Genomic DNA, 121,896 nt, shown 5'->3' on the forward strand with positions numbered 1-121,896 from the left:
TATAATCTATTTAACACTCATAAAGATAGTGAAAATGTACACACGGGACCCTATAACTTGTTTTGAACACACTGTAACTTGTGTAAAAATTATTGACAACTCAGACACAGAGAACCTTGAATGCGTCATTCTAACTGGTAAAACCCAAGAAAGGGACATTGCTGGGGCTCAATAAAAAGACCACCAAACAAACCAGAAAGTTAGTTTTAATTTCTTCATGGAAACTTGTCTGTATTCTGCCCATATGGTTGAAGAGAAGGAGAGGAAACAGCATGATAGTTCATTTAGAAAGTCTGTATTGGAGGACCTGGAGGCCATCTGTGAACTATCATCAGGAACGCCTCGTCTTTCATTTCTTAAACAGTGCAGCAGACAGCACGAGGTAACCCTGTTTTGGACTTCATGCTTAAAAAGAATCACGGCATTGGAGATGGTTTTGTAGTCATCAGGGACATAAATATGGGCAGAAAAAGAATACTACCGGTTAGTAGAATCACAGAGTCATAGAATAGTTTGGGTTGGAAAGGACCTTTAAAGGTCATCTAGTCCAAGCCACCTGCAGCGAGCAGGGACAGCTTTAGCAGGATCAGAGTGAAATGTGTGTATTTGTGCTTCTAACATGACTGATACAAACGTCCAGTCTAGACGGAGAGACAGAGCCCCATCCAGCCTGACCTTGAACACTTCCAGGGATAGGGCATCTACCACCTCTCTGGGCAGCCTGTTGCAGGTTTCACCACCCTAATCATAAAAAAAAAAAAGTGTATTCCTTATGAATCTACCCTCTTTCGTTTAAAACTATTACCCCTTTTATTATTGCTTCAGGCCCTGCTAAAAAGTCTGTCCCCATCTTTCTTAAAAGCCCTCTTCAGGTACTGGAAGGCCACTATAAGGTCTCTCCGGAGCCTTCTCTTCTCCAGGCTGAACAACCCCAACTCTCTCAGTGCTCATAGGAAAGGTGCTCCAGCCCCCTGATCATGGTACGAGCTAATGAGCTGATTTCACAAAGGAAGAAAACTTTTTGCCTACAAGGCAAAATTGGAAATCATAATTGGGACTCCTCTAAGAAGAGCTTGTAAGGCTAGAAAAAATCACAATTCCATAATTTCAAAAAGAAAGATAAAGAGGTAACTTTTGGTAAATGCACTATCTGGATGAGTAGGAGCAGAAATTAAGTTTAAAAAAAGAGAGGGAAGACAGGGGAGGTAGAAAGCTGTTAGTAATCATTTAAAATAATGACAGGCAGAATATGAGCAGGGCAGCCAAACAGAAGAGGGTAAACCCACTGCTTGTAGAGTTAATAGGTTTTAAAATGTCAGTTACAAAAGCCTGTAACTCCCTCCCCCAAAAGTCTGCTTACTAGAGATATGCTACAACGGCGTTAAGAATGAAAACATACAAAAAGCAGAAGTGCTTATTTTAAACACAAGCTGTCAGACCAGGGAAATTCCAGAGGAAAGAAGAACTAGTAAGATTATGCCAAAATTTAAAAAGTGAAAATGGGACCCGTCATAAACTACCTAGACTAATATCAGTCCTTGGCAAACCTTGTTTGAACAATCATGCCCGTGTTTTCAAATACAGAAGCAGGCAGGTTCATGTACAGACCCAGCAGGTCTGTATTTACTTCCTGGGGCGTATAAGGGATGAAACTTCCCTCCAGAGTGACTTGCTGCTGTGTGGTGCAGTAGAAGATGGGGAAGTCAGTGGCACCATAGGTTCCCTCAGAGTCCGCTCTGAGTGAAAGTGATGTGCAAGCTGATCCCAGGTGAGATCTTGCAGTGTGCTGGCTGCGGGTGAGTCACAGCAGTAATAATAAAAGCAAGGGTTTGGACTTACTGGCTGATCAGCCAATACATTTTCCAAGAAGTCCTGTAGTGGGAACGAGAACATGGAAAGGAGGCGTGGGTGCTAACACTTCTTCAGGGACACCCTAAAGCTGACACATTTCAGTGCTACTGAGCTGCAGTTAAGCAGTGATAATTGCATGGGTAAGGAAAGGAATGAGCTTCTCTGAGCATAACCAGCCTGCTTTGGGTCACGGAAAGCTTACTTCATCAGATATGTATCTTCATCGAAATCGTCATCCGTGTAACAGCAACCAGCCTGTTCACAGACCGACTCTTTGGCAATGATAATTGTCTGTTGCGCGTAGGCTCATACGGCCTTGCGTACATGCACAAGCCTTGATACACCCGTCTTCACCGTGGCATTCATGCCTTCAGCTGTGGGGAGGAGCAGATGATGGCACAAAGAAAAGTAATGATGCAAGAGAAAGCTAACTATTAAATGAAGCATTTGAATATTATGTGCGCCAGTCCACAAAGTCTAATGGAAAAACAGGTCTCATCAGAGAAACCTGAGATAAGATTACAGGCTTGGCTGTTAGAAGGTCATGTCATAGATGTACTAATTTTTTAAGGTGCTTGACTTAGCACTGCATGTTAATGGTCAGAAAAAAATTATAATACAATAAAGCCCAGATTCATCAAGAACCGGATGAGCAGTTCAAAGTAGCTGTCAGCGAGATGATCGTCTTTGAAAACTGATGTTTCCTTTGGGGCTTCTTGGTTTTCTAAATGGCAAATATAAAATCAGTGCTAATGAAACTTCAAGAGGCACTGTCAGTGTGATAAACACTGATAAGAATAAGGCAGCCAGCAAGAACTGTGTGAAAAAGCTATCTCCTGAAAAGTGGGAACATTGTAAAGGATATAAAGGTGGTAACTCTTAGGCGACATAAAGAATATGAGAGTCAGTAACTAGCAAGTATCTCAGTATACGACTGCAGCAAAAGGGCTGGGGTAATTCCTGGATATGAAATAAGGAAGTAATGAAGAGATGATTTTATCTCAGTGTTTAGCATTGATAAAACTGTTATCAGAATTTGGAATGCAGTTTAAAAATAGGGCAGAGAGCAGGAAGGGGCTCACTTGTTAGCTCATCAACGCTGTAGCAGGGATAGGCACAAGGAAAGAACTAATAGCAGGAATCCAAAGCTAGATGCATTTAGATTCAAAAGGAGACACAAGTTTCAAAAACAGGACAAACTACCAAGTGAAGCAAATGATTCCTCATCTTCTGGCAGCTTTGCGCGAGGGTTGATGGGCAGCCTGATGGCGTGCCTTTGGCCAGATACAGATTGTATTTCAGGCTATCACCAGGCCCAGTTCACAGGAGATTGACCATCTCTGCCAGCTTTGAAACTTAACAATAAATTTGAAATAATGTAATTTATATTTTCAATATTGTATTTATCATATTTACTGCTGAAAAAAAGCCAGTCAGAATTATTAATGGCCCAAATGAGAATCATGTCTCACTAAAGTGTAGTACATTCATCTAAGAGTTCTAAAATGTGGAGTAAAACTTGCATTCTAAACATAGACTTCATGGGAATGAGTGGGGCAATCTTAGGACTACGTTGTATGTATTGAAGCAGTTTGTCCTAAAGCAGCCTTCGAAACAAGGAAAAAAACCCAATAAGCCATTTTTAATAATACCATTAAATTCCTATCATTGATATAAAACTTATTGCTGCATTCTTAAAATACATTAATTTTATAGATTTTTTTTCCTTTGCGAAGTGCTTTGCAGTAGAGATACTGGCAAGGAGCAAGTAAAAAAATAAGCCACAACAATTATGTGCTCCATTATCACTCCTGTGCAGTCCTGCATTTTAAAATATTGTTTAAAGGGCAAGTGACTGGACACCAGGATTATCACGTGCTTTCATTCCTACTGGCTGAACAAATAAAACAGAACCAGCCAACTTATTCCTTCCCCTCATCATTTCTTCCCTTAGAAATTTCTAATTTAAAGCCAGTTCTTCTTTTAATTACACTGAGTAGCCCAGTTACAAGAGTCACAAAAACACAATGGGAAAAAGAGTATAGTTTACCAAGGGCAATTGCATATTGCTGCCGGAAGAACACATCCCACAAAAACAATCATCATCTTGCTGCTTTGACCAGTGAAGTATTTTCTTTTAAAATGCAAATCCTCTTGTTAGAAGTGGAGAGCTGTAGTGATAGAAATACTGGTCTCATTTTCTGTCTAGAAAAATGCTTAAGTACAACTCCTGCCCCTAAGCCTGAAGCAGCTGATGCTCCAGGGCAGTATGAGGGGCTGGGCAGGTTACACCCATCATTTCAGTTCACAAGTGAGGAGATGCTTAACATAGGGAGTCCTGCTCAATTTCAGGTTGCCCAATTAGATTAGGATTATGTTTTTGAGAACTGTGCCGTAACAAGCGACAGCAGTGATGTGTTTCTGGCCAAAATCCTCCACCAGCCCACAAGCGAGAGCACTACACCAAGTCGCTGTTGCATTGTACCCCAGAGGAGGCTGCCTGCTAGTGCTGGGTTAGACAGCCTCTGGAGAGTAAGCACAGTAGTGCGTGTACACTGTGTGCATGTATATATGGAGAGATATATATGTATATGTGATTTTCTATTATATTTATATATGTTGTGTATATAAAAGGTGAGATTAAGGGTAAGATTAAGCTCATTACAGTCATTCAAATAACATATGTCTCTTCAAGTGGGAGCCCCTTTGTAAAGCCATTATTTATATCAAGCAGTTTCTTAGTTAATTGATAAAAAACATCTCCCGTGGCAGGTTTGCACATCCAGCCAGCAGAAACTTTGCCACTGTAAAGCAAGATGTCCTTCAGGGGAGGCTGCTCGGCTGGTTCCTGCACCTTCCCAGCTGCAGCAGCGTGGGGGCTGGTGGCCTCAGCCTGGCAGGCGATGGGGAGAAGACCTTGTCTGGAGCATCCCCACCTGCAGAGATGGGTTTTACAGACTCTCAGGCCTGAAAGTAAAGCCACAGAGAACAGGTCTGGAGCTAAAGATAGCAGTCCTTAGTGCTGGAGGTATAAAACATGTCTTTACCCAGATTGAATATTGTCGCAGATAAAGGGTATGAGACTGTCATGGTTTCCCATACCCATTTCCTCTGTGTTCTGCTTTGGGTTTTATATTTTATTTTAACCATGTAGTAATAGCCCTCATACTGTTACTACAGAACATCTCTCATCCCACTTTGCTTAACGCAGCTTTCTGAGAACAAATCATGCAAATCTTCAGTATTTCCTTTTCTGGTAAGCTGCTCACTTTGAAACTTCTGGAGCGAAACCTTTGAGGCTTTGTAGGCTCATGGGAATTTCACAGGAAAGGGCTGGGGCGATGAACCTCTGAACAGACCCCTTGTCTCTCATTGAATGTACGCATCTGGAAGACTTGTCCTCCCTAGTCTGTAGATAATCCTGATGATATTGTACCGCTGGGACATGTAGTGTGCAGGTGAATTTATACAGTGCCACGGGTTATGGCTGGGCCGGCCACTAACAAAAGACAGATGCTCTCTATTGACCCCTCTCCCTCCCTAGAAGGGAAAGGGAGAGAGAATAAGGGAGTGAGGCTTATGGATTGGAAAAGAAAACTGAAACAGCTTTAGTGAAACAATAACAATAATAAGAAAAGATAAATAATACTAATAAAAACATAATAAAATATACACAAACATGCACAAAACCAATACCAAACCCAACCCCCCTGATGACGATATATCACCACTAATGCTGCACGGCTGGCACTGGGGCAGTCCCAGGCTGGATTCGACAGCAGACAGGATGCAGAAGCTGGATTCAGGAATGCACGGATTGGGATGGCAGACAGAAGAATGGACGCAGTCCTCCTTGGGTGTCGGCCATTGAAGAAGAACTTAACCCTTATGATCCCTCAGCTTTATACTAAATATGACACATATGGGGTGGAATACTTAGTTGGTCAGTTTTGAGTCACCTGTCCAGCTCGCTCCTCCCTGCAGGTGCGACCTTTCACTTTGCTCTGACCCTTTTTCACTTCCATCACCTCAACACGGGATACAGAATTTATCAGTGACCTTGGTCGCTTTAAGAACAAATATAAGCAAGAGCCTTTCTGCGTACTATTCCTCAGTATTAGCTATAAACATCAAGCGTTATCACTGCTAGAAGCAGTCACTGTCTGGAAAAAAATGCTGTTGGTTTCAGAAAGTGCAGTTACTTAGAAGAGATTCAATTGAAAGTAAAATCACTGAACAGAATTACTTCTGGTTTAGCTCAAACCAGGACATACAGAAGCTTAGGATGGCAGCTAGCCATCATTAAACAGTTAATCATTAGCATCATTAAGCAGTGGAAAGCTTCCTTGTTATATTGGTTAATCATGTACTTTTCTTTCCTCACACAAATTATTTTTCTGAACCTTACACTTCTGTGTGAGCATCAATTCTTCAAGTTTGTAATGGACACAGGTTTAAAAAGGCAGACAAAAATCAAATGCACAACAGCGTTTGCCAGACTTAGTGAGGATATATGCAAATATCCCATGAGGAGTCGTGACAATAAAAATCTTGGGTTGAAAAGGGAGGAATCATCTCAACTTGAGGTTATCGGGTGATCCATGAGGTGCCAGGAAACGTACTGACTTAGAGACTGCTGTAGGGCTGTGGACAGGACTGGCACAGAGACAGTGGGCCACAGACAATGCCCTGCACTTAGCAGGGGATTTTTACTCCTAAGTTCTTTCTTTGTAAAGTGAGAATTGGAGACCACTTATAATTGGGTTACTTGGAGTAAATTGTGAAGGAAGAATTATATTCCCTCTAACCTGATGAGTGTTTCACTAAGCCCTGACAATCAGAGAATCATAGAATCATAGAATGGTTTGGGTTGGAAGAGACTTTAAAGACCGTCTAGTTCCAACCCCCCCTGCCATGGGCAGGGACACCTCCCACTAGACCAGGTTGCTCCAAGCCCCATCCAACCTGGCCTTGAACACTGCCAGGGAGGGGGCAGCCACAGCTTCTCTGGGCAACCTGCTCCAGTGTCTCACCAGCCTCACAGGAAAGAAGTTCTTCCTAATATCTAATCTAAATCTCCTCACTTTCAGTTTGAAACCATTACCCCTCATCCTATCACTGCACCCCCTGACAAGGAGTCCCTCCCCACCTTTCCTGCAGGCCCCCTTTAAGTACTGGAAGGCCGCTATAAGGTCTTCCCAGAGCCTTCTCCAGGCTGAACAACCCCAATTCTCAGCCTTCATTCCCAAACCAGCCTTCATAATATTCCCAAAGCTTGCTGGGCCGGGTAGCTTGCACTACTTTTCCAGTAGATGAGGGGAAACAAGAAGCTCACATTTTGTCTGAAAAGTGTGATCCTCTCACTTCATTTATCTGAAGCTCCATCTGAATCTATATGGATGAGTAGAATAGTTTATGTAAGACATTAGTTGTATGTACTGCAGAAAAAGCGACTAGTAAGACCATAAACAGCAGTTCTCCTGTGAACTGAATTTTTTTAAATGAGTGCTTCCATGGTTAGGGATTCTCTGCAGTTTTTTGGTAGTTTTGTTTTTTCCTTGTGGAGACACTGATAGCTACAAGACATATTGCTGTGTTCAGAAAAAAAAAATCACCACAGATCTATTAACAGATTTCTAGCAAACAGTAGGTTTTGCCAACTAGAACAGCCAAGATCCAGAAAAAAAAAAAACAAACCAAACCCAGACAAACCCTCTGGGGGAAATCTGGTTTTCCAAGTCCTCTTTGATTCAAAATACCATTGCATCCTTGTTTAATACATTTTTTCCATGAGTACAGGGGTGGGAGCTTGGTAAGGTTTACTAAACAGGAAAAAGGAAGGGAAGGTCTGTGTGTTTGTAACTCCAGTTATTAGTTGTGAATTGACCAAAAGGGCCTTTTCTTTACTGCCAGTGTGTGTTTCCAGTGATGAAAAAAGACCCTGCTCGGGCAGGAGGAGGCAGGATGAGTGAGCCAGCTTTCCTGCTCTCCAACCCACCATGCTCGCTGGGAGTCCTGTTTGCTCAGTCTTGCACGCAGGGAAGGAGGGTTTGTTTGCTGCAAGCCAGAGGGATGTGGAGCATGTGTTATTCACTTTGAACTATATGCTGCTTCTTCAGAATGAAAGTTCCTGCCAGGCTCGCATTTAAATCCTGAATTTTCTCACAGAGTAGCCTTTGCTGATTGAACAGGACTAGCTGCTTAATAGCTTCACCTGGCAAGGCACAGAAATCATGCCTAGTGTGATTAATACTAATAAAACTTTATTTTATTCTTGATATTTTGTAATCAAGCTGGTTTCAACTTGTTCATTCATTTCAAATATGCATGCCTGTTCAAGCAAAAGCTGAAGAGTGCCTTTCACAATGAATGATACCCGAGCTTGGTTTTGTGTCGGCTCTTCTGCGCCTTCTTGTCTCATGTAACAGCAAAGTTTAGTTTAAACGGTGGCACTTGCTCACCTGCCTTGTCCTTACCACGTGAGGACGACTGCAAGGGGAATGCTGTGCATCTCCGAGGGTGACAGGCATAAGGCTAGGTTCAGTCATCTTTGCCTTTCAGGTGGTGAAAGCATGACAAGAGTTTTAAAACGCTATACAGCAGGCACTTCTGAGCTCCCAGCTCTGTCAAGGCTCACTTCTTGGCTCCTGAGATCCCCAGATGTGCAGCAGGTAACTCTGAAGCTTCAGGAAATTCAGCCTTTAGCTAACATGAGTCAAGAAACAACCACTACATGCAGGTCAGCTCCTAACCGTCCATGCCAATTCTCTTACTTCAGGTTGATTCCTCCTTTGAGGCATCTAGCACTGGCCAGTTTCCAGGAGAGATGGGACTTCTTCCGGTCCATTTTGGTAGCACCTTGCTCCACTTTTGTATGGGACAGCTGTTGCTACTGTTAAAGAAAGAGATGGGAGGAGTTGGAGAATGATCTTCATTCAATGGAAGCATTCTGGAAAAAGGTCTGACGTTATAGATGATGACAAGATTTCCACTTCTCTTTCCATTGATCTGTAATAGTGAATTCTCCAAGGAAATGTGAGCAATTTCTTGGATTCCTGTTTTTCCCAACAATCAGTTAACATCATAAGGGAAGATGTGAAGAAAATCATCTAACAGTATAAACAGCTTGTTTAAAAGGTGAAGGCTGAACTTACCTGTGTGTCTGAATTGGCTCATTCCATGAGGAAACATGAAACAATTGCTTATGTACTTCAACACAGTGACATGGTCTCTCTGATGCTACAAGTATGCTATAATATGACTCACTCTCCACATTTTTCCATGCCTTGATTTGTGCACAACAGTTTTCTCTGACCAAAGTTGGTATAGACCTTCCCATCTTCAAGGCAACAATGTCTGTACCTACAGTGTGAGAGCTTTGGGGAGCAGGACTGCAAGAAGAGGTGCTGCTGGTGGAGGTCATGGGTCTGAGCAGATTGGGAATAAGAGCTATAAAATAGGGTTTGCAAAACTGGAAGGTTTGTGATTTTGGCATAGCAGCACAGAAAAAATAGTTTCATGGAGCTTTTCAGGAGATGGCCTTCATTTTTTAAAAATGAAGTTACCTAGTCGCTAAAGGTTAATGTTGAAAAGAGGTGACTGATCTTTAGGTAATGCATTTCATTAAACACTCCTTGTCTGTCTGTCATCTTGGATCTATGATTCTGTACAAAATACGGGAACTTCCCCAGCAGATAAAACGAGCAGGCATCGCTGAAGCACGGTGAAAGGAAGCTAGACTACAACCTCCAGTGTAGAAAAGTTGAGGAGAAAGAAACAAACAATGCTGTGAACTTCTAACTCACCAGAACACTTATGAATGAGACAGACTGTAGTAACCCAGCATGCAAGTCGTCTAGCAGATAGGGCTAACCTCTGCTTTTTTCAGTAAACTCCACAGGATCTTCCATTGCGACAACCCGTATATGTCATCAGTATCAGATATGACCCTATAAATAGCAGAACCAGATGACTGTGAGATGGGCAGAGCGGGTTCTCCCCGTGGTGCTGCCAGTTCAGCCTGGTAGGAGATGCCAAGCCAGACCTGCCGCCCTAGTCCTACCTTGGGAGTTGCTATAATACATTCAAACAGTCCTCTCAGCAAGCGGAATGAAATGGCAAGTCCCTCAGGATACAGAGCACACAGACCTGTAGCAATAATGGAAATATGGCTTAAATTCTTCCGGTGGTGTTATTGCAACGTTAATACCATAGTAGAGCTCCGCTGAGGCAAACCACTTTGGCAATCCTAAGTGTATCCAGTAATTCCGGGTTTTTATCAGGAAATCACTTCTGCTCACCACCAAAGGCCTGCAAGTTGTTTTGGGTCTGAACACTCTAGGCTGCTTAGGTATTTTTGTGACAAGTTTTAACTGTATTAGGGTTAGCAAATGAAGAAACTATGTGTATCTAATGGCAAAGTCAAGGCAAACAAATGCTTCCTTTGATAGTAAGCTGTGCTTCTGTCAACAAGCACCAGCTGATAACTCTGTTCTTTGTAAAAGAAAAATGTTTTGGTTTTTTTTTCATGCAAAATGGAGGGCAGGATGAGGTAAGGTAGCAGGACAGAATACATTCGCATAGCTGTATGAAAATAGCAAGCTGATCAAAAACCATGTAAAAAATCTACATGAAATGTTAAGGATCAGACCTAAATTGCTGCTTATCATTAAATTTACTTTGCTCTAGCCTGGTGATGCGGTACTACACGGTGAAAGTGGGTGAACATAGCTAAGCCATTCCACAGAGCTCTCCCACCACCAGGCAAATCCCAGTGCTTCAGGAAGCAATACTGTAGACATGACAGTTTTCTTGCTGAAGTAGCATAGCACGAAAGGCACTTTCTGGTGTCTGGGGATGCCAGTGTTTTTAGTGGGATACAAAGCTGAAATATTGATCACCTTCATTGCTTAATTAGTTGATGATACATTTTGTAAGACTGTACAATTGCGTATTCATGTCACTTGTCTACCACATGATTACTGTGGTTAAATGGCTGTTATGCATCGATAACTCACCAATACCAACAAGAATATTGTCACTCACAAATTAGCACACCATTTTGAGAATCACTGCTTGTTCAGATACAGTTCTACGCTCACGTAAGTGGTCAGTTGACAAAGTTCACAGACCATCAGGCCAAAACATATTGTTGCCATTAACTAGCCTCTCCTCCTGTCTAATTTAATTATGACATCTTCCCTGACTAATTCTCATATGAGTTAGAGCTTATGTTTTAGACAAATATCCCATCATGGTTTCAGCTTTCTGTCTGTGTAATTATAGTCACTCTCTAAGTGCCCATTTTACCTGGAGAACTTTCTGTCTGTTTTCAACCTGGATTGCTTTAGTGCTATAGAATTTAAAGGAGTTTTACTACACCCAATTTTAAACAGCCTATCCACACTCATGTCTTTAAAACCTCCTTTGAGGACTACAGAAATGCCTTTTCTGAGCCTGAAAATAAGTGCCAGAGTAGGGAGGATCTGAACTGATGGCAGTAATAACACAATAATTTTAAATTAGTTACTTTGTGTTTGAAGATTAAGCAAGTTCAGCAAAGATAAAACCAATTAATTCAATCCTGCAACTGTGCATACACTTGATGAACTTTACTCACTCGAGCAGGACCCATCTGCTACAGGTGATGCAGAGGAGCATGCTGGCTGCAGTTCAGCAAGGCTGTTCAGAGACTGCCTAACTTTAGACAACACTAGCACACCCCTTGATTACTAACACTGCAGCGGGACTACTCTTGTGTTGAAAATTAACCACGTGCTTGAACATTTTGCTAGCTAGCATCTCGCTGCTCTCCACTTAGCGGGGTCAAACAGCGATGAGGCAGAGCTGTGCTGGAATGCCTGATGCCACTGACCTTGCGAAAACTACAAGAGCGTTATCAGCTGTGCAAAGATTTGTACAAACACTGTGCTGAAAACAAGGTGCAGGAAAATAACCCTGCTGAAAACTTTGATCGACCTGTGGCACTTCAAATTGAGATGCTTTAGCATAGTAAAGATAAAACTCCTGTCATTGTTACAATGAGTCTTTAAAAAAATTACTAACAGTGGGCCATTTCTTACTAAAGACAGAACAACACAAGTGCAGGTGGTTCAGCAAAGCTAATTTACTTCTCTGTTTTTCAGCTGAAAAAAAATGGGAAGCAACCTGTTCTAGCTGCTCTCAGATAGATAAATAAAATAATCCTGGTAGTGGATGTGTCTCTGTTGTGTCCTGATATGGTCTCACACAGGACTGATGCACCAGTTCTGGGGAAGACGCTGAGCTGATTTTCTTAGGATTGCCTTCAAATCTAAAGGTATCTCTTTGCATTAAACTCTGGTACAGACAAGAATAGCTTAGCATTCCTCAGCGTCTTTAATGCAGAAGTGGAGCGCAGCTTTCTGCCACTTTCAGCCCTAGCTCTCAGCTTTTATTGTGTTGCATTTCACTTTTCCCTTTTCCTGGATGGCAAGGGACACATTATAGGCCCCAGAGGACATAAAATAGTATTTTTATATAACTATTCGCACTAGCAAAGAAAAAATAATTGCACAAACCAGACCAGTCCTCTGCCATGCAACTTTGTATCTGCTGCTATGAAAAGAGCCACTGTTCTGTGGTTCCGCTAATTCACATTCATGAGGACCAGAGAGTAGATGCGGACTCCAGCCCAGGAGCTAGGGCAGTAAAACAGAAAGCGATAAGGGAAACTGGAATGCAGAAAACTGGATTCTTCAGATTATGGCAGAAAATAAACAGGAGAAGATATGTAACAATTTTTTAAAAATCCTTTAATGATTACAATTGCAAAGAACTAGGGACAACAACCCCAAAATAGCATACATGCAGGTGTTGGTTTTGGACTTGCAAGTTCCATGAAGACATGAGCATAAACTGATACATACAGGTTACTATCACAACCTTTTTCCTTTTACCTTCTAGCTTAAATACCAAAGTAGAGCTGCTGTATGCAAGTCCATACAGACATCATTTCAGGGAATTTAAGTGGTATCACAGATTGAACAGTAATTTTCAATAACTTGAACTTCATTTAAATTTTTAAAAATTCTTTTGGGCTTGCATTTTTAACGTTTGCTTCTTGGACAAAAAGTATGAGTAACTTTTAAACAAAATGTTATCCTGGTAATGGTGTGAAGAAAATTACTAATTTAAAATGTACCATCCTTTTAATATAAAAAAATTATTTAAAAAAAAGCTTTAAAAAAAGTTGGATTTTAACTTCAGCAAATGGCTACTCCTCAACAAGAACACTCTTCACAGTTTTAATTTTTGAAAATCAGAGGTGTCAAAAAAGCAGTCTTTATAGCAGCGCCTATTAAATCCAATAGGATTTTGCTGGTACACTGTGTACAAATGTCAGCAAGAGTTAATTGTTAACACGTTTAGTTCTTCAGGACAATCCTTAAGTGCTGAATATCAGCATTAACCTGTGCCTGCTGGAATTCAGGCTGCCATTAAACGATATGTTCATTTGCGTTCCTTAATATGAAATAAGCTGTTGCATTAATTCACTTCTTTTCAGTTTGGCCAATTAGAAAATTCTTAAGCACTTGGTTTTCTCCTATGGCAGACAATAGTTTCGTAGCACCAGTAACTTAGTTTTTAGCATAAGTATTAAGTGAGCACCTGGAAAGTTTACTTTTTTCAATAAAAGCAGTACTTTCAAAAATGTCAAGAAACTAGAGGGTAACAACACTGCCCAGTTACAGTGAAAATAACCAAGAATTCGGGGAAAAAAATCCGAGATACATCTCTCTCACTTTAAATGTGTCAAATATCAGGAGTGAAATATAACCTGTTGGCTATGAAAGTACTGGCATTCTCTAAGAAGGAAGAAATTTGTGGCAAAAGTCACTAGACCTAGACAGGGTTGGAGAACATTTTGGGTTGGAGAATATTTAAATTAAGCCATTTTGTTGTGAATTTGGACTTTATTCTCTTTCTAAAATTGCTATTACAAGCTCAATCAAGCTGTGCACCGCACAAGGCTGGCGTTCCTGTGATTGCAGAGAGGGCTGGAGGCAGGAGAGCAGTTTGCCTAAGTGTGATTTAAGAGTACAAGTCAATAAAGTGGAGCACACGGTAAGCAAGGCAGAGCTTGCACTCCAGTGCAAGAACATCTGCAAGGAAGAACTGGGCAAAGCATTTTCAAAACTACACGTGGCTTTATCCTTGCCTCTGTCCTCTTGAGTTTTTTATACCTTAAGAATGAAGAGTTTCTCACATAGAACAGTAAGTGAAGACAGATGACTAGCAGTTTTTGCTTGCAGAAAAAAATGAAAATATATAGTAAAAAAACGGCCTTAATAGAGGTAAGAAAAAGGAAAGGGATCTAAGCTTAACATCTAGATGACATTCTTCATTCAGGTGAGTTCTGAATGCAAGTGAAGTATATATTAATCCACTACAAACCAAACCTATCTGAATCTAAATGGTGTATTACTCGTACATCTATAGGCAACACAGTGTGAGAATATTTTTGTTTGTTTAACTTCAAACTCTAAAGTACAATAAATGAAATTATGTTTCAGTTTTGTCTTGTGATAATGGCTTCAAGCACTTTGTAGGGTTTGGTTGACGGTTGTTTTTTTTTTTTTCCCTTCGGCGTAGCTTTGCACAGGTTAAATCAACTAGTGAGCTCCCGGGCAGACACCACTGAGTGCAATGTCAGGTGCTAACACCCGTTTCTTTGTTTTCTTATGGCACCTACAAAAGACAGCGTTTCCAGAATTCCAGAGGTGAATTACACTCATGCTTCCTATCCCAATGCATCACGAATCAGCTCCTTTCACTTTTTCATTTTAAATTATATTAGGAGGAGGCACTTAATGCAACAAGATGATGCACATGTATCGGGAGCACCATAACCAGAGGCGTTTGGCAGTTTAAGGCAGACTGAAACTACCGTTGCTTCAGGGGAGTGTTTGATTGCAGCAGCTTTCAACAGTGGAATGATTTCAGAACTTAAGAAGTCAACAAATGGAATTATGAAATATCAAGATAACGAGTAGTAGTAACAAAAAAATTGGGATGACAAAAGCTGTTGCTTTTCTAGTACTGAACTCTGCAGAAGTCACTGCAGGAAAAGCCCTTCAGCAAGAAACAACAGAGCGCAGTCACTACTGTTGCCCCCATGATTGATACCAGCCAAGTATTCATAAGAAGCGGTGATCTCGTGTCGGGGATAGCCTGACTGAGGAAGACGAAATTGGCCTCGACAGCATCCCAGTATACCAGTGAGAAGATGAAAGAAGTGGATGAAGAATGTTGTAAACAGGTTTGAGGAGGTGATAAGAGACTGAGCAAGAAGAGACTAAACAAGTGAATACCACAGAGCAGAAATTTGGCAAGAGAACAGTAGGTGAAGTGGGAAATACAGTAGGAGCTCCAGCCAATCAGTGTGTGAATAGAGGTGAATGGACAGAGCTATTGAGCGAATCATTTTAGCTGCCTTAGTGCACGAACTGGTGGACAGATAAGAAAGGTTATAAAAGGGTATGCTTTTTCTGCTGCGCCAGCTCGGCCATCTTGGCTTTTGTAACTTTAATAAAGACCGCCTTCTTACATATATTTTTGTCGTTGTCGGTCCCTACCGCGACAATCTCAGCTGTTTCATGGGGATTTCAACGCTTTTATAAATGTATAGCTGTGCTGGGTTGTAACGCTAGAGGTCGATTGATGCATTTATCCAAACAAACATGTTGGGAACCCAAGAGGTTGTATGAAGCCTGTAACGGGGTTACCCGAAAGAGAGAATTAAAACCAGTATACTCCCCACAGTTGCAGAACCGCAAGGTTGGGGTGCAGAGCTCGGCCTTTGCAACAGGAGGTTTGTGCACAGGTGTTTACTTCTGCATTATGTGTATGTTGTCATTTCCCAGGGCTGACACAATTTTTTACGATGTCCTTCTACCTTCTTAGCTTTGCAGCTAGGGCCGCAGTTGCAAAGTCCTTACAAAACTAGTTACTGAAGTTACTAGAGGATATTAACAAACGAGCACCAGAAGACTTTTCTTACTGCTTTCTACTGACATTTCCTCTAATGGCAGAATGCAGTCCTAGTGATAGGATGAGGTGTAATGGTTTCAAACTGAAGAGGGGAGATTTAGATAAGATAAAAGGAGGAAATTCTTCACTGTGAGGCTGGTGAGACACTGGAGCAGGTTGCCCAGAGAAGCTGCGTCTGCCCCCTCCCTGGCAGTGTTCAAGGCCAGGTTGGACGGGGCTTGGAGCAACCTGGTCTAGTGGAAGGTGTCCCTGCTCATGGCAGGGGGTTCGAACTGGGTGGACTGTAACTGTTCTGTGATTCATATTTTTTTTAAACCACTGCCATCCTTGTTAGTGGTGTGGGGTTTGAACCTCCAAGACAAATTTGGACAGTGAACCCATTATAGCTTTTAATTCCACTTCATGCTTGCTTGAGCAAAGCCGCAAAAAAGCAGCCACCAGACAAGCGAGGTGCAAAGTCAGTCAGGGCTTCACAGGTGGCTCTGCAAGTCCAACCAGGTAGCTCCCCGTATACTGGCAGTTATTTCCATATTGGTGGTGTTCCCCTTTCCAAAACCCCTTCCCTCAACATAGGGCACACTGGTTCTTCAACATTTCAGCTAAACCCAGTCTTTTCTTCTTCAGTCAACCACCCTGATTAGGAACCAGCACTTGCCCTTGCTCTAAGAAAGTCTTTAAATTGAAAGTTATTAACCAGTTATGGCAATAGCCAGAAGCATAGACTGTAATGTACCTACAAAGCTTTAAAGGAACAAACTTTCTGTAAAACAGGTTAACTCCTGCTTGAAGAATGACTCACTGCAATTTAAACTGCTGGATAATGAAATTTTAAGAAAGGCTGATTGGGGACCAAAGCACTGTTGCGGTAAACACAGGGAAAACAAATCCTACTTACAAATCTGAGATGCCCAATCCTAACAGATTTTATTGTGAATATCAATCTATTGCCACATTTATCCACTGCCCAACTCAGGTTCTGTAAAATACCAACAGTATTTAAAGATGTTTCAGCCCTTTATTGCCAGAAGTCGTCAGTCTTCTGAACTTCAGCAAGTCCTTAATACCCAAGAGAGGTGGTATATCCCCCTCACTTTTTATACCACTTTATTTTGTCGTCCCAGGGAACTGTGGCTTACATCTGCAATGATGGACCACTCAACAGCAGCATGCACAGACCCAAGACAATCTATAGCTGTAACAACAAAATAGAAATGCAAAAAATAACTGAATATTAGTGACTATGGTAGCAGTATACTTCAACACTCAGGATCAAGGCATCAAGCCTAAGCGAGACCTGCCTAAAAACTTCTCATATGCAATTATGTCAAAATCATACTTGAACTTCTAAGACATCTAGAAATCAAGCCAAGAACGAGGACCAATGCTTCACAATTGTAACCTCTTCAATTAAAAAAATATTGAGTGTATCTTCTTGGTGCTGCAGAAATACTGCTGCCAATTCAATATGAAAGGAAAAATCAGTGACAGAATCATACATCAAGGATACCGATGGCTCTGAAGCAAAACATTATTCAAGTCTTTAAAGAATGGAACTAAATTTGCTTACTGTAGTCACCCATTTCGCACCTTAAAATCTACTAGTTTCCTTGCTTTTCTCCCAGCAGCTCTTTTATCACTTTCCTTTTTACTTCCTGCATTTTCTGTCTCTCCAAGAAGCACATGCAATGGTATCCCTGGCTGCTCCTTTCTGAGCTCAGAACTGCTCTTAGTGACACACACCAATTTACAGGCAGTTTGTCACATTCTGTAACTTCTTTCCTGTATCCCCTACTCCCCACCCCCCCAAAAAAGCACTGAGTTTTACAGCTGCTAAATAGTTAAATTTAACAGTGTTTGCATAAGATATACTCCACTCAATCTAATATACTCAAGAGTTAACACTGTCTTTTTCATAGTTTAAGAGTGCTCAGATCTCTCTAAATACTGGAGATTATGAGTGGGAATTTCTAAAGCAACTCAGTGTCATGATAAGACATGAGAAATAAGAAATTCTGAATAACGACCTTTCAAGGTCCTACTTGCAGGAGTTCATTCAGATCACGTTCACTCATATGATACTGGATCAAAGCATTTCATGCCACTATGAATTTAAAAATCACAGCTGCCTTCTCACTATGGCAAGCTGTTTTTCACATGAGATCCATATTAAACAGTGAGAAGCTGACCATGTCCACTTCAGTGTTCAAAAGCATACTTTGTTTCAGGAAACAAAAGAACACAAACCCAAGGCATTTAGTTGAAAAAAGAAGTATCTTACAAAAATGGTATCTTAATTCGAGAAATCACAACAGTATTAATAAAATCTTAAAAGACAATTAATACAGTGTTTATTGAGAAGCAGCATAAACCCAAACAATGCATAAAAATCTCAAGTGTTTACTGTTACAGTTTAAGTGCATATATTCCTTTTATTATTTTGTGCCTTTCCACAGGTACAGACATACAGCAGCTACACAACTTCTTTTCAGAAAGCTTTTACTAGTTTGAAATCTCATCTTTATAATTGGGTAACACAGTGAACTAGTTCCAGCAATAAACTCCAGGTTTATATAGACTAGATTTCAAAACAGTAAACTCAACATGGAAGGTGCTAAATTTTTTTAATATTCCCATAAAAGGTGACATAATACACAATTCAAGTGAATTAAGACAGGCGATATACACAAGACATTTGTAAAAGAAATCAGATGTTTAATACAAAATGCTCACCTATCTCTAAAGATAAAAAAGAAAAAGCTTTTTATAAGGTAACAGTATGGGCCCTACTTTCTGCATGTCTAAGCGACAGGTTATTACGGGGATGTCTCTAAAGTTTAAATACAGTCTGTGCCGTCTAAATTACTTCCACTTCTTTTATAAATCAATGATGGAAGATGGAATCACCTAACATAGGAGCCTGAGCACTGAGAGTTAAACTCCCACTTTGAAATGGTTTCTAAGTCAGACTTGCCCCATTCATTACAAAGACAACCTGTGCAGCTCCTTTGGCTGAGGCCATGATCTCTGAATAGCAACCCCAAACAAAACAGGAAACACTTCCACCGCTGAGAAAGAACCAAAGAGTAGAGTTTGGTCAGAATGATAAGCATTAGGGAACAATTCCATGTTTACAGAAAAAATGTTCCATTTCTGAAGAGATGAATGTGAATTCACAACTGTAATCTTTAATTTTAGATAATTTACTAAGTACCACAGTATTGACAATCTTCATAAATACTATTAGTTTGGAAATAAAGATGTCAAAAAAGCACAGACAAATTCATTATTCTTACTGGAAGAACTAGTGAGTTTTTATTTTAAATTTAGCCTTTTGCTTCAAACAGTATGTTGTGGCATCACTTTTACCAACCTTATTCTCAGGGAAGCGGAGATAGTATGAGGATACAGAATAGGCAACAGGGCTTACTTCCATTTTACCACCCCACCCCCAAATTTCCAGAAAACCTTACGTACTGCAGATAGATTACAGGGAATACCAGAATTCACCCATTTCACATGTTACCATCGCCTACATAAAGCTGCTGTGTCTGGCTTGGACAATAGCCACAATGCTCCATCACACTGATTGATGTGGATTAGACTTCTCTATTTCCAGCTTCTTTCCCTCCCAAATGCTGGGGACTGGTGAGGACAGACGCCAACCCTTCAGCTCCATGAGGATAAATGAAGTGCTTCACCTGCCCTGGCAATGATCTACATCCATCTGAAGAGCAGCAAGAGCATATTGACAAAGCCCCTTCCTTGCCCTGAGATATGCCAATACCCCATGAAGCTTACAGCCTTAATAAGTAGAGATGGAAAGTCCTTTGGCTCTCTCAAAGTTTCAGATCCCTCTCTTCAAGAGAGTTTGAAGAGAACTCTTCAGAGTCTTCAAGAAAGACTGAACATAAATGAATCGCATGCAGAAAACCTTAAACCATTTCAACGCCTGGGCCAGAAACACCATGCCATGCCTGGAAGCACCAAAGCAACGACTATAGAAGAAAAAAGATTTACTGCGTTGTTGTCTAATATAGGTTTTCCACATATGTGCTTGGAGTCTTTTGTGTGGTAGTTGACAACCATGCCAATATTCCGGTCAAAACCTGGGAAAAGATAAAAGACGTCATTTTACAAGGCCAACCAAGCTGAAAAGAAACTTAGTAACCAAGTGTATGCAACTTCCTAAATTTAGTTTACCACTATGGTGTTAAACTGCTTAAGAAAAGAGGCCAACAGACTAAACTATATTAGTTGGTTTAATCTGGTAGCTTCAATGAATGGGATATAAATGCAGTTTTTTACATTAGAAGTTACTTCTTTTGAAAAGTTACAGTTTTGTCAGGTCTATTTCTCTCTTTCTTAGTTTCATAGCAATGAAAGGAATGAAGCAAGCTAAATCAGAGGAGAAAAAAGCTGTTCCAAGAGCCATTCTAAGGCAAAGGATGCTGTTTTGAACAGAACAGAAACAACTGATTAGCAACATGCATTTCCTGCCAAGACGTATTTGTTTTCAAAGGACAATTACAGAAATAACATTATTACTTGTCTGACAGAAAACAAGCAGAAAACAAGGTTGAATTTATAATTTCTATTTACACAGCGGTTTTATACTACCAGCAGCTGGACTTTTTTCCTAGTACTTAAGCCATTTCCTGCGCTACTTCTGTACTATCAGTACTCTAGCACTGTGTTTCATTAGCTGTTCCTGTACACACACCATTATCCTATCTTTTGTCCACCTGCTTTATTTCGTATGTGGATAAAGGCATAAAATTCTAGCATGCTGGATTTTAACGCCAACTTACACTTTAGTGAAGTATAACTGGGTACGAACCTATGCACACATTCAGGATTGACATAAAGAAACATTCCAAACCAAATCAGTACATTTTATATTAACATTATTTTTCTCTGTAGATATGAATATCTGCCGATACCCACAACATGGAAATTTCATTTTGAGCTGCTGTTTTATTACAAAGAAATTTTCAACGACTCGGAAAAAACTTAAACCCCGCCTTCCCAACCTGCTTGGCAGGTATATAGCTGGTATTACTGTTACCTTTGAATCATACATTTAAACCTAGCTTCGGGTAATGCAAAAGAGGTACAGAAAAAAATCAAACTGCAAAGCCTGATAGTTTAACTCTCAACACTTGCTATGTTTTAGAAAGTCGCAAGTTTTCTTGAGAGAAAAACTGGGAATAAATGCTCATAAATATATACCTCCAATGCACATAAAGCATAGATTCAGAGCATAAACAAGCAGGAAAGGTGACAGTAAGTCCTTCCATTAGCTTTGTTATTGACTGAATGGGTACAGCTTCAGACCGGTAACACAGGAAAATTTCAATCTAATTCTGCGCAGTTATTCAGACAAACTTGTACTAAATAAATGTGTGGGCAGGGAAGGACTTTCTCTTAGAAACAGGGGGTATCGCAGACTATTACATAAACCAAATCCAGCATGATGTTTTCAAAAAAGAGACACAATTTGTTACTACCACTGCCATATTCATGCTTATTGTTTTTCAAGATGCTGCAGAGAGGTTGGAGTATTTCTTATGAGACCACATTGAACAGGGATTGGAAAAGTGAGTTAAAGCAAGGAGGGACACAAAACCTAACAGTGTGCACCACATGAGCAGCGCTATTTCATCTATACCACAGCATATATATACCACAGCATATATGCATATATGGTACACATACTCCAGCAGTGCTTATGAATTCGTAAAAGAAATCTTGGAACTTGCACACTGTCCCTGCTGCAGCTAGCAAAGTAAGTTGCTGAGCATGGAAAAATATCTGAAGTGAAAAAGAAATAGATCCTGATAAATGCAGACATGCATTAGCTAGGTTTACCACATTCTCTTAACGCATCTGCCTCATTAGCAGCATGAAACATTGTCTGAATGCTGAAGTGTTTCCCCTTTAGTACAGAAATATCTAAAAATTACTCAAAGGGTTAACACTCCATTGTATTTTGGACTTTCCTGGAACTACAAGGAATAGAGCATAAAAACGTCTGGAAAGCCAAATCCACACCATCAACAACAGTTTTCAGTTCTCACTGTGATGGTAGATTTAGAGGGCTTGTATCTCTCAGGCGGTTCATCTGCACATTCAGACCTCAACTGTATACTGACAACGAAATCCAAAACCTTACATTCTCTCTGTAAACCCACCGTTAAACAGAATAGCATCAGATACAGTCTTTAAACAATTTCTAAACACAGGGTAAGTTTACAGGTTAGCCTAAAGGTTGTCTGTAATGTTTATTCTCAGACAATGATCCTTAAGGGCAATGAATAAATAATTACTGAAATCATTTAGAATCATCCAGCTAACAGTTTGTTGGGTTTTTTTTGTTTTTTTTTTTTTTTTTTAAAAAAAAAGGACATGATTTTTGCTTTTAAAGTCACAGCTAGTTTGTGACAGGCTTAACTTATAGGAAACAGTACTCTATTAAGTGTTACCAAAAAAAAAAAAAAAAAAAAAGAGAGAACGTAAAATATTGTGTACATTTTCCTGAAGCTTTTCTTATTTAATTCTTAAAGCTAAGATTACTGCTAAGTCTTCAGAGTTAGAAATGAAGCTTCTGCAGTGACAACTGAATCTGAGTAAACGGATAAGATTAAGCTGACATTTTCTTGTATAAAAAGTCACCATAATTAGCTATATAGAAAAGGAGAGGGCAGTAATTGCTTTTTCCAAGACATTATATTTTTCCAAGGTAACATGTTGGAGATCTCTGGTCTCTTTCAGTCATCAACAAGACAATAACATAAGATAAACAAATCAAAATGTGGAAAATGACCAACTGCCCTTGCTCATTTTCATTAATATGTCAATCACTTTGGCTCCCTTTACCCTATGTGTTGCTAATTCTGTATTTTTTTCCATTTAAAAATCATGTCCTCAGCCCTTCCTGAAATTCAAGTTAGTTTTTAGGTTACATTGGGCGGGGGGCAAAAAAAGGGGAAGAATCTTACCGCTGTATTGCATCGTAGCTCCCAAATATGAATCAACAATTGATCCCAGTAAGCCAGCTGCTGCACCAAACACAATAATGGGCCATTGTGGAGCAGACATTTCCAGATCATTCACGAAAACGAGTTGTGTTATGAAGTAGGCTATACCTACTGTCATGCCCCCAAGCAAACTTGAGAGCAGGCCCACTAAAGTAACAGCTCCATTAGTACCTAAATCAAACAAAACCAAGCTGGTTTACAAACTATTTCTTAAAGACTTATATTTGTTCAAATGTTTTATATGAAATCAAAGTTGTGTTCATGGTGATCTTCCCCCCCTTTTATCCACAGGGCTCGGCTACCATAGCCTTTATTTACAATCCCCATTATGCTGCTGAGAAGCTCAACCTGCACCATTACAGCCTATTACTATTACTTTTCCTGTCTCTAAGGCTAGTGATCTAGAGATTCACTAGCATTAAATTAAAAAAAACCCAAACAGATAGCACACCTCTCAATGTCACCTGGTACTCATCTGCTGTAAGGCATGGGGGGAAGGATAAGAAAAACACTTGCTCTAAAAAATACAGAGCTTGAGATGTGCATGTTATTAAAGCAATGCCTCTTTCAGGAAAAGTATACCAAGACATATTTCACCAACACATTTAAAATAAAGAATAAAACCCATAGAAAGGAAGTTGTTTGACAGTTCATTGAATAAAAAGCTTATAAAGAGAAAAAAATGCCCACGTATTTAAATCCTGTGCCACAAGGTCTAAAACTCAGATCAACATGCCAGCAAGACTCAAAAAAGACACACTGCTTCAAGGTAGCAATGTCATCCGCTGTGTGGACAAGGTTTGACAGACAGGAGGTTGACTTTACCCACCCTCGGTAAGATATTAAAGGAAATGACCGATTTGGTCAAGAAGTGAGGTTTTTTTTGTAGCGTCTGTACTGAATATGTGTATATTCTTCTACTGATTTAAAATCTTAATGTCTGAAAAAAATCAGTTAATAATTTGCATTCTTTCTATTATTGGCAATATAAACATTTTTAATAGTGCCAGAGATGAGAAGTGGCAGCATTCACTAAGAATAATTTTAACTCCCTGGATGCCATCTTGGTGCATATCATCAACGAGACACATTAGAAACACAATTGCGTATATTCCATTTCAGTGAATGCATTCCTGCTAACATTCTGATCATTTGTGTTGTTTGCTCTTCTGGGGCTTTTTTGGAACTTTTCACATTGGATGCATAATTCAAAACCGATTAAGAACACGTAGAACAAATAAAACCTTACCTACTGGAACCTTTTCCCAGGTTGTTATCAACCTCGGCTTGCTTTTACTCACAACACTACCAATCTCTGAAGCCCATGTATCACCAGCAGAGCTTGCCAAAGCTCCCAAAAGGGATAAGCACATCCATGATGCTGTGTATTGCTTTGAAAAGTCGATAGGAATTTCACCCGGTCCATTTTCTATCATATACAAGACAGCCAGCTCAGTAGGAACACCGCCGTTGCAGAGTACTTGCACCCAATTCCTCTGTCCACCTGAAGTGACAAAACCTAAGTTTTAGTATTTTCGGGAAAAATACCTTGACAGGGAACAGCAGGAGACATGACAAAAGCAAAACACATGTCTATAAAGTTAACTTTGAAAAGACACACTCTCAAAACAGAAACTAGATAGCATTCTATTAAATAGAACAGAAGCAAAAGCAAAGTCGCTTACTAATGTTCATAGGGATGGGAATGGAGGGGAGGCACGACAACAGTGATCCCTACCCTGGATATTACACCTCACCTGACCCTTTGAAAGGAAGAGGAACGTGCAGTTTTTATTCTCCACAAGGGATCTGAAAGAATGAAAATGTTACGGCTTACCTTCTTTGTATTCTGAATCTATTTGCTTCTTTATATCTTTTTTCCATTTAGTAAGTTTTGAAGATGTAACAAAAAATACAAACAAAGAAGTGAAGAAACTGTAATTTGCAACTGCAAGGATAAATCCAACCACTAATCCTATAAAAAAAAAAAAAAAAGAGTATATGAAGTTCCTTCATGTAACATTGCCTGCTTTGAAAAGCAATTCAGTATTCTGAAGCTCTTTAGTATGAAGAGTATCCTCAAGATACACCTGAGACAATCATGCAATAGAATTACTGAAGCATCAATATCTATATGAGAATTCCAGAGACACCTTGACTGAAAAATAATCAATCAGTTATCTTTATCATTTTCTCTTAAATTTTACTGCTAAACTGCTGATTTTATCGCTACAGGCTGAAGTGAGTGGTTTTTAAGACATTCTCTTGCCACAAATCAGTAACACCATGCAAAATAAGTCAGAGCAATTAAAAAAGAAGCTAATGGATATATAACTGAAATCTAAGTACTCTACCTGAAGAATATGATTATTTGTATAAGAAGCACATACACAGCTGTGGCTGTGTCTCTACCAGCAAGGTTATCTTCAGTTTGGGAACCAAATCCCTCCCCCAGGGTCTCTACCTGTATAACCCTCCTCCACATCTTAACAGATGCCTCTTCTCCCTTCTGTTCTTTGTTTTCTTCTTCCTATTCCGATTTTTATGCCATCTTTTTCTTTCTGTAATATTCTTAAGTATTTGAGCTCCCAGGTGTGCTGCTTTTTTTATCTCCTCCTTCACAGGGGAGGTCTAATTCTCACTGCCCACCACGAGATTACAATTCTTCACGGCTGAAAGAAAATTGGCTGCACTTAAAGCAAATGCCAATATAGGTTGGCTAGCAGAGCTGTTATGTTAAGAGGTAAAAACACAGCAGAAGAGAAAATACTAAATTTTTTTAATTTAGAAAACACTCCCCTGAACTCAGACAGAACAAGATTTGTAAAACGGGTGACACGGGAAGAAAGGATTTGAGGTCCCGTTTCCTTCCATTGACCATCAATTCAGACAATGTCACAAGGCAAGGGTGAATCACCTCACCCAGAAATCTTGCATCAGATTTCAACAACTGTTGCAGGCTACACTGGCGTCTTTCTCACATGGTCAAGACAAACTTTTTTGAAACCGTCATTTTCTTCTTATTTTTTGGGAGGCCAAAAAATGCCTAGAACTGCTCATACTACAGAAAGGAGAACCACATTACCTTTACTGACTTCCTACAAGGCAAGTAGGCTGCTGACATGGCTCAGTTTTATGGTATTTCTTTATCACTACCTCTGCCATTTGTTTATCTCTATGTGAATCCATCTATATGTTATATCAAAACATGCAATTTACCTGCATACTGTACTGAAGTCTAAAAAAATCTTCTAGGTTTATATAAATGTAATGAAAATATTAATCAAATTAATTACAAACAGCAGCAAAGATTAACTTGACTATTTAAACAGGCATGAGAAAAAAAATCAGTATGAATTCAAGGTATGTATGCTTACATTTATATTTTTATTATAATAGATCTAGGTAGTAAAGTCTTAAAAGAACATTACGTACAATAAAAAGGACCTTAATTTAGTTCACTAAATGTTTAGCTTAACAGTCATCAGGAAAAAACATACCTCCCAATGCACCACTGTGATCAAGACTCTTCTTCTTAAAACCCTGTGTAGCAATGATTAGTGGAACCAAGATTGAAAAAAGCCATCGCCATGGAGAAATGGGTTGTAAAGTACCTGATAAATCAAATAAAAGGGTCACAGATGATCCTTATAAGCCTTTTTTATGCCTTTATAGCTGAAAATTCATCATCTTCTAGTATATATTTAAAAACTGATCTTAATAAAGATTAAAATTTTTTACCCTTCAGAAGAATGGAAGACCAAAATATTTGCAATTATCTACTCATTTTTTCCATCCAGCTTTCACAGAAAAAAGAAAATACATTACATGAACTAAAATTAATTACCAACAAGTAGCAAATGTGACAAGAAATAAACAGGTGGTATTTTCTATTCTAAAAGGGATTTATAAACTCCAAAAATTAACATTCAAAATGTTAAAACTATCTGAAACCTGATTTGGATAGAACAGATAAGTTCAGACTTTAGGAAAAAACCCAAACCAACCATACAGCCACAGTAAGGTGTATAGAATTCAGTTTCAAATATGAATAAAATTCAAACTAAAATTCCAGTTAAGAAAACAGTAGCATTCCTCTCATGTACAGAGACCACAGAGCAACTTTAAGTAAATAAATTAGTGCAAGAGCTTCCCTCACAGATAAAGTTACGACTAATTCTCTGGTAACTATAGGAACAAATCTGAACTTTTATTATTATTATTTCAATGATATTTCAGGAAAGATGGCAGCAATAAAGGCAATGAACAACACTGTCTATGCTCACTAATGGTTTTTAGCATTGTAGTAGAAGGAAAATTAGTACAATATATTCAAAGCTTTAACTTGTTTTTCCAGCCATCCCAAATACCAGTGCTTTTAGGGTAAGCCATCCTTGTTTATCAAAAGCTTTGGCTTGGTAGCCTTTGGCTATGAAATGCAAGCAACTTTTTTCATCCCTTTTTTCATTATCTGTGTATTCTGAATTATTCCTAGGCTATGCCTAATATTGTCACTTCGTTGTCTATGCCTGTCAACTGATATGTCTATCAATTAGAATTTTACACCATGTTAATAGAAGGACTGCTGCTACCTGGCTGAGAGAAGACTTCAGAATTAGTTTCATGTCTATGTGGAGAGAAGCACCTCAGCGTACATAGAAGCTAGCTAACAGCTGCATTTCTATACCCTTAACATTACTACCTTATCCTTTTTATTCTAGTTTGGAAAACTTAAGTATTTTGTAAATATATTAAGTGCTTCATTGAGCTACAGTGATAGTTGGTGTCACCTAATAAAACTAGCAGGAAGTCCTGCAGTTCGTATACGTGTTTATTTTATACGCCGATCCTGTCCTTCCACTCGTCTGTGAACAGACCATCAGTTTAATCACAGCATTACTGATAATTTACACTGATGCAAGGATGGAAGTTTAGATGCTCAGCCTTCTTTTACAGTTTTAAAAAAGAAATATTCCTCTTTTGTTGGTATCCAAAACGTTCTGATTGTTTCTCCACGATACTTGCTTGAAAACACAAGAACTTCCAAACTGGATCAAGCCAAACATCTGGCTGACTCGGAATCCCAACTGGCAGTGGCGAGCCACACATGTTCAAGGGAAGAGTGTAAGGAACGGGTAAAGATTGACCTTCCCTGTTTTACTGGGAACTTCTATGTTACCATTCCTAAAATCCCCCATATATTTGCCCAATTCATTTTTTAAAACAGTTTTAATTTTCATCTCCACAACCACCACCCACAGAACTGAACTCTGGTTTTAGATGCACTGGAAAAGGCCTTATTCTGAAAGCTGAACAGCAAAGATCCTGCTGCCTCAAGTTTCACCAAACATCTGCTAAATTTTATGACCAACTGAATAATGATTTCCTATTCACATTCTTCTGGCCATTTGTGACCTATATAAAGTCCCCTTTCCCTGCTGAAATATCTTTACCTATTTAAGTCCTCTTCAAACGAATGTTGTTACCTGCTCTGACCATCCTTGTTGCCTTCGCTGTTCCTTTATAACTCTGGTACAGGTAATTTGAAGTGGGATGACCACAAGTTCATGCAGTACCCATAGCAGCGACACACCAAGATTTTATGATTTCCAACAACCTATTGTTTTTTTTGGCCAAGTGAAAGGTGTTTCATTTCCAAAAAGGGGTAAGAATACATTAAGTAAGCTGGATGGTGTAATTCCCCTTCCCAATTACCTGCTGGTATTGAACCAGGCTACCGACCTCTTCAGTCATGCAGTATATTAATTACAGACGTATGTATTTGCCCTGCTCTTCTAGTCATCTTTTCTTGCATTACTATCTAATCACCTTTATCCATGGTAATGAAGCTCCTGGGTCCCTCTCTCCACCATACCTCAGGGAGAATTTACATCCCTCAGGACCTGACAACATATCCATTACCTTTACAATGGATGTTCTTACGGACTTTATTAACCCTACATTTTTCACCAAAAGGGCTAGACCTAGAAATTAGGAACGCAAACAATTAAACTTATTCCAGCAAGCCACTGGCTTCCCAAAATCATGATTTTTAATGAAGAACAATATATACTATAAATTTTGCATTTAAGGGAAGGTACACATGTGACATATAGGTCGGGCATTACATAGTCTGGTTTCCACCTGAGTATTTACCCTCAAGCAAGTCTTAAGTTATCTAGTGCCATTCTCCTTATCCTGTCTGTTTCTCTAAGCTACAGAAAATCTGGCTTAGCTGAGAATCACAGATGATTTAGACTTCTCAATTCTTTGCTTTGTTCCCAACCTGGCAGCAGTACAGACAACCGCACACTTCGGTCTGGAGCAATACAGAGACTTGTTGAAAAGCAAACTGCATCCAACAATTGCACGTCTTGTAACATGTATTTACTCTCAGATTTTTTCTTCTCTGAGGATTCTCTAGACTAATCCTTTTCCACTTCTACGTTCCATTGTCCTCCCTGTTATTTTTTCTCAATTTTATCTAGAACAGCACAACTAAATAGACTGAGCGACAAGATAATTTCTTTTCATTTGCATTAGAAATTATTTTCTTTGTGGCATGGTATATTCAGCATAGACTGAAAACAGATACTTAAGCTAGGAGATACCCTTCTTTTTCTATGTGATAACGTGCCCCACATAGTGGGGGGAATCCTTTCCACTGATTTTTGTTCTGACAGCAGCTGCAACAGAATTGCCACATTACTCAAGTCTTGCCTTACGATTTCACATGAGTATGGATTTTAGGTTTACGTGTTTGCTAAGTGAACGGCACACGTGCATGAAGTATTTAACTGGCAATTAGTCAAATCCAAACCTTTTTACAAGACAGGATGTTTTTCATTATATTCTTCGCTGACAATTATTAAATTCAAATTGCCAAGGCAGACCACTTGAACCGCTCACAAAACAAAAATATGCTGGTTGTCGAAACTATAAACGGTTTACTTTTACAAACAAAACTGAATAAAAAAAAACCCCAACAAGCTATTTATATCTTCAGAGCCTTCTAAAAAGCTTTTTCTTGAGTTCCCAGTTTGTTCCCTTTGGTTAGTCATTCAAGTCACCAGGTTCTGAATTTAAACAAGCTTGCAGAACAGGAAAACAATATCCCACTCAGCTGTCATAATTCCACACCATTCCATAAAGCACTAGTGTCCATAGTAACTTATCTTCTAAGAAGGCAATTTATCAATGTCCTAAACATATTTGTTTCCTTCTACAATTCCACAACACTTACTAAAATAAAAGCAGTTAATGTAAGTTAATAAAGGAACTACTGTCCAGTTAAAAGGTGCATTATTTTAATCATAAAACTGTCTCAATAAATATCTGCCTCAGTGGTGAGATTCTTACAACCTTTATATTCTATCACCTCACTTTGAGTTTAAATTGAAAGACACAAATTTCACTGCAAAAGAAGACAAAAGCACATTTTACAGAACACTGAAATTTAAAAGCCTGAAAAGAAATTCTTCTGTAATACTACAGTTTAGAAGTCTTCCATCTTTGCAGTCACGGAGACAAGAAAGCTACTGACTATATCCTGAACTACACTATTTACTCTGACAGAAATTCACTACCAGAAAAAATACAAGAAAGCCAGTCTACCGGGTGAAAGTGGTGTGCCCACTTCCTAAAACATTAGCCCTTTCAATTCTTTTGAACTTGATGTAAGGCTTTCAAAAATACACTTCAAGCTAACGATTATCTCAGCAAAATTTTAAGTAATAATTTTTGTTTAAAAAACCCACAAACGTTTAAAAAGTAAAGCAAATAGCTAATGTAGGTTTTGAGCTAAAAATACAAAATCATGAGAAATTATTTATCATATCTGCTATACAAATACAAGACATCCCAAATCTAGCATTAATTAGGTCTCAGTCTCAGAAGAAAGATTTCACACAGGCACAGCAGCTGGTCTTGCTGGAAAGCTAAACATGATGGTTTTCAACAAGAACTTTTGTGCCAGCAGTACCTAGAGTTTTGCAGATACACAGGCTCCCTCGTGCAAAGTAGGACAAACGTATTTCACAGCAAAACACTTGTCATTGCAAGTGCAATCATTTCACAAGATGAAAACTTCTCCTCCGGGTACTGAAAAGCCCCAAGGCCGTAGGAGGTGTGCAAGGGAGTCTTTGCAGTCAAGAGTTGACTCAAAACCTCAGAAGAAAAGCACCACCAACTGTGTATGAAGAGATCTCCAGTGCTGTAGTCTGGTATGGCTCATTACAAACCAGGGAGGTTTTTGGTGTTAACTTGAGCATGAGCAGCACCAGAACGCAAAGGGGTTATTTTTGGTTGGTTGAGTTAACAAACAGAATTTTCATCTTTTTAAACTGATGGTTTTGTATTTCCTTGAAAAAGAAACAAAACAACAAAACAAAAACCAAATGCATCAGTTCTAAATTACTACTAAAGGTAAGTAGTTAAGACTAAGAACACATTTATTGTTTTATTATGGATCCTTTAACTCTTCCACTTTATCAACATTTTGGTCGCTGCTGGGTGCCTGAGCATTACTGTGAACTATAAACTGTAAATTAATAAATGCATGTTTGTGGTATGTGCATATTTATGGTCAAGGGCTGTGAATTTCATCACTTTTATGGGCTGAACTGATTTAAGTTCTCTCTCACCCTTCATTAAGCTCGCTCCTACTATATGCTTCATTCACCTCCTCAAGCCAAGGTCTTTGCATTGTCTCAGGCAAACGGACCACGCAAGGTGTATGTCCTTCTTCTGTAATCATTCTCTACAAAAAGGAGGATTTGTCTGCAGTCTCCTCCTTTCTATCAGTCCCTATCCTGACTCACCTGTATCAGGCCTCTCTACGCTATCAATTCTCAATCACATTAGATAGCAAGGACTGGGATACCCTAATTAGAGGCAAAACTCAGAGAGCCATATACCTATAGAGGCCACACACTTAAGTTGCGTGTTTATATGCAACTTGGCAAGCTCTAAATAACACAAACAAAACCTGTTTGTGAAGCCTCCTTATGCATACCTTCTGCTTTGGCTTGTGAGATGCCAGACACATAGAAGTGCCCAGAAAACACAGATTTACCCGTACTAACACCCCATCCTAAACCCCAAAGCACTGAAAAACACTGAACAGAGATATCCAACTGCCACTGCAAAATTCAGCTTATACTGGTGGGATATTTATTCTAGCTTCTTATGGATCCAAGGTGACACTAGGCTGTTGAAGGTGTTCATAAAGCATCCCTAGGCACTCAGCAACACTGCAATGACACTGGAGCTCTTCCTGCAGACTGAGGTCTTAAGGACAGGTCTTTACCTGTCCTGGGAAGGCAGTTAAACTCTTCTAGGCTTGAACTGATGCTGAGGGCAGTACTGCTGCTTTTGCACATTGCTGTAAAAACGGTCCTAGAACTGAAATGACAGACCACAGAAAGTACTAGTGTCCCTGCAACTACACACAACTAAGCCACAGCCTGCCTGAGCTGCCTTAACAGAACACAAAGCCGACTGTACGCACTCATGCCAGACACTCCATGCATACATGTACGCACTCATGCCAGACACTCCATGCATACATTTCTCTTGTACAGTTTTCCCCTGCTTCTCTGCTCCTTGACCGAGGAATTCTTCTTGCATGCCCTGCTCAAAGGTTGCATACGCACTCCTAAAACTGCTTTGAAGGCTGGTAAACTCCTCCTGTGCTGTCACTACTTCCCCTGAAAAAGACACCTACTAGCTAGCTCTTTCTTTTCACTTTTTCACTTTTATCTTATTTGTTTTCATTTAGGGAGATAAAAATCACAAAGAATAACATAATTTTAAATCCCACGGGCTCTCTGGGCAGAGCTGCAAAGAAGAGTACAGTTAACACTTTCTAAACCATTATCAGCTACTGTCAGGACTGAGGTTTTCAGCTCTACTGACGACAGCAGAGGCTGTGCACACCCCTCTTCCAATTCCCTATCTCCAGCCTGCAGGGGCTGGAGGAAAGGGTTGGGGAGGGAGAGAGCGGGCGGCTCGGTTCACCCCTCACCAGGCCATGCCGGCCTCTCTCCAGCCCCCCGGCCACTGAACTCACCGTAGTAAGTACTTGCAGTCATGGACACGATCCAGAACACCAGAGAAATACATATGAGCAAGTTGAGGACGACAATATTCACCATCATCTTGAGGTACTCCTTGAAGAAATCCTCCTGGTCACAGGACATAGGAAACCAGAGGGAGAACACCTGGTGGGGAAGCACAAGGCCCAGCGCATCAGAGACACCGCTACTACTACTACTACTACCACCTCCTCCTCTTCTTCTTCCTCTTCCTCCTCCTCCTCCCCCCGCCTGAGCCGTGGCCCGGCCCGTACCGCCCCCACGGCCGCCTCTCGCCCCTGGCACCTCAGGGCTCTGCCAGGAGACACGAAGGCGTTCACGGGGAGGCGGCTGGAGACCCCCGCCCCGTCTCCCCTCCTCGCACCGCCCGGCTCCGCCACCGACCTGCTCCCACGGCCTGTCGCCGCCACCATCCCTGCCCGCCGCCGCTCCGCGCATGCTCCGCTGGCCGCCGCGCCCGCGCCTGCCCCCGCCTGCGCCTCCGTCGGCGGGGACGGAGCGAAGGCGCACCCCGCGCCCCGGCCCGGCCCTCGTCGTGCTGGGGCCGCACCCGGGCTGTGCCCGCCTTCCCTCCCTCCCTCTCCTCCCTAGCGACGCTCCCGCGCCCCGTCCGGCCCGGTGCCCGCGCTGTTTTCCCCTCAGTGCAGGCTCCTCCTCCCGGCAGCGGCCCGCCGCCACAGCATGGGCTGCCCTGCCCCTCCGCAGGGAGAGGCGGCTACTGCGGCAGCGCGGCGGCAGCCGGCCTCCCCAGGGGACAGGGCCGTGCCTTCCGCCGCCCCCCGCGGGGCTCCCCACCCCCTTGCTCGGCCGCTCCCCGCGGGGCGGCCAGGCTGACGCGCGGGCCTGCAAGCTCGTCGCCCCGCCGCAGGCCTCCGTGCGGAGCTGGGGCTACGCTCCCCGTCCCGCAGCCCTGCCCAACCCCGGTGGGCTCCCGGGTAGCGTTCCCCAGCGAGGCCAGGGGCTGTCCTTCGCAAACCCCACGGTGTGAGGGTGCCTCCTCGGTGGCAGGCGACCATCCCTGAGCCGGCCGTTCCTCCCGCTGAGCTTAAGGGCCCATGGCTGGCCTGAACGCCAGAGTGTGTGGTGGACTCAAATAACAACAATTCATGTGCCCGCCAAAGGAAGAAACACTGGTTAAATACGAATAAAATTTGTGAAATAATGTTTGTGAAATACAACTGGGAATGGCAGCACTGTGAAAAGTATGAAATCAGTTGATAATTAGTGATACTAGTGAGTATCTGCATGAGGTCTGAAACTTGTTGGGACGCTGCAAAGCTCATTAACACTAGAAGAAAGAGACTTGAAACATTTCCTGAAATTAACTTGGGATGAAAACAAGCCAGGCCTGCCTAGTAGCTTTTTGGCCATGCCAGAATTACTCTCAAAACACTCCACTGTAAATAAAGAAGCTAACACGAGTTACTAGAAGGACTCTCCACACATCAGAGGCTTTGTCAACAAAGCACAGAAAGATGTGAAGCTCCACAACTTTTCAAAAACCTTCCCTTCATTTTGAAGCAGCTGCCTATGAAATAAACAAGACTTTAGGCATCACAGAAGACAATTTTGAAGTAGCATTTTTGTATTCAAAATTTGTATTTGTTCAGTGGAAGGTAGATCAGAAACCTTCAAGTTTGCAAACACTGGTACAAATGAGTCACCTCATGAACATCAATTATCTCAGGTGCTTGTTTTTATGGACATGAACCAGCAGAATAGCATCTTCAGTTAAGTATTCAATGAGAGGCAGAGTAATAGGAAAAAGTTAATTAAAAGATCTTTTACGTACAACAGGTAGCAGGTTTAGTTATAGGCTCTGGTGATACTTCGAGGAACAGGAGCAGTTTTTAAGCTTGAAAATTCTAGTGAATAATCTCAGTGTTGGTAATTTCTTTAATACTGTTTCTGGCTTGTTTGCACCCATTCATCTTTGAGGCAGGTTCTATTACTTGTCATTCAGCATCTGGAGTAAGTTTCTAACAGGATGTGAACACAGTCCAGGTTGTGGATTGTTTTGCAAGAGAAACTCAGATCTATTTTTGTGTTGTGAAAGAAATGTTCAATTTTCACTCAGGCCGCCTTCTTTGGATGTTGACTGAACTAGGAACCGTATTCTGCAAAGATTTACAGATACTTGGTTTTAGCTGAAGACAGTAGGCCTGTTGCAGAGGTTAAAGTTAACACTTGGGTGTTTACAATGTTTTGGCTCCAGGCAATTAGAGCCAAAATTTGGACTGGTTGCTTTGGACAAGGTTGGACAGGCTTTATCTTGTTTTCTGACGTATTTATTGTTAATAAAGACTGGGAACACACAAATTTTCTCTGAACTAGAGATCCCCAAAACATTAATACTAATGTAGGACTGACTTTGGTATATCTGGTCTTCCTTCTTACCTCCCAAATTTTCATTAAACCTCCACCTGAGATCTGGATTTGAAATCTAAAAATCAGAGGCTCAGTAGCTGGGCTGCTTTGTAAGAACAGGACACCTTTCAAAGGATAACACTGATATGACATTGTTTAGATGCTCCTGCCAAAATCTAAATAACCAATTTTTTTTCAGCCAGAACAGGATAACTCTACTTGGACTGGTGGCTGAACAAGTTTAGGTGTAACTGACTGCCATAAATTTGTTCATTCAAACACACCCTTAAATGCAATAAATTGCTTTATTTAATTTATTGCTTACTTTTTATTTTCCAAACTGTAACAGGCTGATATTGGCATTTCTGGTGGAGAAACAAAGGTTCCTGCAGGAATCATACAGCCCTAGCTGATATCTGTGGGACCATACAACTGTGGGACCATGACCACACAAGCTGATGTGAAGATGGGGCAGGTTTGTTGAGCTCTAAAGGACCCTTCAGCTTCCTTCATAGTTCCAATACCTGTGTTAAGTAGCACTTGTGCTGGTTTAGAAGCACATGCCAGACTATGCACTGGCTTATCCACAGACCTTGCATTTTGGCTTAAAGCCACAGATGCTGCTGCTGCTGGAGTTTACGTGAGCAAGAAAAGCAAAAGAGACTAGTGCTGTCTATGCCTGGCGTGAGAAAGGTGGTTCTAGTTGTGAAATCTGTAACAACCATTGCATGTGTAATGTTGGCTTTGACTCCTCTTTCAGCTCCGAGTCTTTCATGAAATGTGGCTTCATGCATCCCTCTTCCAGTGTTTTTGATTCTATGAAACCAACAAATTTCCCTGCAGCTGCTTGGTGCACATTAAATCTTATGAGTAGATTAGAAAAGTGAAAGGGAAGGAATCTGATGTTAGACTTCTTTCTACGTTTAGAAACTGAAAGAAGTAGCCGCTTTTTTGGAAGCAATGCCTACAGTAGTTACTGTCATTGGCCCAAATATTGTGTTTAAAGTCCTCTTTTCTAGACGTTGCCCTTTGTAGGTCCTGCAATAATAATAAAAAAAAATCACACACACTAAATGGGCAAAAGTTTTTTTAAAAACATTTTAAATGTCCATCTAGATGTTCACAATATTGTGAATTTAGAATTCATGTACTTAAAATGCCATCGTGAATCACTTAGAAGAGTATTACGCATATTTAATACATGCAATACCCACATTTCATAAACAATTTTTACTTACAAAAAGCCACATTCCTCATTCACACCTAATACTGACAAGCTTGATAATTAAAAAATGGCAAGTAACATTTGCTTGAGACAAATAGACCTAAAGCTTTCCCCTACATTTTCCCATACAAATACATACCTGAAAAAGCAAAACCTGAGAAGTTTAAATTAAAAAAAAAAAAGTTAGAATTATAAGCTGCCCAATATTTAGAAGAAGAGTTTCTTCTTACCTTTTACCTAGATGTATGGGATGCAAAGCACGACCAGCACAGAGTCTAGAAGTAAAAATAAATATGATTTAATGGGAGACAGGAATGTGTGATGATTAAAGGCAGCATGACAAACTGAAGATAATAGCATGTTACTGTACACAGCATGCTAATCACTCTTTTACATTCATTCTTTTCCTAGGAATACATTAGAATTTAGTAGATTTGCCATAATACATCATAAAACTTCCAAATGTTCAGGAAGATTTTAGAAGTAGACTTTCTGTTCTGCTTTGCTTTTCTGCTCTTTTTTTAAAAAATCTCTGAGATAGTACTGTCCATTTCTCTTCACTGCTTAAAACATTAATCATGTTTGAGAGCTCTGTTTTTGTTACGCTATTCTTTTTGCTTAGTGGTATAAAATTAATAGAAAATGCTGATCTGACCATGGAATAATCAATTTCACCTCTCTCCATAGTCTTTTTTTACAGGATAAGAAATACTGTTTATAGTAGAGGAAAGAAGAAAGATAAAGGGAGCTGGCCATTGTTTTTTAAAAAACAGATGAAGCTATTAAAACTCTTTCGAGACAAGTATTGTTTGTCTTACAGTTAATACGACAATGAAGGAAAAGAACCCCTTTAATGATCTTGATTTTTACTTTCTTTTACTTGGTTATTACAGGAGAAAACCCCATACTTAGACATGAACTTTTATGCTTTATTTTCTTTGTAACACTCCACAGGAATTTATATCTACACATATATTTACTTAAGGGAATATTTCTGCTTTTTGTCAGTTGCCCTTATAGTTTTTGTGCTTGGTAGAATATGTTATGAATGATATAGCTTGAAACTTAAATACTTATTTAAACATTTTTTATTCTTCGTTGTTGAACTTGTCTTTTAAATAACCAAAAACTGATGGAAGACAAAAATACTGTTAAATACATGAAATTAAAAATCTGTCAATATTGTTAACATTGTATTAAGTATAGCTACTTGCAAGGGCCTTGAATAATATTCACAGTTGTGCGAATAAGACGAAACAGTAAGACTGTAAAATTTTATGCTAATAGCGTCATTAGCTAGTCCACAGAAAACAGAAGGGAAAGCGTAATACTGCAGGTAAATATCCGTCTTAAGTAAAGCACCAAAATTAGTAGTTACCTGTGAAAATACCGACCAAGTTGCAAACAATCATTTTCATACCACAGGAGTTGCTATGCAAATGAATTCATAACATTTTTGAGGCAGTCAACAATGTCAGTGATTTACACTATAGGAAAACCATTCATAGCAGAATTTGGATTGTGGACTATAAAGCAAGAAATGATGAAGAGTAAAGTAAATACCCAACTGCCTCACCAAAAAGAACAGAACAGGGAATGATGCTTTAAATATTAAATATTATTAGGTATGTATGGATAGGCTTTAGCTTTGTGTCGATTTATTTTATCCAAAGAAAATGACACCAATTAAATTTATTCATAATATCCTAAAATGTCTTGACCTTTTCAGAGTATACAAAGTATTACTTTGTCTCTCAAAATTGATTTGGTATTTCACTGGGCATGCAAATTTTTAAAAAGTACATATCAGGTTTATTTGAAGTTAAGCATTTTGTACACTTCGCGTGCTGTACAAAACTGAACTTCTGCCAGATAGAACTATCATCTTCCTTCACCATCTGCAACTTCCGAAGAAGGACTGTGTTTTTCATAAAGCTTGTGAACACATTTGAGTACTGCTGGAAACAACTGTGAGAAGGTATGGAGTAGAGAAATGCTTCATGAATTTATATCAATTTATTATTCCAGTTTAGCAAACTTCTGCAAGCGCCTGACTCTAAACATATCAGTCCTATTGGTTTATGGTAAGATGCTTTGCTGAATCACTTCTATTCCCTATCTTGATCACTGATAGTCTGTGAACCTTAACAAAGCGTTTTCCTGTGCTTCATTTTTGCACACCTGCCTAACGAGTATAATAGATGCTTCCAAACTGACAATGATATTGTGAGGATTTTTTATTGTTTGAAAACTTACACTTGATGACTAGTCATCTATTTATTTCAGTTCCTTTGATTAGATGAAATCAAATTTATACTGTTTTCTCTTTCAGCTTCTGGGATACTTTGAGAGATAGAAGTCCATCCCTTCTCGCCTCCCATTTCCTCAGTCGGACATACTTGATGATGACACTATATACCCAGAGACTGCCTCATATGCCAGGATAGCTTTCTGAAGCAGCAAAACTGTCTTTTTGTAGTGGTGGAAACATTTGTGACACATGACCTATTTTTTTACTGTGGGTTTACTCTCTATTTATCTGCAGTAGCAAGTAATTCAGGAAAGGATTGATGTATTGAAAGTAGCAGGTGTTCAGGCTTCTGGTATCTCTAGTATATTTCATCTGGGGAGTTTATTTTGGATGAGATATAATTTGGACCAGTGTAGCACATTTCTATTACAGTTGTAGTTTGAAATTCTGAAAGGAAGATAGCCTACAAACCTTTCTGTGGCTCCCTCTGGAAACACCAACCTCTCCAGTCATTTAATTCATGCCAATGGCATTAACACACCAGTGCCCATATTATTACCACTAGTATAAAACATGCGTATGAAAGCCTTTTCAATGTCATTATTTGTACCACTTCCAAGTGACGCAATGTCTGATCCAACTCCTCTGTCCAAGTTGGAACAACACACACTGCAAGGAAGACGTGGGGATGAACAGACTTAATCCAGCACCTGCAGCAGCAACGCTAGGAAGACAGCATGAACAAAGTGGCCTCCAGTCCTCTGGACTTTTCACTGAGGAAGAACGTGCTTCTGAAAACCTTGCTGCTCCAGCTGCTTTGCCTATGGTTGACTGGAAGTTCATGAGGCTGGGAGGTGACCTCTGGCTTGTGGAGCTGCATAATCATAGGGGATAATCAACAATGGATGTGAAATTTTCAGATGTCGAGGGGCACCTTTTGAAGGTGTCTCTGAGCTGGCTCCAGTCCTTTACTGTTTTTGCACAATATTTTGGAATCCATACTTGCATTCAAAAGAGTACCCACTGCCTTGTAGAGTCTTGCAACCCCCAACTCCTACTAATCAGTGGCTAACCAGCTTTGCATAAAGAAGTCCACTGTGGGCAAAACAGTGACCAAAGTCTTCAAGGCCATCCAGGAAACACTGTTTGTTTGAATAATGGTTCCAGTGAACTTACTCTGTCCTTTGGTCCTTTTGAATTCCCAAAAGTGAGAGACTGTTGAGGGGATTCACATTACTATCCAGTGCCCATTCCAAGACACACACCCCTGGAGTGTTCAGTGTCTTTGAGAAGACCATCTGCTTTTCTTTACATTTAATAAATTATTGCTCAGTGATCCTCTCCTATTTGGTAGCAGTCTTGAGGTTAGCAACTTCCTGGCACTGCTGCTGAGTTATCCTATTGTTTCTGTGGTACCTTTGTCCCTTTCGGATTAACAAGTAGTGTTGTTAGTGGATTTCTGAGAAGTGGAAGGCATTTTACACAGGAGTAAAGTTACAGAGATTGAACTAGGCTGTAAAAATAAGCTAATAAAAAAATAAAGGGTTCAGCAATGGGGAAGAATAACAGGAAGTAAGGCAGGTAGAGATATGAAAGGACTATGCACAAGGAATGTGGATGATTGAAGAAGGATTAGCAGAGTTTCAAGAGAGCTGAGAGCTGGCAGCTGAGCCAAATTCTCCCATGGCATTTGGCTCTCTAGAGCGTCAGATGGATCCATGGTGTTTGAGAGCTCTGCCCTCCTTGAGAACCTCTTACTGGCATTCGTTAGGTACCTGCTGCAGGACTCTGCGACGGCGTGGTCCACATGGGAGGTCAGGCCCCTCAAGCCTTTGAGTGTGTCTGGAGGGAAACTGGGAGGTTAGGCTCCTCCAGGAGGAATCTCGCTCATGTACACCAAAACTGCTTTGAGAAATGAACACTGACATATGGTGGATGAGAACAACCATGCGACTGGCGTCAAAGCTGCTTCGTTGTTTTGTATCACCGTACTAGGTAGAGCGTAGTGTGTGTTGACAGAATAATAGCTATGCAGGGGAACAGGATTGGCTGGCTTTTAGATTTAGATAACTTTAAAATGATTCAGAATCATTAAGTTTCATACATTTTTAGCCTGTGAAAACACAGGTCCTTCCATGTCTACCTCAACACAAGTGGGTGTAACGTCATATATAATGATTCAAATCAGCAGTTTGACCTGTTTAGGCAGTCTGAGCAGAAGTGGTGGAACTATGCACATATATATTTTTTTCTACATAGATCACAGTACGATTTTAAGATTTTCAGCAAAAGAACTATGTCACATTTACCTTTAGGGTATTTAGCAGAATTGGACAATTCTGGTAAATACTGCTGAAGATTTAAGATTACTTTTTCCTGTGTTTAAAATAATTTGTTAGAGATACTGGGATGCAAGGGGATGAACCAAAGTTAAATCTAGATAGGGAATAAAGTCTTTATAAAAAACCATTGTCCTCCAGGTTTTTCGTGACTAGGCCTGGACTCCTACAGGTTTGCCAAGCTCCCATTGATTTTAGTTGGAAATAGGTGCCCAAATATCTGCGAAGACATAAGCTGTAGTTCTTTAAAAGGAAAATACTTGGAAATGCAGTCCAGAGGAAGGGCAGATGGGAGCTATGAAATTGTTGAGCTGGGCTTCATATAAAAGAAGATTGGTGGCTTCAGATAAAAATAATAAGTCTAGGGCAAAAACGAGAATTGCAAAGAAAAGAATGGCAGGCAGAATGCCTGGGAAACACTGTGGTGTTACCATGCTGGAACATGGGAAGAACCCTCAGGCAGAACAAGAGGTAGAGAAAGCTTTGCTGAATGACAGCAGCAAGAAGAAACACATAGGCAGGAAAGTAGAAGTGGTAACATAATGAGTGGATGCACAAGTGCGAAGTTGATGCTCCAACACACCTCGACACCGATTATCAGACTTAAATGCAAACAGAGGCAATCCCGTTTTTTTGTCTGCTTGTCAGCAAGATCAAATGAGCTGAGCTCGAAAAGAGATTTTTGGCTGCAGACATGACAGTTTTGTAAGAAAAATTAAATTGGGTGCATTCACCATCAAATGATTTAGTGGCTTGTAAATCACTGGGCATGTAAAAGACCAATGTTTCCTGGTCTTTACTTGTCTTCACAGAACTAAGAACAAGTATTGAAATTGGGTTTACTATTTTTAACTGACTACGCCAACCATCAGTTTACTGGCTTTTTGAAGGGATGTCCCTATTACAAGAGTTTTGTCCACATTCTGTCCTGACTTTAAAAATACTTGTTCTTAGTTCTGTGCTGTGTCTATGCGAGTAGCTTTTAACTAAGACTTTTCAAGCAGTTGCTCATCATGTCTTTATCTGCATCTGAAATAAAACAGCACTGAACTGCACAATGGCTGTTTGCAGGGATAACTCTGCCAGCATTACCAATGGGTGGTAGTGTTTAACCTGCCAGCTCTCCAGTCAGGGCATGACTTGGTATCTCCTCCTACTCCCTTTTCCCAACATTTTTACAGTTGCTCTAAGCTATAGTGACTCCAGTTCTCTGCCTTTTCCATCTGAAGGAGGGCAGGATGCTTTTGTAACAAAGCAGATGTACATAAACTCTGGGATGAACCCCGTTGTGGCTGTATGATGCTGCAATGCCATGCAGGTCAGTGAAGACGTGGTGATACAATGTGCAGATCTGACCCAAAAACTCAAGGTAGATGCTATTAACACCATCAAATGGATGTATTTTCTCACTAATTATTATTTCAAAAGCAGACTTACAGTGAGAATTGCTCTTTATTAAAGGGGAGATTGGTTCTCAAACACCACTTAAATGCATTTATTTTCTTGTCTCTACTTTTTTGCTGCTTGTTCCTTATTAGATTTGCACTTGACAATTTTTTTTTTTAATTGCTCCTGAGAAATAAATGTAAGAAGTGGTATTTTTTATTAGCGACAAATGTTTTCAGAGCGGTAAATCACAAAATGCCAGTGGTTTGGGTTACCTCTATGTTGTAGAGATACCTCCTTTAAACCAGCAGAGGAATTATGCTCAGGTACTTACTAGACAGCAAAGCTATGGGCCACAGAGCCAGCCTTTGCTGAGCTGATAAAGAAAGACAGTGAAGAATAGATAATAAAGGCACTGTCCCTACTAGTGTATTTTGCTTTAGTTGCCTAAGCCATTACAGTTTGGATTGGTATTAGACGCATGGATGAAAGTGATAGAATACATATTTTCAGTGATAAGTGTGCATTTCAGTTGAATCATATGATAAATACTGATGTGCTCTGGTAGTTCTGATAGAAGAAATAAAGTAGTCATCACTTCACCCATTATTGAATGTAGTCTTCATTTGTACTTGTTTCAGCTGATTAAGATTAGAGGCACAATAGAGGTTACTGCATATGCACTAAATTCAGGTCTGACTAGGCAAGTATAGAAAAATAGCTTTCACAACTCTTTCCTGCAGTTACATATTCTTAGCTTAAATTTACAATCCATTATATAAAATCTAGTGAAGCATGTAAAATGCCTCTTAAATCAACTTCAAAGCAACTTTATTTCACTTTTTTAGGTTACTAAAAGCATGGGATAGCTGAAAGTTAAGTATGAAAAGCAATGTGAATTTTAAACTGATTGAATTATAGTATGAAGGCGCTGTTAGTGTAACATTATGGCTGGATGTTATATGCAACTGAGAGGCAGGAGCATCAATTACAAAGACACAGCTTAAGTACTGAGGGTATTCTGCCTCTCTGAATTAGTAACACGTACTTTGCATTTCTGCAGCATTCCAATCATAAAAGGTTAAAAAACTTTACAAATATTACATTTTGGTGAAGTTTAAGGAAGGGAAGTAACATTGGTAAATGCCTTGTTCCAGATCACATAGGAAACTTAATCAAGAACTACACAAAACCAGATGATCTGCCAGTTCTTTTTTATACAACAAAACGTTACATTAAACTTTTTATTAAACTTTTGTAAAAGATGTTGTGAGCGCTATGCAGAGTCTCTGGATTCTGTAATAAAATAAATGATAAAATCATCCTTCAATGCTTACCTGTATAACTACTAAAGAAACTGTAAGGAAAGTTCATGAGGGAATTATCCAGCTGAGGGGTGTACCTGAATTCAAATCCACAGCACGATGGGACCTTCCACACATTTCATACGTTGTAGAAGCCTTGTATTGATTTGGTTTCAGGACACAGAAGACCCTACACGTTAGTAGTAGCCTATTAAAAACTACTGCAGACAGCAGTGGTGTCTCCTGTGTTTTTGAAGAGGATTATTTTTCTTACTTACACTGCAGCATTATCATAAAGATATAAAGTTTATAATATAAATTAAACCCCATAAGTCTTAGATTTGCAGTAGATTGTAAATATGTACTTGTGAGATTGTATCTGAAAACCTACATGTTGCATAGTACCTGGACAGATGTTCAGTTTTCTGTTAAACCAGATAAATATTATTTCCTTGGAGACATATATATTAGAGGATAACACACTTGTGAAGTGCAGTACAGATTTAGCTACATTTTGTAGACAGACAAAAGCAGCAAGTTCTCTCTGTCCAACAAACTGGATTTCAGGAGATTTTATTTTTAATTAAGAACAATTTTTGTATCATTAAATATTTTACTCATGGCAAATGCAATACTTTTGATTTTGGCAATACAGAATTCTAGTCTTGGTTCACTCAGGACAAACACTCACATCTAACTTCAAATACTGCCAAGAAGCCGAAGACTTTTTCACTTAGAAACAGGATAATTAAGTACAAAATGTGAAGACATCCTGGAAAACTAAAACTACAGAGTAAGGAAGGAAAGTTTTACCTAAAATAGATGGCTGTAACACTGTGTGCTCAAAAAGTTAAGCAGCAATATCCCTTACCTTTTAAGACTTCTGTTCAGTCCAGATTCAAAAGAACTGGCGCAGAAAAAGTATTTCAACAGCCAGATGAGTTTAAGTCCTGTGACGAAGAATTCCAGATTCCCGTTTTCAGCAACTGAAGTTTCTAATCAGAAAAAATATTTAACTGCCTACTCTGCTGCTTTGCCGTGAAAATATATTCCTATTCTTTCAGGCACAAACTGTAAAGTGATGCCACAGCAAATCATGTGGTCATGAAGCAGATGAAAAATGGAGGAATCAAGACACTAACAAACAGGGTGGAGCCCAATCCACTCTTCTCATGCCAAGATAGTGTCAATTAAAGATTTCCTTTTTTGTTCTCCTGACTTCAGAGATCCACCCAGTGTCATAAATTAGTACTGAAGTTGCAGAGCACCCTATTGCTGTACACAACACTCTAAGGTACCACTGTTTTAATCTCAGAAAATATTGTATTTTTTTACTAGCTGTGGGAAAAAAAAAAAAAAAAAAAGATGTATTCTTACTATGTGAAAAGAATCTGTATTTATTCCCTAGCGTGCTCCTAACAAAAATAAACAGAACTTGGTGCTCTGCCTTTCCACGTAAATCTGAGATACTTCATTTTTTGGAAGTCTACGACATCACTGTAGCAACAGGAGGCTATCTCATGGCTTCCAAGTCTTGCTACATTTGGTATTTTTTCTTGATGACATAGGCATTGGGTAATAGGAATGCAGAAAGGAGAATGACTTGGATTCAAACAAAATCTTCTCAGAAGAAATCTGAAGACATAAATAAAAAGTAAATATTTTTAACATCCATGATTATTTTAGTAGAATGGATCATGATTTTTTAAAATATATTTTGCATTCTTCTGTCTTGAGACTTCACCCAGCCTGCTTTTATGTCAATTCTTTGAGCCTCTCACCTGTAAGTCTGTTCAACTGTCTGGAACTCATATGTTTCATTTCTCTTATGTCAGCCACAGATTTGGTTGTAAGCCTTAGGCATGCTGGAGCTGTACCAGTCTTTGCGAGCAAAGTACTTGCATAAAAAAAACCAACTTCTTTTGCCTAAAGATTCAAACCTAAAAGAACTTTTGTCAAAAGGTTTTAGATTTGTGTCTTGCAAACTGACTCTTCCAGAGTCAGTACTGCACACAGAGAGCTTCTGAATTTATTTTTTTCCTGAAAACTGATCATACAGTTTCACTAGAAAATGCTTACATCCAAAATATAACTAGTAATGAAAAGTTCTGTATACAATAATCAGGCCACTAGTAGCTGCTGCCTGAGGTAAGGTACTGAAACTTTTGCAGAAATGGCTCATAGTATGATGTTCAAGGATTCATTGTCTTAGGACATTCATGTTGTATATATAAAAGTTAAGTTCAGCCTATGGGAGCCACTGTCCTCCTATTAATTAACACAGGGAGATTTCTGCAATGCGTCCCCTCTCTGAAGTCACTTGACATTAGGTGAACTGAAAGAACCAGTGAAGAAATTTTTCTTTCTCCATTAACTAAAAGAGAAGACTTTGATGATAAATTTATACTGCTAAATAAATAAATATCACCTGGGTGCAGCTCAAGCACTGACTTCTCAGTAATTGACACTGCTTAACTGTAAACTTACTCTCCAGCTGTATTTGGACTGCTCCTGTGAGCTGTTTCCAGAAGGCCCCTAGAGAGTGGGCTAGTCCTAAGCACCAGTTGTCCTTGAGGTCAGGGATTGGACCCAAGCCCACTTATTTAGCAGCACAGTCAAAATCAAATATTAGCCTTCTGTGCTTTAAATTTGGGCTTTTGTGAATATCATGCCCTTCTACTTTCCTCAGCTTTCCTGAAGATAGTGTAAAGAAAAGATATTTGGAGCTGGACAAGAGGTTTAATTCTCCAAGAGTGCAGCCCACCAGCTGAGAAGTAACATGCATACTCTTTTTTTTTTTTTAACCTAACTTTCATAATACATTCATTTTTTGAAAGTCTGGCCCCCTTGTTGATATATTCCATAGTATAAATACCCAGGCGACTTGGTGACCCAGGTCCAATGGGTTGTCTTTTTCAGCTTGTATGAAAAGACATTGAATGGAAAAAACAAAACACAAAGAAAAGAAAGCACGGAAAGTCACTGCTGCTGGTTTTTTGATTGAAACACTCCCCGCCCCCCCCCCCCCCCGATACTCTGGTCCTGCATCATCCCCTGACTATTCCTGTTTCCCACCCTGTTACAGCCTTCCTTTTAAAATGGGAAAGCCCAGCGTATTTTCAACTTGCATAAACATACTTTCCAACAGAAACAACTCCTGTCAGAAGCCAACATTTATCTTGCTGTTCTGTCCTCAGCCCTGCAGCATTATGTCCTGCGTCTGACTATGGAGACCCACATGGCCGTCTTTCTGTCACAGAACAACTTCTGACACCCCACCACCACCCCAGAGATGTTCCTCTACAGAAGCGAGATATAATCCTTGGGTCCTGTCCCCATGACTCCACAGGGCATCTAGCTGCAGGGTATGATGTTTATATTTCCACCAAAGGTCTAGATGCTTATTCATTGCCAACTATCTCTTCAGCACAAATTGCAGAACTTGCCGTCCTGACTTGCACCTCTGTACTTGCACAAGGGCAATCAGCCCCCCTGAGCAATCCATGTTTACACTGATTCCTGACAGGACTGTGGGGCTGTGCCCAACTGTAGGCAACTTTGGAAACAACTCAGTGTCTTAACATCATCTGGCACTCCTATTCGAAATGGCTGCTATGCTGAAGCTCTTCTGCAAACATTATTATTACCCTCTCTTTTAGCAATAGTAAAATGCTGAACTCATGTTTTTTCTTATGTCACACGAGAACATGCCTGAGCTAATCAATCAGGAAGGACAGTGGGCCTTTCTGGCCATCATGCTTTTGAACATGCTCTCATCGGCCTTTCCACAGTGCAGTCACTGCCTGCTTCTCTTTCAGAACTCTATTTTACAGGACCCAGTCCTGGGAGACAAAAACTCTGTCTGGCTGTGCCAGGGCTGCCAGTTACGCCTCCATTCCTTGTGGCACTCCCTGGATGGCCACCTTGTTGCACCTCATGTTCTCCTCCCTTACCTTGCTGGTGTGACCCACCTGGCGGCTCATGCTGGCAAGTGTGGGGTGATGGCAGCAGTGCCATAAGATTGGTTTGCTCCAAATTTCTCCGTAAGAGCACACCAATACTGCAGCACTTGTCCTATTTGCTTGGTCTGCAACATCAGATGAAGGGTCAAAACACACCCAAAACCATGGGTTTCCTTTGCAAATTTGCAGGTGGATTTTATACAGATGCCCATACACTGTAACTACAAGTACACTTCTGTAATCATTAACATTTTCTCAGGATGGGTAGAGGCCTGCCTATGTAGAAACAGATGCTACTACTGTCACCAAGAAACTTTTAAGAGAATGCCTCATTTTGGAATACTCCTTGTACTACACAGCGACTGGGGGACCCATTTCATAAGACAAGTTGTCCAGGGGGTCTGTAAAGCCCTAGGAGTCCAACAGCATTTACGCTGTGGAGCTGTTGAAAGGAAGAATTCTGTTTAAGAAATATACTGGCCAAAATTTGTGAAGAAACTGGCCTAAAATGGCCAAATGCTTTATCTTTGGTCCTAATATACATCAAGAGCAGTGTGAATAAAACACACACACTATCCCCATATGAAGTTGTAATGGATAAATCCATAAGGTTACTGCATACCCCACCTAAGCCACCACATAGATCTAAGCTATAGATGACTTGATGTTATGTTGAATTACTGCAAGGCTCTAACAAAATGTGTGAGGACTATTCATGCATAGATAAAAAAAATCCTTCCAAAACCTGCTTCTGGAAGTGCGTCCTAGTTTGGCTGGGACAGAATCACAGCCCAGCCACGCTAGGCAGGCCGTTAGCAGTTTTGAGTCAGCCAGGGCAGCTGACCTGAGTGAGCTACAGGTGTAGCCCACATCATAACGTCATGGCCACTGTAAAGGGGGAAGGTTTGCTGAGGAAGGGGAGCTCCTGTGGGGTTCTGGCTAGTGTCCTGCTGGGGTTCCTCCCACTTCTCTGGCTTTCCCCTGGCTCTCCTGGTGATTGTGACTGTTGCATATTCATTTGGCTGAGTATAACTTTGTATACCTTTGTTGGTATTAGTGCTGTTTCATTAAATCTGTTCTCACTTCAACCCGTGGGTCTCCTCTCCTTTTCCCAATTCCCCTCCCTGGCTGGTGAGGGGTCATTGGGTGATAGAGCAACTGTTACAGTTTAGCCCTGGATATGGGCTAAATGTAGACAACATGCCACTGCTGGGAACCTGTACACTTGGGTCTACACTGAGGTGACACACAGATGACTCAAACAGAATGGAACCCATAAAGACAGTCTGACCTCCAAGAGCTGAAAGTCTTTATGTGCTCATATAAACGATTAAAATACATTTCTTCAGTTGGCCTACCATTGTGCTAAAGACTTAGATGTTTCAACGTGTTGGGTGTGTTCCCATATTGGTTGTCACTCTACTGAAGATGTCACCATTCTTCCCATAGCATACAATTTGTCAGTAAAAAGACCAGTCTGGAATCCCCAGATGGCAGAAATTCCTTGTCCAAGGTCATCCCCACTGACAACAAATAGGAACTGATCCAAGTTGATCCAATACAGATGTGCATGAAGCTCCAGCTCTGTTGTGGTTTAACCCCAGCCATCAACTAAGCACCACGCAGCTGCTTGCTTGCTCACTCCCTCCCCCCATCTCTGGTGGGATGGGGGAGAGGATCAGAAAAAAAAATAAAACTTGTGGGTAAGGTAAGAACAGTTTAATAATTGAAATAAAATATAATAATAATTGTAATGAGAGGGAATATAACAGAGAGAGAAACAAAACCCAAGAAAAGGACAATGAGGCACAATGCAGTTGCTCACCACCTGCTGACCAATGCCCAAGCAGTGATCTGCCCCTCCTGGACAGTTTATATACTGAGCATGACATCCTATGGTATGGAACATCCCTTTGGCCAGTTCGGGTCAGCTGTCCTGGCCATGCTCCTGCCTGGCTTCTTGTGCACCTCCTCACTGGCAGAGCATGGGAAACTGAAAGGTCTTTGACTTAGAATAAGTGCTACTTAGCAACAACTAAAACATCAGTGTGTTATCAACATTATTCTCATACTAAATCCGAAACACAGCTCTGTAGCAGCCACTAGGAAGAAAATTAACTCTATCCCAGCTGAAACCAGGACAAACTCCTACCCACCACATGGGATTAGTTGCTCCTAGGAACACTTGCTACTTGAAAGCAAATGCAACATGCTACATGGGACAGAGTAATTGTACCAAAACTATTAATTGTCAGAATGATACTAAATGTTTATTTGGTAACTCACAAAACTGTAATGCTGACATCATCTTCTATACATACTTCCTTGGAAGCCTATTTAATTCGTGGTACATCAGCATACCTGTGGCTCCGACCAGACTGGTTTGGATCATGTTATATTGGGTATATCACCCCAGCTGTTCAGTACTTGTTGTCTCTCCCCCCTGCCTATTCTCAGAAAAGGCAAGCTATCTCAGAGCCTGAAAAATCTGGGACTATTATGCTTCCCATGTATGAGGTGGCATGTAGTATGTAAAAAAACCCAGTTGATTAGCTATTATTTAAAGCAAATTGGTAACAACACTGCAGAGTCTTCTTACCAGATAACGACTGAAATCACCACTATCTGTACAATCGCCCTTCAAAACAGGTTAACACTTGACTTCATGCTGGCTCGTAAGGGTAAAATATCCACCTTAATTGGAAAATAGTGTTTTATCTCTATCCCAGACAATTCTGAAACTATTCCTGATTTGAGTGAACACATTAAAAAGGAGGCAGCCAAAGCAAAACAACTCAGTAACTGGAACCCTTTCTTACATACGTTATCACAGAGGTGCTACCAACATCACCCAGCTTTGGCCAGTGGCAGGTCCCTCTTGGAGCTGGCTGAAACTGGCTCTGTCTGCCATGGGGACAGCTTCTGGTATCTTCTCCCAGAAGCCACCCCTGCAGCCCCCCTCCCGCTACCAGAACCTTGCCATGTAAACCAAATACAATGCAACACCAGTGAAACTGGTTTAATTGAACAGCATTTTGTCAAAATACACGAGAAGTGGGGTCATAAATTCTGCAGTATTTGCACTTGAGAAATTACTACTTAAGTAATATGTTGAATTCACATAAAGCGAGATGACAAGCCATGTATTTCCTAGCTAACAAAATACAGTCTCAGTCACCCAGAAATACTCACAGTTCTGAAGGGCAGGTGAAGCTGAAGAAAACTTTCTTTCCTGGTCAAAAAGGAGGATTTATTAGTGTTATCCCCTGTGTCTCCAACAGCTCGACTCTGTGACCAGTACAAATAAACAAGCACCCCCTTGTAACCCTTCATTCCCTCCCTCCCAAAAGATGTTTAATAAAGACTCCTTTTATTGTTGCAACAACTAACTTGTGACCTGTGTCCAAGACCAATTCCATTATCCTCTGCTCTGAATATACGCCATAGGAAATACTACTTTAAAAATGTTTATATTGAGGAATTTTAAGCACTGAGAAAAACTGCAGGATATGATAGGATATTGCTTCTCGATGTTTCTAAAGTGTTTTTAACAAAAAAGAAAAGTATTGTACCTTGATATAGATAAAAATGCTATAGTTTCACCCACCTCATCAGAAAAAAAAAAAAGCTCATGAAATTAATGTGAGGTTTATTTTTTCACTTCTTTCTCCTTCCAACGTTCTGTGTGCAACCCAACTCATGGCAGTATTTACCTGCCAAACAGAAAAGGTACAATTGCTTATATTATTTTAAATCATGCTAATTTGAGCCCTTAGTTTCAGATTTTCTATTTTAAGGAATATTTTAAGTATTTTAAAAGCATTTAGGAAAAACATGAAAATATCAAAATAATGGGAAAGTGTTGCACTTAAAAATCATCTATATATGTACTTGCATACCTATCAACGTGTAAAAAATTATCACAGACATTTGATCTGTTAAATATCTAACATAAATTGGCTGTAGCATCCACATACTGTAAATAAAGACAGCCTTTTATCTGAAGAGGACTCAAACTTGAAGATATTTTTGATTAGCAAAAATACATGCATATGGTAGAATCAGAAATGAAAGGAAAACATTACAAGGTCTTTCTAGTTCTTTATTTTGATCAACCATGTACACAATTTGAAGAATTAAGGAAGACCAATCATCCCATCAAAGGGCAAAAAAAGCATTACACTCACCAGAGTCTTTGGGGTTAACCTTGGGCTAAATGTGCAAGTACAATACGAGTACAAGCTTCAAGCACAATACAAACTCAACAGAAAAAGCCTACAGTCTTCTTTGCCTTAAAGAGGGCACGAGGTCTATTGTTCAGTTTCTGACCTTGCTTGCTTACACCTCCCCAACACGCCATTCGTTTCTATGAGTCCTTACAGAGAGGCTTGTGTAGTCTCAAGTACTGACACAGGATCCTCAGTTGTAAATCTCTGGGGAATCAAGGAAAGGGCGCTGAGGTTCCCTAGAGGAACTGCCATGCTTTTTAGCAACATCTAACAGGAGGCAGCTAACTGCTATTTGAGTAAGAGTGTTCCACCTGAAGTTATCTGCAGCAATTATTTTACGTTCCTAAAAATAAAGCCTATTCCAAAAGAAGAAAAGCTTCTTGTATGTAATTTGGAAAAACTGAACTCACAGAACCAGCTCTTACATCAGACACTATTATTACCTGAGGTGAAAACCTAAAATCACATTTTAACACCTTCCAGATTTTAAAGAAGTCTTCATTAGCACTGAACAACTAAACCCTTTTTCTCATCACTGAGTGAATGTTTGAGAGGAGATCAATGTGACTGATTCCTATTTTAGCATTAACTCAGCATATATACCAAAGATTACAGACTACTTCTTGATTTGAAAAGCTTTTATAAATAGCCTTCTGCAAAATATCTCATTTTAGTCTCATATCTCATATAAATATCTCATATTTTTATCTTGTATTTCTCATTCATCCAAGGCAAGACTCCTTAAGGCACTTAATATAATTTGCTTAGATACATCTTCTGGTGAAATATTTGATTTTAAGCTTCTGATGAGGCAAGTATTTTGATCTATCGTTGTGCACCTCTGCCTGCTGTTTGAATGTAATTCTTCATTCTTTTTCTCAATCTTACTCACTCCTCTAATTTTTACTTCTTTTTACTTTCATATGGGTTTTGAAGGCATTAACTGTGTTCAGTAAGAACTTATTTACACTTGATGTTTATTTTCAAGTTGGATGTTCCTTCTTAGATATAAACCTCTTTCTTCTTAGGAAGATTTCACACAGGTTTCTGTTTAAAAAGAAAACAAACAAAACCCCACAACAAAAAAACCCTGGAAAAAAACCAGTAGTAGTGAGTTAGGAAACAGAACAACAAAGTGATGTGAAATTGTGCAACTTGCATGGTGTCAAATTATGTATTAACCGAACATAATTCTCAGAAATTCAAATACAATCTATACAGTGTTCAACTATTTCTGTGGAATGCCTTCATTGTAAACTTTGACCCCTCCGGAACGTATGATGAAGCATTTCACAGTCACATACTTTGTCCTCTCCATTTCCCCAGTTTTTCAACATTTAACTGCTACATGTTTTCTTGATTAGGAAAAAAAAAATCCTCATTATTTAGAGTCCATTGTGTTTAAAATCATAATTGTTTGAATAACGAGAAGAAAACAAACAAACAAAGTCACTGAAGTCTCTTAGTTTCAGAAGGGTTTATTGTAGAACCTTGTAACAGTTACTACAGTTCAGCCTGTCGGAAGTTTGTGTGGGAAAAACCAGGGAGCATGACTAAGCACTGACTAGTAGCACATGTATAGGTCATGCGTCTAGTTTGCGTACCCAGCTGCGCTGGGTTGGCCCTTGCCAGCAGGTAAGCACCCACACTGCCGCTCACTCACTTCCACCCACCAGCGGGACGGGGAGGGGGGGCTAAATAGGAGTAAGAAAAGCAAGAAAACTCATGGATTGAGATAAAAAACAGGTTAATAGGTGAGGTAAAGAGAGAAAAACCAAGCATGGCAAAGGGAATCACTTGCCACCTCCCACAAGCAGGCCGAGGCCCAGCCGGTCTTTGAGCAACGGTCAGCTGAGAAGACAACTCCCCCACCATCCTTCTTCTTCCCCTACTGGTTTTTATCGCTGAGCACGAGGTTACATGGTGTGGAACATCCCTTTGGCTGGTCTGGGTCAGCTGTCCTGGCTGTGTCCCCTCCCCATCTCCTGCCCACCCCAGCCCACTCGTGGGGGCGTGGGCAGAGTGGCGAAAAGAGCGAGCCCTGAGGCTGCGCAGGCAGGGTTCAGCCACAGCCGAAACACTGGTACGTTACCTACGCTGTTCTAGCCCCAGACCCGAAACCCAGCGCCGTATGGGCTGCGATGAAGAAACTCCATCCCAGCCAGACCAAATACACCAATACAAGTTTCAATTTAATGTGAAGTGAATTAAGCTTAAACTTGGCTAGATTAAGTCTTGTGTTGGTATCAGACAATCGTAATTGACAATCACAAAGCAGGAATGGAACACAAGTAATCATGTAATTAGCCTCAACCAAACATGATTAGTACCAAACAGTATCGAACATCTTTTATATTCTGAAATGTGGCCCAGTCAGATTGTGCTTCTGAAAAAGAAGACTCCATTTTACTTGTAATCATTTAATCTAATTTATGTGGTAAACACGTTACAAATTTTCTACCTCAAACTTTGAAAATTTATTTTTTTAATGTTTTGTGGACCAGAAATGAGGTCACCTAAAGCAAAAACGTCACTGAGACCATTAACTCCAGTATTGTTTTTCAGCTCCGGGTAAAAAGCTTGAGACACATATCATGAAAAAATGAGAATATGGTAATTTTTTATGTCAGGGATATTTAAAACTTTAACAGATATAATACTGCTAGGATTAGGACAGCCACACTAATGGTCATAGTTCACATTTGTAACACATGCAAATAAGTCTTAGTTGCATTAAAGCTGTGTAACCACCCTGTGACCTTTGGTATTTATGTTTAAATATGGAAACTGTTACCGAGTCACGGGAAGAGATCTTCAAAGTATCTTTTAGTTCCAGGAGTCTTAGCTGCTTATGTACACAAATTCTAGTAATTCAAGCACGTTTTCACAAAGATGCTACTTCTCCAGTGCTTTTTTGGCCATGTCTAGAGGTGCAGGTAATATCAGGGAATGTGATAAAAGAATAAATCAAATTTTGTGCTCCACTATTAAGACACATGCTTTTTTATATTTTCAATTATTCTGTTTGTACTTTACTGAAAAAATATTCAGTATTTAACACAAAAATTTGTTCTCCAGCAGCTATATCATTTCTTTCAAAGGCATGAAGCCAAATGCAGCTAGGATAAAATTTCTTTATTTTTTGTCTTAAATTTGCACATTGTAATGAAACTGCACAAAAAATTTTTCATGTATTACCCATGCCACAAGCAAGGAAGTTTCTTAATGTTTTCTCTTTGAATGGCAGCTCCCTCACAGTTTTCAAATGTTTCTGGCCTCTTGCTCAAATGTGTAGATACCAAAACCATCAGATTAACACATTTTTTTTTACACATGCCATTTTATTCCATTTTCAGATGAGAATTCAACACTGTCAATTTCCCTGTTTATTAATAATGATGAATAGTTGATAAATCTGCTTCTTCCTGAAAATTTAGGCTTAAAATTACTTGCCTGATAACAATGGACAAGAGAAAAAAAGCAGGCAGTATCAGACGACTGAAAGAAAAGAAGGGACATATGATACCACAGGATATGCAAAACCACTGGAAGATTCTCAGTGTCTTGCAGATGGCTAAGTATCTCAGCTAGAAATTTGTAATACAGACCATATAGCATTGTTGAATAAATTCAACAGACTTGCTGGATGAACTATAGGCAAACATACAGCAACAATCAATAGAGTGGGAATACCCACATCAGGTTAATTTTCCATAGAGCTGCTGCTTTTTTTGTCAGTACTTTACACTTCTATAAACATTTCCCTTCCCACTCTAGAAGATGCTGATACTAATTTCCTACTGGTGTGTGAAAACAGTTAGAAATAAAGGTAACTGTACAAAGGAAACCAGAACCAGGTACGTGCAAAGCTCTGGGATGCTCAAGTACGCAAATGTCTGCTGGGAGGGAACATTCTGCAGCTTAGATGTGGTGATACGGAAACTTCTCTGTAACTACAGCGGATCACATCTCAGACACGGACGCAGGCACCTAGCACCGTTTAAGAAACCTGCCTGACCTCCAGCTGCTAATTCAGAAAGTTTTCAGTAGGTCCTGTGGCATACTTGCAGATGTTTTTAGTACTGTGGGATATGTAAAATAGTATAAGCCAACAATGATGTATGATTTCTAGAGATAACACCCATTTGAATAGAAGAACTGACGCAAATAACATAGTACTGTAGTATGATGGATACCTATTAAAAAAAAAAATGAACATTTTACTTGCTTGATTCTTCCTTGTAACTATCTTAATAGAATCCACAGTGTTTTAAGCAGAAGAAATTTAGGGAAAATTAGTATATGATATACACATTCCATTACTCTACCCTGAGTTATGAAGTCAAGTCATTGGAACTGTATCTATTCTAAGTTATGTAGTTTGTCCAGTTAGGTCAAAACAAGACAATGCAAAGTATTTTGAGCAAAGAAAAGTAAGCTTGTTTGGCACAACATTTTGGACTTTACAATGCATATACATTATCCACTCCCCCTATTCTTGTTGGATCTAAAGAAAATTTAGAGTGAAAGGCAACTAAGAAAATACTACCATGATACTGAGTTTTATTTTTGGCACTTGTGCTTTCATAGCACATTATTCACTGAAAAAATAAACTCACTATAATGCACCCTCAGGAAAAGCAGAAAGGCAGGAGTCTTTCTCCAAGTTTGAGAACCATGGCAAGTCTGCAAAGACATTTAGCATGCATGATCATTGCAAAGAAACTCTCAGGGCCTGTGCTAGAAGTTTAAAGGTAAAGTTTTGTGAGTTTTCCAGGAGACACCAATTTGCCCTAGAAAGGCTGGAAGGTTTTATTTCCAGCAAGGGTTCTCCTCCTGCCCAACAAAGCTGTCACTGCTCACCTGACAACACCCTGGTAGGGCATGGAGTCACTGAACAGACAACGATGTAGCACCAGAATACTCAGAGAAGTGAAATTGAAACAAATGATTTACGGGGTTTATGTAATTGCTTAAACCGATGCTCGCTTTTCACTCTTGCCACAGAAGCCATTAGGGCCAATCGGAACTCCAAAGCAATTACAGGCCGGGAGAGCTTCCCGGAAACCTCCTTCTTAAAAATTTTAACAGCAGTTTAGCTACTGGGAGGGACCTGGCGCGTTAATGGTGCCTACCAGGGCGCGGGGCAGGGCCACAACACCCGCCCCTTCGCCTTCTTTAGGAGCCTGCGCGCCATTTGGCGGGGCAGCAGGACACCAGCCCGACCGATGGCGCTGAGGGTCTAGCAGCTCCCCGCAGGACCCGCACCCCCCGAGAGCGCCACGGTCGGCGCAGCGCCGGGCGGTGCCGAGGCACGTTGCCATGGACACGCTTGTGGCGGACAGCAGCGCGGCCCGCCGCCGCCACGCACACGCTCGGCACCGCCTGACCACGCTCCTTCCCCAGGCCGCTCGCTTCCCTCCAACAAGATGGCGGCCTCGCCGCTCGCCTCCTTTACCAACATGGCGGGTCGAACCCCCATTGGCGTCCGCCCCTCCCCGCCGCCCCGCTATAGGCTGAGACACCAAATTTCCCCGCCCCCTGCCTTATACGGCCTCCCCGAGGTGGGAAATACATTACCCAGAACGCCCCGTGCCCGGGGTTTCCCCTCTTCCCTTCCTTTACGCGCCGCACCTCCCTTCGCCTCGCGGGCAGAAGGGGCGGGGCGTGGTCTCGCGAGAGCCCGCCGGGCGGGGGCAGGGCCGGGGGGAGGGAGGGAGGGAGGGAGGGAGGGGGCGCGGCGCGGGGCCGCCCTGCGCAGGAAGCGAAAGCGGCCGAGCGAGCGGGCGGGGCGGCCGCGCTGTGCCGCGCCGAGACCGTTGGCCTGGGCCCCATGGCGGCCGCGGAGGCGGCAGCGGCGGCCGCGCCTGCGGAGGCGGCGCTGGATCCTAGCGGGCTTTCCCCGAAGGAAGAAGGCGAGCTGGAAGACGGCGAAATCAGCGACGATGATAACAACGGCTTCGGGCCCGGCGGTGGCGGCTCCGAGCCCGGCGGTGGCCTCGTCAGCAGCAGGCCCTACTCGAGGCGCAGGCCGCCTCCCGGCCTCCGCGGGGGCATCTCCCTCTCCTCCTCCGGCCGGCCCTTCCCCCGCTCGCGGCACCAGCCCCCGCCGGAGATGGGGCACCCGCACGGCCACGGCGGGTATCGGCCCAAGGACTCGTTCCGCTCCCATCCGCCGCCCATGCCGGCGTCGCGGATGCCGTCGGGCTCGCACTCCGAGACGGGCCCCCGGCTCTCCTTCTGGGAGCGCAGCCACAATGCCCTGGACCGATTCCGCTTCCGAGGCCGGCCCTACAGGGGTGGAGGGCGCTGGGGTAGGAGCCGAGGCGGCGGCGATCGGGGAGGCAACCCTCCGGGGAGGCCGCCCGGAGGGGGAGGCGGTGCCGGATTCAGCAGCAGCCAAGGCTGGAGGGAGCCCTCGCCTCGAAAATGTATCCTTGAGACGTGAGAGGGAGTGGAGGCGGGGAGGCAGCGCTGCTGGGGTGGGTCTGGGTGTGTCAGTGCCACGTTACGTGGCCCAAAGCCCTGGGAAGGGGCGCTTTTTCCTCCCGCTGTGGCACTGGGACCTCCCGTAGGGGTAACGGGAGAAGGAGGTCCCAGTGCCAGGGGTTGGCTGGGGTAGCGGGCCTTGCTTCTCAAGGAGAGGTTGCTGGTAAACCGGATTACTGCCGTGACCTGGCTTGCAACCCGGCCGATCAGCCCTGTGTAGGGAAAAAGTGTAGCCTAAAACAAAGCCGTAGTTGATTGGATCCCAGGTGGCTGCTCTTCTAGCCCCAAGTGCGAATATTGTGAAGTGGGGTCAGTCTTTGGTGCGGGAGTTTTAATGATGTAATTAAAGTGTCACGGTTGTAAAGCTAAAACCCTAAGCTTGTTAATTTCCCTTATTGGGCAATGAAGGATCCGGTGGTTTTTCATTTTTACTGCCAGCCCTTCAGAGGCTGTTAGATCTAGCTAAAGCTAACTTTGAAGCTAAACCTAAGTTGGACTGGGATTGTACGCACAGAATGTGGTTTATATGGGAGTTTGCCTAACATAGGAGAGCTCTGTTTCTCTATAAAGCCATACCCAGCATTCCTTGTAGGGTGTTCTCCACTAATTGCTCTTAGAATTGCTTAGGTGACTTTTAATAAAGAGTTCTATTAGTTCCTCCTTTTAGCAGGAACTGCAAAAGTGATAGAAAAAGCTCCTCTCATTTTGCAAGTTTGCTGTAGAAAAAAACATGAAGAACTGAGGTCAAGTGTAACTTGGGGGCAGCCCGGTACTGAAACTTGATGTAACTGCATTGTTGCCTAACTAAAAATGTAGACAAGTGTAAAAAAAACCACAGAATGAAAGAAACAATGGTTAAAACCTATTATCCAGAATCTTAGTGTTTTATTGTCCTCCATACCAGTAGTCAAAGGATGCGTGTTGTTTGCTTGACTGTGGTGGTTGATCTCAGGAGCAGGAATTTTTCCTACTTGTGCCAGCACTAAGGCTTTGAAAGCTACTCATTGGATCTTTGTGTTATTTTTAGATACAAGATTATTTATCCATGTCAGTAATTTTTTTTTTGAACATGGATGGAATATGTAAACTAGTGATAAAGAAATGCTTTTATTTAATCCTATCTGGTAAAGTTATAGCGTTACTGAAGTCTTCATAAGAACTTTTCGTTAAGGGATCTTACCTTGAGAGGCAGTGAGTGAAGATGTGGTTTGCCCAAGGTTGTACAGTAAGACCGTTCTAGTGCTGAAAATAGATTTTAAGTCTCTTAATTTGCAGTGTTGCTTTAAGTATCAGAAAATGGTTACTTTCTGTATAATGAGTAATTTGCAGGGCAAAGGTATTGGTCATCCTAAACAGACATTTTGGCGCTTACTAATACTGATGTAGAGTCTCCTCCTCCCTTTTGATTAAAAGAGCATTCAGAAACTGATAATTCCGTTTTCAAGCCAAAACCAGAAAATGAGGGAGCCTTTTTATCCCCTGATACTTAAGATGCACTTTTCTGTTTAAACGTGCTAGAGAAGGTCCTAATACTGTTGCTCTTTATATGTGACGTTCAGTTCTTTATGGATCATATAGTTAAGGAAGATCTATGATTTTTCTCTCAATGTAAGTTCTTTTCTGTATTTTTCATATCTGTGCCACCTAAAGGAGTTGATAGTACAGTATTCTTAAATATTACAGTACCTCCCTGTTGCTAGTAGAGTAATGGAGTAGGGGCATAGTTCATGGGCATGTGAATTCAGAAGAGACCTTCACCTCAACTTGTACAAGGAGGCTTGTGGCCTGGAGTGGTATTTGGCATTCCCCCAGGAAAATGAAATGGTGAAGTGTCTAAAGAGAGATGACACTTTTTCTTTATCCTCAGAGCTAGTGCTTTGCACAGTGCTTTGTAGCTGTATGTCTATGAATGGAGTAGATGACACGGTGGAACGCTTCAAGAATTCCTGTTATTTTACTCTGGGTATTAGCTTTTAATAGGCTTTTCTCTTTTAATTCCCAGCAACTTCAATGTGAAGCTGTTGGATAGTCATTCTGTAGAGATTTTTGCGTAGAGAACTGTGGAATTTTGAGGCTAAAATGTGGGACCAAAATGTGACTTCCTGTTGACTTCTGAACTCTTCAAAGTGTACTCTTTTCTTCACTCCTAACCCTCCAGTTTCTGCAGTTGGTCTCTCTTTTTTTTTTTTTGTTGTTGTTGTAGTAGGATGAAGTTTCTCGAGTTGATTGAAAAGTAACTGTTGTTTTAATGTGTACGTGACTGTCTGTCTCTTAGAGCACTCCGCATAGTCTTGCATTCTGCATGTAGAACCACATATAAAAAAATTTTCTACATATGTGAAACACAATTTCTGTTTAATACTGTTGTGGGAGCTCTAGCAATTGTGTTACCCCAAGCACAAAAACATCTCAAAGCTTTGTGGTGTTACACAGCTCTAGGTGACTCTAGAAACTATTGAAGTATTTCGATGTCAACTAATAGTTAGACATATTTTTATAAATTAGCTTCAGACTCTCTATGACTCTAAATCAATAATGTAGTTATTTTGGAAGTAGAAATGTGTTGGAAGTGAATTTGGCAAATATGCTTATTATATAATTTGGTGTTATACTGTACACAGCTCTTAGTATTTTCAGCATATTTACAGATTGTTCTATTGCCTTCTGGTTTTTATATAGTTTATCTTTACTAGTTTCTGCTTTTTGTGCTGATGCTTGAGAAAGCGTTGTATAGCAAAACATTTCCTGATATTACGGAAGTTGCTTTTGTATGATACATGCCAAGATTTTTCATGCTTATGCTAGAAGTTAACATAGTGAAACATTTGAGTTATTGATGTATATTGCGAGCAGAAGGCAAATATAGTTATCTGTCTCGGGATTCAGTATGTGTGTGTTCAGGGGACACCTATTTTAGCTTTTAGTTTTACTCCATTTGTTGTTTTAAGAGATGAAGTTGGTGAAAAAGCGCTTCACATAACTGGGTGTGAGTCAGCTGTTATCACAGCGGGGTTGATACTGAAAGTCAAACGAGTCAAACCTGACTTGGTATCCTAAAAGACTTCCCCTCAAGCATGATTATTTTACAGGACAGTTTAGCTTTTCAAGTGTCAGGTTAAGGTAAGAAGTGAACCTCTAATAGTGAGAACTTTATTCTGGGTACAACTGCCTAAGAATGTTTCCATTGCCTGCCTTGGACAACATGTTGTCAAGAAAACCTATTCCTTGGGCATGCATGGACAACCTTTTCTGAGTAACTAGTAATTCCCAATCCTCTTTAAGCGTTTTTTGGATGTTTTGATTGCAAGTCTTTAGCCACTTTTTTTAATTCCCTTAAGATATTTATTATTCTGTGCCTTACCTCGTTTCTTGAGCTGTAGTTACTGCAGTGTGTAATTCTGCTGTGGCTAGACTCAGCATTTTATGAAAGGATAAAATGACTGAGAATGAATTTAACCTGACTTTTTCAGAATGTCAGATGGGGACTTATGAACTCTTGTGGAAGTCTGACTTTGTGGTGGGGAACCTTCTCAGCATTGAAGCTGTTGTGTCTGGGAGGGTGGTGTGAGCAAGACACAGGACTTCTCAGCAATTAATGAAATTCCTATCATAAGTAGAATACTTCAAATTGTTGGTTTGAGAAAATGTTTATTTAAGCTGCCAATATATAATAATGGAGCATCTTTTGCATGCTGCTTCTATTTATAAGGGATTTTTTTCAAGCTAGCCTTAAGGTAAGATTTAAAATATCTGAGAATGATCTTAAGTTCTGTTTGTCATAACTTAGTCTTCAGTGGTAATATTGCCACTGTTTTAAGGTTATTACATGTTCTTGTCTTAGTTTTCTTGACCAGTAATTCAGCCAAAACTTTTGGAAGATCGCCATCGAGAAAGCAGAACTACTCTTCTAAAAATGAAAACTCTGTGGAAGAAAGTTTTGAGGATCTGCTCTTGAAGTATAAGCAGATACAGTTAGAGCTTGAATGCATTAATAAAGATGAAAGACTGGCTTTAAGCAACAGGGAAGAAAATGAACAACAAGGTGATGATAAAACAGTGGACACTGAGGACCAAATAACTGTAGAAAATGACAGTATTACAGCGGATGCTATAAAAGAAGTATCTCCTGAGGAGAAAAATCCGGTTATAGCCTTTCAGGCATTTGAACTGAAACCTCTCAGACAAAAACTGCCTACTCCAGCTGAAAGGAGTAGATTAAAAAAAGGCAAAGAAGGAACAAAACAGTCATCACAAAAATTGGAAGTCACAGAATCTGGCCAAGGTAAATACTTGTAAAGTTCTTTTTGCTTGCCATTATCTGTCTATCTATTAGGTGTTAGGGGAAATTTTACTTTAATTAAAATATTAATTTAAAATTTATTTTAAATTAATTTTAATTGTTAAACCTTTTAAGTTATGGATTTAATGTACTTAACTCCTGTTGTATGGAATTCCATATAAACATGCTTGAAAGCATGTTCTTGGGGTTTGGGATTTTTTTCCCTTAGACTAACTGTTTGGCAGAAGGCATGAGGACAAGACGAAGGTTTTAGTTGCTGGTTACAGCAGAAACCATTGGCTTTCTCTGGAAATTTTCCTTCTGTTTTACCCTTGTTTCTTGCAGTAGCAAAATGTGGGGGCTTTTTTAGCAGAAAAGGTAACGTTTAGAGATGTCTTTTTCTGCATTTCATCTTTGTTATTTTTTTTCTTCGGTGTAACAAACCTTTATGAGAAGTTTTCACCAGAATTATTTTGGTCATTATTGATATTCACAAATAATGAAGAAATCATGGGCCAGAAATAGAAAGGATTTGTGAAAGACATGTAGCTGAGGGGTAGAATATGTATCTTGTCAAGGTAGTTCTCGACTGCAGGGCAAAGAGCACAATAGCTCAGACGCATGAATTTGCTAGAAACAGGTTAGCATGTCCAGCTGACCTGTGGTAGAAGTCCTTGAGCGTACTTTTTAAGTCTGCAGTGAAATAAGACAGGTAGCTTAAATTTCTTATTCTGGGGCGGCTTCATCTAGTTCTAGTGTCTGCTGTGATTGAGGGTGTGCTTGTGGATATCACATGTCATGTTATGTCAGCTAATTTGTCAGTGTGTGGAAACTATCAGTTTGAGTGGGAAGAGACAAAGTAGTAAATGGATGGATTAGGAATACAGGTGAGTAATTAATAGGACTATGAAGAAGGGTAGGACGAGAGCATTGAAAGTCAGAATGATTTATCTGTATCTTCAAAATGCAAATTTAAAGAAACTGAAAGAGAAGCCTGATGATTAGTAGTCAAATCATCTCATTCTAGGTATTTTTTCCCTGTATGTCTTTCCCATTAATAAAAAAAAAGAAAAAAATAGGTTCTGCTATTCTTTAAGTGGTAATGTAGTTTTTAATGGGAGACGTGAGGAAAAACAATGGGTCTTTACTATAGAAGTAAAATCAGTAGCCTGCAGGAAGAGAACATAGCAAGGCAGGAGTAAAAGAACTATTTAAAAAGCAAAATCGTCTCAAAAAAAAAATCCAACTTCAAAACTTAGAAACGCTGAAGTTGAAAATACAGTTCATATGATAGTGAAAATAGATGCTATAGTATGCATATTAAGAGCATTTTAATCTTTGTACACCACTCAAATGTATGACATAAGAATGATCTGAAAGCAGATAGGTGATGTGTGTGGCTGTTTATGACAATGTAAGACAAAGTAAAGAAACCCAGCTGATTTGAGTTATTGCAGGTTCATCTGTATCAAGTGAATATATACTCCTTGATTATGCATATAGTAGGAAATCAGCAAAATTTGTTTTTCCCATTATATTTATTTTTAAATGATGTGCTGGATGTTTCTTCATCCAGTTGGAGAGCTTGTCTTAAAACTCAGGGAAGTTTGTGTCTCTAGAATTAACTCTCTTTAGTCCAACTGCTCTGGCAGAGGCTTTACATTATTCCCTGTTTTCCTTTCCTTGTTGCCCATTAGTCTCTTCTGCCTGTGTTTTTGAAAGAGCGTTTTAGTTTGTGTAGTATGTCCCTGCATATGTCTGTCTGCGTCAAACTACTGTCCTGTCTGTGTCTCCCTACTTCCGTCCTGTGAACTGAATGATGGGATCTTTGCTTAGTGTAGTAACGTTTTTCAGTTTTCTTTTAGAGTACATATGGCTATTAGATACTATTTTCCTTCGTGTTGTATGTGTGCTTTTAAAGAAATGCCTGCATGCATGTACTAGCAGGAAGACCTTCAGTATTTGCCATGTATCATTTTTGTTTAGGTATAGGGTCTTGGTATATTTTAAACAGCACCTTTCTAAACGTGACTTTTCATAAAATGCTAGAAAGAGTAAAAGCTGCATGAAGTGCAGACTTATTTTCTACTAATTTGAATTGTGGGAAAGAATCTCTCTTTGAAGAAAGGCCAATATAGGAAAAGATCTTCAAGCTTCTCTCCAAATGTTTATTTCCTCCTTCTGATGCAGATAAACATATATGTGTCGTTATATGTAAGTTTTATGTAATTATAGCTTTGCTATAAATTATGGTAATAGTTAGTAGCTATAATTATGCAATAGTATGATATACAGCGTTATGTGTATTATATGTTAATGTGTATGTATATACACACTGTATAATAATCAGATGGATATATGGCTTTTGGGCAGTCTAACAAATTAATGCGACACCATCTTAATATTTAGAGGAAAGCATTACTATTTGCTATTACTTTCCATACAATAACTCTTCTATTTTCTTTTTACATGAAATGGAACAAGTGTGTTCTTAGTGCAGCTTTGGGCCTTTGTGTTTAATTCTGCAGAAGACTGACCAGTTACTCAAAATAGCTGCCAGTGGAATCTGAGATGCTCAGGACAGCAGCTGATACGAGATGGTAGCATAAAACAGATGGCAAGAAGCTGTCTTTTCCCCTTGTCTCCAAATCTGTTTTTCTCTGCTTCATGTGGAAGTGTGTCGACCTTATGACAGAGAATTCTTAAAAAATAACAAATCTTGTCTTAGGCTTATGGCTTCATGATGATGTGGATTTCATGAGACATGCCAAGTTTATTTTAGTGTTTGTTAATGGAATCTTATACATGCAACTGCTATTCTGTTTTACACTATGTAGCATGTATACTGATAAAATATGTTTGTATGGATTAAATTCTGCACATCACTTTAATGTAGCTCTGTCTCATGAGAAACAGCTCGCTCAAAAATATGGTACTTTTGTTTTGGAAGGTACAGAAGACAAAGAACAAACATCAGTGCGAAAGCTTAGCAGTTCAGATCTTACATCTGAAAAGGTAAGAAAGTATTTGTCCATAGATGAGGCATAATTGCATTATGATCCTCTGGCTTTTTCTAGATTGCAGTCTGGAAATGTTTTGGTAATAGAAACAGTCCATTCTTAAGGAATTGCACTTACTAGTACAGTAGGATTTTTAAGCTTTCTCTTGGTAAAAAATTTAGGGACAGACTTCAAAAGACTTTTTCAAAAAATATTTAGTTATTAAATGATGTTTCTTGACTTTTTGTCTTACTCTTTCTTCTCTTTTCTTCTCAAGAAGCTGCTTGATGATGAGGAGGAGATGTCTGAATTGCAACTTAGGCTTCTTGCACTTCAGTCTGCTAGTAAAAAATGGCAGCAAAAAGAACAACAGGTGATGAAGGAAAGCAAGGAAAAATTAACAAAAACGAAAAGTGTAACACAGAAAGTCAAAGCCAGTACAAAAGCACATTCAACAAAAAAAACTAGTGCTACAGGTAATAAGTTTAATGTTACTGAAATGGCTATCAATGGCATGACCTCTGAAATAGAAAACATAGTATGTTATGTGAAACAGTGGGCAGTGAGCCTTTAATCCTTCTAAAACCCCATACATCTACTGAAAGCTCTTGAAGAATCTAGGATTAGGGGGAACCGTTTAGGTAAGGTAGAGTTAATCACGTATCTTTTTATTTAAAGCCAAGCAAGCTTTGAGGAAACAACAGACAAAGACATCAAAGAAGATGCAGCAGCAAAAGGAACAAGACAGGCGGCAGAAAGAGGAAGACCAGAGGAAACAAGAAGAGGAAGAGGAGAGAAGAAAGAGAGAAGAAGAAATCAGAAAAATTAGGGACCTCTCAAATCAAGAAGAGCAGTACAATCGGTTCATGAAGCTAGTTGGAGGAAAGAGGAGATCAAGGAGCAGGGTAACAAATTTGTTACATGGTGTTCATATTCGGGATTCACGAGTGATTTCTCTCTTGCCCCCACTGGTTCTGCATCCCTTCTTCCCCACACCTCCTAAAAAAAAAAAAAAGGCAAAGCTCAAAGTATTTCAGTGTTTACAGTGTTTTAATCCCATGCTAGACAGGCATTCCCGTTGGGTTTGGTAGGATCAGTTTTGTATGAGTTGTACATTTGCAAGTCGGTGATAAAAGCGTTTTCCTCAAGATACTTTGAACGTTGTGATCAGAGCAGTCTGTAATTTAACACAACCCAAACTTTATTGGCTTTCTTCTCTTAGATTGCAGTTTTGTCTCCACATTTTCTAACTTTCTGTGTGCATACAACTTCAAGGGCTTGCTTCTTTCAAACTGTCATCTGGGGTTTGGTTTCTTTGTACTATTTTCTAATTTGTCAAGGTACAAAATATGCTCAGACACAAAAGATAATTACTTCAGCCTCATTACGGGATGACAGAATTGTGTCAAATTTATGAAGGAATGGAGTTACCTCAGTGGTTGTCATGCTGCACTTCTAGGTTATTTTCATTCCCTCATCTTGAGGTTTGCAAAAGGCACTTGAATCACTGTTGCTCTGTCTCTATAACACTGGTACATTACAGAAGAAATGACAGTGTTTCTTCAGTGTTGGTTCTTTCACCGTGGAAGCAGTACAGCTGCTGCAGCTAGATGCTTCAAGTGCTTGGAGCTACTGATGCTGTAAGGAGAAATGAAACTGCAACTAAGGGAACTGGGAGTCCCTATTTGAGGTCATGTTACAGGAGAGTCCCATTTATAATAATAATGAGTGGAAAATTGAGGTTAAAAGTGTTTAACTGTAAACAGCAGAAGTTCTAAAAGCTACCAAAATGCCTGCTGTATGCCTCTGAAAGATACAAATTGTGGAATCTAAGAAGTCATACTTACTGTTCTGCATGTTTTCAGTGTTCACTGAACATTAATTGGCATCCACATAGCGTTAGGCATTCTTTAAACAGTTTGATTCATTAGTTGACAGTCTCTGGGCATGTTTCACTGTGGTATGTGGCTCCTTCTGGGACAATAAAAGGATTTTCCAGCTGAGACATTAGAACAAGTTTCAGCTGAACACGCTTTTGTCATAGTGAAGATGACCCTTGTGCAATTTCGTGTTGTTTCTGACAAGGGTAGTTCAAGTGTTCTTGGTAATTGCAATGACAGATTAACAGAAATAACATTTAATTCTCTGTCAATGTTTCATAAATGTATAACCACAGCAGTTTACCAGGTACATAGAACCAATTTTTAAATACCTGTTAAGTCATTATGTATCATGACATGCCCCTGCTGGCTGCCCCCCACCCCCCCCCCCAATAAGTTTTAAAACTGCGTGTTAATTTGCAATGGATTTGATCAAAAGGTAATCTTCAGTTTGCTCTTTTTGTGCGAGCTAAGTAAATTGTATTTATAAAGCAATTCAAAGACAAAATTATTAGGGCCTGCTCTTCTAAAATTTACTTTTAATTGGTTTTCTCTAGAAGAATAGCATAAGACCAGCTAAATAAAATACGCTTTTTGTGTGTTTAGTCTTCAGATACGGACTTGAGATGGTCTTTCGATAAGCCGTCTACAGATAGTGCAGGAGGCATTTATCAGTATGATAATTATGATGAAGTTGCTATGGATACAGATAGTGAAACTAATTCTCCAGGTAAGACTGACTGACTTTTTTTTTTTTCTATGGTGATTGGTAGAAATATCTAAAAAGTAGGAACTGAGCTGTCATTTTAGAAGGAAAGTCTGTCTTTTGTGATATGGCAATTATAAAACTAACATTTTAAGGTGGGCTAATTCTGTCTTGTTTTAATGCTGACTCTCTCTCCTCTCAATCTCTGCTGTAGTGGTATTTTAGAGGTCTTCAATGTTATACTGTCCTCATTGCAGTACTGTGGACTTTATGCTTTTACATTCCCAACCAGCTGGGTAGGATGTAAGGGCCCCAGGGTATTGACTGGATAGACAGCAGCTTTGCAAAAAGTGTCCTGGGAGTCCCAGTGGCCATTAAGTGAGATGTGAGTCAGCGGTGTGGCTTTGGGTGATAAAGGCGAACTGCAGCCTGGGTTGTAGCGCTGTGACTATAATGGGTGAGTTGTTGAAGGGGGCTGTTAAACACTGATGAGACTGCATCAGTTTTCTGGTTTCACATTAGGAGAATGATAGTGATGTACTAGAAGGAGTCTAGCAAAGGACCTTTTTGACTAAGGGAAACTGTTTCAGGCCTGTTTTTCATAAAGTTCATTGGAGTCTGGAGCACTTGATTTGTGGGAAGGGACTGAGAGAGCTGAGTTTATGTTGAGAAGATAAGGCTAAGGAACGCTTTTGCTGCTGTCTTCAGCTAACTAGTGGGCAGTTACAGAGAAGACAGAGCCAAACTCTTCCGGCAATGGAAGGACAATGGGCCACAGTTAAATTGCGACAAAATAATTTCTGGTTAGATATAAGGGAAAACTTTTGCAGAGGATGGTCAAACACTAAGACAGGTTAACTTGAAATATTGTGAAATCTCCGTCCTCAAATATACTTGGCTGGATGAGGTCCTTAGCAGCCTGGCTTTGGGGGCAGCCCTGCTTTGAGCACCTGTGCTGGGGAATAGGTCTTTGAGGTCTCTTTCAGCCTAAATAATTTATTGACTCTGAGTTTGAGGTGCATTTCAGTTATTCAAATTTCCTTGTTCCATCTCAACATGTGGAGTATTGAGAAGGATTCATTAAGCATCCTACTTCATTGGCTGTTTTTATTCTCTTGCTTTTCATCTTCCATCTGTTTTTTTTTCTCTTCCTTTGTTGTTGGCCTTCCTTATAATTAGTTTGCTACAGTACTACACCTGCTGTTTTTGGAATGTCAGCTACATGAATCTTCTCTTCATGAGGCATTTCAAGCTCTAGTTTTGTGTTTCAGAATTCGGTATCATCTGTGCTCTTGGTCTGCTTATTTGTGTTGTATTTTTGGTAGCCAGTAATCAGGAGACTGTGAGATACCTGGTTTAAGAGGGTAGATTCTTGTGAATTAAATCAAATATGAGGGCTGAACCATTCTGTATCATTACTTTAGTAGTACTGTTTGGCTGTACTTGCATTTCGTATGTAAAATAGAAAAAGGACAGATAGCTACTCCTTATATACATAAGTGTAAGAAATAAATGCGCTGTGCTGTCTGGTGTTGCCTTTCAGATTGGTGCATGGTAAAAACATTTGTCTTCTGCTTTTGCTGTGTTGAATCAGTTGAAGTGTAAGCATGAGCTGGTGTTTAGTAGTTGCCTGCCAGATTCCTTATGCTCAACATTTTTTTTTTATTACAGCTTCTTCTCCAGTGCAGCCTCCTTTCTTTGAGTGTCCAATAGGGTATTACCCACCTCCGGTACCACCAATTTCCTTGCCACTGCCACCTCCAATTCCAGTAAGTAACTTTGAAAGGAGTTCGGTTTTGAAAATGTTGATAGTTCTTGTTTGTATTTTATTTCTAATGTTGTTGTGATTTAACCTCAGCCAGCAACTAAACACCATGCAGCTACTCGCTCACTCCTCCCGCCTCACAGTGGGTTGGGGAGGAGGATTGGAAAAAAAGCCACACTTATGGCTTGAGATAAGAACAGTTTAATCATAGACTCATGGAATGATTTGAGTTGGAAGGGACCTTACAGACCACCCAGTTCCAAGCCTCCTGCCATGAGCAGGGACACCTTCCACTAGACCAGGTTGCTCCAAGCCCCATCCAACCTGGCCTTGAACACTACCAGGGAGGGGGCAGCCACAGCTTCTCTGGGCAACCTGTACCCATGTCTCACCACTCTCACAGTAAAGAACTTCTTCCTAACATCTAATCGAAATCTCCCCTCTTTCAGTTTGAAACCATTACCCCTCGTCCTATCACTGCACTCCCTGACAAGGAGTCCCTCCCCACCTTTTCTGCAGGCCCCCTTTAAGTGCTGGAAAGCCACTAGAAGGTCTCCCTGGAGCCTTATCTTCTCCAGGCTGAACAACCCCAACTCTCTCAGCCTGTCCTCACAGGGGAGGTGCTCCAGCCCCCTGATCATCTTTGTGACCCTCTGCTGGACTTGCTCAGGCATGTCCATGTCTGTCTTACTCTGAGGCCCCCAGAGCTGGATGCAGTACTGCAGGTGGGGTCTCACAAGAGCAGAGTAGAGGGGGAAAATCACCTCCCTTGACCTTCTCGCCACACTTCTCTTGATGCGGCCCAGGATGCAATTTGCTCTCTGGGCTGTGAGCATGCTTTGCTGGCTTGTATTCAGTCTCTCATCCAGGAGCACCCCCAAGTCCTTCATTGCAGGGCTGCTCTTAATCCACTCATCACGCAGCCTGTGTCTGTGCTTGGAATTGATTTGACCCATCTTGTACTTGGCCTTGTTGAACTTCATGAGGTTTGCAGAGAAGTCTGACAGGGTTCCTCTGGATGGCCTCCCTTCCTGTGAACGTGTCGACAGCAACACACAGCTTGGTGGTGTTGGCAAACTTGCTGAGGGTGCACTCAATCCCCCTGTCTGTGTGGCTGAAAAAGATGTTAAATGGTGCTGGTCCCAATACCGACCACTGAGGAACTCCACCTGTCACTGGTCTCCACTCAGACATAGAGCTGTTAATTGTGACTCTTTGTTTGTGACCATCCAGCCAATTCCTGACCCACGGAGCGGTCCATCTGTCAAATCTGTGTCTTTCCAGTTTAGAGACAAGGGTGTAGTGCGGGACAGTGTCTAATGCTTTGCACAAGTCCAGGTAGATGATGTCAGTTGCTCTCCCTCTATCCACGAATGCTGTAGCCCCATTGTAGAAGGTCACCAAATTTGTAAGGCACGATTTGCCCTTAGTGAAGCCATGTTGGCTGTCACAAATCTCCTCCTTATTTTCCATGTGCCTTAGCATAGTTTCCAGGAGGATCCATTCCATTATCTTGCTAGGCACAGACGTGAGACTGACTGGCATGTAGTTCCCTGGGTCTTCCTTTTTCCCCTTTTTAAAAATGGGGGTTATATTTCCCCTTTTCCAGTCAGTGGGAACCTTGCTGGACTGCCACAGTGTCTTAAATATGATGGATAGTGGCTTAACCACTTCATCCACCAATTCCCTCAGGACCTGTGGATGCATCTCATCGAGTCCCGTGGACTTGTGCAGCTTCAGGTTCCTTAGCTGGTTTAGAACCTGATCTCCTACAGTGGGCAGTTCTTCATTCCGCTGTTCTCTGCCTTTGCCTTCTGCAGGTAACGAAAATAAAATATAATAATAAAAGATAATAATAATAATTGTAATGAAAAGGAATATAATGAAAAGAGACAAGTAAAGAAACCAAAGAAAAGGACAAGTGATGGACAACACAGTTGCTCATCACCTGCTGACTGATGCCTGAGCAGAGATCCACTCCCCCCAGCCAGCTTGCCCCAGTTTATATACTGAGCATGACGTCCTATGCTACGGAATATCCCTTTGGCTAGTTCAGGTCAGCTGTCCTGGCCATGTTCCCTCCCAGCTTCTTGTGTACCTGCACACCAGCAAAACATGGGAAGTTGAAAAGTTCTTGATTTCCTAGCAACAACTGAAAACATCAGTATATTATCAGCATTCTTCTCATACCAAATCCCGTACTGAATCCGAAACGTCGCTATTCTAGCTACTAAGAAGCGAACTACTAAGAAAAGAAAAAATTGGCTCTATCCCAGCTGAAAGCAGGACAAATACTAAAGTTACGATTAAATTTAGATTCTGGATTTGATACAGTTCTCTGTTTGGTGATTCTCTTGAGCTATCTGATAGACTTGCGGTTGTTTTTTTTTAAAACTTTTTATTTCTGCTGGTTTTTTGGCTGATAAAATTCCTGCTTAATGGAAGTTCTCCCTATTGAACTAAAATTTTCTCCTCATTGTTAGAGCTATGCTGTTTCATTACAGAAAGCAAAAAGTTGCCTGAAGCATGTAAGGAAAAATGAATTGGAATTGTTAGCGCAAGGCGACTTTGCCTCTTATCTCTAGGCCATGTATGTAGTTATACTTATTTTCTGACTTGTAACATGGGAGGGGAAACAACCAAAAATGTAGCTCATCACAGTCCTCCTTTGTGACTTTGTGAATTTTGACTATATGTTGTCTGTCTGCTCACCTAAGAGTCCACACGGAGATTGAATTATTATGTGTTTTTTCCCACCACTTTTCTTCATTGAACGATTGTTACCCTTCTTAGTAAAGCAGTAGAAAGTTGCCATTCCCTGCCATGACGACTTTGGAATTTTTAACTAAGGGAAATTGTAATTTTTTTAGCTAAGACAAATTCATAAAATTGTTCAAGGACTAATTTTTTTTTCTCAAGTAGCGTGAAGCTATCCGGTCAGCCGTATTTCTGTGGCTAGACTGTCTCTGCTTCTGAATTCTGATTTATGTTTTGTTTGTATGTCTGCACTACTACTACCCAAACGTAACCTCATTGTTTCCATTACCTTCTTTGAGTAATTACTCAAACTGTTTTATCAGGAGCCTTTGAGAGTGATCTGAATCCACTGCAGTTTGAATTAGTTTTAAACCGTGAAATAATTTAAGTCTCAACCTCTGCTGAATAATCATAAAGTAGTAGTAACTTTCACATGTCAAATACTTGTTTTCCTTTTTATTTCAGCCTGTACCGTCTTTGAGCCAGCTTTACATGGAGGGTATTTCTTGTGTTTCTCTTGAGCCGCCTCCACCTCTTCCCCCTCTTCCCCCTGAAGAGCCTGAACAGCCACCAAAACCTCCATTTGCCGATGAGGAAGAGGAAGAGGAGATGCTCTTGAGAGAAGAGTTACTCAAGTCTCTAGCCAACAAACGAGCTTTCAGATCTGAGGTACTCCATTGTCTTTTTCAGTGTAAACCTCTAGATGGCAGTCTTGACCAAAACGTAAATGTGACCTGCTAAGTGAGGATTACAGGTTTTTTTTTTTACACTGCCTTTGTGATGACTTCAAAAAAAAAAAAAATTAAATCTGAATTTCCATCACCCTCTGCCCCCCAAAAAAAACGAAACAGAAGTGACCCCAGAACACACTTTAAGTTGTAAATTGAAGCTTGTCTTTTATTTCTGAAGGAATTGCAAGACTTCAAAGTACGGAGAATCAAGTATGTTCAGGGGAATGGAGATTTTATTTCCTGAAAAAAAAAAGTTTATCAGCTGTCAGTTAGAAAACAAGACACTTAACTTTTGTTTCAACTTTCTAGCAAAGGGAGTTGGGAGAGGTTAACTATTTTGTTGTTTTGATTTGTTTTTGAGTGAGGAGCGAAGTTTGTGGCTTTGAAAATTTAGATTGTTTTTTGACCACATGAAAAAGGTCGCAGATCTCCTGCAGTTGACCAGTGAATAACTTGTGTGCCTTTTTGATAATATTGCAGAATTGCAAGATTTGTCCAATTTGGGTAGTCTGCCTAAATCACAATTCCAAGCTCCAATACATGTGTGGAACAATGTCGTTTATGTTTATGCTTTTTAAAATAGCTCTGTGTAGTGTGTATTTTTATGACTGTATTTTTGTTTTATTTTCTTAGGAAACTTCAAGTAACAGTGGTCCGCCTTCCCCTCCTGTCCCAGATAACCTGCAGTCTGTGCCAAGAAGCAATCTGTCTGCTGTCAGTATTAATACTGTGTCTCAGCCACGGGTACAAAAACCAAAGTTTGTTAGAGTACCGAGGCCTCCACGAGCAGTGATCACAGTAAGGAAATATTGGTGCTTTTTATTAATAACAGTATGAGTTGAAGTTGTCCTCAGTTCAAGTGAACAGCAGACTTAAGGTTTTCTAGTGATACAGCACAAAATGGTGGATCTTCAGTTAAACATTTGAATTATTACTAACTTTGATAATCCATATGCTCTTACAGAAGAAATTTGGTACTGAAGTAGGAATTTACATGCCAGCACTCATCTGAACTAAAAGGCTATAGTTCAATTTCTTTTCTGGATCAGCACAGACTAAAGGATGCTGTTCAATGGTAGCTGAGCCAGTCTAATACGCTCTTTGTTGTCAAAAAAGAGGCAGTCTTGCTCCTTCTCCTGCTCTTGGCCAAATGGTGTCTCCTTTCTTTTAAACTGGGGTCTACAGTGTCAGTCCTGTGGCTTAACTTATTCAACGCGCTTAACTGGTTAGAAAACTAACCTTAGCAGGGAAAAAAGTATGTTTCCTTCTAGGGGGAGGTGAATGTTTTTTAATGAACGGTGTGAGCTAGCACAAAAGTGGTGGCAGATGGCCTGTCTATGAGTGCGAGTGGAAGACAGGAGAGAGTATTCTCCTTTTCAGGTGGCAGACTTCTTACATTAGCTCAAGCCATATTCAGTAACTTGACCTTCATTTGAGCGGTTGTGAGGAGGTTTGTGTGGCTAGTATTTGATTTGTGATGTCTGCAGTCTCCATGGATTGCTGGAAATGCGTGATAAAAACATGTTTGCTGTGTTGTGCCAGACTGGAAGCCCATGTAATCTACTGTTCTGCTTATGGCAGTGAACCATACATAGTGGGTAGTTTGTGATTATTTTAACAGCACATCTTACAAAGCATGGTTTGTTGTAGCTCTTTCCCATGCAGACTCTCTAATTAATAGTATGACTGAGTCTGTACCCTTTGACTTTGTCAGTGGATGGTGTCTCTTAATCAACTATTTTTTTTTTACTAAATTTGGAGGAATATGTAGTGTCTTTGAGACTATTACATCATTATCAAATCTAGCTGTAGCTGGTCAACAGCTTTCTTGCTCGTAGATACAGACCATATGATCACTTGGTCACCTGATGCCATAGTGAAAAAAAAAGCTTATGATGGTAGAAATCTGAATGTTCCTATTTTGGCCTTTCTAAGGCCTACTTTACTTTCGGTAGGAAAGCTTAAAGTGGATGTGTTTTTGTGGTGTGGGTTTTTTTTGTTTTTTTTTTTTTTTGGTCTGTACCCATCTTCACAATCTACTTTAAATTTTAGATATAACTAGAATAATTGTTCAATTTGGGCGTGCTTATATATCCTTTCTATAATCATTTCATGTTTACTTACGTTTTTAAGGGTTTTTTATGTGTAAATACTAAACCTATTCTAAAAAAACCCTTAAACTGACACGTATTATACTGTCCTGAGACTTCAGTAACTGCTGTTGTATAATTGAGGAAGAAAATGTATTTCTGGGGAGCTGTTGATTTGTTCAGTAACATGTCTCTTACCAGCTGTGCAGTTGAAAGGCATTATGTAAATGTTAAAACCTGCAACTGGAATTCAGAATGCCTATTACTAAGGGTGATTAGCTTAGGTAAAACTGACAGATTAATACCTTATGTTTGAATCAGCTAGCTTGGCTAGTGTCTTTTTTATAAAAACTATTATAGAAACAAAGCATTTTGCATTTGTTATTTTTTTTAAATAGCTTGGGATATAGAATATATATATAAAAACAGATGTGTGTTTTAAAGAACTTATGGCCAAATAATGTTCACAGGAGACTAGTCACAAGGTATTTCTGTCCTTTCTGAAAACAATTAGATGTGAAAACAGTATCGATTACTCCTGTTAAAGCTTTTTAGAAACAACTTGTATTGAATGCTTATGGGTTTTGTAACTTTTGTAGTATTAAGTATTTCTTCCTAGAGCTGAAAAAAGTGAACCCAAGAATTTCATTTTGAACTGAAAAGCTGATAGTTTTTCTGTGAACATTGTTGGATATATCCAGAAACTAAAAGAAATCAGAGGTATAGAAAATGCAAATTCTTCAGGTTTTTGAAATCTCATTTCATAGTTTTGGGGGCTTGGTAGTCTTTGAATGTTTGAGTATCCTATACTGTATTTCAGAAGAGGTTTTAAATTTACAAACCTTGGAATTTCTTCCAAGGAGCTGAGGATCTCTGCATAGTGAAATAGCCTACAGTGTTAGTTTGCCTTTTCAATGACATCTTGTAACCCTTTCTCAAAGTAGTCATGGACACTCAGGGGTCTGTTCATCACAGACTGAAAACATGTCTTAGAATATTATGGGAAGATCCTGCATTACAGCTGAGGCCGTGGTTCTCCTGCAGTAGAAGCTTGTCTTACTGAAGGCAGTGTGGTGGTAGTTGCTTGGTGTTACTTTACTGATTGTTAAACATTTTTCTGAACCACATCAAAAAATAACACCTGGAGAAAAGCTGACTTTGACCTTTCCCACTACCAGCCTTTACACTAGAAGAAAAACAGGGAAGACGGAGACAGTTTCCCTTACACACTGTGCCAAAAGCAGCTTGGCAGTTTTGATCTTCTAATACCAAGAGCTGGTGATAGGGAAGGGATATATTTGGGATCTGAAGATGAGGAGAAGGGTGGGGTGCCTTGCCTGTTAATTTTGGTTTCCACAGAACTACAGCCAGAGAATATTTGTGAGGGGAAGACCAGTGCCTTGTTGTTTCTTGCACCAATATAAATAGGAATTTCACGTATCTGTGCTATGGTGGTGCAGAAATGATGCAGCTGTGGAAATTCTGAAGTAGTAGATATGATCCTTATTCTAAGAACTGTCCAGAAAGAGAATACAAAAAAAAGCTATTGTGAAAATTGTCTATTTTTCACTTTCTAAAGTGGGGTGTGTGCTCTAAGAGACACTTTGAGCTTTGAAGAGGTCCTGTCCTGAGGAAAAGGTTAAATGTATAGCTGTAATTGTCCAGACCTACATTAGGAGATGGGAAGAGTAGTCCTGGAGATGTGAACTAAGTTGCTTGTTTTCAAGCTCTAACACCAGAGCATTTGAGGTTAATCTAAATAGTCTGCTTGTTTCTGCATCTTTGTGCTGGAATTGGCAGTCACCTGATCTTCAGTCAGCTGTTTCAGTTAGTGATGTTGGCAAAAAGTGATTAACCTTGTTTCATTTTGTTCTTTATGTTCTGTTGGTGTTCTGCCAATTTAATTGCCTGAGCAGCTCACTGTAAGGTCACCTAAGTATAACTGCGGGACAAGAGGCATCACAACTGTGTGGCAGAAAGATGAGGGAGTTCTGGCATGTCTGCTGCAGCACTTCTAATGGTGACTTGATTGATTGTTACCTCTCAGTTACTTAAAAAACATTGCTTGCAATTGGCAGATGATGATTTTCGTTACAACTGAAATAATTCATAAGGTGTAGGAGTCAAGAGCCTGAGATTCATGTGCTGTGACCATGGAGACCTAAATATGCTCCAGATACTTGGGAATAGTTTTGAAAATGTTGGAGTACCTTTTGTGTTATAGTATAAAGAATGGGTTTGATATCGCTGTATTGTAGGGGAGATGCACAAATGTTTAGGTTTTTTTCTTACAACGTAGAATTGGTGTGCCACGATAACTAACAAAGGGCATTAACCTCCTTTTTTCTCTTATAGTAAAGATGTGCTCAGTTGTATCAGTTTCTTTAAGTTTTTCTTCTTGCTAGAAAACATCCTTAATTCTCCCCACAGCTTCCAAAACACAAGTCTGTTGTGGTTACATTAAACGACTCAGATGATAGTGAGTCTGATGGAGAGCCATCCAACTCAACTAGCAGTGTTTTTGGAGGACTAGAATCTATGATAAAAGAAGCAAGGAGAAATGTTGAGGTAAGCACTATCAGCATTTAATAGGTTTATTTTGTAATGTTTTTGCTTTGTGTATGGAATTAAAACTTCAGAATTTGGTCAAGAAATACTGGATTACATCAGAAATGAGCAAGAGTGAGAACATTACTCCTGTCCAGACCGTGACATTGTAATTTGGGTTGCACAAACTAATTAAAGTGATTTTTTGGTTAAGATTGCATCCTGAAGATAGACTTTAATATATATTTTTTTCCCCTTTTTCAATTAAAATTCAATGCATCTTTAATTACTAGCCAAAAAAAAATACTGGCTTAAAAGATCTTATTAGCCTTGAACAGCTTTAGGTTTGTGCTGAAATGCCTCTTAAAAATAGTAGTTAATAGCTGTATTTTAAAGTACTGGGACTAGTATTGACTCGAACCTTGTTGTAATAGGCCTCAAAAATCAAAGCCCCTCCAAAATCAGAAAAAGAAAATGATCCAATGAGAACTCCAGAGGCTCTACCAGAAGATAAGAAGATAGAATACAGACTCTTAAAAGAAGAGATTGCCAGGTACAACTGAATTTAATTGTTGATGTAAAATGTGTATTCTTTGTAGTCCTTTACTAGTCTATTTTTGTATCTGGAAGGAAAATCTGACTTTGAAAACCTTGCCATTACCTTTAAGTTTTTCCCCCCACTCAGTTTTTAGTAAGACAACATAGTAGGAGTCTAAAGGAAGTCCTTGGATTTGAACTGACTTACAGTAGTTGATTGCACTTGTGGAAAGTTTTTCTTTTTAACTTGAAATCTTGCCATCCTACTATTTTGAAGATTTTAAAACTATTTAAGTGCGTGTCAAAATGAATCTTGAAGCTACTGAACATTTTTGCTTTTAACATCTCTGTTTTAGTCGTGAGAAGCAACGCTTAATTAAGTCTGATCCACTGAGGAACAATTCGTCCCCTGCAAATTCTGATGGTGAAGTTGATGGAATTGGGAGAATAGCAGTAGTGACAAAACAAGTCACAGAAGCAGAAGCAAAGCTTAAGAAAAACAGGTACATATCTCACTGTTGGAAGTCCTACCTTGTTTGTGTAGCAGGCTGAAAATAGTAAATTATCTTTTTGAATGTGTGGCCTTTAAAGTACAGCAAATGGTTGGTTTTCGGTTGTCTTGAACTGTTCAGCCTTGAATTCTGTTGCTGTACAAAAGGAGTTGCATTGTAGTGCCAGTGTGGTGTATGTTAGTAACTTTTAAGCATGATTTGTCATAACTGTTTTTGGCTGTGTTTGTGTTCAGTGACTAGAACATCATCTGTGCCACCTAATAACTTTGAAATATGAAACAATGAGTGTGCTTTTCACTACTTGGTGCACTTTGAGGGTAGCAGGTTTCGATGGGATATGCCTGATATATGTGTAAATAAATGAGTGTTTCTGCAGAATATGTATGCTGTTTGAGGGTTTCCTGTATGCCTTTTCTCTTTTAGCATACGTCTTCCATGTTTCTTAGCCTTCTTTCAAGTTACCGTGGAAAATAAGTGCTTTGCATGCTTCTTCTCTACCTCTGTTGCCACTTGATTATTTGTATGGTCTTGTGAACAAAAAAGGTTCCTGGTCAGACATCAACTGAAGGACATTCCTCCCCCCTCCCTTTATTCACACCTATCTATCTAAGTCTTTATCTAAGTCTTTATCTTGCTTCCTTTAATGTGTAGCTTTTTATATCTATTTACTCTGCTGTTGTGCCATAATACTACAGCTTGTAGTCTGCTAATGTGTGTGCCCTGGGGAAGAATTGGACTGTTACTTAACAGAAAGCAAGAACGTGTATTTTGGATGTCTTAATGTTAAAAACAGTATTAAAGATAACACCACTTGCCTACCTTCACCTGTCCTTGTAACTACAATGTTTTCATCTGCTTTATACTGACATGGTGAACTTGGGATACTGAAATCTGCTGTTAAATGTACTACCAGTATTTATTGTCTGGAGAAACTCAGAATTCCGTTTGTTTGATAAGTGAAAAAGAGCTGGGTTCTTAAATAACTAGGGTTTCAAAGGAGCAGCAATAACTCTGAGAAACTTCCCTTAGGAAAAAGATCTGTTATGTGGCTTTCCTACTTTCAGACTTCTGTTGATGAAGGATGAATCTGTCTTGAAACATTTGTTGCAACAAGAGGCCAAGAAGAGAGAGAATGTTCGAATTGCTGAAAATAAAATTAACAAACTGGCTGAACAGCTACAAGCAACAGAGAAGATCTTGAATGCTAATAGGATGTTTCTCAAAAAGCTTCAGGAACAAGTAATTTTAATTTTGAAATATTTCTATTTCCTAGAGCTGGAAATCTTGAAATGGGAAGCCTGATTTTTGGAGGCAGTAGGCTGTCTTTGAATTAATCATTAATGCCCATGTCTCTTCTGATTATATTTTATGAGGTCATATCTGAAAATGTGTATCTTACTGTAGTATTTCTTTTTTCCCAGATTCATAAAGTTCAACAACGAGTTACAGTAAAAAAAGCTCTGGCGTTAAAGTATGGGGAAGAACTTGCTCGAGCAAAAGCAGTAGCAAGTAAGGAAATTGGGAAACGAAAACTGGAGCAAGATCATCTTGGAGTAAGTCTGTTGCATGTTTTTAAACCATGCTGTACTTGAAAAGTGGTAATAATTTTGGTTAAGAAATGTAGTTCAAATGGGATTTCAGGAAAATAGGAAAACATTTCAAAAGTGCTGTAGGGATGATCTTATTGGTTTCCTATATTATTGAGAATTCAACAGAAAAAGCAGTAGTCACTTAAAGATAACTGGTCAAAGCGTACCTTTCTGTGTCAGGGGAATGTCATTAATAGATAAATAAGAGGAGCTATGTGCTTGTGAAGGAAGGAAGTACTTCAGCGTCTGTAGACATCAGTGATCTTGTTAAAACTGTCTAGCAAAGATGCTGAAGAGGGGATCTGGTTTGAAAAACAAAATACAGAAAAATGAGGCTAAACTATTATTGCAAATTTTTCTTTTTGTGCCCCCCTCCCTGTGTTGTAGCTCATCTTTTAAATGTGGCCAGAACTTCTGTTGAAGCCTCGTACATGATGTAGGGTAATTTTTATTGAAACTTTTATTTTATTTGTTTGGCCTGCAAAATTGCCAGTTGAGTTGTGGCAAACTCCTTTTGTAGTTTTCCTGCTGTTTGAAACTTTCTGGCAAGAGTTTAAAAGTTTTTATAAACTCTGAATTAAATGTCTTGCCCGTGTTTTATGTTACTCCTGTCAATAGATCAGTAAACGTGAAAATTAAATAAAGGGAAGTTTTTTCTTTTCAGCCAAGCAAAATGTTGAAATTGGAGAACTCCCCTACATCAAGTCCAAAAAAGCATTCAGCAGAGTTGATTGCACTAGAGAAAAAACGACTACAGCAACTGGAGTATGAATATGCTCTAAAGATTCAGAAATTGAAGGAGGCCCGCGCACTTCAAACCAAGGAACAATCAAATATTGCACCCCATGCAGAAGAGGAATCTGAATTTGCGTTACCTCAGCCATCACTTCATGATCTTACACAGGATAAATTGTCTTTGGACAGTGAAGAAAACTACTTTGATGACGAAGTTCTGTCTAATTCAAACCGAGAACGAAGGAGATCTTTCAGAGAATCTAATTCTTTCACTAAACCAAATCTTAAACACATGGACACTCCAAAACAAGAAACTATAAACAAACTTTCTAAAAAGGCTTCAGAGGAGCCTGAACTGTTCCTTGGGTTGAATATTGATGAACTGAAAAAACTTTATGCTAAAGCTGACAGCTTGAAAGAGCTGTTAGTGAAAAGTACTGCCTTTACAGTACCTAAGGAAGATCTGCTGTGTGGTCAGGTAAATGCTTTAAAACTAAATATGGAGGTTGTTTTCATCGGGTGGTATTGCAATCGCTATATATCTGTTTGTGTGTTTCCTAGGAAATTTCAGTGGACATGGATTTTGTTACATCGCAAAATAAACAAACAGAAGTGAAACCGTTTCCATTTGGACCGTATCATAGTCCTCTTCTAGTATTTAAATCCTACAGGTATGAAGACTAGCAGTTCTTTGGCTTCTGTCTATATGTGTTCTTGTTCAAGTATTCTTTATTACTCTTGTACCCAGCTGTATATAGAAAGACAAGTCACCGTGAGCAGCTCAACTATATTGAAACAATTTTGTCTAGTTTAGGGAACGTAATGATTTTAGTTACGTTTTCTGATATGCAGGAGTCCCTTGCTGTTGTGCAATGTTGCTGTCACATTGTATTGCATACTGTGCCCTGCAACTGGATTGTTGTTTGGTATATCTAAATTTAAAAATAGTAATTAAGTATTTGAAAACAGGATTTTTATATCCAATGTGAAGCAATCTAAAATCCAGGAAAAAAACTCATTGAAGCGTATTTCAATCATGCAGTCTTTAAACTTGGCTAGGATTTACGTTGTTCGAGTTGAGATTGAGCCAATCGCCTATTTTTGGATTACTGCTCAGTGGAAAGAGGCATGACCAGTGATTCATCTTGATTTAAAGTAGGCACGTGCAAGTACAATCAGTGTGGCAAATCTGTCTGCTAGAACGAGCTTTGTTCCTACGCATTAAACTTGAGAAAACAAAAGTCGGGAATTTAAACTGGAGCAGTTGAATCCTACTGTGTGCTTCAGGTTTACTTCTGTACTCTGAAGTAGCAAAAGGTGGAGGGTGCTATCTTTACAGGAGTATTCACTTTAACTTCTTGTGGGTTATGGCTTCAATTCCTTAAAGAGCTAGGAATACCAAAATTGATATAGTCAAACTTCAGCTAAAAATTTAAAACAGGCATTAGTCTGCTCGGCTCAGATTGTGTAAACAAAGAAAGAACAATCTATTTTCTCACAATCTTTCATGGTTCTCTTTATATTTCTGTTTAGTGTCGATGTTATGTTGACTTATAGCATGAGTGCAGTTTTTCTAGACCTAAACTGAAAGTCAATTTCAGTAGTTTGCTTTCCCTACTGGGTCCTTACTGTCCACTTCCTGGTTTTGAGTGAGGTTCTGCACCTAAGGGAAAATAGAGTGCTAGAACAGAATGTTTAGGTTGAGAAGTACTGTTTTGTTCTCTCTCTCTCTTTCACTTGTATGTCGATTATACTTTTGATTAGTACTACGGTTTTGGAAGTAATGAGACTTAATATAGAAAAAGTGATTCTAAAAATCTAAATTTTACTGAATGTTTGGTAAAACTGATGCATTACCTTGTTCGCTTTGGCACAATAATTCACTGTTTCATTTTAGGTTTAGTCCTTATTTTCGAACGAAGGAAAAACTGTACCTCAGTTCAGTAACGTATAGCAATATGATTGAGCCAAAACAGTGTTTCTGCCGGTTTGATTTGACAGGCACGTGTAACGATGATGACTGTCAGTGGTGAGTTCTCTTTATTTTGTTTCGACTAAACCTCTCTTCTAGATGCCAGACTCAAAGGCCAAAATAGACATGTTTTTCATTTCTTTAAAAGGTCTGGATTTATGATCCTATGCACAAGTTCTAGAAAACTACGTTATTTTTAATACCCTGTTGCAGATACTTGTTTGGCAGGAGAAAAACCCTTTCATCTAAACTGTGAAGGAAGGAGGTTCTTTAGATGTAAATTCAGAAAAACAGTATGGCCCGTTTGAGAATATTTTACCTTTTGGTTGCCTTGTAATTCAGATGGGACTTTTGCTTTATAGCTTCAGCATAACTTCAGACCATCATGGAACCTCAGGTAGTGGTTGATACTGTTAAGCAGACTAGAGATGTATCATGCTGCTAACTGAAATAAAGCATATGCCAAATATTATGTGATTGTGTTTTTTTAAAAAAAGCAAATACCACCATTGTGGTAGTGGAATTCCAGTTTCCTGTGAAAATACTGGCGAAGTTTGTTTCTTTGAATCCCACTGTTAAATTATATTAAAATAGTTTGTTAAAATGTTGCACAGTATATTTAAAAAGTTGGTACAACAGCAAATGGATATGAATTGATTTGGAATAAACTCAATTTGAGAATTTCTAACTACTGGAAAAATATAATAGGAGTGGACCTTAGCTCTTTTTTTGCCCTTTTCAGTGGCAGGCAGCTTTTTGCATCAGCTTTTAGCTGTTACCATCAAACCGTAGTTTGACTCTTAAATACAAAGTGATTATCTAATTCTTATAACTACCTTGTTTAAACTGGAAAGTTCTAAATACTGTGGTTTTGTGTTAGTGTGAAGTGAGTGTGTGGAGGTTTGTTTTAAAGAGTAAGGCTATAGTGAAATAAGGAAGGCTAGGATTGAGTTAACTGATGCAGGCGTAAATTTAAAGAAGACTCGGACATATTTAACAAATTTCAAAGCAGGCTGTAGTGTTTTCTGTGGGTATCGTTTTCTTTATGCCTCACCATAATGTATACTAAAACGACTTCCTAGTTGCAAGCATTATTAAGTTGCTGTGATAAATATATTAATTGCTTATTTGTTTCTTCTGCTGTTTCTTTCAGGCAGCACATGAAAGATTGCACTCTTAGCCGTAAGCAGCTGTTTCAGGATATTCTGTCTTACAATTTAGAACTGATTGGCTGTTCAGAGAAAAGCACTGATGAGGAAATCAGCACTGCCACAGGTTTTTGCAAGTCTTTCATTAAAAGATTAATTTCTGAAGGGAATGGCTTTCATTAAAAGGTCTAGGTGTAAGGACTTTGATGTTAAGCAGTGCATAGGGTACAGCTATATGAAAAAAAAAAATAGATCTCTGCAGTTGTCCAATTCAGTCTTTTGTAGTGGGCAGTTACATTGGTGTCTACAGAAAGAAAAAAGTCATTGATCTGTGGAACACTTCACTCTGGGGGGGGGGGGGGGGGGGGGGGGGGGCGGGAAGTATTGCTGGGATTCAGGGGGCTGGGGAGCAATGGACGTGGAATCTTTCCCTCTCCCCTTCCTCACTTCTCTTTGTATCTGCTGGACTGGCCTGTTTCAGCAGAGCTGGAATTTTATAGTAATGCTGTTGCCATACAGGCAAGTTGCCAAACAGAACTTTTTCAGTTTTTCTTTTCTTTGTTCTAGCGTGTGAATTACCATACCTCTTGAAGCAGTCATATTTCCTGAATTCAGCGTAGGTTGTGCTGAATTGCACACTTGGATTTATGTGTTTACCTAAGATATAAATATTATTGTTTCAGAAAAATACGTTGAAAAACTTTTTGGTATAAACAGAGACCGTGTGTCAGTGGATCAGATGGCTGTTCTTCTGGCCAGCAATGTCAATGAGAGTAAAAGTCACAGTAAGTAACTTGGTAGATTAAATAGAATATAAAGTTATGTAAGTACCTTGGTGATATTGTAAACCAAGAATATTTTATTGTTTTTGTTGCTTAGTTTTTATTTCAGTCTTATAAATTCTGCTTATGGTAAAATAAAGGCAGCAGAATTTGCTTCAAGGAAATAATATAATAGTTTTGGAGTCCTGTTTGGAAAAGTGAGTTATGTGCTTGAGCGCAGTAGATTTTAAATAAGTAGTGTTGAAACTTCAATGCTTGTGTTGCACTCGTAGAATGTTTTTATCCAAAATCTTTATTAGCAAGGGTGTTTTACTCTTGAATACAGAAAAGTAAAAGAGTTTCTACTACTCTGCTTCTTTACAGCACCTCCATTTACAACATGGAAAGATAAAAGGAAATGGAGACCAAAGTACTGGAGAAAACCATTGTTAGACAGTAGCAGCAGTGAAGAGGAACAGTTCGTTGGACCTATTAAATATGGTAATCTGGATGTGTGGCATCCATTAAAAGAGAGTTCTGGGGAAAAATACCTACCAACCTTTTCCCAACATCTAATTTTTACAGTAGTTCTTAAGAAAATTAATGCTTTCAGTACCTCTCTTGACTACATATTTCCTGCACGCAAACTTTATTCTGCATAAATTTTTGTGTAAAGTTTGATCTGAAGTTGTTATGTTTAAGGAAAAAACCCCTAGTATAATGTGTGACTGGAAGTTAAGGTGGAATTTCTACTTGCCTGTTCTTAAAAAGAACATAAGAAACTCTTTCCCTAGAGTGTTTCAGCTTTGCCCATAGACCATTAGTTTTTTTTTAATTTTTATTTTTCCCTCCCAGAATTTTAAGTAGTGAAACTTTGTGTTCGGTTATTTAAAATTTGTTCAGAGACAGTATTCGGTGTTGAGGTCAGGAGTTAAGAAAAGCTGCTGTTAAGTGGCATTTGAGACTTGGAAGCTTGTTAGAGCATCAGTAACCCAACAATATTTCACATGACTCATGCAAGTGGGAGCTTTAGGATTTGGTAGCAAATCCTGGAAAAAGGATTTTGAGAGACAGAACTGAGTTAAATTTTTTGTCAGGTGTTTGTTTCCTAGTGCTGCCTAATGAACTGCCTTAATTGGTGTCTGTTGATCAAAGCAGTCTCTTACTGCTATTTATTTCTTGCTTTTGCATTTGAAATGGAACTGTGTAGTGTGTTTAAAAAAAAAAACCCAAACAAAACAAAAAAAAACCCAAAAAACCAAAAACAAACCACCAAAAAACCACCTGGTTATAAGTTTTAGAGGATGTTGAATTAACCATATTTTGCTCTGGTCAATGTCTGTGCTTGAAATATATAAATCCCACCCCTTGTGTGAGTGTTAATCTTACAGATCACTGCTGTTTTGAAAAGAAACATTTTAAAAAACCCAACAAAACCCATTATTTTGTATTTGCAGCCCATCCCACAGAACATAAAAAAAGGGTTCCAGCTCTTGATGCTGTGGTGACTCCAGATGATGTCCGGTATTTTACAAGTGAGACTGATGACATTTCCAACTTGGAGGCAAGTGTCCAAGAAAACCCCTGTGATGTACAGCTTTGGATTAAACTTGCGTACAAATACTTGAATCAAAGTGAAGGGTAAGTCTGCTGCATTTTAAATTTGACTTTTAGGCTTCACCTGCCATGCTGTTATGATCAAGTTTTCTTTCTGATGTTAAAGAACTTCCTTGAACAGTGCCACAAATAATTTGTTACTTAAAAGCATGTTAAATAGATTAGATTTCCTGCTGTATGCAGTATAGTGTGTGAGTAATAAGTTACACTGGTGGTTTATCTTTAGATTCTGATTCAGGATCGAAGTTGATGGAAAGTAGTGTGGGAGAAATAATAAGCGTTTGAAAAGCGCGCAACCTAATGTATTCCCAAGATTACAGTGGAATGTTGTACTTCCAGTGATAAAGTTGTGGACCAATAAACTCAAATCAGTTTCTCCTCTGCAGAGTGAATGGTTGGAATAATGCTTGAAATTACTTTCATCAGGACGCTTTCTTGTAAGAACAGTTCTGCTGTATAGTTTTATTCCTCTAGAAACAGTCCGGTTGAGCACTTAGCTTCTTATTTTGTAATTTTTTAACTTCTGGATTTATATGTTTCTGTAGCTTCTGTTCCTTTAAATTCTGCAGGGTACCATGTTTTTATTGGCAGTCAGATAATTTCAGTAGGAATTCTGTCATGATGGTTTCGTTCTAGAGATTGATTTTAATAGTGGGGTACTGGCTTAAGCAGCTGCAGCAGGGAGGAAAGGGAATGGAGAGGAGCAGCTCTTTTAAAAGCCTGGTGTAAACTGTGGGTAATGGAAAACAAATCTTTTGATCAGTTTAGCTACATCAATAGCTGCCTGAACACTAGAAGGGATAGGACTGGAAGGCCAGTACTCAAAGTACTACCAGCAAGTGGCAGAGTGAGAAGAGCACACTTTCTAAATATAAGCATACTTGGAAAAAGACCGAGAAGGGAGAAAACCTAATAGAAGACAATTCATCCTTTTAAAACAGCTTCCTGCCCCCCAGCACTGAAGAAACTGAGTGGTTTAGTAGATGGCAGTGGTGATAGAAGGGACTGGGAAGGCTTCAGTATTATACGTGGTTAACTGTGTTAGTGTTGTTTTGGGACATGTGTTTTTCCTGTCATAAATGTCTATGCAAAGTAATTGCTAAAGATATTTTCAGAATAAATGCGACCTCAGCAGCTTTCTGTGGCTTTATGGAAGTTTGTTTATGAATTAAAGCTCAGCTCTGTGGTTTGCAATATAGGCAGTTATTTGAGCTAATCTTGTATTTGCTGATGTAATCTCATGATAGTTACCTCAAAAGGTAAAATCAACTTTTTTGGTGGTTTAGAAGCAGAGAGAACCCCCATGACATGCACAGAAGCCTGAAATAAAGGCTTATATTTGATTGTAGAAAGTAAATTAAGTAGCAAAAATACTGTAATATATTTAATAAGCCTTTGAAATTTTACTTAATTTTCAAGTCTATGTGATGTAAATGCCTTTATATTACTGCAGCTTGAGACTTCTGCTTACAGATGAATCTTACCCATTTTCAATTAAATTTTGACTCCTAGAAAACTTATTTTTCCATTTACTGTGATAATTGCACATAATAATAACCTTTGAAGGATGAAAACTTACTGAAACTCTGGAACTTGTATAGTAAAGGACACCACATATTAATAAAAAATGACTGACGATGTGTCAGTTATAAGCATCTGGTTTTGTATTTGATATTGTGTAAGTGATAATACTAACACAGCTGATGGGAGTGCTTTTTAAAATTTTCTACAGGTCATCCTCTGAGTGTTTAGATTCTACTTTAAATGTTTTGGCTCGAGCCCTTGAGAACAACAAAGAAAATCCTGAAATCTGGTGTCATTACCTCAGACTCTTCTCAAAAAGAGGAACCAAGGAGGAGATACAGGAAATGTGTGAAACAGCAGTGGAATATGCTCCCTCTTATCAAATCTGGTGGACAGTAAGTAAAACAAAAAGTATATGTGAACTGTTCATGTTAAGTGAGCTTTTTCTGCTGTAGAAAACCAGTACATATGACAGGGAAGGTATGAAATAAACACTGTAGCTTTTTAAAAACACAACAGTTGCTCAGAAAATAAAGCAATTCAAAGTTCTGTTTGAGGACACTTGTAGAGATCATCACTTTTCCTCAGGTAATAACTTATTTAAAATCAAGATATTACATTTCTTATTATTTGTTACTTAAGCTTGCAAAATTTAACTTTGACTATGTGATCTTTAATATTTAAACAGTATTTTTTGAGGTTTAGTATGAAAATGTGGTGCCAGGGAGGGAAATGGTTCATACGGTGGTGAAAAACATCTGAAGTTTGAGATTCACGTGATTTTAAACTTTAACCTAGAAGCTTTACTAGTATTCTGATTATTATTAATTATTATTAATTATTATTTGTCATTATTTTTCTCTAGTTTTTGAATTTGGAGAATTCCTTTGATGGAAAGGACTATGTTTGTGGGAGAATTCTACAGTTCCTAATGGAAGTGACAGGGAGAGAAGAAAATCCAAATCTTGTGTCCTTTCAGCTGCTGGAGACTCTCCTGTACAGGGTCCACTTAAGCCTCTTTACAGGAAGACATCAGAATGCGCTGGTTCTGCTGCAGGTAACTTCCAGGTTACCACCCCAGGAATTGTCTTCATATCTTCACCTTTCTAATGCCTATGACTCTGATAGTGTCAACTTTAGAAGTACAGTTCCTTACTTTATTTGCTGAGGAATTCTAGAGACTTCTGTTTTGAGATACGACGCCATTGTGAAATTTGGATTTAACTTTGAGGTTTTTGTTACGTATTTTGCTTTGTTTGTGTAGCTAATAGGCTAGGCCACTAGTTCCCAGGGAATTGCCCTCTTGATTTCTGGTAAGCTGTGAAACCCTTTTCTGCAATGGAGGGCCTGTGAGTAATGTGTTGCTGCCTCAGGTACTCAAATGTTGATTGCTACAGAAATTACCAAACCATTAATTCTTGGGAAAGAACATGGATGACATCATAGTAACAGCACCGCTCTGCTCCGAAATTTGGAAACTGTTAAATCAGACTATTGATCCCATGAACTCTGAAATTGTGGAGTTATCTCAGGCTTTTATTGTGACTGTAGAAAGAATTTAGGTCAGTGTTACTGTTCTGTAGGCAATAGAAGTGGTGGATGAATGTGAGAAATAGTGCTGATATCAGCCACTACAAAAAGTGGGAGCTGCTGTAGTTTCAGTTGCAAATCTTTTCATTCCTACCAGCAGGTGGCACCTGTTGCTTGCTACACCCTAAAACATTTTTCTTCATTGTGTGGTTTAAGGCCATAATGTTTTTTCTAGCTCCAGTTTAAATAGAAAAGTGTAATGCTATGTTGACTTCCTCCAAAAGCTATTCTAAACACAGCACTACTGATAAATGTAACTGAACGTTTGACTGAAGGAACAAAAAGAACAGAGGGAGAAAAACCTTGGCTTGTGTCAAATTGACATGGAAATCCAGTGTATATAGGAGAATAACATGGGTCAGTTTCCTTTACCTTTCCCTAAAGCATCATCACAAACCATAACTTTTTTCTTGTTTTTTTTAATATCTGTTTGAAATATGTAGTTGAAAAGAATGTCTTGGGGAGAGATTACTTAGCAATATTTAAGAGAAGGTAATTTCCAAGTAAATGCTACTTCAGAGTAAGTAGCAATGTGTTGCTTTGAAAACTTGAGGCAAGTTTCCTGAAGTAAATATTTTGAAGGGTGGATGAGTGAAATGTGAAACTTCAGGATTTGTCTGTTACAGGACAAGTGTCCTGCTGAATTTTCCCTAAACTTGCAAGTACTTTTGTCTCATTGAAAGCGCATTCTTTGTAATGCGTTTATCCGGAAAAACGTTGGCACATCAGTAGCCATGAGCTTCTGTTCTGATTTAGGAGCAGTTGTGTTTAGACTTTGTCTAACTGCATGCTCTAATGATTTTATTTGGGATCTCCTAATTTAACTGGGCTATTCTAGTTTTGTGTATGACTGGTAAGAAAATTTGAAGCAGTATCCTTGTTCTCAGTAATGTTTCCAACAGATTTTTTTTTTTTAAACAATATATCTAAGGATGATAGTGTTTTCTGTAGACTTGGATAGCTGTAACTTAGTAGCTGTATAACTAGAGCTTAATAAAAAAACAAACAAACAAAAAACCCCAAACCCACAAAACCAAGTAGGATATAGCAAGCTGAATCCAACTTGTAGAGGAGATGTCTGTAGAGGTAATGTATTATTTCTTGGAACTGGAAGTAATTGTCCAAGAATTAAGCAGAAAAGTGGAACACACATTGGGAGATGCATGTCTTCAAAGTCTGTCTGTTTGCTTTTCGAAATAACAATCTTCTATATTTTTTTCTAAACCTGTTACTAGAAATTATGGATGCAATTTTAATACAGTCACATAAGCCAAATGTATTGATTGATAAAAAGAATTAGTTCCTGTTTTCTCTATGGAAAAGATTTGAGAATATTAAAACTTAATCTTTCTGTTTCCTTTTCTCATTCTTAGATCTTACATTGTATTTCAACCATAAAATCTTTATTTCTGTTAACCTTTACAGAATGCTTTAAAATCAGCAAATGAAAAGATAATATCAGAACACCTTACTGTAAGTGACCGTTGCTTGGCTTGGCTGGCTTACATACATCTAACTGAATTTGGCATTCTCCCTGTCAAGTTCTATGACCCAGCTAATGTCAGTCCTTCAAGGATTATGAACAAAGAGCCGTTTTTAATACCATGGCAAACAGTTCATGACGTGAAGACTGATCCTGATACGCTGTTAGCTATGTTTGAAGGTAAGATTAAGGAAGTAAACTACTTAATACATTACTCACTTGTTGCAAATCAAGAAATATTATCCAACTTTTGGAATTTCAAGGCAGTGCAACACTGCTGATGACTGTGTTAAGCCACCATTGGGATTAATCCAGTAAATATTTCATGTTGATTTGAACAGAGCAGTGAGGAAAGTTCGTGTTCTCGGGTACTTAACACACACACTGAATTTTTCATCTGTGGTTCAAAGCCATAGCTTTTTCTCTAAACTGTGGTATTATGTCAAGATACAGACTAGTGGCTTGTGACAGTGTGACATTGATAGTTTTCTTGGGCTTATACAAGCATAAAGCCAAGCTTCTGTTGTTCTTTCTCTTACCCTCCTGCTCCTCAATGGGATGTGTCTGTTGGAAAGTTATTGTCCAGGAAGGTTACTGTGTTTCCTTAGAAGAGGCAGGGCAATGCATGTGTGTTGTCTTCATTCAAAGTTTAAGTAAATGGAACAATTTTTTTAAAGATGCAAAATGAAGATACTAGAAATTGAATTCTTGACTTGTGGTGCTGCCAGAGGTAGACTTTGTAATAGCACTGTGTAAACGTCAGTAGTCAGCGTGTTAGCCAGCAGCAACTTTGAATTGTCACTGAGAATATATCTACGCTGCAGGTGCTAATGCAGCGTGGAAACTCTCAGACAGATTGAGTAGCCCGGCTGTGGGAGTGAAGGCAGTCTAGCCATGATAATGGAGTGTTCATTATGGGGTGTTCATCGTTGGGTAACTCTATTATGCTGAGAAGAAAAATAATATCCTCTGTTAGTTTTGGCTTAATAGCTTTCAGCAGCTATGCTGGAAACCTTGGAACCTAGTTTTAAATATAGTGATACACTTCTATATGTAATGTGGCTTCAACGTTTCATTGGTAGGTTGTTTCCTGTTTCTTAAATGAATGAGGAATGAAACTTCTGAAGGAACTTGTCTTTGCACTGTGTTAAGTTTTTCCTAAGATGCTCCTCTTCCTTCTTTTACTAGAGTGTTGCTTTTGCAAATTATTATCTTTCCGCTTATGTATTTTCATTATGTTAAATGAGACTTTTTATTATGTCAGGGCTTTGAATAACTTTGACATTGCTTGAGATCTAAAGGCCTGATTTTTATACTCCTGTTTTGAAGATGCGGTCAAAACATGCATGGATGAAAGCCTTGAGGCTGACAAAAGAATAGCTATCTGCTTTCCTCTCTACAGAAACATGATAGCTTTGCTGAAACTTCTTGAAAGGTAGGTTGTTTTGAGACATTTTTAATTGGAGTACTCAACTCTGCTTTATTTTAAAACTTACCTTTACTTTTCTTTAAGGTGGGAGTCTGCTGCAGAACTCTGTAGGTCTTTACTGGAGCTCTGCCCGAACAACTGTCAGCTCTTGGAGAGTTTGGCCACCTTGTATTTGCAGATGGAGCAGAGTGACAATGCCTACAAAGTGTGGATTGAAGCTTTTGAGAAGAATCCTCAGAATGCAGAAATTTTTTATCAGTTGTGTAAATTCCTTGTTTCACAGGTAATACTTCCCTCCAATACTCATTTTGTTGGTCTGCTGGCTTTATAAAGTTTGGATTTTGTGTGTTGTCTCAAACACTTACCAAATTGACAATATTCATGGTATTTTTGTCTAGTACTCCTTTATGTAGATGGGAAAAATAGAATTGGCAAGATTAGTGACATGATTAAAGATAATCAAAGAAATTACGTAGAATCGCAAATTTATATTTTGGTTTGTTCTAATCCAGTGTTAACATCCTTAAGCAAGAATAACGGACATCAACAGTAAACCCGTAAGACGTTTTCAGCTTTTTTTCCTGCTACCTGCTGACTGACCTAGTTAGACTTCATTCTTGAGAGAATGAAGACATTGGATCACTGAAGAGATAGACACACCACTTGTTATTTATCTTGCTTAAATTGCTCTTGTCATTTTCAGGTTGATGTCTGATTTTAATTTTTTTATTTTTAAAAAAATAAAACCCCAAAACAGGAAAGGTCAAGCAGTGTTCTTCCACTGTTGCAAGATTTTGTGGCAGCTTTCTTTGAGAATACATGCCAACAGCATGGTCCCATGGATCTCTTAAGGTACATTTAGAATACTTTTTTTTTTCTACTTAAATTTTGGTTATATTGGCATTTTCTTGAAAAAACAAGACAGTCTAGAATTTTTGAATTGCTCTATTATTAGCTTGGCGTGTTTTTCTAAAACTTCAGTGAATTATGATTTGGTAGTTTAGAAGGCTTATACTTGTTGGTTGTGCATATACACTAAATCATAAAGCCACAAGCATTTAAAGATGAAACAGGCAGCAAATTCGATGTCTGGATTTGGGGAATGAAAACCAATCATATGTATGCCAAAGTTGTTTGTGTTCTGGTTTGGGGATTTTTTTGTGGCTTTTTTTTATTTCCCCAAAGCTAGGCGCCTAAAATTGCATAGCTAAGTTACATACAGATTTAGCCACTTGTAAAAGACCTCGGTCCAGAGGTCCAGCATGTTGTTAATCAGCAGATGATTATTGAATAAAAGGCACAGGTTTGTATCTAGCCTCCTTATTTTCCACTTGAGTTTTGGCACCTAATTGAGTTAAATTTTTGAAATATGCAAGTTCCCAATAGTCAAAATAGATGCCTCTGAAGGCCTTCAAAGGGAGTCCTTCTGTGCTAAAGTTTTTGCAGATGAGGCTTCAAAATGTTTGTATCTCCAAGTTAGTGCTAGTTTTTATTCCTGCTTACGTTTGTTTACGTTTAGCTGACTGTAAGTAGATGATTGTACCTTACTTGATGTATTTTATGGGGGAGGAGAAATCTGAGATATTAAGCAACATTTAACTTTGTACATAATGAGGGAGTAAATGCCTTCTGTAGTAACTATTTCTATATTTTTGTGTAATGCTTTCTGTATAAATTGTATTTGGATGGAGTTAACTAAAATCTAGGAAAGGTGCGTCTTTTTAATATGTCCCATGAACTTGGATTTTGGAGCTAAATGTTGACCTCCATATAGGACTCTTCCATGTAGTATTTACTACTAGTATTTTGTCTTGTAGATATCTCTTGAATTTTCCGATGCCAATTGAATTTACGTCACCTCTCTATAAAGAACATCTTACGGATGATGTTGTAAACCAGCAAATCCCGTATCTGTGGCAGATCTACTGGTGAGGCTTCTAAAGTGTTTCTGAGAAACAGCTGTTGGGTCTGAGTAAATTGCATTTTCAAAGCAGAACATTCATTGTTTGCCTGAGGGTATATCACTTTGGGTTCTTTCAATAAATGGTCTGCCAGTCCTTAGAGAACTTAACCTGCCTGCTGCACAACAGGGACAATTTTGTAGAGCTGTGAATTGCACATCAACTTAAATTCTCCACTTGAGAAATGGGTCAGAAATCCTGCCCTGTGGGAACATGTAACAGGTGTGTTCATCTCAAAATGATTTATTTTGTTCATTTCACTTTTGTTTTAGCTTGCTGCTGTTAGTAGTGTTCTGCTTTCTTCTGGCTTTCTCAGTCAGCTTTCTCAGTCAGTCTTCAAAAGTAGCTATTTGGCTTTTCAGATAAGTAAAGGGGCAAAGATGCTAATACTTCAGATACTGGTGAGGACTCCTCAAAACTCCTTCAACATTGTAGATTTTAATTGGTGGACATCTTAGTAACAGGCAAAATGTGTGGCTTTCAAGAAAATCTTTATATAAGGTTTAGATTAACTTATCTTGATGTTTTCTTTTTATGTTGTCCATTAATACCAATTTAAGTACTTGGGGGTTTTTTTTGGTTGGTTTTTTTTTTTAGAAAATACCTCTTCACAAGTTAAGTTTAGTACTTGCACAGTGGAAACATTGTTAGAAAGACACTTGAGGTCACTGTTTAGTCATGAGGGACCTTAACTTAAGCTCAGATGTTCCTGTATTTTAGCACCTGCTTCTAAGAGGAAAATCAGGGCTCTTGAAGTAAGTGCCTGAATTACTTTCAGAGCTAATAATTGAGTGTTTCTGTAGTTCTTTTGCTATGGTAAGTGTCTAGGTATTTGGGCCTATGTACCTGTCTTTTCTTTTGTTCAGATACAGAGGACAAAAGACATAAGTTCACTTCTACCAAGTGAAAACAGTCAGACTGAAATCAGCAAACCCAGAAAGCACGAGGAACAGTGTTCTACTTGGCAAGATCAGTGTGTGTGTACACGTGTGTGTGTGTGTGCACACAAATGTATACATAGACATTTTTAGAAAGAATAGAAAATTGGTGATTCAGTTTGTGGTCCTTGGGGAAAGCAGGCGTAGAATCAGGCCCTCTGATCGTGTGACCCCAGTCCAGGAGGGTTCTGGAGCAAGGTAGCAACATCAGCCCTGTCTTACATTTCTATGGTCTTCCTCTCTGAGTTTTTTTTCTGTTAAGACTTACTGAAAGTCTTACCTTTTTTTCACTGTTACTTTATGCATTGAAATAAGGACTGTTCACTGAATCTTGGTCAAAAAAATGTGTCTACTTCTGTCTTTGAGGTCCTATATGTTGGTCTGACTGTATGTTTCTTTGAGGAACTGTGGAAGAAAATTAAGGGTTGTTTTGACTTGTTCTTGTCAGGTGGTTTTCTGTGTGTGTTTGTTTTTTTTTTTTTTTCCCCCTGACATGGTCAGCATATTTCTACCCCAGATCCCCAGTAGTTTTTGTTTCAGAATACTAATTTTGTTGCTACAGTCTGATACCATTTCTCAAGTGGTTTTGATCTGACTTTGAAATTTATTATTCTGGAGATTTCCCAATGGAAATTCAAGACTTGTCTCCTTTCTGTAGCAGTCAGAGCATCCCCTATTAAAAGGATTAGTAGAAGTATACTTTACAAGAGTAGAAGACAATTCATAATATTTCATTTCCGTTTAAGAGTTGCATTTTAAACTGCATGATTTCTGTATTATTACTTACTACTTGCAGTTGAGACTTAACCCATTTTGATAAGTTGACCAATAAATTAGTCTTTAATGCTGTGACACTGAAAACACTGTTTTTCTTGCATCTCAGAATAGGAAGTTATTCATTGTTTCTTACTCTTAATATGTAAGATCATGCATTGTTCATGACATGCAACACTTAACTTTTAATTTGAACAGTTTATGCCAGTCTCTTTATGCGAGTGTTGGTGAAGCACTGGATGCTTATGAAGCAGCTCTGGGGGCTGTGATGCAGCAGGAGACCGTTCAGAACATCTGGCTGGAGTAAGTTCTTAAAGGAAAGTAAATTAACCTCAAAACTATTAAGTGAAGACTACCAGAACCATCTTTTTCTTTTTTTTTTTTTCTTCCAGTTACCTTGTTTTTATCAATAGCAAAGTTGTTGGATCCAGCAACAAAGTTCAAGAATTCAAGCTTTTTACTGACCTAGTGAACAGATGTCTGGTTACAGTCCCCACACGATACCCAATTCCTTTTAGTACTGCTGATTATTGGACCAATTATGAGTTTCATAATAAGGTAAAAATGTGTCTGTAGACGGTTTTAATTGAAAGACTGATGACCTTTAGCAGGTACCTGTAATTTACTTGTTCAAATACAGCACCAGTAGCATGTGAACGCTGAGGGCTCGGAAATAGTAGAAAAAGGAACAAGTATCTGAGCAGAGTAGCGTTCTGAGCAGAAGACTGTCTAGCAGCGACCTTTTAAATAAAGGATGTGTAAGGCAAAGAGAAAGTTTATTATGGCATGCTTTAATACCATGAATACTGCTGTTAATCCTAGAGAAAAGAGAAAATGTGTAAGGGAGGGAAGAAATGGTTGAGCAAGAGGGGTCTGGCAGATGGAAACAGTATTTGAACTGTCAGTTTTGATCATAGAAAATGCAGGGGTTGAGAAACAGAAGAAATAAAGTAGGAGTAAAAACGAGTGAGGCCTCACGCAGAATAAAACTTACTGAAATTTTGGGTCCCATTTTGCTAACATCGAGTGCATTTGTCTTTGCTCACTATGTGCAGGCTAGGAGGACTAAAATATGTGGTGTTAGCAAGTTGACACTTAACTTTTTTGTTACACAAATTGATTTCCCTACCCTTGAGGCATAAGGTTTGTAGTTGATAAGGTTTGTAGGTGGTAACTCAAATTTCATCATAATGTTCGTGGTTTGTCATTCAGTTATTCTTAGCAAAATTAAGACAGCTATTAATGTTTATAATTCAAATTCTACAGGTAATTCTTTTTTATTTGAGCTGCATTCCAAAATCTCAGCATTCCAAAGCCTTGGAACGGTTTTGTTCTACCATGCCTGCTAATCCTGGACTTGCACTGAGGTATGTACAGATACTTATAATCAAGACAAACAGCTAGTTAACATAACTACTGTTTTCTGTGCAAGACAAGCATGATTTGCTTTCTACTACAAAAGGAAAACTTTTCCTCTATTATTGCATGTTGCTTGAGGTGTATTGTGCCTTCTGACAGCATCTTAGCCTTTCTTGTATTTGACAGGGTTCTGTTCCATCTATAGAAAGGTTATAATTATACAGGAATTAACTCTGCATTGTGCATGATGAGTACAAATGGTCACCATTTCCAGTTTGTAGAAAAATGTCAGATATATATTGAAATCTCGTTGTTACTTAATGGTCTATTAAAAGTATAGTTCCAGCATAGAACAAATAGAAATGGATACACCAGTATACAACAGTGCTGCCTTAAGGCTTAACTTGATAATTATTTAGCAAAGATAAACCACTCTTAATTTAGAAAAAAATTTTAGGGGAAACAAAACCAGTTAATGCAAGCATCGCACGGATTCTTACTTGAAGAGTATTTCAGAATGTAGTCTTCCAGGATTAGAGAGTCCATGTCTTGCTGTACCTCTGCTGCAGTGAACTCAGGATCATTTGGTTGAACGATTTTGAAAAGTCCGCAAACACTGTTCATCATCAACGGTGGCCCCAAAGAATTCAAAGCAAGGCTTGGAATACGTGTGTGTGGTTGGGGGCGTGGGGAGTGTGGCACACCTGCCTGTGGCACGTGAAGTTGAATGGCTGCATGTTAAACCAAGTTGCGATTCTGTCTAGATGGAACTCGCAGCTTCCTTAGACAATGTTGGGACTACGTGAAGTGGGTGAGCAGAACTGACCGCGCAGTATCTCCTTGCCACATGAATATAAAACTAATTAGCATCCTTTCAAATATGCAGTTATCTTGTGAATGCTAAAAATGGATCTTGTAACGTGCTAAGATCATGTTCTCTCTCTGACTTCATACTTCTTAGTTGTTCTCTGAAAGTGTCTTGACTTTGTTGTTTCGTTTTTGTGCTGAGCACATGTTCAGTCAATATCATATACAGTGGCTTGGTTTTTTTCGTACTTGCAACTCTTGGCTCAGCTCAGGTATGATATATTGTGTAATGTGTTCGCATCTTTGGATTGCTTTTCTGTTCCCAGTGATTAGAGCAGTGTTCCTTTCTCATGAATGCCTTTTACAGACTGCTTCTGCGATACTGGGAGGAGAGCAATGTTCAAATTCTGAAACTGCAAGCCAAGATGTTTACATATAATATCCCAACATGCCTGGCCATCTGGAAAATGTAATGCAACAGTCATACATCTGTTTTCATAGATATTGCTTTTGTATATAAGGTTTACGTCACAAAGGTAAAGCTGAAACATCCTTCCAATTGGGCTTGTGCTGGAAGTCTCTTTCATTAGGTTGTTATTTAAGCAGTAACTGTTACAACAGACAAAGGTACTGTCACTTCTTTAAAATGAGGAATGGAATTTCCCTCTTGGGGAAACCTATGTGAATGGATATTATGCAGATAAATATGAATGATGTATTTACAAGTTGCCTTTTTAATTCAACTATTGACTTCTGTCTCCCCCTCTCTACCCTCCCCTTTATATATCACAATAGCAGTAATCTCCATTATCCAGTGATGCTGAACTGATCTTTTTCTTCAGTGTTTGTTCATAATGGGGAACCACTGAAATGTCTTGCTCATGTAAGATTGTTTTTTAAAAAATGGCTATTTTTATCTTTTCACTGTAGATTAACATCATTGGAAGTTAGTCAGTTTCTTCTCAAGGAATTTCTAATTCCATTCCAGTCAGTGTTCTGCCACTAATGGCATTTAAAATCATTCAAGAATAAATATTTTTATATATTTCTTTTCCTCAGAGCCATTGCTGCCGAGTGCTTTCTAATGGGACAAAGAGAAGTAAGTCAACACAGCTTACTAAAATGAGTAATAGTAACATGCTGTAAAATTTTACATACCTTGGCTTTATCCAAAGCGATGGTCATCTCTGAAACCCAGGATTTCTAGATCGTTAAAATGCTCTATGTATAAACACCGAAGCATTTGCCTCAAGTGAGAGAAGTATCTTTGGCAATCCAGGTAGAATGGATTATAGCAGTTGTGCATACTGTTTGCGTGTATCTTTCCCTTACGGAGGGGCTATGTTCCTCTCCCACTTTTGTGGGGTTTGTTGGGGTTTTTTTTGGGTGGAGTTGTTTTGGGGTTTTTTTGGGGTGTTTGTTTTTACATCTGGAGGAGATCGCTAGCACTTAAAATGCGGTAGAGGGAAGGAAAGATCGTTGTGCTGGAAGAAGCTAAGGCCTGTCTTTGCAGGTAGTTGGAAAGGTGCGTCTGCCAAACCAATGTATGTAGAGTTTGAGTAGTCAAAGACATCAGTTGTTTTTCTACAAATACAACAAATTCACTCATTGGTACATTGGGGAGGGAAATATTTTTGTCACTCTGTATACAAATGCAAGAGGTTTTTGGCAGAGCAATCGAGTCACTTTTCAGTTCAATCAGAATGGATCTTCCTGGTATTGTTGCTGTCACCTTCAAAATTTTCTTCTGCCTGTGGAAAGGTGCTGTGTATTGGGGGGATCTTGAGGCCCTGGGTTTGTGGCTCACCAGTTGTTTCTGGTGTTTCTGAGATACTTCTCTGCTGTATCCTCATTTTGGATCATTCTTGTGGTGGCTGGTTCTTGGCATCCTTCTTTTTTTGTTAATAGTTTCTTTTGAAACAGTATTAAAGTTTTAACTGATCCATAATGGGTAGCATGGCTGTTGTTAGACTTGCATATGAAATCTTTTCTTCCCTTTTTTACTGTCTCTTAGAATATTTAAAAACACCCGCCAAGCAGACAGTTATTTGGTTTGTAAGATCAAAGTCAGGAGATATCAAAGGCATGGTTGCCTATTCAACCTTAATTCTGTCTCCGTGTTGATGGTTTGGTGTAATCTGTAATTAGTCACAGATCCCTGCTTCAGTCATTGTATTAGATGGACTACATTTTAAGGCACTGTCTATAGTGAGGCTGGTGATTTAAAGATCCCTGCTTTATTTGGTTCAAGATAGAAAAATGTATTTTGAGTGAATCAAAAAGAGTCCTTAAAGAAAAGGAACCAAGTAAACTGAAGGTGTACGTAAAACATCGTAGCTGGATTACACCCAGAAGAAATCTTGTGGTTTTCTTCTGCAACCACCTGACTAACTACTTGGTGTGGAGTAAAATCACTTAAGCTGACGCATACAGTGCAGTTGGGTTAGGTATTTTTTTGGGGGGGGGGGGAGGGGGCTTCGTTTGGGATGTAGTGAGCACTTACAACTGTTTATGCAAATCGATGACTGTTCCAGATAACTGAATTTTCTAGTAAACAAGTAGGATATTGTTTTAAATTGGATTGTGATTCAGATTATGGATTTCCTGGTCCTGGAGAACCTTCCCTTCAGAGGTCATGTAAAGGTTTGCTAAAAGAGTGTAAAAACGGGTATGAGTATTTAAAATGCCAACAAATACCTCCCCTAATGACTCTGTGATTAAAGTTGGTGCTTTAGATACCAGTAGTTGAAGGAGACTTGAGTAAATAGTTGCATTAAATGTTTTGGTCCTCTATTTCCAACCATACAATGGTAAAAAAAAAATGTTTCTTTCAGGAGAGCTGCAGAGACGCATACTGTTTGTTAAAGTGCAGATAGCTAGATGCCGAAGGAGAAAAGCGTATGAAACAGTTATTTTCATTGCAGGGTTGGGATGGTATACAATAAGCAAGACCTTGAGACTACATATTGAGTGGTGAAAGAGAAATACTCAGTAAGCAGCTTCATTCCCTGAGCGTGTTCCATCCTGTGCAATGAATGAGGCAAGAGTCTTGTGAAGAAAAATAGAATGTCCTCATGTAATTAATCATGGGCATACAAGGGTCAGAATTAAGGTCAGACATAAACTTGCCTTTGCTTTTGGTAGCAGTTTAATTCTCAACTTTGAAACTTTTTTAAAAACAGATTTTAAAACTTACTGCAAGAGATTTTTGTGCTTCAAGTCACTCATTTTGAGTGCACAAAATTGTGCTGGCTTTTAATACTTGTTTTTATTTTACAGGTCCATCATTTATATCAGAGAGCCCTTCAGAAGTTACCTCTATGTGCAACACTGTGGAAAGATGTAATGTTTTCTCCTTATGATTCAGTTTGAGGTTTCATATAAATTTTCTGCATATCCCATATCCATAGATGTGGTGATGCTCAGGCTGTGGCTAAATCTTATATCTGCTTCCCCATCTCTTACAGCAACTCTTGTTTGAAGCATCAGGAGGAGGTAAAACTGATAACCTGAGAAAACTAGTTTCCAAGTGCCAAGAGGTTGGAGTCAGCCTAGATGAGCTTTTAAATTTAAACACTTACAGAACAGAAAGCAAGAATCACTGAACGCTGGGTACGATCAGCCCTAAGTCCTATTAAATGCCAAAATCAGTTGAATGATTCTTCAGGCTGATCCGTGCCCAAGATCTGTGTAAGGCAGATGAGTATTGCTGAGCATATCGAGTCTCCAATCTGCTTTCCTTGAACCTGGAAACAATTAACATGACCCTCCTCTGGAAAAATGAACTCCCTGTCTGGCCTTGCTTCTGGGCCCTGCCAGATTCTCATAACGTCATCTACGTAAGTATAGTTAATCAAAATGACAGACATTATTTTTTTATGTTTTCTTTTTATTTTCTGTTTTCTTTGTTTTGCTGTTCCTGATTCACTTGACACTCTCGCTGATGCCTGAGAGATCTGTGTTTGGGATTAATTTACTGGGCTGTGTTTACAGTAAAAAGCAAGTAGTCCATTTTGGGTTTTTCCTTTTTTAAACCTTTTTTGAGACTTTTTCATTACAGGATTTAAAACAAAAGCAGCCGCTCTTAAGGAAAGTGTAACTGCCGTGGCCACAAGTATGCTTCTTGCACTTGAAGGCTCTAAGAGGGTTGCTTACTGCCCTTTTCTGCATTGGACTCACGGCAGAGACTATTAAACTTGAAGATTAAGGAAACTATTGCAAATGCCAGTGCATCAGAACCTAAGAGTGGTCAATTATGTGCAATTTTTTGTAAAGAAATTTAATTTATAATAAAGTTTAACAGTTTAAAGAAAGTTAATATGGATCTGTTTTGTATTGGTACTACTTGTAGTATTACAGGTGTCTTACAGAGATATTTTCAATACAAGCTGACCTTTTAAAACAAATTCTGTGTCTTTTGTTACTTTGATCAAAGAGTAGGCGAGTGTGGCTGAGCTACCTCTTGTGGATCTAGAATAACTATACCTCAATGGGTTTTCTCCTCCTCTTGCCTTAAGTACAGAGATGTTTGTCCCATAGCAGCTATTTGTGTCAATACCACTTGATAAGGGAGGGTGCATTTTACACCGTGTCCTTTTCACCTTTAATGAAAGGAGGCCTGCTTTCTGAAGTCACTACATGTACACTGTGGAGAGAGACTGTCAGCCCACTGAACCAGCGGTGGGACTGTTCACATCAGCCGGGCTTTCCACCTGTTTTCCACCTGTACCAAATCATACTAAAAGGTGGTTGTAGCCCTTTTGGTGTAGGTGATCGGTGAAGGTCCCAAGTGAAGGAGTGGTCTTCATGGTTGAGAGTGAGGCAAAGTGGTTTGACAAAACTTCAGTAACTTTCAAAACCCTTACTTCATCTGGAGTTACACACGAAGCAGTTCTCTTAAAGAAGAGAAAAAGGGGAAATACTGGTTTTCATTTAGGGGAATGGAGGGTGATTCTGCACCTTAAGTCCTTTTAGACAGCTCCTACCTTCAAGCATGAATTACCAAAGTAAAACTTCAACTACCCACTGTAATGGCAGTGTTTTCCTGCAGACTACACAACCACTCTCAGAAGAGCTGATTCAAACCCATTCTTTGTAGTAGAGTGGTGTCCTGATTTCTTCAAGCTTCTTATATGGTACAGTTCAGAATGGAAAAAATGTAGATCACAAGTTCAGTATTTATTTTTTTTATTAAAAACCCCTCAAATATGGTAAATGCTGGGTCACACACATCACCCAAATTTTTTTCAAAATTTGTCTTAAAATCTTGCTGATAAACAGTTGATATTTTTCTGCAGTGACATCTAAACACCTGCATTATTCTAGTGGGATACCATTTTACCTATTCCACTGTTAAATGTCAAGGGTTACAGCACTTCTAATGCCATCTTATACATCCCCTAGGTTAGGCCTGTCTGGCACTTGGGGCTGTCGCTTTGTTACCTTTCCTGCCTTGCTGTACAGTGACTTCGTAACAAAAGGCCCAGTGTCCCTTTCTAAGGAGACCTTGAGCTTTAAATTTTCATCAAGGGTTAATCCCAAGTACTCTGCCTTAATGGCTTCTCACATACTTAGAGATAAGGGGAGGGGGAACTGAAAACCCACAATGTTCTCTCTTCCATTGCCCTTAATCCATATTGTTTTAATTAAAATACTCCTGGTTTATATGTGGCCTTTTGACCCAATTTTGCTTGGCTTGATGGCATGTGAAAGTGGCTGATCGTAATGGGAGTTGTTCATTTAGGAGCTGGAATGAAGAAGTGTGAGGAAGCTGTGTAGTCTTTAGAGCAGCACAAGCACGTGTTTTCACCAAGCAAGGAACGAAAGGCACTGTGGGGTGATGTAGAACTGGGAATAAAGACGAACTCCAGTCAATCAAGCAAAATACTATCTGCTTAAGAGGAAAAATAGGAGGAAAGCACAGTAATTTTTAATACAAAGCTATGCTGCTACTTGTTCTGTGCTCAGAATGGCTTCTTTATGAATAGTGATCTGATTACTTGGGCTTTGGTTTAAGTCTTTCTGGAAAGAAAAGCCTAGGTCTTTAATAGTGCTGCACCAAACTACTACCACTGCTGTATTTTTCATTTCCTGGCCGTTGCAAAGACACAGCAATGTGAACAGAACATTGAGCTGTGTTTATTAGGAAGAAAAATAAATAGAAATTAGTCATTGTTTTGTATAATACATTCAGTCCAAACCCACACCAATAATAATATCTCCCAGTGTTAGTTATTTTAGTGCTTATCAAGATGAAGAGTTTATGAGATTGCATGTTCTTTACTTTTCACAAAAGTTCAATTTTAACCTAGTTTTGTTATAGACATGCTCCACACCTACAAGGTGAAGGCATGGTGGAAAGCAAGTGCAGAGAGAAGCAGAAAGGTTTTAAAGAATTGTTTGGGTAAGAAATTCAGATAGAAAGGCTTAAGGTAGTCTTAACCTTTCTGAAATATTTGACTTGTCTTTTCCTATAACTTTTTTTAAGTTTAGGGATAAATAGTAATACTTTTCTGCAAGACACATCCGCTTTTCACTGAGTTCAAGGATGAGCGTATTCATCCCAGGGTGAGAGAGTTGGGGTTGTTCATCTTGGAAAAGAGAAGGCTCCAAGGACACCTTAAGCAGTCTTCCAGTACCTGCAGGGGGCCTACAAGAAGGCTGGGGAGGGACTTTTTACAAGGGCCTGCAGTGATAGGACAAAGGGTAATGGTTGGAAGCTGGGAGAGGGCAGGTTTAGACTAGATACAAGGAAGAAGTTCTTCATCCTGGGGGTGGTGAGACACTGGAAGAGGTTACCCAGAGAAGCTGTGGCTGCCCCCTCCCTGGCAGTGTTCAAGGCCAGGCTGGATGGGGCTTGGAGCAACCTGGTCTAGTGGGAGGTGTCCCTGCCCATGGCAGGGGGCTGGAACTGGGTGGTCTTTGAGGTCCCCGTTATTGAGGGCTCACTCACCGGTTATAGTCACAGGCAAAACACAGGCTCGACTTGGGGAAACAACACCCATTTAATTTAAACACCACCAACAACTTACCAAACAAATCAGAGTGGGATAATGAGAAATACAACAAAATCTTAAAAACACCTTCCTCCCACCCCTCCCTTCTGCCCAGGCTCAACTTTACTCCTGATTTTCTCCACCTCCTCCCCACGAGGAATGGGGGTTGTGGTCAGTTCATCACATGTCTCCGCTGCTCCTTCCCCCTCAGGCAGAGGGGCCCTCGCACCCTCCCCTGCCCCACCGCGGGGTCCCTCTCCCGGCAGACATTCCTCCTCCCGCCGCCCCAACGCGAGTCCTTCCCGCGGGGCCGCAGCTCCCCAGAACCCCCCAGCCGGGTCCCTCCCGGCGCTGCCGCCCTCCCACCGACGGGCGGCTCCAGCGCGGCCGCAGTCGCGCTCTGCTCCGGGCCCGGTCCCTGCCCCTCCGGCCCGGGGCCCTCCGCGGGCTGCAGGGCGACCTCTGGGCCGCCGCGGGGCTCCAGGGGCTGCAGGGGCTCAGCCGCCCCCCCACCGCGGGCCGCGGGGGAACTTCTGCTCCGGCACAGCTCCCTCTCTCCTGCCTCACTGCCCCCGGTGTCCGCAGGGCTGTTTCTTTCCCATCCCACTCCTCCACTCCAAACAAAAACAAACTTGCCCAGTAGTTTATTTTCCCCACTTAAATATGTTGAAGAGGTGCTGATTGGCTCGGCTTTGGCCAGAGGCGGGTCCCACTTGGAACTTCTAGAAGCTTCTTACAGGAGCCACCTCTGTAGCCCCCCCACTACTAAAACCCTGCGACACACAAACCCAACACAGCTCCCCAGCACAAGAGAGGTGTCGAGCTACTGGAAAGAGCCAACTGAACGGCCACAAAGATAATTAAGGTACCGGAGCACCTCACGTATAAGGAAAGGCTGCGAGACCTCAGACTTTTCAGCCTGAAGGAAGGCTTGGGAAAATCTTATCAACGTGTACAGAAGGAGAGTGTAAAGAGGATGGAGCCAAGCTCTTCTTAGTGGTGCCCAGTGACAGGACTAGAAGCGATGGGCACAAACTGAAAGGAGGTTTTGGCTGAATATCAGAAGGCACTTTTTTACTGTGAAAGTGACCAAGCACTGGCACAGGTTGGCCAGAGAGATGGTGGTGTCTCCATCCCTGAAGACATTCAAAAGCCATCTGGACACGGTCCTAGGCAACTGGCTCTAGGTGGCCCTGCTTGAGCAGGGTGTTGGACCAGATGACCTCCAGAGGCCCCTTGCAGCCTCAGCCACTCTGTGATTCCGTCATGTTCCTGATGCACATTAAACCTGTGTGCTTTCACCACCTTTGTCTAATGAGCTGCACCTCACCCCTAATTGCCTTCATGCTCCTTTAAGTCAAGGGCAAAAAGCGTGGAGCCAGGCCAGCCATCTAGGTTCTTTCCTACCATCCCTGGTTGAGACAGAGCTGTGAGCACGTGATCCTTTGCACTTGACTAACTTTGTTTGTAAATACTTCTTATCTCAGCGTACCCAGTAGCTTAAGAGCTGCTATGAACTTTATAGTTTCTTTAGTGCTTTTATTGAGGTGTTCTCCCACTGCACACTCTTTGTTTTATATAGTCAGTACAGGGATTGCCGTTACTCATAGAGGCTTCCTGCCCAGCTGTTTTCTTTCTGGAGGTAATCATGGCCTTCAATGAAAGATGTATTTTAGTTTTTGCTTAGGTGATTGGCAGAAACAAAGGACTAATGGTTTAAATTGAGAAGACTAAGGATGCTCATGTCAGTCTTGTACGGCAGGTGGTTGAGACCCTGCCTCAGATCTGAGGGTCAGGTGTAGAACTGGCATACCCTTAAAGCCCTTCAGGCATATTCCTTGTGCACCTGCGCTGGTGCTGCCCTCAGTGCTCATTAAGTATTCCTCAAAGAAGCAGCTAACTTCTGAAAGTGACAATAACCCACCAAACATCAGAAATTCACATCATCTTCAGGGGAGCTAAGTGAAAAGGGGCAGTGAAAACTTCCACATCCTCCAGCTTTCCTGAAGAGCACAATACAGCTCAAACCCCTGTACATTCACAGGTCTGTGGTACTGTCCTGTATGTATACTGTGTCCAGATGGATGCTTGAAACCAATTCCACCATATCCAAGCATGAGATTGTGTTGATGATGAAAGACTGGGTTAATTTCTGTTTAATCAGGAAGTATTAGCTCCTTTTTTTTTTTCTCCAGGCTTTTACTATAAATGTCACCAAAAACCTTAACCAGCCTTGAAGATTCTCTGTAATTATCACCTATGGTCTGGGACTAAAATCCTCTGAAGGATTAATCATTGTTTTCCAGTCCTAAAGGTCTGAACAACAACTAGTGAGAGACAAATGCAAGGAGAAATAGCAGAGGTCTTCCTTGCTGCCATTTCTTCCTTATTCTACCAGGTCTTTATCTGCTGATGATAACCTTTTACTCTAGCATTTGGTAAATACGATGGCCAAATCTCTGTAAGCAGATGTCAAAATAGTCTGAAACTTTTGCCTATTCTTCAGCCCTTACTGCTGGAAAGACTGTCCATGCCAGACAAAATTTGGTGGAATTTCCACGTCACCTGTTGCTGATGGCATAACCTGTATTTTTTCTGAGAAAACTGATGAACTACCTAGCATCCTCTTTTTTTTTTTTTATTAGAAGAACATACCCACATCTCTACTTTGCGTACTAACTGTAGCAAAGTGAACACTCCTCCTTCATGCCCTCAGCCCAAACTCTAGGTATGTAGCAAGCATCAAAGGAAGCCTTTCTGAGACAAGCAGAAGTGATCAGACTTGAAGAGCTCTTGAGCTGGACTGTTTTAAAATTGCAAACAATGATGACGGTTACGGAGGTGCAGTTGTCCCAGTTGTTAATGACCATGAACACGTGTCTCCAAACTACGTACAGCAATGTATGGATGAGTTGAAATTTCCTTGATCAAGGACAATTCACTTGTAACACGTTTGAGGAAGCAAATGGTGGTCCTGATGTGGCTTAAGACGTATAAACTCTTCATTGTCGCTGCAGTTGCTGTCATGGTTGTACTCTTCAAAATCTGGAAGCTGGAAATCTCTAGAGAAATTCTTCCCTCTCACTCACTCACACAATGATTAAAATGGAGGAGCCCTTCATGAAGAGAGGCATATCAAAGGCTCTGGCCTGTCGTGAGGAGAAGTGATAGGAAACATGCGCCATAAACAGGCAGCAATCACAGAAAGCTGCACTTTGGCAGCAGGTAAATCATCAGTGAAGGAAGAAAAGCACCACAAAGTAAAAATCTCTTCCTTGCAGAAGTTGGTTTCTCTGTGTTCCTGAGAACCACTTGGTCTGGCCCTCAGTTAGTTAGGCTTTTTCCTAGCAATTTTGGACATTGCCTGGTTTGTTTTTCCTTTGGTCTGTTAAAGAAGACCATCTCAGGACTTTGGAAATCATCAAAATAGATTATATTATCAAGCAGATTATTTAATAAGGTAGACTTGAATGAATTTTCTCATAGAAGAAAGAATCTAATTCTCAACTTGCCCATCTGTGGGATGCGTTTGTGTCCCCAGGGCTCCTGAGCGCTCATGGACTTGCATCTCTCCTTAAGCTGGTCGGACCCCAAGTCCCTTCCTTCTCACAGGTAATTTGAGTTTGTGTCTCATGAAATGTCATTCAGAATTACAGGGCAACAAGGTTTCTGTTTTATATGTACAAATGAGAAGTCTGATCACCCAAATTTATGTCATGGAACAATTCAGCTGAGGGATGAGTGCATTCGTCATCTGATCAGCTTTTTAGGATTATGAGCAGACTTCTGCCGTATGAACATGGAAACACCATCTGATCAATAATGTCGCTTCTCCCCAGTAGTAATTATTTCTTCAGATTTAAAATATAAGGTTCCCAAGTGATGGTCAGCTAGTCAAACCAATTGCAAACCCATTTCCCTTTGCAGTTTCATGTTGACTGACTCTGGTCACATCTCTGTCAGATAGCTTTCTGTGCTTCGGGCTTGTCTGGTTTTTTCCCCTGATAGCCGTTAGCTTCCTGAACTGTTGTGGAACAAACTGAACTCCACCCTCTTGGTTTGAAGGACACCATTTGTGTATCCACAGAAAATCACAGGCTGTTTCACTGACACTGATTTTGACGGGATAGGGAGAATGCATGGTATTTACACTGTTTTAGGGATACAGAATTTTTAACAAACTGCATGTAATCAAGCCCATTTACATTTATGGAGTTTCCTTGTCAGTTGTTTCTTAAAACCTAACTTACCTTTTGGCATCTGGCTAACAAAGTAATTTATTCCCTTGGTGCTGGGAATATCAAAAGGACGTAATTTGAATAATTTTCCTAGTTGCTATGTCTTTGCATCTGATAGATTTCAAAGATAGTTTCTAAGTGAGTTGAACATAAGCATCTCTGTCTTGGTGGTACTGGCTTGCAAGACAATAAATTTGTGGCTCACATGCCTAATGAAAAGACTGTTGGTTGAGTATCTCTACCTACTTTATCTAACATATAAGATATACAATTTATGTGTCTGTCCTGTAATGAGACTGTGATTGTAGATGTGGCGACGCTCCTAACTAGCTTGGATAGAGTACAAACAAAGATGCAGCAGCATTGACTTCAAAATTTTTCAGCACCTTTCAAATCCTTTAGAAATTCAAAGTAGGTTACGGAGGTAGTTACACTACATGGGAATAGATGGAGCTGTATGTTACCTGAGGAATCTAGACTAAAACCAGCAGATGTCCTTACATGTCCTGGTGTTTCACCCCAGACTGGGGGTCATCCTGCCATTGGTTTTAGGGAGTGGTCAGGAATGAGATGAGAGCAGAAAAGGGCTGTTTTCCAGAGTCGGCTGGTATTTCATGCCAGGGGTTATTAGTTTGTTTCATGCCAGGGGATGTCATGCCATGGGTGTTATCTTATCCTTATCTGTAAGGTGGCTTAATGTTTGCAAGGAACCCAAGATCAAAATTTACCTTAAAAGAAGATATAGACGTTAACTGCTACTTTTCTTTTTTATTGAGTACTACTATTTGTTGTTGTCCTACCTGAGTAGCAAATAATAAAGCAGAGTATGGTTTGTAACTGAACATTAACCTTGTAAAATTGTTGGCCGTGAGTTATTTATGTGTCTGTTTGCGCTCTGTTAATGGGTGCATAAAATGCAATCACAAAGTTTGCGGTGCTGCACCTGCAGTACTGGCAGAAGTGACCATGTCATGGTTCAGTAAAATGTTGATAAAGAGTAAACGGGAGGAAGCCTTTCAGTACAGACAGCAGGGCCTGGTCTAGCAGAAAACAGCATAGAAAATACAGTGATGCTGTTGTATAAGAGACTTGCTTCAAAGAGTCTGAGCTGGGGAAAACTCTGCATCTTGAAAAAAGGGAATGATTTTTAACTAATTTCTCACTGCTGCCACAGCATGTGATGGACACAGGTGATCTGTGAGGAACATTTGCTCTTTGAGATGAAAATCCTCATTGATTTTTATATCTGCTTTTTATTTTCATGACAACTGTCGATGTGGCTCTCATTTGTGACCCCTGTAGTTAGGTCAGTCTCTTTTCTGGTCAGTGAGAGAACTGTGTGACCGAGGAAAGGTGGCTAGTAGGGGTCTCGAGATCAATAATGTTTTCTCTTGTATTTACTCTAATCAGAATTAATACAGCATGAGTAGGAAGGCAGAAGAACTACTCCTACAAGCTTACATGAGGAAGTTTTAGTTAGAATGATGTGATGTACATATAACCCATATCTTTCAGCCCCCGCCCCCTGTAACCACATCTGCCTTTCCCATCAGCTTTCACCTTTCCCTTCTGAGGCACCCTTCTCTGTCTGAAACCTTCTGTGAATTTCCTTTCTTTTCTAGAAGAGGCACCTTCTTCTGCCAGGAGTAGTTAGATTTTAGTAGGAAGGTCACCCCCAAGACCTGCACTGGTCAGACCTCTGCACAGTCAAGAAAAGCCAAACTTTGTCTAATCTCTTGTTGGGACAGCAGGAAAGCAAGGCAGTGCATTACTTACCTGGCCCTCGATACATCAACAAGTCTGAAGCTTGCTTTTAAAAGGGCAGTGTCTCTAAACTGTGCGATTATAGGTATGATGCCATTAACTAAAAATATGCCTACAGAGAGGATGATCTCAGTGGTTTTAAAAAATTATATTCACAAAAGTCTTAAGATAGCTGAGGCTATGCCTAGAGACACCAGTGCAGAGTATGCTGAAGGTTTGATGATGGATGTAGGCGATTAGCAAGACCAGATTCTGCAGCAGATGCATACTCCGGTACTGTGTGGACAGCACAGACACCTCTTTCTCTCCTAAGCCAAAGTCTCCAATAGAAGGCAGTGGGTAGAGGACTCTGATGTACCTGGCTACTCTGAGGCACTCATTAAAGAATCAGAGTTAGGCTCCCTACTGGAATGACTCTCTTAGAGGAGCCTACATCTCTCTGTTACTACAGGAGCCTGGGGAGATGTGCATCCATGCCTCAGAGAAGCTTTTGGTGTCACCATTCAAGAGGACAGTCTCTGCTGTCTTTGGGAGGAGTACCCGGTATGGACTCAGAAACCTACAATAAACTTCAGAGTATACAGACTAGGGCTTTGAGATATATGTGCTGCCCTGGGAACAGTCATTCACAGCAGTGTTCGGCATTCCCTGTCCACTGAGGAGGGCTCAGTCTATTTGCAGAAGATAATGTACTTTGTATTATCCAGAGGATTTTGTTGGTCTTTGTGGTGCATTCATTCGCTGTTGGTCTGAAACCAAAGGTTTTCATGGTGTGTTACTGTGCTCTCTACATCACAAACATATTGTTGACTACATGAGGCACTAACTGGAATAACTTTGTGTTGATGTGTATTTTCTTTAAGTAGAAATTGGACAACATCATAAAAGCAAGCACAGGTTGGTGACAGTAATTCTCCCTGAGAAAGGGTTAGGCTTTTTTTTTTTTTCCTTTCTTTTGCCCCCCAACTCCCTGGATAAAGAAAAAAAGAGGCAGGACTCTCTTGCCCTTAAAACATTTTTTAGCCAGCAACACATGGCATATTTTCTGCTAAATGGTCAGAAGCCAAGTGTGGGGGTCTTGGATAAAGCCAAAGACTGAATTATGGGCAGCAATCTTGTTTAGACTGGAAAGAACTTCTGTTCCTTGTTTTTACAGTGGGTCCGTTTGCTCCAACTGAGCAATGTCTAGGGGCACTGGCATGTGGCACTTGTGCACCAACTCTGAATGGAGTAGTTTTGTCTCAGTAAGTAGGAAGTCCTGCTTCCATGTGTCTTCTGGTTGTAAAGCCCCAGTATAATTTGATGGCTTGTCTGGAGAACAGTGAGGAGAGAGAAAGATATCGCACCGCTAAATAAGGTAAGTGGATTTGTAATTGCATGATGGGAGATAGGAAAATGACCAGTGGAGTTCATCTGGGAGGCATAAAGTCAGTGTTTTTGTCTGAGATCAGCACGTGAGTGGGTCAGGGTCTATGAAGTGCCAATGAACACAAAGCCTGTGCTTTTATCACTTGTTCACCATAATCCTTCCAGAGTGCTATGTTGAGTTGTTTTTGAAGGCCCTGTGCCAGGTCTTTATCAGATCAACCTAGATCAAAGGTTAGGCTTGATAATTATATTTGTATGTCTTTCTGCCTTTTTTTCTGTCCAATTCTACTAAGCAGTCCAGAGGCTTTATATTATGAAAAGTGTTTGCTGAAATGGAGCAACGAAAACTGTTTCAGCCTGGCCTTCTCTCACCCAACATGTAGATGGGTGGAGAACAGGGAGGTACGACGCCGGCACCAGAGTTCACTCCCTGTATTGTACACACTCTGATGTAGGGCAAGTCCTAATTCATAACTGGGACAAATGGCCGCATAGAAAATTGTCCATAGAAGCTTGGAGTCAAGAAGCTTTGAACCAGTCACAAAGCACCCACTGATGGGCTACCAGGCCTTATCCAAAATGGGCTTTTTTGTTCACTGGATCGCAGGCAATTGGACAATGGAGTGAACTGGAAAGTCAAAAATCTGCCCAGTTGCCTGGGATATGGTGCTTCCAGGTCTGCTGGACACACTGATATGATGCTAAGCCTAAACCCTGGACTTTATCCCTCTGAGTAATCTGATTTGTGCCAGAAACTCCAGAAACATTGGTTGTATTAATGGCATTGGGCAAGATATGAACTCAACACAGGCTAACAGTTCAACATGCTGTTAGCAGGCTCCCTGGCGTGGTTTTGGCCCATAAAACATCTGTCCCAGGTATTGTTCGGTGAATTAATGTAGACCAGACACGGTTTCCAATATGTTTTATGGACAAGACCACTCTATTTTGAGGGAAAGAGGGACTGGAGGGAGTGTAAGCATCTAGACCTCCAGTGCAGCTCACACCTCTTTTCCTTCGGGTTCCCTGAGCTAGCATGAAATGTCAACCTTCTCAGGACTGTAGTGATTAAAGAATAGTTATGCGTGGGTGTTATAATCATGGGTTTATGATATAAGCAGTTATACAGGGTGAAAGAGGGGATGCTTTCCTAATAACGTGATTATTTTTCCATATGTCTTATAGAAACTGTGGTGGTGATGGCAATGAAGATCCCAATTTGACAGAGCAGTCAAATGTGTGCAGATCGTGGTATGTTCTAGGACATTTTCACTTTTGAGGAATGTAAGTCTCTTATCATACATCTCTGCTGCAATTTGCCCACCTGCACACTTGCTGGGCTGCAGTATTTAGGTTGCGCGCATGGGCTGTGAAAGCAGGCTGCAGTATTGACTGTTTTCTTGGCTTCTCCAGCACACTTTCTAATGTCCTACCTGCCTTAAAATTTTGGAATCAATAACTGTAACACTTCAACAGGTCCAGGACATTCCTGACTCACCTCCAGCCTTCCAAATACTCTGGGTTTAAATTCTATCTTTTTAGATAGCTGAAACAAATAGGAACATGTGCTTTTTATAGAATAATAAATACATAGGTATGAACAAAAGTAAGACCCAATACACTTAGTTTCCTTGATTTCCTGACAATTCTTCTGTACAGACATGAGAGTCCCCTGTACATGATTTCCCAGTCCCTGTTTTCCCAGATCTGCTTGGTTGGGGTCTGTTTTCTGTGCCTTTGGCTTTCCTGCCATAATTATCATCATAAAAAAAGCTGATGAGATCCTTTTCTTACAATGCTGGAGCCCTTTGATCAGTTTTATCAGCTGATCTCTTCATTGATTATTTCCCTTCTGCAGTTAAAAGTGTTTTGCCATGACTGGCAACCATCATGCTGATCAAGGATGCTGTGTTTCAGACGGAAAACCACTGAAGCCTAAGGTCTCCCATTTGCCAGCCTTGTGCCCATCTGCACTGCCACCAATGTGGGAGAGCCTGAGAGCATCCCTTCCACCAGAATTCCCAAAATCTGCACAGGGAGTTTCCTCAAATTGTGCTTTTGAGCTTTCCAGAAGAGAGATGACTCACTGAACCAGGTAACTGAAAAGGGAGAGAAGTGTTTCACAACGGCAGTGAGGCACACTTGGGCACATGGTGGCACTAGGCGCCTGGTGAAACAAGATCGAATTTCTGCAGCTGGCCCTAACTGCCTGCGACCTCAGATCTACATCTGACCAACGAGGCAAAAGCCTGAGTATCACACGGCAAGACAAAGTAAGAAATCTAGGTTTCCAGTAGGATATCTGGGAATACTCTCTTAGCAAGCGTCTTCCTCTGTCTGTCATCTGTCATACAAATTCTGCTTCTGGTCATATTACACCCGCAAATCCCATGGGGCAAGCTTTTCCTGTAATGATTTCTCATGCCTCCCTTGCAAATAAACCCAGGGCACATTCCTGCTACCTTATTAAAAGATCTATGACATAGTTATCGAAAATCTTGCTCACATTAAAAAAAATTATTAGTTTTTTAAAAGGTGACGGCTTAATTTTCAGTCTGGGTCCTTCTTCGGAATCTTTTAATGGCTGGTTAACATCACATTGGCAGGCTAAACTTCTGAGCCATAAAATGTGAAACTTTTAAATTTTTTCCTTATGACAGAGGTATTTGGGGTAGAAAATCCAAATGACACGAAAGGAGAAATTTGCCAGGGAGCTCTAAGGGGGAAATAGAGCTGAACAATCTTTTTCTAATTATCCTAATAGAGTGCCATTATCAGAAATGCTCTGTGCTCCATTGGGAAAGAAAGTTATGTTAATAAGAAACAAAGATATTTGATCCTTCGTAGATCAAAGCACTTTTATGATGCTGCTGTCATTATGAAAGGCTCTTGGTGTAAGAATGGTACTAAGTGGACAATGGCTCTATTGTTTGTCACTTATTTACCTTCTAAAAAAAAATAAAAATCAGACCTAGTGTATCATTTATGAGGTCCTAGATTTGATGAGAAATTCTTCACGCCACCATAAAGCAACAGTTTTTAGGACTATGCTGTAGTTCACTGCTTACAAATTTGAGAAGTTCCACTGTGCAAAAAAGAATATTTGGTATGGAAATAAAAACTTGCTGAAATCCACTGAAGTGCAGAAGGTCCTTGCAAAGCCTCTGAATTCCACACTGGGAAGGCCTGTGGGTTTCCTTACCCATTTTTTCCCTTTCTCTTTATGCTTGCCTGCATTCAGTTTAGCTCTGAGAGGTTCCAGGCAGCCTCTTTCCTTTTGTATTTATGCAGCACTTAGAGCAGTGCAATGCTGGTCCGTGACCGAAGCTCCAAAGTGCTCTCCTAACAGAGATAATAATAAAAGTAGAGAGAGATCGATACTGAGAACAGTTCACCTATGGCTCACAAAATGGATTTCTTACTGCTGTAAAATCCTCTGAGGAGGGAAAAAGTGCTTAAAGACCTGGAAAGGCCTACGTACACCAGCAGTGTTGTGTAAAGAGAGTACAGGAAAATAAGAGAGAATGGTTTTTGAGGGAAAGCCTATCAGTTCTTGTTGGTAGAAAATAAGTATTCAGGGATAGAACTAAATAATTAATACTGGCAATTTACTTTGACCTGTGTTCCAGTTCTGTACAAGCTAGTATCACTGCTTCCTATTTAAATGAATAGAAGAAAAAAAGTATTTGAATTTTGAATAGCTTGTCAGTTCACCAAGCTTAACACTTGATGAACCCAATAAAACACAATGATTTATTGCTTCGTTTGTTTTCTACTGACCCTTGTATAAAGGGGTTTTTAAATGATTTTTTCATGGAAATGCTTTGTTTCTGCATGAGTACCTTTATCTTCTTTCTTTGACTGATGCTCCACAAATAGTCTCATTCTGTGGATGCACATACCTGTCTTTATTCAAGACTGTAGATCTTTCTTCCCCCTTTTGCAGTACCAATAAAGGGTACTGTACAGTCCTCCCCTGTGCCCAGCACATATGCAGTTTGCCCACTGTCATTTCTGTGTTTCTCTGCTGCTTTCTGGAATGAGGCACTTGGTGACTACGAGATTTTTAAAATGTTTTTGCTCCAGCTTCTTCAAAGATTATCTTTTCTTGTCTTTCTTCCAAATGCCACCTCTCAATCTCTGTACAACCTCTTTGTGTTTGCTGTCTCAGAGATGGGCAAAAGTACTGCGCCTGCAGTACTTTTAAGCCTAGAGCAAGGAGTGCTCAGGACTTTCAGTTGCAAAGGTGCTTCTTCAGGAAGCCAGAGAGGCTGCATCCAGTTCCAGAGCTGGCATTTCCTGGGGCAGATATAATGGCACCACTCACTGCACAGAAAAAAGCTTCCAACATGAGGGCTTGGGCTGGAGAGCTGGGGCATGTTCTCTGCTGAAGTCTACTCCAAATTAATCTTTCTCTGACCTGTAGTCTCCATTTTCCTAAGGTAATTGCACAACCTGGCCCACGGTGATCTTACAGAGTTTCCAGTCTGTCCTGACATTACCTCCCTGCCAACCGCCACAGTGGAGTGGTATTTTTCTCTCACAAAGCATATTGACTCTTTGTCTTTGTGATACTGAACACGTGCCAAACTCTGCTTATAGGTGTTCCTAGCTACGCTTCCATCCTGTGTGCCTTATTGCCTATTTCAGCTCAGCAAGAATGTCATTGTCCCTTAGGTATATACTCTCTCCCAATGTTTCAGGGCTTGGTGTCTTTAGTTCCCCATGTCCTCCAGAATAGGCTACATCCCTCTGGATGGAGAAGCCCACTTTGGTGGCCACATTGAGCAGGACTGGGTCTCCAGGGGAGCAGAAGCTTTGTGTCCATGTTAGGCTTCCAGGCTGTTCAAAATAAAAGGTTGACAAATCTCCCAGGGGATGCTTACATGTCCAGGTCATGATGTGCAGCTCAATTACCATGCACTGCATCAAAAAACGGCATGTCAGGAGGGCCACTCTTTTCTTTTGGGAGATGGTAGTTACGGAGGACAGATGCTTAGAGAATACATCACTCATCTGTCAATTTTCAGGTAGATAAACCATGGGCTTCTGTATCATACTTGAGATCTGCTCCCATGTTCACACATGGCCCTTTCGGGAGTAGGATCAATTTAACACAGACCTCTTTGCTTTCCTCCTCAACAGGAAGCACCATTGCTTTTTTGGCATAGGCATCATTGTTGAGGTTTTCTCCAGATATTCCCCTCATACCACATATGCACAGCCTGACGGTTATAGCTCCCTCAATGCCTTTGTTCAAAAATGCTCTGGTTAAAGTAAGCAAGAGAAGGGCCTGGTCATTGCACAGGGCTGAGGAAGTTTTGGTGTCAGATCTTTGTTCCTTGGTAAGGTCTTCAAGACTGCTGTTATTTCTGCATCAGCTCAGTGAGAACTGAATCATCCGTCTCCCTCTGCTTTTGAAGTGCTTGGTTTCACAACGCAGGCATTGGGTGGCTCCATTTCCTAGTGTACTTCTCCAGCAAGAGAGTAATAACTCCTCGTGAAGGACGGTAATGATGTAGTAGTTGCAGTTACCCGACTATGTGACTTAGTCCCTGGTCCTCATAAGCTATCTCTCTTTCAAAGTAATCAGTTTTGCATGCTGGAGTTATTTCCCAAATAACACGTCTATCCAGCCAGTTAGGATCACTTTACCACCATTGTGCTCCATGACCCCCCCCTGTAGATTGATTCTTTGCTTTCTCTAATCATGCAGTTTGCAGATTATTTCAAGATGGGGGGTGTTTAACCCATGCAGGGGACTCCCTGTTTCTGCAAGATTTGACCCCGTGCTGTGCATCCATGCGGATCCCTACTTGCTCACTTCGTTTTCCTGTTAAGACGGTTTTCTCAGCTGTAATGGTCTTTGCTAGAGGAGCAAAAAAATTTAAGACATTGTGACTGATCTTCTTTATATCTTATTCTTCAAAAACAGGGTGGCAGAGACATAGTTAAATAGTTGTCACTCTGTGCACAGGCAAAGTTAAAACTATTAAAATGAGTACAGAATAAAAACCATTTTCATTTCCTTGGAGAACACAGCTCCCTGAGATGGTTTTGGACTGTCTTTGCAGGTAGCAATGCAAACTTCCCACAAAAGCAGGCGAAAAACTTTCAGTTGAGTGGCCTGTGACTGCGGTTGTGTTTTAGTGCAACGTATGACTGGGTAATTCCTGTCACTGCCTCTGCACCAGCCTATTCTCATTTGATGATGGTCCCTTTTCCGTGTGTGCAGGACACCAAGACATATAGCCTATACCATCAACAGCTCCAGTAATTCATCTAAGTATTCTGTAGTTTGGGAAGAAGGTTACTTGAAGCTAGGAGGTGATATCAAGTCCCCTTCACTGGGGTAAATGCAAGCAAGAGCACATGTCGCCAGAACTGCAAAGCTTTCCGGAACCTAAACCAATGTGCCAGAGGCACATTTTGGGTATTATGCAGCCAGAAACACCAGAGGAGTGGGGCCGAGAAGCAGGTAGAGGTGGCAAAACAGATGTACCAGCATCACCCAGAGAAGCAGATTTTGTGTGAACAGGAAGGTAATAGAGTGTTTGGGTGAATCTGTGGTTGAAGAGAGAAACTGTGCCCAGCTGACTTCAAGGCGACAGCATTTTGGAGTGTGCAGTAAATGACTGAGACAGATAGTGTCAAAAAGGCATCCTTACTCTCTGAGGATGTCCGCTCCTCACTGGGCTTACACAGTCAGGGTATTTCACCATATCAGGGCGTTTTAAAATATGAGTGGGATTTTCTTCACAGGCACATCGGGATTCTTGTTCTCCAACAGGAAACTGCGGTTCCCTTCAGTTGTCGCTGGAGTTAAGACTATACTGTAAACAAAATGCCTAAATCCTGCCCAAGGTGGGGAGAACTAGGCCCTGGCCTTATGAAATCCATACTGAATTTGAATGACATTAAATGGACTCTCATGAATGTAGTCTTATTTTTGACTTTTAAAATATTAAGTTAGCAAATTGGGTCACCGTGAAAATATTGTTACATTAAAGACTATTCCTGAAAGTTGTGAACTCAGATGCTCTCTTGCAGGGTAGGTCTTGCAAACTTTGCCTTGCCGTATTGTATTTTGAGGTAGGACATAGTACGACGGATTTTAGATCTTCAAGTACAAACATAAGTGATGACCATTCTGGCACCTGGAGTGCCTCAAGCCTCTCTGTATTACACAGACTGTAGATGGATGTGGGCTGGTGTTAAATTTGTTTGCAAAACAGAGGAAACTCCACTGGAAAACTTCATGTTTTATTGTTTTCTTCAAGCTTCCTACAATTTTCAAGCAGCTGTAGGTGAAACTTGAGCTAAGTATATAACCCCCATTTTTAAGGAAATGGCTTTCTGTCTCATTCAGTTCTACAAATGTGCCTTCTGCCTCACTCATCTCTCTCACTAAATTTAATAAGTATCAAATATTACCATGTCACCAACAAACAAAAGAGCAAACGTGTAGAACTATGGCTACCCTAATGGCGAGCAATGGCCAGCTTCCTTGAGAAACAGTCAGCTCAGAGAAATCTGTGTACAAAATTTGTATGTGGTTACGCTTTAGTATTGAGGAATATGCTGAAATCCCACAAACTCCAGAATGTTGCCAGTTGCCCAAACCTACAAAAAAAAACCCCAAACAATGCAACAGAAAAAAACCCAACAAAACAAAACATGGGGAAATCCAATATGGAGGATTGTCTGTGTAAGTATATGTCAAAGAAAGCAAAACTCCTCATACTTTGCATTCACAGTAGGGCATTCAGTTAAGTCAGGGAACTATTTTCCTACTTCATGAATTAAGATGCCAATGGCTGGCTCTTCCACTTGGCTAGTTTGCCATGATTTAGGCACGTTCTTATCAGTCATCTCTTCTATATACTTCCCTGCAACAATGATCTCAGCTCCTCTTTCATTTGCTGACTGATGACAATATTCAGGGGGAAAAGTGCCGAGGCATTTGTTAATGTTGCAGACTTAAGACGAATTTCATATCCTAGACTTCATTCCCTGGCCACATTTTCATAGTTAACCAGAAAAGAGGCCTAGGAGGATTTCACAGAAGGCTGTGGTACTTCCTACAGGAGACGAAACCTCTGTTTCTAGTAGAACAATCTCCCCAGTTACTTTTTTCTTAGAAGGCCAGGAGAGCTCCTTCCTCCAGGAAAAGGTCAGTTCACAAACTGGAAATGCTGATAATAACTGCAGTGACATTTACAGATAGTCCTGAGAAGCTGTTGTTATGCATGGAACCGAATTAATAACTGCAGACACCTGTCAAAACAGTGATTACATATCAAGAATGACACCAGACGAAAAAGGAGATGTTTGAAACTTCCTTCAAGTATTAGTTTTGGAGTCCTGAGACTTTCAAGGCCAGTTGGAGAAGACTTTTGGTACGTGCATGCATAATACTTAGTGGAAGTCTTTAGATTCACAGGTGGACAGTTTTGTCCCTTGTTAATGAAGCATA

The 121,896-nt window shown here is 40.0% G+C and overlaps 3 protein-coding genes across 3 annotated transcripts; 1 reads left to right on the forward strand and 2 right to left on the reverse strand.

Annotated features, from left to right (window-relative positions):
• Positions 1-18,196: 18,196 nt before the first annotated feature.
• TMEM19 (transmembrane protein 19) lies at positions 18,197-33,159 on the reverse strand. The gene is made up of 6 exons (XM_009960530.2): positions 32,989-33,159; positions 26,420-26,533; positions 24,757-24,894; positions 24,169-24,423; positions 22,881-23,090; positions 18,197-19,988 (listed from the first exon to the last, which is right to left on the reverse strand). Exons 1-6 carry the CDS (start codon positions 33,116-33,118, stop codon positions 19,825-19,827), a joined length of 1,011 nt encoding a protein of 336 aa, XP_009958832.2. The 5' UTR covers positions 33,119-33,159; the 3' UTR covers positions 18,197-19,824.
• A 19,593-nt stretch (positions 33,160-52,752) lies between these two features.
• Positions 52,753-57,400, reverse strand: THAP2 (THAP domain containing 2). The gene is given in 4 exon segments (XM_086461938.1): positions 52,753-52,895; positions 52,898-53,003; positions 56,434-56,568; positions 57,212-57,400. Coding segments are annotated over 4 exon segments (573 nt in total).
• A 509-nt stretch (positions 57,401-57,909) lies between these two features.
• Positions 57,910-103,373, forward strand: ZFC3H1 (zinc finger C3H1-type containing). Its single transcript, XM_086480242.1, has 35 exons — positions 57,910-58,507; positions 62,428-62,847; positions 65,795-65,859; positions 66,121-66,319; positions 66,522-66,748; positions 68,330-68,453; positions 70,101-70,198; positions 73,417-73,620; positions 74,316-74,480; positions 78,203-78,340; positions 78,754-78,872; positions 79,213-79,359; positions 80,433-80,607; positions 80,790-80,921; positions 81,622-82,170; positions 82,254-82,363; positions 83,590-83,721; positions 84,818-84,939; positions 85,496-85,597; positions 85,958-86,074; positions 87,031-87,214; positions 88,923-89,109; positions 89,580-89,771; positions 91,730-91,967; positions 93,117-93,222; positions 93,301-93,499; positions 93,974-94,068; positions 95,034-95,144; positions 97,088-97,192; positions 97,282-97,447; positions 98,156-98,256; positions 99,423-99,524; positions 100,115-100,154; positions 102,335-102,397; positions 102,523-103,373. The coding sequence occupies exons 1-35, from the start codon at positions 57,910-57,912 to the stop codon at positions 102,658-102,660; spliced, it is 5,970 nt and encodes a 1,989-aa protein (XP_086336368.1). The 3' UTR covers positions 102,661-103,373.
• Positions 103,374-121,896: the final 18,523 nt, after the last annotated feature.

The sequence above is a fragment of the Leptosomus discolor genome, chromosome 1, assembly GCF_034619465.1.
Source record: "Leptosomus discolor isolate bLepDis1 chromosome 1, bLepDis1.hap2, whole genome shotgun sequence".
NCBI lineage: Eukaryota > Metazoa > Chordata > Aves > Leptosomiformes > Leptosomidae > Leptosomus > Leptosomus discolor.

Excerpts from the sequence above, each read along its gene's own strand:
- ZFC3H1 (XM_086480242.1), top strand. The coding sequence starts at position 57,910 with ATGGCGGCCGCGGAGGCGGCAGCGGCGGCCGCGCCTGCGGAGGCGGCG. Across the intron at positions 95,145-97,087 it reads TATCTGTGGCAGATCTACTG|TTTATGCCAGTCTCTTTATG; the intron begins GTGAGGCTTCTA and ends TAATTTGAACAG. Across the intron at positions 99,525-100,114 it reads TGCCTGGCCATCTGGAAAAT|AGCCATTGCTGCCGAGTGCT; the intron begins GTAATGCAACAG and ends TCTTTTCCTCAG.
- TMEM19 (XM_009960530.2), bottom strand. The coding sequence starts at position 33,118 with ATGTCCTGTGACCAGGAGGATTTCTTCAAGGAGTACCTCAAGATGATG. Across the intron at positions 26,534-32,988 it reads GACTGCAAGTACTTACTACG|GTACTTTACAACCCATTTCT; the intron begins GTGAGTTCAGTG and ends TTGATTTATCAG. Across the intron at positions 23,091-24,168 it reads CTGGGAAAAGGTTCCAGTAG|GTACTAATGGAGCTGTTACT; the intron begins GTAAGGTTTTAT and ends TGTTTGATTTAG.